At 29.3% G+C, this 101,461-nt stretch overlaps 2 protein-coding genes and 1 long non-coding RNA gene across 4 annotated transcripts; 1 reads left to right on the top strand and 2 right to left on the bottom strand.

Moving 5' to 3' along the window:
- Positions 1–26,552: 26,552 nt before the first annotated feature.
- LOC132937198 (uncharacterized) lies at positions 26,553–29,052 on the bottom strand. The gene is made up of 2 exons (XM_061004021.1): positions 28,822–29,052; positions 26,553–27,091 (listed from the first exon to the last, which is right to left on the bottom strand). The coding sequence occupies exons 1-2, from the start codon at positions 28,831–28,833 to the stop codon at positions 26,792–26,794; spliced, it is 312 nt and encodes a 103-aa protein (XP_060860004.1). The 5' UTR covers positions 28,834–29,052; the 3' UTR covers positions 26,553–26,791.
- Positions 29,053–39,318: 10,266 nt separating this feature from the next.
- On the bottom strand, positions 39,319–57,419 carry LOC132936614 (probable calcium-binding mitochondrial carrier F17E5.2). The gene is made up of 2 exons (XM_061003369.1): positions 57,152–57,419; positions 39,319–39,512 (listed from the first exon to the last, which is right to left on the bottom strand). The coding sequence occupies exons 1-2, from the start codon at positions 57,417–57,419 to the stop codon at positions 39,319–39,321; spliced, it is 462 nt and encodes a 153-aa protein (XP_060859352.1).
- On the top strand, positions 54,094–100,424 carry LOC132936615 (uncharacterized). Of its 2 annotated transcripts, none has more exons than XR_009663494.1 (3): positions 54,094–54,168; positions 99,748–99,989; positions 100,082–100,424. It is a non-coding gene; the product is annotated as an uncharacterized LOC132936615 (long non-coding RNA). The 2 variants fall into 2 exon arrangements; XR_009663495.1 differs by lacking the exon at positions 54,094–54,168 and adding an exon at positions 99,223–99,362.
- The last annotated feature ends 1,037 nt before the right edge of the window (positions 100,425–101,461 follow it).

Here is a 101,461-nt window from a genome sequence, read left to right as displayed (position 1 = left end):
TGGAATATCTATTCTTATATTATCTATGGTAGGTACTATAGGTAGTACATGTTGTACCACTAGCAGAGACGCACAGTATATAGTTTGGTACCTATACTTGGGTGTAAACCATGATATACACAACACGGAATGATCGAAAAGGTCCAGATTTGGTTCAAGTCTGCACGACATGTCACCTACTTACTCACATTGGCATTATATTATTAATACGCCGTGGTCATATAGACTATTTTTCCATGATAAATACTAAACGCTATGCCACGTCACGTGCCTACCTAAAGGGCCTGGCCGTAAAAAAGTTCCGATCATACCCTGTTGTTTATATCATTTGGTTCAGACTGAAAACAAAATCTGAGTTTATACATCTGCTCAACTCAACACGTTCCATTTCACTTTGGCGATTGAACAAATCGTGAGCTTTGACGATTGTTCAGAGGACTGCAGAGGATGATGCTTATATATTATATAACGGAGAGATGCAAAGGTAAGAACAGATACGATTATTATTTATTCAATATTTATCATTATTATTACGTTAAAGGTTGGTGGGTGGGCGAGAATCGAAAAGTTGGAAGTTAGTGGCCCAAATTTAAAAAACGTAATTGAAAATGCACTTAAAAGTAGGTATTACGAATATCATCTTAAAAAAATTCAAAATATTAGGTACATATTTTCACCAATAAATGTATAAAATTAATAGACACATACTACATTTGGGCTCCGATTAAAGTGAAGCAATGAAAAATAAATAAAATAAAATTGTTAACATCTTTTTATAAACAATAAAAGGTTTTGCAAGTTCACTGAATTATAAAATTTACTTAAAATTATTATTAGGTAAGAACTTTAAGCAAATTAAAATAGAAATTTTTCATTAGTGTGTTTGGTCGTTTTTATTGAATACAAATTAATGTTAAATAATAATTGCAGTATTGTTTGGTGTCCACTGTCCACTATTCTGATTGAAGTAGCGTTGTACCCGGGATTTACAAATAGGTGGGGGGGGGGGGGGGCGCAAGCAAAATATTTAAAAAGAAATACTCAACAATTAACAATAATAATTTATTTTGATGCTGTTTAATGTTTTGATACGGCCAGTGGTGAACTGGGCCTGGTGGAGAAATCTACCGGAACCACAGCCGTGAGAGGCCTTTTCGTTCTGTCTACAGTCTACTTTCAATAAAAAAAAAAATATTAAGTATATTATAATTTTATAATTAATTATGTAAAATTTCTAATTTACAATATTATAAACAATAATAGATTTGCTGTGAGTGACAGCAGTTTTACGTAACTTAATAACAATATCCCAAAGCACGAATATTTTTGGCAATTTTTAAACTGACAAATAGCACGGAGGTTGAGCACATGAACGTTACGTGGGAGGGGCACTGCTATACTAAATAACCTTGGGGTACCTATAGCATATTATATCAGGTATATTAGTTTTGAAATAATAATTATGCGTCCTACATCAAAAATCTAAAATAAAATGTATAAAACTATTAAATAATAACTACGCATATTACCTAGTATATTTATTGATCGAAGTAGCAGAAAAACAGTTATCGATTTAAAGTGTACCTAAGCGAATGTAATTTCATTATCTCATTAAGTACCTATATGTAGGTACTATGTTAGTGGGTCACCTTGGCAAGAGTCATTATTATAGTACCTATATACTATACTATGCGTAATGCGTATAAATACATGAGCCCTAATCAACGTATGCGTATGTGTAAACGTAACGTGATCGAATTCCATCAAATTGTGTAAGATAATAAACCAAAATGTTTTTGTAACTTGTAATAGCCAATATCTAGGTATACTATAATACTATTATAGTATACATGTATTTATGTATTAATTAAAGAAATTTGAAGTCAATGGAATTATTATTTTTTGAATCCCAAACAAAGTATTGATATAAATATACAATTGATAAAATGTGGTTTAAGGCCATACATATTATACATTATAGTTTCAGTACATTTGTTGGTTAGCATAAGCTGTTCGGTAATTTTTCTCAATTTCCTTGAAAATTTCTCATCAATGAAGCGAGAACTTTTGATTAATTTCTGGTTTCTATACACTTATATCATATGTACCTATCTAAAGCTAACAACCTTTATGTGTCTACAGTCTACTATCTGTGCACAATTTCGCACTTTTTACCTGAAAAATGTAACACGATTGCGTCCAAAAAACTACAGGAGTTTGAGAGTTTTTTTTTTACCTACAGCAAATACAACAACAAGATTGCGCACCAAAAAAAGGTTAAGCACAAATAGTTGGTTTAGAAAAATTTCAAACAATTAAAACTTATTAAAAGAATACGATTCAAATTAGGTTTTTATATTTAAATGTTTTTTTTTGCTCTTGGTGTTTACCCAAAATTATATTTGACAATGTCTTTTCGAGTTTAATTAAAAATGCTCCTACTAATAGCTTAGATTTTTCTGATCATATTAATTAGGCTGCATCCGAATTGCATGCCAAAAAAAAAAAAATGTCCAAATTGCATGCCGTCTCTTGTAGGGGTTTGTCCGAATTGCGTGCCATCTCTTGGAGGGGTCTGTCCGAATTGCATGCCATCTCTTAGAGGGCTTTGTCCGGATTGCATGCCGTACACCACACGTTTATTTACTATCATTCCATTCCAAGCTGAATAGCATGTTTTACTCCCCAAGTCCTAATATTTTTCAATTAGTTGATGTCTTAAAGCAAGTACAATGTGATATATATGTAAAATTGCGTAGTTCAAATTTAAGTAATAGACGCCGGGAAATATTAGAAAAAGAAAAAAGTATAAGTTTAGTGATGACGGAATTTCAAAATAATGAAATTAATAGACTTTTATATGTAGAAAAGTTGGCATACATGTCATTGCCGACAACAAAATAAACAAAACTAAATTTTTGTAAAGAGTTTTATTTTATGATTCTTATTCACAGTGTCACCTTCTACAATATTTATATGTTTTATTGTAATGTAACAAAATCACGATCCTCCAGTTGAAAAGTAAGTTATTTATTCGGATATACCCCTCTAAGAGATGGCATGCAATTCGGACAGACCCCTCCAAGAGACGGCATGCAATTCGGACAGACCCCTCCAAGAGACGGCATGCAATTCGGACGACCCGATTTATATTTATTTTTTTGGCATGCAATTCGGATGTACCGATTAATTATTATATTAGACAACGATATATCCATTGATGTATTGTGTGCAGGGACTGGAACCTTTAAGATTTTTCCGGTTCTGGTTCCGGTTCGGTTCTTATAAAAAAGATTTATTAGGTTCTGGTTCCGATTCCGGTTCCTAAAATTACAAAATATGGGTTCCGGTTCCGGTTAATTCCGGTTCTTACGGGTCCTTAAAAATGAATTTTTTCAAAAATTACTTATTGCTTATTAGGTAGATTTTTTACTCATTAAGTCATAACTTGGCCCAGTCTTATAAAAGATACTTTTAAAATTGTATTTAAATACAAATACAAATACATCCATAAAAAAAGTATTTAAAATACATTCCAAATACTTTTTTAATTTTACTCAATTTATTTCAGTTTTTAAAATTAATTTTATAATTGCTAATTTAAAATAGTGTAATGTTAGTTCCAGTCCCTGATTGTGTGTAGGTACTGTGTACTATATAATATGAATCTATGCAAATTGTAATAAAAACATCCAATTATATACATAAAAATTATACATTTTAAGTACGAAATCATATTGAAAAATATATTTTAATCATGTTTTAAATTTTCAATTTTTAACTATAATAATTGAACATTTTATAATTTTTTAACAACAATAAATTTTAAAATTATTGTAATTTCGATAAATCTTGTCAAAATATGAACTTTAAATAAGTATTAAAAAATCGTGCCTATGGATCTCTAATATTTATTATCTGCTATTATAACAACTTCTAAGGAATCTTGTAAGTATTACATTTTCAAGCTTATGGAAAAAAATCTAAAATACTATATCTATAAATAACTCATACAGGTCAAAAAAAATTAATAAAATAAACATTTGATAACAATTTCAATCACCTAGGGATAATAGTTTTTGACTAACGACAAAATAAGAAAATCGTTGAATGAAAATTTGTTAATTTAATGTCTAATTTTAACGCTCGTAAAAAATTAATTTGACTCCAGGAAACTTTTTTCATTTGTTAAATGTAGGAAAACTTAAGGGGACTCTTGTATGATATTTTCAAATCTTAGATACCTATACATAAAACATTTTTTTATGAATCTATAATTCGAAATAATTTGTCTTTGTCGTGAATTTGATGAATTTTGTCAACATTTTAACTTCGGAAGCTCATAAAAAATTATTCTGAATTTACGTCCGAATTTTGTTTTTTAATATCTACTGACAATGACTTATGAGGACCATTGTATTACATTTTCATGTTTTTTGACATGTCGACATTTTTTTTATCGACATTTATAACTAAAAAAACAAATAAAACTCATTCTTATGCCTATAAATAGCTCAAATAGAATTGCAATATTTCAAAAATCATGGTGAATAGACATTGATAATTTAAACATTCTGCGCAAATGTCATGGATCTATGGTTTTTTTATTAGAATTACGGACAAAAACAATCTTTCTTCAATAACAGATTTTTTGTCTGTTTTTCCTGACGCTTTCAAAAACTATAATTGGGAGTTATTTAGTTAAAGATTCCTCATAAATTTGTCTACCTTTATCAAATTATTAAAAATACATTGTCATTATTTTTTTATTTTATAAGTATTTCCAGTTCGAATTTCGTAAAAATTTAAATTAAATTAAAAAATCATGTTGTAGTTAAAAATTTAAACAAAGTTCCACGTAAATAGGTAAATTAATGACTTGATTCACAATAATATCATCAAATATACTTAGTAATATAATAGACATAAAACTAACCGTCTTCGATCAGAATCGTTTTTCGTATACAATGATATTATATCATTGAATTCAAATTTAAGACCATCTACTTCAGTGACCCACTTATAACCTAGTGTACAGCTGAGCGACACCCACTTGCCTATCTTTTTAATTTTATTATTTAGAATGAATTATATGATTACACAATTTATTTTTCAAAAAACTGGTTTTGCGTAAAAATTCCCCACTTTTCTTAATTTTTTTTTGTTTTTCACAATGCTTTTGGAAAGTACTTAGGAATTATTCATTTTTACCTGTCAAAAGTAGATCAAATTTTCTATCAGAAACTACCTATCATTTAAAAATCAAATTATTATTTCGACCACTTACCGTGTAAACCTGCTAAACACACACAACAAAAAAACACATCATAATATTGTAAAATCAATATATTTAACCCTCAAAATCTAATTCCGTTATAATTTATACGTTCGAATTTTCCGTTTCAAAATTGCTTTACACTAATTTTTTTTTAGTTTCCATAAAATATCTCCAGAGTTGATGTATATCATTGTAAAATCTCAGGTTAGGTTTTTAAACCTAATCTTTAACCTATATACTTTAATGTTTAAATATTTGAAATAATAGTGACTGTATGTTCGATTTTTTTTAACTGATCGTCTACAATTTATTTATTTATTCATCCAAAACAATTACAATTAAATAATTACAATAAATTACATTAATAATAGTTGATACAAATACCAACTGAGCTATACGCTCGTATCTGTTATACGGAGTTCATCAATATTACAATTCATTTTATAGTAAAATACTTATACAAAAAAAAATACGATTTTATTAACTAAACACAACATAGTAAATAGATACTTTAGAAACAAAATTAACATCAGCGTCACATATAGGTACATATTTTTTTTTCTTAACATATTATGTTTAGACATAGAATTTTTATAATTTTATTAATACACACATAATCATCAAGATCACTATCTATTTCATTTATTGCCTTTTTAAATTGATTTTTATTAACTATATCAGTAGTATTATTGGATTGACTTTCACAAAATACTCAAATCATTAATAATAAAGAACCTTGAATTCAATTTTCAAGGGTTTTTTTTATTAAAAACCACATCACTACGCTCAGAATCTAAAATTAATTCAGATCCATTTTATCTACCCACCTATACTGAATAATGCATTTCCCCGCATTTCCCCGACCAGCTGCCGACTGTGATTAAGCGGCTTTAACATGTACCGCCGACCACCGTAGCCCACGGGCCAATCAATCGGTTCAACAAATGTTGTAGTTGCAACTGGACCTATGAATTTTCTGCTGCACCCGTGCGCATGCCTATGAATATGCCTACTTACATTTTATTATTGTTGTCTAAAACTCCCTAGTATAATACTTACATAATAAATATTGACTATTGCAGTAAATTGTAATACGGAAATGTATTGATAATTAATACAATTTTCGCAATATGAAAATAATAAATATAATGTTTGATAAAAAAAAAAAATGTTTATAAAGACCAACGTACCATCCTCCGTTGATATACTTTGTACCAGATTGGAAGGACATAATTTATATGAACAGTGCTCAATGCATTGGCGGAAGTCAGGGTAGGGTTTAACTAAAGGGGCTGAGCTTAAAAAAAGTCCTTCAAGTCCCCTCTTTTTTAGTTTTGTAGGATCGAAGCCCCACACTCATATTAATATTAATAATGTTAGCCCCCCCCCTGAAATTGTAATAGATTTCCGGCTATTTCTCGACGAACCGTTCATTAATAGATTAAGAATTTTAATTTTATGGTGCTACGAATTTGAATAGATCGTGTTTAGATTTTCTTAAGATTTTGTAAATATACTTAACTTACCGTGTAAAACAAATCCAATAATCAACCAGTAAACTCTATCCTGTGATATATCGATGAGCTCTGCTCACTGCTTTCTGCATATGATTTTGTGTGACCTCGAAAATCAGTATTGCAAAAACAGTTTGGAATCCACTGGATATATATTGTTATAATTGGCTCGCAGTTTTTACATCTATGTAGAAACTACATTCGAACGTCGGTATAATTATACCTGTCCAAGTTGACCGTGACCCGAATCTGACTAACGATATTTCATGCTATCGAACTGCTGTCGTTCGCCACTATATAAAAATATGATAATTTCCTAATCCCGCTGCACCACATAATATATTATATACATAATATACCTATAACTACTCGGCTAGGTCCATACATATACATATAGTTTTCATTTAGTGATACCATTATTTTATAACATGTTATCAACAATCAAGCTTTGTGCTGTAAACGATACCTGTTTGTAAAAAATTAAATGTTGAGCCCCTATTAACCTAGTATCATTTTTGGGGTACTCACACGGTGAAACAATAGCAGCAACAATAACAACAACAGTTACACTGACCCCGAACAATGACAATAATAGTAATTACATTTTGGAAACAGGACAAAGTATAGTAAGTGCAATAATCTCGTCGATCGCGGTTTTCAGCGCACTCTCGCGGAGTCCTAGTTTTTCCGTGGCTCGTGACTAATAAGTCAATACAACATGCTATTATAGTAGTATTGTTATCCAGCTGAAAGAAATATATAAAAGAACGCCCGAACGATCACGAATAATGACCGTATACAGAGTTAAATTTACGGGGGGGAGGGCGGAGGCCCCGGGTTAGGAATTTAAAAAAAAAATTTCCTGTTCAATTTTAAATTAATTTTATTGTGGTGTGGAGTCAGCTGTTAGCAGTGTTGGCGCCGTATAGGGAGACATCGCAAACACGGACGATCAAACCTACGGTTGCTATTGGACACTACGGCCTTGACTTGTTTTATGGTTGGAATTACCATTGATTATTTTATTTATATTCATAACAGACGTGAGCACAACATTTATAGAGGCATAGTATAAGTACACAATAAAAATTATAAGTGCATTATATTACTTAATCTAGATTAGGTATACTCGAGTTTTATTGACGATTATTCAAGCAGAGGAAACAAGCTTTTTAAAAAACGTTCCCACAGCCGGGCTGTTCGGTGAACCTATTGTAGTGCATTTTTATTTATTTTAAATGTTTTATGCGTCGTGATACACACTCATATAAGTTTTTTTGATTTTTTTTAACTACAACAATTCAGAAAAATTAACTTAATTTAATTTAACAAACGTGGAATGGGGAAATTAGAAGGTCTCTTTTTGGAGTTATATGAAACCTATACACTGCAATCTCAATTATATATTCAAAATGTAGTGCAATGAAAAAAAAATTTCATAAAAAAATATTAAAAATCCTTAGTCACAGTTTTTTTTTTTTAAGCATTTCAAGTTCAAATCTTGACAAAACACGGAAAAATCACAAAATGTAGCAAATTATTTTGATTTAAGAATTCATAGAACTTTTTATTTTTAAATTTTATACAAGATTAAGTTTGTCTACCTTTATCAAAAAAAAAAAATGTTTAGAAGTAAATCAAATGAAATTTTTATGAGCGTTTGAAGTTCTTATTTTTACAAGAAAGGATTTTCTCTTGATTTCTCATGTAGTAGTTTAGTTATTTTGATGTTATTCAAAAACGAATAACAGTAAATACATGACAATTTTACGGAATTTTTATTTTACAATTCCTATACTTGATCAAATTTTCAAAATATTTTAACTTGTTTTGAGCTGTTTACGGACTATTTCAAATTTCAATTTTTTTAGTTTTTTTTTCTATAAATATCAATAAAATTTTATTTGTTGCATAAAAAAGTGTGGTTATTTAATGCAAGGCTCCTGATGTATTCTTACAATAGCAGTTGAAAAATATTAAAAATTATAGGTACAATTTTTTTTTATAAGCATTTATAAAGTTTGAATTTTGACAAAAAATATCAAATTTAAAATTTAATAACTATTTTGTAGTTAAAAATTTATAAAATGTTCAATTTCTATAGCTAAGGATTTAAAATTTAAAACAAAGTTCCACGTAAATAGGTTAATATATAAATTACTTTATTCACATTAATATCATCAAATATACTGAGTAATATCATAGGCTGACTGACTGTTTTCGCTCATAATCGTTTTTCTTATACAATGATATTATATCATTGAATTCAAATTTAACACTATACATTACAGTGACCCACTTGTAACCTACTGTACTGCAGAGCATCCACATACCCACTTACCCACTTTTTTTAATTTTAGATTATGAGTGGGACGAATGATGGTATTGATCTTATAATGATATTTGTGATTTTTTCTTTGTGGTGAAATAAAAATGCTTCAATTTTTTATAGCAGCGCCGTTTTTTTAGCTAAGAAAGTGAATCTAGTTAGTACTTTAGGGGGTAAAAAGTAAGTAAATTCCCAAATGGCAGAAAAATTAAAAATAAAAATTAGAATTTTTACGCAAACTTATTTTTTGACAAAACTAATTTTCTTTATTTTAGTGCAACTCGACTAGTTATACCATCTCTGATTAAAGTTAACCAGAGTTAAGTCGGCCGATTTTGCCCGGTTAAATATCTGTTATCAGCTGATAAAGCTTAATCAAAGTTTAACCGTAGACTGGCACTAAACGAATAATCGTAGTTACTTAAATTGTTCACCAAATGTTTAGATAATAATGATAATATGATCAATATTTACTCTTTTTAAGCAATTTATACTTTAAAGATATGAGAAATTTCCGATTTTTTCAAGTTTTTTTCTTTAAGCGTAGATAAATAATTTTCTTTGTGTCAAGAAGCTTGAAAATATAACACAAGGTTCCTCTTAAGTTGGTATTATACAAATTTGAACATATTAAGATTAACTATATAGCTAAGTTCATACTTAAACCGTAAAATCTAAAAAATTAAATAAAGTTGTGTTTTTATAGATATTTTAAGTATAAATTCACACGAAATCAGACGTTTAATGATTAAACAAAGACTAACATTCTTAGTTATTTTGTTGTAGTTAAATTATAATATTAATCGTGGGTACAGTACCGGATCTACAATTTATGGAACCCGGGGCACAACATAATATTAGCGCCTCTATGATATATGTTTTTATGGGTTTAAAATTTGAAATTTGGTCCCCACTATGATTAGCCGCCGGGGCATGGGCCCTGGATCGCTCCCCCCCTAGGCCGGTATTGGGAAGGTACTTGAAACTTTTACCTATATTGTTATATTTTAATATTTTGTTTATGTACACAATTAAATTTTCAACTACAAAATAACTGGCAAATTTTTGTGATTTTAACGAGGTTTGGCAAAATTATAATTTCAGACTCTCATTGCTCATAAACAATTTTTGTAGGTTTATTCTCAACTTTTTTTTTTATTTCTACTAACAACTTACAATGAACATAGTAAATTGTAATACATTTAAGTTTTTTGACCGAGTAAAATATTTAATAACAAAAATAATTTTTAAAAAAAAAATTAGTAAATTTATAAATTTTCTTATGCCTATAAATAATTATAAGTATTTTGAAAATGTTTAAAATGTACATATAATGATCATATAAATATTCGGTGAAAATATAATTTATCTACTTTTTATTTTTTAGTGTAACACCAGAAACAAATATCAATTTCTCAAAAACTTTAAAATTTTAAAAGATAAATACATTATAAATACATTTTCAGAATATTTAAATGAAAAAAAAAATGTTCAAGCATACATCTCTAGTTTTTCCTAAAGGTAGTATACGGCTTTTGTAAATATTTCACACACCCAGCTGAGATATAATAAGTGGGGAGATTTAGGTGCAAAGCCCCCCCCCTCCCCACCAAATATAAAACATTATTTGCAGACATTTTCGACTTTCGTCCGATCTAGATTCGAGAGCACTACTCGTTTTTACCAAGAAATTTGGCGGCAAAATTTAAATAATTTGAAGTGAACTCTGATTGGCTTGTATAAACTCGTGGCTCACCGAGTCATGCGCTGTGGGAATGGTATGAACATTGAAGGCTCGTGTCATGTCGAGCATAGTAACTTTGATGATCGTCGTGCCTTAGGCTCGGTACAACAAGTTATAGCCGTGTCACGGAACCCGCCTTTAACGAAGGACGACAATTTTCGACATTCGACATTGAAATCACCAATATTATTATTATTATTTTAGCCACTGCGTTCTACCTGACACTGACGGCGGCACCGGTGTCAGTATTATAGTTTGGGGGGGGGAGGGGGGCTCTCGGGTTCCACTCGTACACTGCTAGAAATAATATGCCTTCGGCGCACCAACAGCCGGAGTCAACGAACGCCATACATAATAATAGGTAATAATAATATTATTATTATTACCTACACGTCTTTACGTCGTACAAAAAAACGAACATGCTACATAAGTGTGTCACGTCTTCCTCAAAATCTCAATTTCAACGTGACGTTAATGTAGGTATTATTTATTTATTATCTAATTAATTGCTCTTATAAATCTATCATTACCACTCATTATGGTTATAAACCTTCAAGCTGTACAGCAGGTTACTATTGTAATAACAATACACATTATTCTATAAGCTGTACAATGTACAATGTCATCGTTTTATATGCAAATAGTCATTGATATCCCTCCCCCCCCCCAAAAAAAAAAAAAAAAACTTGTATACTTTGTGTAAAAAAAAATAAGTAAATTAAAAAACTTAAAAATAGTAGTCCTAAAAGATATGATGTAAAATGGAAGCTAAGTAAATAATCTAATCTGTAGAAATGTATTAATTCAAATTTAGTTTAAATATGGCCGGGAAAAAATGTAAATTTATTTATACAGATTACAAGATATTTATAATTGTTTAATTAATACCTATAGCTGACTTACCAATTCTTAACATTTAGTTAAAACTGTTAACTGCCAATTGAACTACATTTGATTAATACATTTTTAAAAGGGTGAGATACTGGGTACCGATGTGTTGTAGATATGCCTGCACATTATTACTACATTAGGTGTCACGTGGATCACTGTAATAGATGTGTTAAATTTGAATTCAATGATTAAAATCATTATATACGAAAAACAATTCTGACCAAAGACGGTCTATCAGCCTATATTATCTACGAAGTATATTTTATGATGTTATTGCTATTAAAGTAATTTATTTCCGAAAACATTGCTTTTGAACATTTCATCGAGTGTATAAAATATTATATCTAATATACTTAAAAAGCTTCAAATACCTACCCCAATAATAATATTTTTAAATTACAAAAATCAACCAAATTTTGTTTTCTATTATTCGCTTATATTTCTATTTAATTTCGTTCAAATTTAAACTTAAAATTATTATAGTTATCTATAAAAAAAATATAACTGTTTATATATTTTTTTTAGATTTTTTGGTTGAGGTCTGTATTATTTGGTACCCATGAGAAACCTTCTTTTAAATCGTCCTTATAAAAATCATAAGCCAGTTTAACATCACCAAATATACTAAACCGTCTAAACCTGTTGTATACTTTAGAAGGTAACAAACAAGTCAGACGCCAGTGAAGCTAACTTGTTTGAATTTTATTTAATACATATTTCATTAAAATATTGACAAATATTTCTGTGGTAGCACAAAAATCATTATTAAGAATACTATAATAATTAGGTTTGTGTTTTTTTAGCTCTCGCTTTTTTTGAAAATACACCTCTATTTTGCAATTTAACTTGCATAAGCAATCAAAAATGTATTTTAACTAAACTTAGTATCTTAAACTTTTTAAGACAAATTACAAAACGACTGTCATGAAAATGTCATCTATAATATAATCTTGGTTGAGATTATAATTTATTTTAGTTGTTCCAGATAATGTTATTTTGATATTATTAATTATTATTAGTCATTATAATCTAAATATTCATTAGGTAGCCAATAGTTATAAAAAAAATATGTATCACTAGTGCTCCCCCGGTGGTGGTTATAATGGACGGCAGGGTGGAAGCTGCCAGTACCAAATTGTTTGATGTCCACCTGTTAAAAAGTTCATTATCGTGTCATTTTGATAAGCAAACTAAAGAATTATTATTCGAATAAATGGAAATACAGTGGAACCTCGATAACTCGAATCGGTTGGGGGCGAAAAAAAAATTCGAGTTATTGAAAATATTTTTTTTATTTAAAAACACAGACTTCAATTTTTTAATTATTTATTTATGTATGTACAGTATTGACTTCTTCGATTTCTAAAAGACAAAAGTAATACATAATTACAAATCATAGAAACATATAAATAAAATAAACAACTTATTTATACTGTTTGTAAAGCCAGCTTTGTGGAAACAATTTACAATCGTGGACTGTGTGACTGCTCCCCAGGATTTATGCAGTAATTCAATTGATTCTAAAAGATTTATGTCATCTATCTCAAGTCCGGAATCCATTTTTCGCAAATTTCTTTGCATTATACTTCTTCGATAATGATGCTTTATGTTTTTTATGATTCCTTGATCCATTGGCTGTAACTTAGATGTCATGTTTGGTGGCAGAAGTACTACCCGTATTGCTTTTAGTTCATGCAAAAGTGTTTTTGGATGTGCAGGGCAATTATCGACAAAGAGAAGCACTTTTCTTTTGCTCCTTTTTTTACTTCTTCAATAATTTTTATTTTATCACCGACAGTTAGAGACTTTAAACTACATTTTTCCATCTTGACTTGACAAAAATCACAAAATAAACTAAACATTTGTTGTGTCAGCATTATATAAAATATCGACGTATACATTTCGTATTTCAATCGACGTATAATTTTACCAGTAATAAATACTAATAAAGTAGATAAACGTAAATTATCGGAGATATAGATTAGGTATAGATATACATATTACATAATACAATATCGTTGAATTTATAACTGTTCCTTTTAAGTAGTATAGGTAATGATAAGATTGATAATAGTAATCGGTTTTCGATTACGATTTTCGTTATTTATAATAATATACATTTGTACTTGGTTATTTGACCTTCGAGTTATCGAGATAGGTAATTGTACGAATTATATTTTATTATATAAATTCGAGTTATAAGCTAAAATTCAACTAAAATTACTTTGACTTATCGAGAAATTCGAGTTAGCGAAATTCGAATTATCGAGAAAATGTATCACACATATCATATATTGGAAGCCAGGGGCCAAGGTATTCCTTCGAGTTATCGAAAATTCGACTTATAGAGGTTCGAGTTATCGAGGTTCCACTGTAGTTCTTTAATTTTTAAGACTTGTTAAAATAATTTCGTTTTTTAAACTCACCAGTTATATGTAACTTTGTCACTAATTACGTAAGTACCTTTAGCTATAGCTTACTTAGCCCATACGAAATTTGAGTCCTATAGAACCGCCCCCCACCCTCATTGACCCTGATTATATGTTAGTTAACAATTATTATAGTTTGTAACTTCTATATTGCACACTGTACACTGTACAGCATTTCATGCTCAATAATAGGTGTCCACTGTCGGGGGTTATTTCTTTGTTTAATTTCATTGTTGTGCACAATCTTTCGCGTTAGCCGTATTTGAGACTATATAATAGAAAATTGATGTGATATTTAACAAATTAAGTTACATCAACATTTTTATTTCTGACTTGATAAACATAGAATATTGTGAGTCAAATCGAGACCAAATCAAAGAGCAGGTTTTACCTATTTGTTTAATTTTATCGTTGCCCGGCCGATGTGTTATATGTTATCATTATACACTGATGGTGTGCTAGTTTTTTTATTTTCACCGATTAATTATTTTTTTTTGGTTTATTGAGAAATTATAAAAAACACCTATTTATTATGGAGATTGAACTGCAAATATAAGTTATAAGTAGAGCGCGGATTTCTATGCAATTGCATATTTTTTTCCTTTTAATATTTTTGGATTGTTGTCAGTTATCTCCACGAATCATCATAATTTGAAGCTAATGGAGAAAATTTTTTTTGCATATTTCTGCATATTTTAAAGGTTATTGCATATTTTTGCATATTTTGGCAAAATTCAAAATTTATTGCATATTGAAGCGAAAATTTAAAAAAATGTATAAAATAATATTTTGTCAAGTAGAAAAATTAAAACTAAATTTCATAGTCACTAAATAATAATGTATAAATATATTTAGTTAAACCTTTATAAGATAAATAATTGATTACGACGTAAACTTAATCGCTCTTGCTGTGTCAGTCGGTTATCGACATACCACTTGGCACTCGGTTACATCGTTTTTCGTTGTCCCGTAAATCGTTAATATGCCGAAAATAAATGTGTGTCTACCTATAATCTAAATTGCTCTTGCTGTATCAGTCAGTTATCGACATACCAGTATACAACTGAGTTTCGTCGATTGTCGTTGTCCGTAAATTGTAAATATGCCAAAAATAAGGAGTTCGTTTTTTAACAAAATTTGCGAATGGATTTCCACAGCAAACACAGACACCGTGGTTTTCACTACTGACGGAAAAATAGTATTTTGTAACCCTTGTGGAAAATTGTTTTTTATGAAGTACATATTTAAGTAATTAAATATTATAAGTTGTATTGTAAATTTTAAATAAATAAAAAAATTTTGCATATTTTTTACATATTTTTATGATTTTGACTCCATATTTTTTGCATATTTCCATGATTTTTACTGCATATTATATGGCATTTTTCAATACATTTAAGTGCATACAAATCCGCGCTCTAGTTATAAGACGTCAGGCGTTCGTCGGTGGTCGGTTAGTATTTTTCAAACAAATCGCATATAAGAGAGCAAAGATGCGATAACATAACTATACCTACCTGTTGTTATAATATCGGACTATAAACGCTGTTTTTGTTAGAACTCAACACCGTTTTCCGCGCATCGCATCACCGGCCAACGAGCGGAGTAGTCGCCATGGAAACGCAGAAAATCGATCGTGTGAAACGGCACCGACGCGCGACGCGACTACTTCCGTCGCAGCCACGCACCGTTGGCTTTTTAGGAATATTCCGTGACAATTGATTTTCGGCGTGTAATGGCCGTTGCGTGACAATTTTATTTCCCCTAGGTTGGAGACGTGCTTGCTCGCGTGACGAACGTTTCCAAATCGAACAAACGCATTTAATAATTCAGATATTTATTTTTTTGCGATTCGTTCAGACGACGGGTCGTTGTACTTGCGATCCCGAGAAACTGCTCCGAATGCTTGAATAATTGATGATAACTATTTTTGTACATGGCATTATATATTTTTCTTCAATAGGCACCCATTTATCTGACTAAAATGTTATTAGTTACACGCCTATGTATAATATTATAATATAACTATATATAGGCACACAGAGGACTGCGGAAGAAAACTAAAAGATAATCGTTATTACGTTTTCTTAAAGTTCTGTTAAATCAGTAAAACAGTTGTAATGCAATTTTAATAAAACTAAAAATGTTCATTATTTATCATTACAAAAAAATATATAAGACGAAAAACCATAACCATAGTAAAAATAGTGTTAAATTATGACTAATAATCATTATTTTATATGCAATCAAATTATTTTAACCTCAAGGTTTTGTCTCTTGATTATAATACGGCTTAACTGGCATTGTAACATATCCCTAGTAATAATTCGTTACGGAAGTGCGTTGAAAAGATATTTGTTAACCAGTGATACCAATAATAGGATATTTAAGTTTATAAATTTTCAAAAACTATTATTGGTAAATTTATCAAACATATTTGAATACATTTTAATTTATTCGAACACGTCATATAGAGTGTAGGCCATACAACTAGTGCATAACATTGGATTAGATATATTTTAAAAAATTTAGAAAGTAATGGGTTAAAAATGTAGCTACGTGTAACGTGTTCCCTTAATTAAAAATAATGGATAAGCTATCGACGCAATGTATGATAATATTACCTACCTATACGATTAGACGAGGTATAATGTCGTAGGTAGCCCCTAGGTATATTATTACAAGTATCTACACCCTACTGAATGAATAGAAATTGAAACATAATATCCGTATAATAATAATATTATACTATAATAGTACTATAGTATAGGTAGAGGCAGGTGCAACCATAGGCGTGCGCACAGGGCCAGCACGGTGTGCTCGGGCTGCCCCCGAACACTGCAATTAGTTTTGTAAGGGCTGAACTGTCCAAGCTGGGCCAGTGGGCCACCTTACATTATCATAGTATTGACATTCGTTAAATACTTGGGCATGATAAGTATGATAAAATTGATTGTAAACTAAAAATAATTAGATTTTCCCATCAAAACGATGCAATAGGTATACACTATATGATATTAATTTCATTACCACCGTCCCCCAGGTCATGTGTGGTCATGTCCCTCAGGTCGTTTGTATGAAAAAATGGGCCCGTAAAATATCCGCTTGAAACTCTGCGCCCGCCTGTGGCAGCAACGCTAATATTCTGTCAATAATATGTACCGATAATATTAAGGTTTATAATATAGTTTATTTAAAGTACTTTGAAAGTTCTGACAATACACTAGGTAGGTACTCGTAATATTTAAATATTTTTGATTTTCTATTCTACTGCAGTGGATTTAAATAGGAACAAATTGAGTTAGTTATTCATATAATAGATTAAAAACTAAAGTTACAATTTTAAATGAGTACCTACACAACAAAATATGTATTTGTTACGTCATGCAACTTAACTACTGTGTGTTTATATCTAAATCAGTGGTAGTCACCACGCGTCCTATTTAAAAAATTGTTCCGTGGCCCGAAGTAAAATTAAATTGTCCATTCTAAAGTGTAAAAAAAATTCATAGGTAATGTAGGCTTTTTTTAACTATTATTTATTAACAGACACTGTTCCGTTCATTAATGACAAAATATTATTATAAAATTGGTTCTTACTAAATAAATAATATTTTTTCTTATATTACGCTCCCCAATAAATAACGATTCTTATAATTTTTTTTTTAAATTTAATACTATTGTTATACCTATGAATGATATAATATATTATTTATAAAAACATATTCAGATCACGAGTCATTTTCAAAAATAATATTTGACACTTTCCAAAATCCTAGCCCGAGAACTGTAATGTAAATGTTGATCTGAATTGTATTTACTTAAAAATAAAATAATTTCGTTCAATATTCAATAGATAGATACTTCGTAAAATGTTGCAGGCATTTTAGAACCTATAATATATTCAAAATTACGTGATATAATAATGATTTTTCTGGTCAAATGAATCATAACAATACCGCATAAATGCATAATGTAATGTCAATGAATATACCTAAATATCTTATGTTTATCCTCCGCAAATAAATATGATAGTTTATATTATTATTGTAACGATGTGTTATGAAAACTGAGAAACGACTCACGAGCTTATGGACCCGCATCGTGCGTGCGGTTTCTAAATAATTTTCAAGCAAAAATGCTTGTAAAAGGGAAATCGTATCCACTAATGACTAGCCAAACATTAAGCGGAAAGTCTCTGAAAACTAATTATATGTAATTTATTACGTACAGAATTGGCCACGCCATATTTTATCCTCTCTCCGTAAACCCTATGTAAACCTCCAAAAACACACAGCCCATTCTCCTCTATAAATATATAACTTTATCTATGATCATTGGCTAAAAGATAAAAATACATAGGCTTTTAAAAAAAATGTATAGCCTTTTAAGCTTTGTGCGTAATATGTACACGATGTACTTACTTTAAAACTAGTAAAACGATAGTATAAATAAAAAGTAACAATGCTGAGCACAACTAACGTTTTTAAAATAAATAAAAAAATCGCGTTAAACAAAATATGAACAAATAATCCTCGACAAATTGTTTTACAATCTACGGTTGTCAAAATGAGCAAAAAAATGTTTCGTATATTAATATAGATACTAGATAGTATATATAGAATTAGTAAATGCTGATCATCGATAAGAACTATAAAAAGAGTGTAGGTCAGAGACGTATTTACGATTTTGGCACCCTAGGTACACACATTTCGGTGACCCTTTATTCTCAGTTTCTTTTTACTCATTGTCACAAAAACATTTTAGGCCCCTTTCCAATTTACAATTTAGGGTGTGCAGGGCAGGGCAAGTGCAGGGCTTGAAACCGGTATAAACCGTTAAAAAACTGAAACCGAAAAAAATTGGATACCTACCGGCATTATAATTAAAAACCGAAACCGAAAATATAATTTAAAAAACGGTATTTTTTTGAAAATCTCTGTATCTTGACATTTTGAAAAGTTTACTTTACACAACTGGCAATTTGAACGCTTGATCCGGCGATTATAAAAATTAATAAACTAAGAATGAACGTAAATAGTCCAGGTCTTAAAACCGATGTTAAATCCAAAACCGAAACTGAAAAAAATTGGAAACCGGTATATAAAATCGAAACCGAAACCAAAATTTTTTCGATCGGTTTCAAGCCCTGTAAAAGTGATAACTCAAAATGTATATTATTACATTTATGCTTCAACTAATTTAGAGAAAGCTTTTATTTTATCATTATTATTTATTCCTAATAAAAAAGTCAACCTTTATAATCAAATAAACAAATTATTATTTTAAATTTTTGCCTTTTTTATGACAATATAATAAAATACATTATATATAGAAATGTAAAAGATATTATAAGAAAGATACAGATTATCACTAATATAATTTCTCAACAAGTCCAATAAAATAAAAAAATAAATAATTTTTTTTTGTTATAAGCGACGGCGCCCCTTTGAAGACTAAGATTTTGGAGCACCGCGGAAATTGCCCCTGTCGCCTATCCTAAATACGCCACTGGTCTAGGTATCCATAGGTAGTCGTTAGGTACCTAATAATATTATACTATAACGATATTATGTATTTTAATTAAATATTTAAATATTTCATTTTCGCAGCTATTTAAACTCAAACGTGCAAATTGTATTTATCACAGGGTGTTAAAATTCTAAAACCGGTCCCGCTGTTATAAGACAGATGGATCCAATCGTTTTTAATGTTTTTTTATTCCTTCTTTACTCATCCGATCGCCTTTGTAATTCACTGAATGTTATATACCTAACAATTTATACTATTTTTTTTATTTTTCTGCGCAAAACATTTTTTTGTTCTTTTGACCATTGTTCGATATTTTAAAAAAAACCACAAGCTCAATACTATGCGAGCAAATAGTATTATAATATCAGAAAGTGGCCAGTGAAGCTGTTAGGTACGTATATAGCATAATATTATTATTTAGCGGTTGGCAATATCGAAAAAGCTACAGCGTTCTTATATATTATGTTATTCACGTCGTATATACGTTTCAGTAGAATCTATCGATCCGGCGCTCTAACCCCCGTAGCAACGGTCGGTACGTTTCCAAGGTAACCGAAGGGTTCTTTGTCGCCGTTTGGCCACCAGTTTGCAGTGCCGTTTTCACCCTTGTGCCTTAACTCTCGATTGACGATGTATATATGTATATCAGCATATACAGCTGCGCAGTGTAAACATGAATATTGAAATGTAATAGGTGGTATAATATTATATATAATATATAAAACTAATAAGTAATAATAATAGATATTATAATATCGCGAAATAAAAGTTTATTAGGGCCGTGTATAGGTAAATACAAAATCGTATTCTGATAAAACAATTTGAGACATGTCTACAAAATGTATATTATTGTTGACTTGACGCACATTTATCTATAATATTATTTTGAATTTGTTGTACCTTCAGGATAAGGATAACTGGATAGCACGTAACAAATATGATGTTAATAATAGTATAATGCCTAATAATTGGCGGAACCGATCGCAATATAACATTTCCGTCGGTATTTAAGATTTTTTTTATAAAGTAGATTTTTTTTTCACGTGCGTGTATCAAAATTAGGGCTTGCGTTTGAAAAAAAAATTCCGTTTTATGTTATTTACAATTAAAACGTTAAACAAGTTTTGCATTTATCGTTATTTAGAATAGTGTTAACACCTATTAATTAAATGTATTAATAATAACTAATGCGGGCAGGGAATGGCCCGGATACGGAATATAATATAATATAATAATATAAATAATATAATCTATTCTAATGTCCGTATGCATGAAATAAATAAACGAAACCAATATCACTTTTAAATAAATGGAATTGAAATTATTTCGTTTAGCGTTATTTTCCGTTCAATGAAATTATATAAATTACGTTTTACGATATTTTTCGTTTAATGATATTCTATTAATTACGTTTTGCGTTGTGTTTTGTTTAATGATAAATAATATATTTTGTTACTAATTATGTTTTGTTTTGCGATATTTAATTATATTTGATTATCGCTATCCGTTTTAATTACGTTTACAAATTTCAAACGTTTTTTTTTTTTCAAATCATTTGCCATAACGTTATTATAACGTTTGCAAACTCTTTGATTCTAAATAGAATACCATTTTCGGCATAGATATATCTACTATTTTTAATAATGCTAACTTCGGAGGTAACACATTTTAAAATAAACGTAATGATCGTATAGGTACGATTCCTACGAGAGAAATAATTGTTTGTTCAACTTAGATCTATTTAACGACTTACAGTTTTCTGCCCGAAACTATACAAGTATTAAGTATAGGCACTATTAAAATGCAGCAACATCATCGCCCCAAGGGTCGTCCTGCTTGATCTGTTGTGCGGCCTCGTGGACATTCCGTCATGCGAGGACGACTGTTGTGGACACCAACATGGACGCCGCTTCTCATCGTGACACGCATACGGTCCTTCTACCGGCATGCGTGACGTACTTGGTCGCATAAGGATCAAAACGAGAGAACAACAGAAGTTGTGCCAGCCAACATGAATCTGCTCTGGCCGACAGAGCACCCACACAATCTGCAAGTTCCAGCGGAACGAGACCCCAGGCCGGCGGGTGCGTGCGACACCGGGCCACGAAGAGGACCATCAAACGGGACTCTAAAGGTTACCTGGTTCTGCGAATGTAATTTTTTTAAACGGGTAAATTGTGCTTTCAAAATGCATGTTTTCAGGGAGGGACGATCGCGATCACGGCAACTTGATGTCAACCCAACACAGAACGAGACAGAACGCGAGCGGTGGGTGGAAACACCGGATCGGCGGCTTGAGCAAAACGCTGTCAGAGGCGAGAAGAAGACACCCAGGTCTTAAACCATAATGTTTTGAAAGAATGAAATGTAACGGTTATCTCTTGTTTAGCGGCGTTAAAAACGTAGAGCACCCGCAGTGTTGTCGTAGCGGTTTCTGTTTAGGAGAGACCATGATGTATGTATGTATAATAGGTATAACATTTATTATTTTTATTTGCATAATAAACGATGGTGGCGTCGCGGAAGTAACGCGAAAACTGTTCTCGCGGCGCGGGCGTAGTCGGTTCCGAAACCGAAAAAAAAAGTTTTTGTTACAATAAGTTCAATATTATTTAATGGAGCGATTCGGCACCATCGCGTTGTTCGAATTGGTGTATAATATAATATAATATAAACTACAATTATGACAGTTATATTACGTTGTTGATTGTTCTTCTTGTATAGCACACCGACACGGTATAACTGCGCAGATTGTGGGCTGTCATGGTGAATGTCCGTTTCCGTCTTAAGCGAAGACGCAATTGAACAATCAACGCTTAAAACATATTATATATTTATATCGTCATGTTACGCTTTTATGAGTTCCCGTAATAGACAACTAATACCTACGCCGAGTCGCGTGAAATAGAATATTATGTAGAAAGCCGAAATCTTGATGATAAACCGATGTTTATGAATGATTTAAAATGTTTGATGAAACAAGAAAGTTTCTCAAACTCTTAGTTAAAATGATTAATTTTTTTTTAACTTGACAGTTAACAATTAATTATTATTTAATTATTTATAAATATTTGTATTTTAATACAATACTACATATCATAAACATATTATTGATGATCTAATTACGCTCGACTTACTATTATTTTCAATGTAACCTATTTTATTAGGGTTATTTTACTGTTAACCAATTTGTATCACTATTTGAACATTAATTTACGACTAACTTTGAAATGTATAATTTTCAAATTGTCCAAAACCGAGATTATAGGGTTTGTATCTGATATAATGTATATGTTACGGGTAAGGTCCAAAAACTGTTAATGTACATATTACCCAGATAATGTGAACCTTATCCATATGAACAATTTATTTCTTCCAATTCATGTTCAGTGGTTAATTTTTCCACTGCTTCAGCTGGTAGTAAAGATGTTGACAGAGCAATTTTCTGTACTAAATATTACTCCGTGTGGGTTTTCAAAAACAATTATCTACAATCGTTATTTTATCGTATACATTTTATCAAAGTACTTTACCCACTCAGTCGTAGAAAATGTGTAAAATACCCGAGTAATGTACGAAGTAAACGTCTTATAAATAGTATTTTTACTTTATTCAATAGGTACCTTATCTGGGTAATGTGAACACTAACCGTATTTTGTACTTTACCCGTAACATATATACAAATACATAAAAATATCGAGATTATTTCATTTTGATAATAGTAGGTACTCTTGCGTTTTAGATATAATTAGCTCTAAAACTCTGCGAGAGTAATATATTCGCATTCTTATATAGTGACAATGCTTTTGCAGATGCTGAAAAACGTCATAACTTTATAGTGTCGCCACCTCTTAATATTAAAGTGGAGATAAACAAGTTGTCGGACATAAGTAATTCAGCAGTATAGATTTAGTGTTCTTCGATGAATCTTTCATTACAATTATTAGATTTTAGTATTAATAAGTGTTTAGGTACATCAATGGCGTGCGAAGGATTTTTCAATGCGATGGAGGGGGACTTGAAAATTAATAATCACTCACTTTCATCACTAGGTTATCACAAGATTACGTTTGAAAAATAATAAAGTAGTCGCTTTCATAGTTCTTACACTGTTATGAAGCATAATTCATAAAATATACACAATAATATAATATTAAAAAAAAAAAATGCTTATCGTCAAAACAATGGGCAGTAAAATACAATTTTTATTATTATTTTATAGGAAGATATAATACAAATAGTAGATAATATGTTTTCGTGATTACTGGCAGTAGGTATAATTAATTATTTTTTATTTATTCCTTAAGACATTAAAAAAACGTAAAAGGGCCCGGATGTATTATTATTATCGGTACTGTATGAATACCATTAAACATAAAATAATAATTAGGTAAAACCTTCTAAATAATGTTCAAAGAATATCCCAAGGCAATGTTAATTACAAGCAATAAAAATTGAATTATGCACTTTTACATTAAATTACTGGACTATCTACGTCATATTGGTACCGTTACAAACACCAACGGCATTGTAAAAACACGTAAAATCTTAAACGGCATTTATGTGTGTTTGTGTTACAATCAGTGTACCAGTATCAACTACTATAGTAGTCAGTAGACCGTCTACTGTAGACAATATTCTTATTATGTGTATTGTGTTGTACAAAAACGGTCATGATACGCCAGTACTCTACAATTCTACATCGTAATTTATTCTTAGAATAAAAATGTTGAAAATTATGCACTTACATTTTTTTCAATTGGTACTAAAACTAAATTTTAAGTCATTTACCTATATTAAAACAAAATATATTTAACTATCCAGTTTTTTTTTTAAAAAAATTGATTTTATCACAAAAAAAAATAATTTAAAAATTGATCAAGATTAGGAGGGGGGGGGAGGACGTCGAGTAAAAAAGTTTTGTAAAATAAAATTACTATCATAGGACTGTTCGAATAGCTATCCATAGAATATATATATCACTATTCAAGTGGTTAACACTTATTTTATTAAATAATACATTATTATGAATATGTATTTTATTTAAAAATTAACTTTATTTAATAATTTTAGTCAAGTCAAGTACTTAAGTTAATAGTATTTGTTAACTTAATTAATGTAGATATTCAAAATGTCTATTAACTTCATTTTTAATAAATTTAATGAAAAAAAAAATTTAACTTAACTTAATTGAGTTAAAAATATCATTAACCTGCTATAGCCTTGATGTGTACTATCTAGACTCAATAGTATCGGGAACCATTTCGGATGCCATATATCAACTTATTAAGTATATAAATAATAATCATTTTGTATTTTTATATGATCAAAAAAAATAAAAAATATTGATTTTTGACTTGAATGTCATTTATATACTATAGTATACTGTATAGTTATAACTAAAACTAATTAAAATATATTATGTTTTATATTTATTTTTTTATATTTTATACATAATATATATTATTATTCAGAACAAACATTTAGAAAACAAAACATTTTTAACCAAACCATCAATGGTCATTTGTTGTCAGTCCTAAGCATGTACCTAATTGTGTTGCTTATTAATTAAAAAAAAACATGCAAAGAGATGGGTACATATCAACATGACAACAGAATATTAGTTTGAGAAGTCAGGGAATCAAAAAGTAGAAAAATGATGGGAATAGAAACATATTTATGTAGGAAAAAATGAAACAAATGCAGCTTAAAAAGTAACTCGTTTATACTTTGTGCGGAAATTATCGTATACACATTTTGTACCAGTTACCTAATTAGTAATTTTTAACAATGCATTTCTTAATCATAAAAAGTTTAGACAGTACCTACCTTAAACCAATATTTTTAACCATACCAATATTAATACAATAATATTGACAGTCCTAAGTCTACATATATTGATTTTGCAAAAATATCGCTAGACAAATTTACGAATGAATAAAAAATATTTAGGGCGCAATTCACATAAAAAATTTAATATGAACCACGATTTACGAGCGACTTTGGTGTACGGTATGAAAAATAAAAAACGTACCTGCCACTTTTTAACCTGGTTTACGGTTAACGGTAAAAACGAAATGCAGTCCATGTAGCGCAGTTCACTATATTATTCTGCTCCCTCTGCACTTCATATTAAATCGGTTACCTGCTATTTACGACGTTGCCATTTCCGATGCCGAACACCAACGAAGTTAATTTTACCACCTGACCTACCTTGTATGGTATACCATCCAATACAATTTATAAAAAAAAATTAAAAATTTATAAGTAACCAGTAGATAGTATAGGCACCTACCTAATATTTTATTATACTGCGTTAGGCACTTTGTAATGTAAAAAAGACCCATAGGACGATTAAAAAAAAACATATTACCTATAGATAAATGTTAAAAATGTATCCTACAACTCCATTTAATTCCCATATCAATTAATTACTCATTATATTATATAATTATTGTATTCGATGCAATTTATAAATAAAAAAATACCCGAAGAAGTGGGTCTGCTGTGTAGTATAATTTATATACCTCTTCATATCTTCATCAAGTAGTTCACTGTAATGGATTTTCGGTACCTAACTAGGATAATATTTTTTTCCTGATGTATAACACACATTACATTTCTAGCTATAATTTTGGATATCATATTATTATATTAGATGACAGTAAAACGATAAAGGAAACATCATGTTCTCGAAGGTTCGTTTTAGACTACCTATATTATACTATTATACCGATTTTAAATTAATCAATATTTGTTTATGTTGATAATATTCCAGGATTAAGTAGGTACTTTTAAAATATTACATTTCATCCAACACATTTTTATAACAAGATCATTTATTTTTGTATTACTATTTCAAGTATTGACAACATGTCATCTAGTCTAATGTAATAGTATTGTTATTAAGTAATTTAACGAAGTGAATTTATTTATACAAAAACAAAGATTTAAAACATGCTATAGGTACTAATTAATTTTACGCAATATAAATTTAATAATTGACTACCGTGTGGCATACGATGCTTGTATAATGATAATTATTCATGGCTCGTAATCCGTATGCTCTTGTCTTTATTGATACCCTAATGGAACCTTTCTAAATTTTTCGAGAAGGAGATCTTTGCGATCATGAATTCCGCGAATTCCATCAAATCCGATGTCATAAATTGGGTTATCATAATATTTTGGATTATCATAAATTGGGTCACCAAAAAGTCCATGGTTATGGCCAGTGTGATCTTCATGTTTGTGGCCTTTATGGTCCCCTCTTTCATGGCTCATGTGATCTTCATCGTTTTTCTCTCCTTCGTGATGAACGTGAGCACTCATGCATTGTTGTATTAAAACAACCGCCAATAAACATAATACCACCTAAACAAAGTTAATCAATTAGTTAAACTAATATTATAAAAATGCAACAAAATAACTAAAATAGTTATTCTTGGTTTTTTAATATAAAATTTCGTCCAAATTTGAACTTAAAATAACTATGAAAATAAAGTGTGTTAATGTATTTTTTTAGATTTTTTTATAACAGAATTAATTACTTCTATGGAACTTTGTTTTAAATTTTTAAGCCTTAGCTATAAAAGTTGAACATTTCATACATGTTTAACAATTAATAGGTAATTTGTAAATTCTCAATTTGAAAAAATTTCGTAAACATTCAATATTCAAACTTTAAATGATTATAAAAAAAAATTGTATTTTTTATATTATTCAACTGCTATCGTAAAAATATATCAGTAGCCTTATATTACATTTTAACGCTTTTTGGGCCAACAAATAAAACTTTATTGATATTAACAGAAAAAAAAAACTATAAAAGTTGAAATTTGAAATTGTCCGTAAACAGCTCAACAAGTCAAAATATAGGAATTGATAAAATAAACATATGAGATAAATTTCAAAAGACTTCGGTTATTCGTTTTTGAATTACAACAAAATAAGAAAATCGCTAGGTACATGTGAAATCGAATATCCAATGATGTAAAAATTTTAACTATAAACGCTTTTAACTACTTATCGTGTAAAAACAGAAACACAAAAATAAATTTTAAATTTTAAAAATTTTAAATTTAAAAAAACACACATCATTGTAAAACTAATACATTCATCGCTCCGTTCAGAATCTAAAAATCAGTTAAATTTTATTTTAACTGCATAAGTATTTATAATCTGTGCCTATGCGTAACATTAGCAAATTGTATAACGGTACATACCAAAAAAAACAAAAATATATACCTAGTAAAAATAGCTCATCTTATAGCATCTATAAGAGTGATTAGCAAAAGAAAATAACAGAAATACAGACCATTCAAATGATAGAACTCTACTAACAGGAGTTATTAATTATTTAGGTTAATATTAATTTATGAGATCGCGGGCCACAGCTTTTATTTAAATGTTGAACTTGTCTATTTGGTATTGTTATTATTCGGATACATATAATTTGTTTTAATGAGATTGTAATTTTTCAACGGAAATTTTTATATGGGTACGTTAATTTGATTACTATCAAAATACAGAAACAGTGCATTCAGCACTTTGACAGTGTAAAATTTAGTATTTAAAATACGTCATAAATCATAATATAATAGGTCTATCGTCAATTTGTTGATATTATAAATTATATTTCCGATTATATATTATTTTTTTATAAAACACATAATTCTTGCAAAAAATATATTTATTGAATCTGTATGGAGTTTATATAAGGAAAAACTATAACTTAACGTCAATATAAAATTAATTAATTGAATAGTAACTGCACATCGTGGGATAAAATACAACTAAATAATTATGTTATGATTTTTTTCTAAATCGTCAATGTTCAATCTTACTGTTTTAAATGTTTATAATGTTAAAATAATTGTAAAGCTTCAACGCATAAAATATTTCATATTATTCTGTACTTTGGAGGTTCTACTGTATTCTTAATGAAATCAGTATATTAATATAGAAAATATTAGTAAATTGTTTAATTGCATATTGTTAAACAACAGACTATTAAAATATATGAAAATTAATTATTGACAATTATTAATATTTTTAACTATTAAAAGTAATTTTGTTTAACTGAATGGTGTATAGGTACTTACGGAGTATTTCATGATGTTGAATGGAATGAATGTCTTCAACAAAAAAAGTCTTGAAAATAATCAGTATCGTTACAACTCTTTGTAAAAACTGTGAATAAAATGTAAGACTACCTCTATTTAAATACTGTTTCTGGAGTGATAAAAAAATTATCTATACAATTATGTTGATAAAAATGAGAGGTGGACCTCTATATTTTTGAGATTGGTTTTAATGAATTGATTTATATTTTTTTTATACTTAATCAGTAATCTCATAATACAGGATGTAACAATAAAGTGTTATCCGTTAGGTCAAAATGATTGGAAATTTAATACACAGCGCCTCACACGTTGTTACAATAGCAGTTTAGAAATATTAAAATACATGTGCTATGTGCACGATTCTTTTTTATAAGCATATAAATTTAAAATTAATGGGCTGGAGACAGAAAACAAATAGTGCGCTGACAATATCCTCTTGAAGATCTAAAAATCAAGTACTTTTTAGTGCTAAGACTTAGGGCAGGACTAATGTTTAAATCAAGTATTATAAATTTGGGCGGTTGTAAACTCCGCTAGAATACCAGTTAGATAAAAAGGTGATGAATACGTCTAATGTAAACTTCACCAGTTTTATTTTCTTACCTGTAATGGGTACCTATATGGAAACTCCGCAAGTGTTAAGGACTTGCTCATGTAAAACTAAATAATATATCTCAACTAAGTAAACTAAAAAATTCAAAAAAAATTTGGTGTAGAGAACGCTATAAATAGTTATAATAATGGATTTATATATGGTAATATACACAAATTGTGTCAAATAATTTCAGTACAAAATAAAGTTATAACATATTATGTCATAATAAAACATACCTATATATATTTTGATAATTAAAAGTTTCTATCATGATCTTCTAACTTAATACTGGCCATTAAAATTTGTACGACAATCATTATTTTTATTTTTAAGTTTTATATATTTTTTGGCATGTACGCATACCTAACTATTATATAATAAGGATGGTTATTACTATATAATTATGATTTTTTTTATTTAATAATAATTGGTATATTATATTTATTGTATACTGTTATTTGATTTTCTTCACTGGCGGAGTTTACATGAACTCAATTTTACCACATTTTTCTCACTTTTACATAAACCAATTTTACATGTTTTATTTTCCTGGCAACAAATCCCTCGGAAGCCAACCGTCGAGTACTTGTAATTGGAGTAATATTGGACAAAAGATTAACATGGAGGCCGCATTTGTCATCGAAACTCCAACAACCTTACCAACGTCTAGGGATGTTTTTTCCTATTTTAAACAGAAAGTCCTCACTTCGAAAAAAATGTTCCCTGATTATTTATAAGGGAGTACTGCGTCCACTGCGTCCACTGCGTCCACTGCTTACATATTACGCTCCTATTTGGGGTAAATGCGCTCAAACTCACTTAACACTTATTTTATTATAATTTATATTATTTATTCAACTAATTGATAGTTGGCCAAAATATGTATTAATTATTATTACCTATCTCTAGATATATGTAGTGCAAGCTAAGAATATCTTATGTAAAATATGTTTTGTACATTTTGTTATTTTAAAATAATAATCAATACACTACACAAATAGTTATACAATAATATTGCTAAAATTATATGCAATGCCAAGTGTGGTTAAATCGAATTCCCGGAATTCTTCTTCTTTTCCTTATTTTTCTGCTTCTTATTTGCACCCGGATCTATTATATGATTTACCCATTTTAAATGATAATGACGTGTGAATGAATGCACACACTGCACGTCGGATCTACTACAATCCACATGTATGATTCCCCCTTTTGAAGTTAAAAAGAAAAACTGCATACTCCATAAAGTCCATCATTTCCACCAATATTTATATATTTCTCAAAATTTTAAGAATGGTCGTTGTAGCTAAATAAAAATATTATAATATAATTTTTTATAATATATTCACATTAAGAAATATTATATTATAAATATAAATATAATATAATATAAATATACGTATGTATGCATGTATGAAGCAGATATTTTCGTATATAATATGATAGAATAATAAACTGAATAGTACATTAAAAATCATGAATATATAATAAATTACAATTTCTTTTGTGAAAAAATAAAATTTTTTATTTCACGACGATAATAGTCTGACAAATCAGTAACTTATTCCTATAATTAACATATCACTGCAAATGAGGCGTGCAAGCATAAGTGTAACCAGAATATAGTTAATTATTACATAATATCAAAATCGATCAAATTTAATAATGTGATTTATGATTTACCCTAGTGGCCTTTCGGGACACGTGTTGTATGACAGTTTGTACACGAAGTTGCGAAAAATAACGGACTGTGCGATGGCGTGTGTTCGCAGTATTCGTACGACATACCCACCAATTAATGTGCAACAAATGAATATAAACAGTAGTATTTAAAATTACATTTTTAGTATAACAGTTTCACGTGACCTGTCGCCGGAGCTTTTCGCCCGAGCGTTACGGTCACGCTCTTTATTTTTTTATATAGGTACCCTCCGTAAAGAAGTTTCCCTTCAAAAATATAAATAAAAAATAACACACACAGCATTATTGTAAAATCAATACATTTAGAGTTTCACTCATAACTTAACCAAAACCAGTTTTAGAATATGATTTTGATATCTTGTACTGATTCATGATCTATACAACCGCAGATACTTGTAATTTTCATTAAATGTTTATAATATTAGCATTTCTATATTGATTTATTTGTCGGGTAAAAATGCGTTAAAAAATGAATACAAGGTTATTCATTTTTTCCCTGATTATTTTAAAAACAACTGTACATTTTTACTTTTGACTCCCCAAAATATCAATAAGATCCAATTTGCTATCCAGATAGATACCACCTTACAAGTGAATAATTTTACAAAAGATGACGACACATAAATCAATAAATAAAACAGACGCCATAATTATTGTTAAAGTAACACCTATACTTTAATCGTTCCTCTCACAATGTAAAATGTTAACTATATAAATAATATGTAATAAGTATAATATGATTTTTTTATTCAGGTGAATTTTTATAGTCTGTGGTGGTGATCAGATATATTACAATTAATTTAGACCTTTATTCAGCTCGTTATTAAGTTACTATTAGTTTATGCAGTAGTAACTAATAAGTATATTGTTATAATTATTATAATTATAATTAGTTTCTTCCTATTTTTATACTTATTTATTAAAATTCTAAATTTGTTATAATTGTATATTTTCATTTTTGCTGTAATTATTTATTTATGTTTTTGTAATTATTATTTATTACTATTTATGATTGTTGTAATAATTGTTATGAAATATTGCCATTAAATAATAATCATATAATAATATTATAAAACTATTATTAAAATATAATTTAAAAAAACATATCTAATTTTCTATTTCTTAACTTTCTTCTATTGATAGATATTTGTTTATTATTTATTCGAATATCTTTATGTTTAAAATTGAATCGCTTAATTTTTTATTCGAATAATAATAGTTGATAATTCATCGTATACATTTTTTTTCGAATTATTGTAAAAAAAATTATTCGAATGATTTTTTATTCGAATAATAATGTTTTTAAATTATTCGAATAAATTTTAATTCAAATAATTGTAAAAAAAATCATTCGAATAATATTTTATTCGAATAAAATGTTATCTAAATAATCATCTAGATAAAATGTCATTCGAATAACGCCCAACTCTGGTTACTAATAACTAATATGTAATAAGTAATAATACGTCGTATTTATTCGAGTTAGAAAATATATACGGATAAGAACAATCATATTAATTAATGATCTGCAGAACGTGATTTCCTGTTTTGTGATTTCCCCAAAGGTCAAAAATATCTTATTTTTTCAACAATCATCGCGTCCTATAACCTTACAGTTATAATATTATGTGTACATTGCCTACAGGAGCCGATTTATCGAGGACGACGACAGAGACATGGATTACCTCTCCCCCGTGGACTTTTTTTTCCAACAGATGTTTTTAACACTATTTGTAGATTATGTAAACCATGGTGTAATATACCTACAAAATCGCGCATACAATTTTATAGTTGTTTTAATATATTTTATAGTCTGCAGATAATTGGTTTGACCGATGACCGTTTTTACTAATGCCTATCTAATAATCACATCTTTATAAACAATAATTTATCCATGACAAAACATCACTAACGATTTCTAATTAAAAAATACCATTATCTATGAGCGGAATTCGTTGACATTATGTGTTCCCTTTTGGTGGCGCGTCTTAGTCTTAAGCGACTTAAATTGAACGCGATCATGTCTTTGTCAAGCACACGCCCTACATAGGAATTTATTATAATATATTATATATGATTTAATGATTATAAAGTTGTGAAGGTTTTATTTCCAACGTATCGGTTGATGTAGTGAAGAAATAAGAATTCTTAAAACATATTTGTATGACGTGTCGTTTGTATTAGAGATCGACTAACTCAAAATGTTTGATTTTAACCCATAAACCGTGAAAATATTATTTATTAAAATAATGGAAATTTCTGAATAGAGTAATTTATATATAACCTATTTACGTGGAATCTTGTTTTAAATTTTTAATCCCTAGCTAGAAAATGTGAACATTTTATAAATTTTTAACTACAAAATATTCATTACATTTTAAATTTGATACATTTTGTCAAAATTCGAACTTTAAATGCTTATAGAAAAAAATTGTACCTATGTATTTTTAATATTTTTCAACTGCTATTGTAACATTATATCAGGAGACTTTTATTAAATTTTCAAGCTTTTTTAACCAGCATATAACATTTTATTGTTATTTATAGAAAAAAAAACTAAAAAGAAATGGAAACTGAAAATGTCCGTAAACAGCTCAAAATAAGTCAAAATATTTGGAAATTGTTATGGTGTATAGAAAATACATGTACCTACGGTCATTTGATTTAGAGTTGCACCAAAAACCAAAATCGATTTTCTCGAAAACAGATTTTACGTAAAAATTCCTGTTTTTCCTTAATGTTTCTTTTGTTTTTCATGTCGCTTTTGAAAATTACTGGGAAATTTTCACTTTTGACCCCCCTGAAGTACCAACTAGATTCACTTTCTTATCAAAAAAGTTACTGTACAAGAAAATCCAAGCATTTTTACTGTCCTAAAAGGTGATGACAGACACAAAAAAAAAACACACATCATTGTAAAATTAATTCATTTATCGTTTCGCAAAGAATCTAAAAACACCAAATAAACAGCGGGAAAATAGATTTCAATAGTACATTTTATGACAATAATATTATGTGTGTTGAACAAAGACAGAATCATCGATTTTAATTTATTTTATATCATATTTATATAATTTTACATTTTAACAGTTTTGGTGCAGTTCACCAGTTGATTTGTTTTCCAGTATTCATCGGTCCAGCCAGCTATTTTTTTTAATAGTTTTTATCATGAGATTAAATTGTATGAATACGGTCACGAGTACACATGACTTGTTCATCCCATCAAATTATATGACCCCCATAAATAATCCTATTAGCCTTCCCAGAAAAGAAGCTACCGAGTTAGGTTACTAAAATAATATTAAGCGTATAATATTTCAATTTATATCGCTCGACCCACCGATCATTTGTTATTTAATAATATTGTCTACATCGATTTCCTTTATGATGACAACTCAGAAACTGTATACCATCCGCAGAGTGAAAATCAACATTAAAACGTTTGTCAATGTTCGAGCTAAGTGTTGCGTGTGTAGCCCTGCACCGTAGCTAAATATAGGTATAATAATATAGTATTATTGTGTTTCTATGTAGGTCGCTATCGTGTCTTGCGGTGGATCATAATATTATAATATAATATAATAAAATGTATCTTTTAAATGTTGTCGAACAACATAACGAATACACTTTATTATATTAAAACTTCTGCTTCTCCTGACTCGTCGTAATACCTTCGCACCTATACATCTACCTATAATATCACATGGATACCGGTCCGAGCATTTCTCGTTATACGATCGGCCCGCGCGCATTTTGTTCGTTATAATATTATATATTTATTATTTTTTATGCCTAAAGTGACCGAGCCGCGCTTCCACACTCCGCTCAACCATAATAACGATAATATTATTATTATTATATCACGTACCTACCTACCTACCTACCTGGTCGAGCGTGTCTCGCCGCTTTCGTTGTCTAAACAACCAGTTTTTCTGGCGGTTACCGTTGAAATTCTTCGACCTGTTTTGTGCCGCACTGCCTACAAAGTATATTTTCCTTGCCCTTTAACGGAGGGGGCACGTTAGAAGGTCAACCGGTCGGCCGCGGATCGCTGCACAGGCCACAACAATATTGTTGTACGCGCAGACTGCAGATGCCACATAGGTATATATTATAGGTACCTATAATATTACCAACTATAATAATATAGCGTACAAGTCGACAACGTAATATTATATTATAGTGTTCTGCGGTTTCGGCACCGGCAGACATTCCGTTTCACAATTTCACGTCGTATATTACACATACCTACGTTGTATTTTTTCGTCGTACCACTAAACACTATAATGATACATGTTACAATTAGTGCACTCCTGTCAAGGAGTGAGTGTCTACAGCGATGGAAAAAATAAACGGGCGCCGACACACCCATAGTTATTATATATAATAAATTAGTATTTTACAAAGGTTATCGTAAAAAAACCGAAATCTTTTAAAACCTTTTAATTCGCAGGTATATGTATTGATTGGGACTTATCCGTCAGTAGACAGTTCCACCTCACCCACGCCCCGTCACAATCTTGAGTATATAAGTTGATTTATGTGGGGTATCGAGGAGAATGGGGGGGGGGGGGGGTGGAGCAAGGAGTATCGACAATTGTATTCAAACATTTCGGAGGGACTTCAGTGACTTAGAATTCGACGCCCTTAGAAAATGACTTACTCGTGTGATACAGGACACACCTTACACTTACAGCAAACGTTTGCTAGGTTAAAACCGCACACGTAGGTACAATAGATTGAACTCCACATTTTTTAAAATTGTTGTATTCAAAAACCTTATATAATGTATTATCTATTATATTTATTACCTATGTTTATAGATTAAAAAATTGAATATAAACATTTAAAAATGTAAAAATGTAAAATGTAATACGATCAGATTTTTTTTTCTTAAATTCTTCCTAACATTTCCACCATTATCTTCCACTCTAAATTTTCTGTACTTCAGATCATCAAGTACTAAACACTTGCCCCTTTTATCAATAATCTTAAACTTATATCTATTTTGTTATCTGGTGCAAAAAATAGTGTGCGGTATTTTGCTATACAAAGAGCCGATAAAGTGTGCGGTTTTTTATATACCGACCTTTTTGATGTCAAAATCATATAAGTGTGTGGTTTTAGTATGTAACCATATTATTACGTAACAGATATACGCACCTACCATGTTTCTGTTTGAGTTTCATTGTTTTGGTCTTCGTAAAAGAAAATATTTATCTACTTTTTATACCTTATACTGTTTAAGTTGGTACTAAACATCACGGCGTTGGACGATTTTAACGGTATAATATTATATACCTTTATAGTGTAGGCAGTATAGGTACCTACCTATTATGTAGTATGTACCAGACAAAGACCACAAAGATCGCCTGACAAAGAACTGGTGTACTGTTCAGCTGTTTTATACTTACATTCTCTTTTATACTACGTCTGAATAATTGAGATGGACGGCGGTTTGCGTATTATTTACTTCACAATATACAAGTGGAAGGTGGAACGCATTTCATTGGCATGATATAAAACTGCAATGGACTCCACTTATTATTTTGAAGTTAATTTATTTTTAGAGTAGGTACTTTTAGAAATTACAGTGGGTAAATAGCGTCGAACCATATTTTAAAATATTATTCTGATCAAAGTAATTCATTTTACAATTGGACATTAGTACCTACTACAGTAGGTTAAATACATTTTTACCGAAAAAATTGAATTTAAAAATGTCATTGTGTGTATAAAGTATAGTAAAATAGGTACTCTAAAAGTTTCTAATATTCACGAATAATATTTTTAAATGTTATAATTTCGTCCAAATTTGAACTTAAAATGCCTGTAAAAAAGTACTGTGTTTATATATTTTTTTTAGATTTTTTGGTTACAGTATGAAGTATTTATGAGAAACCTTGTTTTAAAATGTTTGAGATTTTGATACATTTTGTCAACATTTCAACTTTAAATGTTATAGGTATAAAAAAAAATCACGCATAATATATTATATTTTTACTATTTCTCAACTGATATTATAACTACTCATGTGCAACCTTGTGTTACATTTTCAAGCATTTCAACAAACTAATTTTTTTTATTGGAATGTATAGAAAAAGGAACTAAAAACATTGACAATTTCAAATATCTATAACAAAATGATAAAAATGTTATGTACCTAATTATGGTTAGTAGTTTTTGAATTACAACAAAATATAAAAATATTTCCACGAGGATTTGTTAATTTACGGGTGATTATCCAATATCTAGTTTCAAACAATCATAAAAAATGTATTTAATTTTTTTTTTTTGTAAATGTAGGAAAACTTATCATATGTTAAGTTTTTATATCTGAGATATAAATTTAAAAAATGTTTATGGAATCTAATAACAGTTAACTTCAATCACACATAAAACATTAATGTAGTTTTAATAATAAACTTGTTTCTAGTAATAACACTTATAAAAAATCTTGTACAAATTAAAAAATGTTTTGGATTTTAAACTTAAAATGAATTAATTTATTGTTGTGATTAAGATGAATATCTTATAAATTTAGTTAATAAATTTAAACGCTTTTTAAAAAATATTGATCTACATTTTCATGTTTTTTTTCAAACAAACAACATATTTCCATTAATTTATTGAAAAAACTAAAAAGTTGAAAATTTCAAATGTCTATATAAGTACCTAAACAATATACAAAGAGCCATAATAGTTTGAAACATATACCTTATCTAGAAAATATTATTATCAATATTTCATGAAAATGTCAAGTCACTAAGTTATTAATTTTTGAATAACGCAGCGTAAAAATAAAATTGAATTTGTCGAAAACAGGTTAAGCCTTTTTTTCCTATTATTAAAAATAAAATTATTTCTGATCCCCAAAATTTCTTGGATCCAATTTTTTACCAGAATCCACGGAGCTGAATTCGTTTCATTTTTTTCTTCTATTAAACGTGTGCGAATTATATAATTATATAATTATGGTAAAACCAATATAGATATATTTATCGCTCGGTAGCTCAGAATTTAAAACAAAAGAAAAAAAATGTCGTGAAACCTATTCAAAATATCAGTATATTAGTATAGTGGACACGTTAGTAAAATATTACCTACTTCCATGAGTACAAACACGATACGTCATATTCTGAGAACTAAGTAAGTATTAAAAATGATGATCGCATGTAGATCGCAGGAATAACTATAACCAAAATTATATTTTATTTTTTAAACATATTATCTTACATTTTTACGGTTTTTATGATTTCAAGAAACTATAATATATTAATTCCATATTGACAGTTTTTTATATGGCTATATTATAAAATACACATATACTTATATTTTAAAACATTATATAAAGTTTGTGTGTTTGCAGTGAATTTACATGTAGTACACGTACGATCGTCGCCATTTTCAAAATGTTTAGACGAAAAATACAGTGAAAATTGTTCACGATGCAAAAAAAACTGCAACAAAACAATATTCTATTAAAATTTTTATACACCTACCTACAAGTATGCTGGGTGATTCAATTAATGTAAGACGCTCATAAATGTTTATTTTTAACTTGCAGTGTAATTGAGTACCACGACTCCTCTCCGCTCATCAAAACTTTAAACACTTATAACTGAATTCGATTTTTATGTATCGAAATACTTGAAAAAATATTCTCCTTTGGAATATGAAATTAAAACTGTATGTCGTCGTTCAAAAAAGTAAAAGCATAAAAAATAGGTATTTAAAATGTTGTTTCCTACAGAAACAATGCAAACATTATTTATTTTTTTTCAAAACCGTTTATACCTTTTGAAGTAATGAGTGTTCAACGGTAAAAGAATCACCCGCTGTATACCATAGTATTGGCGATTGTGTGCCGTGTGCGTGTACACAGTATATAGTATATTATAATAGTCACCCACTATATTATTATAATGAGTACAATGGCATTATACATTGTACATTGTATCGTATATGGATTCGAAATCATGCGGTATACGACGAATGCGTGTAAAAAAAACGCTGGCAGAGACGCGAGAGTGTCGTGCAATGAGTGCGTGTGGTGTCATTACGCTTATCCCGTCGGAAATTCATTTAATTCGATATTTTTTATTATAATATATTATATGCACACGGACGATGAATAATAATATTATACACATAGGGTACGTACATCGAAATGTCAATATGTTTCACGTCATTCGCACGCCTAACGAATTGCACAGCTCTTCGTAGACCACGTAGCCAATGGACGTGCAGGGCAATATTTTCACGAGACTTCCGGTGATGCCTCTGTAAAGGAGTAGGCCGCTGCGGAAGTTCTTGGCCGAGAACAGCCGCCGCCGGTCCCAGTTTTCCGACTCGACCGTTGTTCCGTTCGACCGTCCTGCATACACACACACACACACACACACTTTGACGATAATACATATTGGTAAAATTATTTATCGATCGGTTTTATCTCAATATTATTTGCAGGGAACGAAGCATGGAATTATATTTTACAGTCGTTTCGTGTCAGCGTGTGATGGCTACTACAGGGACGCCGCGGTCATGGATTAAGCCTACACTCGGGAGCCACAATTACTCACCGTAAAGAAATAGTATCAGTGTCTAATACTATTACCATTGAATAATTATGTGTACCTATGTAAATTGGAATATTAATCGATGATTATAATATAGTATTATTATTATCTGATAATGTTGATTCTATGATGTTGTATCTCATTACATTTAAAGTGATATATTAAAATGTTACCTTTTCAAAATAACATAATATAATAGTTTGAACACCCTGTTATACTACCTGCTATAACATATAGGGTACCTACTATGAGTATACATATGAATACTTGTCTACCTATAACATTACATACGTGCAATAGGTAACATAATATAACCAACAATTTTAAAAAAAGGAGGCAAATGGTTAACGCCCAGCTGTACATAGATGATAGATGTCTAAAGATGTCTTAAATTTGAATCAATGTATACGAAAAATGATTCTGAGTGAAGACGTTCTGTCAGCCAACAATTTTACCAAGCATGTTTCATGATATTATATTGTGACTAAGTAATTTATTTACTTACTAGTACTTTACTTAGTACTTACTAAGTTATTTACTGAAGTAATTTATTTTACTGTGGACATTACTACTACAGTAGGTTGAATTAATTTTTGTAAAAGTAATTGCATTTGAAAAAAGTGGGCAAGTGGGTGTCACTCCGCTGTACAGTAGGTTACTGTAATGGATTGTGTTAAATTTGAATTCAATAATATAATATCATTGTATAAGAAAAATGATTCTGAGCGAAGTCGGCCAGTCAACGTATGATATTATAGTATATTACTAGCCACTAAGTATATTTGATGATATTATTGTGAATAAAGTAATTTATATACAACAAATTTACGTGGAATTTCGTTTTAAATTTTCAATTCTTAGCTAATAATTTTTAAATTATAAATTTGATAAATTTTGTTATAATTCAAAATTTTAAAAAAAATTTTGCCTATGTATTTTAAAATTTTTCCACTGCTATAGTAACATAGTAACAATATATCAGGAGTCTTGTATTAGATGTCCATACTTTTTGACCCAACAAATAACAGTTTATTGACAATGATAGAAAACAAATTTAATAAATTGAAAATGTCCGCAAACAGATCAAAACGTGTCAAAATATTTTTAAAGTTTTATCATGCATAGAAAATGATAAAATAAACATTTGGTGTAAATTTCAAGTATCTGCAGTTATTTCTTTTTTGAATTACAACAAAGTAAGAAAATCGCTACATGACAAATCGAGTTGAACTTCAAACACTCATAAAATCAAATTTGACTTTTTGATAAACATTTTTTTTTTGTTAAAGGTAGACAAACTTTGAAGAAATCTAGTATTATATTTTCAAATTATAGATATAAAAATAACAATTGTATGAATTTCTAAAATAATTACCAAATTTTCGTAATTTTGACAAATGTTGTCAACATTTTAACAGTGGACCCTCATAAAAAAGGTTTGTGGACTAAGCCACAACTTTTTTTTAATTTACATTCAAACAATTTACGAGGAATCTTATATTCAATTCTCAAGTTTGTTGACCATGCAAAAATTTTCTTATTGTCGTTAATTAAAAAAAAAAAAAATCAAAATTTCTTATGCTTATAAATAGCTCGGTATCAGTCAAAATATTTTCAAAACCGTATGGTGTACAAAAATGCTAGGTAATATAACAATTCAGTAAACATTTCATGTATTTAAGGTCATTTTTTTAGAGTTACCTCCACCAAAAACAAAATCGATTTTGTCAAAAACCTGGTGGTAAAGACGTGGCAGCTGTACCTACACGATTTCCACCGATAGTATATTATTTTTTTTCATTTAATTTATTTTAAAATGTAATATTTTACAGCACAAAAGTACCAAAAACCCCAAATTAAATTTTAAACTTTTACAACATTATGATCCCTTTATATATGTGGGCCCCCGGAACGTCCTCCTGTCACCTCCGTTTGGCCTATATCTGAGTGAGCTGTGTACATAATATAATATTTACATAATATTTTACATAATATTACATAATATTATAATACACTTATTGTTAATGGCGTTGTAGCCGGTGCAAAATCTACAATGTCTTACATGTTTCCAGAAAAAACTGTCTGTGAAAAAGTCGGATTTCAATATTTTTTTTATTTAAAAGTAGAACATTTTACTGGTAGGTACATCACAGCACGATTTTCAAAATTATAATTATAGAAGCAAAAATATGCATTCGAATAATGAACAATATTTATTAAACGTATTTTTCTACCACTATTTAAAGTAAAATAAAAATTCAGCTTTTAAACCAACCTGAAAAATTTTCCCTTTTTTTAAAAAAAAAATAATGAAGTCCTACTATTCTACAGGGCGTGAGAGATTTTCCTGTAAAACGTGTAAGTCATTTTCGTTTATATAATACACCGTATCAACCCACAGTGTATTATATACGAACCCAGGTATCGAACTGTGGATTAGTGGAAAAGTATTATAACCAAGGTAGTGACTAAAATATAAAATAGAATTTCAGAAAATCGGTAAAATCGGTGCCGACACCATTAAAATCGTTTTGAGGACAAAAAATTATTTGCTGCACAGATATTATAGATCCGGCACATTTATTCAATATGTTTTCTGTTAAAAAAAGTGAGAAAATAAATACGTGATCACGTTGAACCGTTTTTTGTTATCTCATAATATTATACGACTGTGTGTATAATATTTTCGGTGGCATGAAAAGGTAAAATATACAAACAAATGGGAAAACGCTGCATTATAAATCTGAATTCGGCGTGTGACCGGTATATTATTATATAACATTACAGTATCGTCTGAATTTTAAGATGAAAATCGAATCGGTTTATATTATACATTAATAGTACGTGGGACGAACGGGGTTCTTCCAAGTTCCAAGAATGCGGTATGTCGATTTGAAATGTTTGTAAGTAAACCTGTGCAGCGTACACTTCCGACTTACCGACTATATCTTTGGTAAAAAAAAAAAAACTGGTTTTTCGTAGCAGCCACGGCGTGTACCTATAACAATATTTAATCATGACGAATATAATATACGCACCGTTCCCTTTTCCCGTCGATAGTTCTTAAACGCGTTTCACACGTGGCGGTTACGAAGCTAAGAGTGGGAGTGGAGAACGTTTTATGGTAGAGCGACGACGCCGGTATGACAGATCTCTCTCACTCACTCTCTCACTCTCTCTCTCTCTTTCTCTCTCACTCTCTCTCTCACTCTCTCTCACTCACTATCTCTCTCTCTCTCTCTCTCTCTCTCTCTCTCTCTCCGAGCTGATATGTTCGAATGACGCATTTCAGCTGCCCAACACGCATACATTATACATTATGATAATTATATGTTAAATAATATGTTACACTTGTATACGACCACTCGGGCATTTTTACAATTTTTACCGCAAACTCACAAAAAGCAACAACAACAACAAAAAACAAAAAATACCGACAATTTTTCACCATCTCGGCGTATTCGCCTGCACTCAACGCATTATAATAATATAATATAATTAGTAATAATAATATACCAATTGCATTAACCTCCAGTAGGCGAATGTGCACCATGACAACATCCGTTATCCAACGCGTGACATACTATACGCAGTGCAAAGGCCAATTATTGGGTCTACATATAGTAATACGTAATATAATATAATTATTGTTGTAAAATACTGTTTTTTTTTTACACAAAATTAGAAAACAGCGGTGTTAGGTAAATTACTTTTGAAAAGAAATATCATTACGTTACTCATTACATTAAACATTTTTATTTAAATTACATTCGTATTGTTCGATATTATTTTTATCACGTTAGTTTCCTATATAATTAAAAAATTAGGACGTTACAAATAATGTTGGGTAGATATTTTAAAATGTATCAGACCATAAAACGACTACCTACGGACTAATAAGTAGTAGGCATACTATTTTAGATTCTGAGCGAAGCGATGAATGTATTGATTTTACAATGATGTGTGTTTTTTATTTTATTTTATTTTTTTCATTTTTTTTTTTGTATCTGTCATCACCTTTTAGGATAGTAAAAGTGCTTGGATTTTCTTCAACAGTAACTTTTCTGATAGGAAAGTAAATCTAGTTGGTACTTTGAGGGGGTCAAAAGTGAAAATTTCCCAGTAATTTTCAAAAGCGACGTAAAAAACAAAAGAAAAATGAAGGAAAAACAAGAATTTTTACGCAAAATCTGTTTTTGGGAAAATCGATTTGGTTTTTGGTACAACTCTAAAACAAATAACCGCAGGTACATGCAATTTCGACTGAATGTTTATATTAGCATTTTCTATATACCTTAACATTTTCCAAATATTTTGACTTATTTTGAGCTGTTTACGGACATTTCAGTTTCCATTTTTTTTAGTTTTTTTTTCTATAAATATCAATAAAATTTTATCTGTTGAGTAAAAAAGCTTGAAAATTTAATAGAAGGCTCTTAGGTTATTGTTTCAAAGGCAGATGAAAAAAATTAAAAATCCTTAGTCACCGTTTTTATTTATAAGCATTTAAAGTTAAAACCTTGACAAAATACGGAAAAATCACGAAAATTAGCAAATTATTTTGAGTTGACAATTCAAAAAGTTTTTTCTTTTTAAATCTAAGATTTGAAAATGTAATACAAGATTATCCATAAGTTTGTCTACTTTTATCAAAAAAAAAATGTCTACAAGAAAGTCAAATTAAATTTTTATGAGCATTTGAAATTCATATTTTTACAACATTTTCACTCGATTTCTCATGTAACGATTTTCTTACTTTGTTGTAATTAAAAAACATATGACTGTAGATACTTGAAAATTTCACTGAATGTTTGTATAAGCATTTTCTATACACGATAAAATTTTGAAAATAATTTGACACTTTTTGAGCTGTTTACGGATATTGTCAGTTTTCAATTTTTTTAGTTTTTTTTTTCTATAAATATCAATAGAATTTTATGTGTTGGGTAAAAAAGCGTGAAAATTTAACATAAGGCTCCTGATATATCGTTCTAAAATCAGTTAAAAAATATTAAAAAACATAGGCTCAATTTTTTTTATAAGCATTTAAAGTTAAAATGTTGACAACATTTATCAAATTTATAATTTAATAATTATTTTGTAGTTAAAAATGTATAAAATGTTCAACTGTTATAGCTAAGGATTGAAAATTTAAAACAAGGCTCTTAGGCTCCACGTAAATAGGTTATATATAAATTACTTTATTCACAATAATATCATCAAATATACTTGGTAATGTCATAGGCTGACTGACCGTTTTCCCTCAGAATCATTTTTCTTATACAATGATATTATATCATACTTATTAATATTATTAATAAATATTATCTACTTTATTAATATTTCTCATAAGTTATAAGTTATAATTTACATAGAAATGAGAAATTATTTATAACAATAAACAATAAGACAGTCGACATTCGTCGGCCAATAATTAAACTTTGAAGAAAATCTCAAAATAGAATAATAAAATATATGTACCTACTTGTATGTATAATATATTATAGTTAAAAATTAAAGAAGTATTTATAAGTTAAAAAGAATATTAATTATTAAATAAACATTTTTATATTTGGAACTAAAAAAGGAACTAACTCTTTTCTCTTTTTAACTTTTCTCGTATGGAGGCACCTAGGTCTTGTCATACATTGAACATTTGCAACTTGTTTTGATAATTTTTAAAAAGTAATTTCGTTACAATTGCGTTCGTTTAAATAAAATATAGTTTTATACAATGAAATTACTACAGCGTTACTGCTAAGTAATTTTATTACAGTAATTTGTATAATTTGTGTTACGTTCACACACGTTCAAACTGTCAAATGTCAAACATAAATTAATATTATATCATAGTTTATATTGTTAATGATTATGAGCATGACATTTAGGTGAGCCACCCGCATGACCACCTTGGCCTCTTGTGTCCTATTGTCCTAAAATTAAACCCGTATAACGTAATAAACAGATTGTCAGTTCGTATAATCGACACGTGTTATAAATTTACGCTTTTCCAGAGTATTGTTATGTTTTGCTCCAGAAGTCTATATTAAAACTACGGGTGGCCCTAAGCAGCAAAACTCGTCGGAAAAAAAATTGAGTGATTATAATATTATTTTCTTGTCATTCGTTCTACCTAAGTGGATTAAAATAAAATAATTGCTTAATATATCGTTATATTAGAAAAGGTGGGTAAGTGGATGTCGCTCTGCTGTACAGTAGGTTACAAGTGGGTCACTGTAATGGATGGTGTTAAATTTGAATTCAATGATATAATATCATTGTATAAGAAAAACGATTCTGAGCGGGGACGGTTCATCGGTCTGGATATTTTATACTGCTATTATATTTTATTATAGCCTATATGTTGATTTAATATTATAAATTACAACAAAATAACTAAAATCGTTATTTTTATTTTTTTCTTATGGTTTTACAATGGTGTTTATTATTTTTAAGTAAGTCAGCCTATGACATTACCAAGTATATTTGATGATATTATTGTGAATAAAGTAATTTATATATAACATATTTCCGTGGAGCCTTATTTTAAACCTTGTTTCAATCCTTACTAGATTCTATGGGTAGGACATTATATTTTAATTTTTTGATTTTTCAGTTTCATATATCCCTAAATAATATTTTTAAATTACAACAAAAACCAAAATCGTTAATATTGATTTTAATATGTAATTTCGTCCAAATTTGAATTTAAAATGTCTGTAAAAAATAACTGTGTTAATGTATATTTTAGATTTTTTGGTTACAGTATGAATTATTTATGAGAATCTTTGTTTTAAATTTTCAATCCTTAGTTATAAAAACTGAAAATTTTATAATATTTTAATTACAGTGATTGACAATTTTCGTGTTTTTTCCATATTTTGTCAAAATTTGAACTTTAAATGCTTATAAATAAAAACTGTGACTAAGGATTCTTATTTTTTTTCATCTGCCTTTGAAACAATAACCTAGGAGCCTTCTATTGAATTTTCAAGCTTTTTTACTCAACAGATAAAATTGTATTGATATTTATAGAAAAAAAAACTAAAAAAAATGGAAACTGAAAATGTCCGTAAACAGCTCAAAATATTTGAAAAATGTTATGGTGTATTGAAAATGCTAGTATAAATATTCAGTCAAAATTTCATGTCCTTACGGTCATTTGTTTAAAAGTTACACCAAAAACCAAAATCGATTTTCTCGAAAACAGATTTTGCGTAAGAATTCCCGTTTTTCCTTAATTTTTCGTTTGTTTTTCACGTCGCTTTTGAAAACTACCTGGAAATTTTTACTTTTGACCTCCTCAAAGTACCAACTAGATTCACTTTCCCATCAGCAAAGTTACTGTTGAAGAAAATCCAAGCAGTTTTACTGTCCTAAAAGATGATGACAGACACAAAAAAAAAATAAATAAAAAAAACACACATTATTGTAAAATCAATACATTCATCGTTCCACTCAGAATCTAAAATATAGCGCCCTGTATAAGCATGATATGATGTGCGTGGACTGTTATAAGTTTTGACATTCGGTATATTATTATGTCATAGAGTCCTTCACAAAAAACTCGATTACTCCTCCTTCGACCACAATTCGGTCGTCAAAGTACTTTTATGTACCTATACTGTTCAGTGTGCAGAACCTTAACGAATCCACAACGCTTGACCTTGTAGATTCTTGTCTGCTTTCACATTGCATATAGGCACTCCTCCATAGGCCTCTCGCATGATGTTTAAATCATGTATAAGCACTATATGAATACTTAATGAAAACTAAATTATGTACTTATAATATTTACTTTGACGAGTTGGTAATATAGAATTTTTTAGAAACGCATAAGCAACCGATTTTTAATTTTTTCCAAGTAAACCGACAAATACTCATAAAATGTTATAATAAAATATGTCAATATTGCTTTTGCATCCATAGCTGAGTACCTACCTACCTAATAATTTCCATAAGATTTATGATAAAGAAACGGCACCTTGTCTATATTATATTATACAGTAATGGCTGCCACGCCGAAAGCATTCTATTCACTATACATATTAAAATACAATATGTACAATATGAGCATAATACTATACCATAAACATAATGCGTGTAAATCTATATATACGTAACGCACACAAATAATGTATATTATACACATCGATATTTTGAACGGAAATATGAATAATTTGTAATTTAAATTCTGACCCGGTAAAAAGTATTTGTCTTGAAATGTTTTGTATCCCAAACGGATAATAATATTAACATATTACTATAGGTACCTAGAAACCATGATCATATATTATACAACGAGTGTTATAATAAACAACAGTTTGTCGCCTAGCAGAGCCACTTTAGTAGTGAACGGGGGGGGGGGGGGGTAATGTGTGTCTGTTTATTCAATATCATACGTATAGAGGCATCTACCTATATCAAATTTTTATATAATAAATGATATTAATCTATAGAAGTAGTTATATTACCAATTATTATATTGCTCATCCATACGATAAATTACATTTGGCTTTAAGTTACAACAACTGTGTGTTCACATTTAAAAAAAAAACACTGTTTTATATTTAATATTAAAAAAAAATGTAGGAATTCATTTTACATTTTATCATTGCAGGTCCGTTTTAATCGATTTGCAACGCATTTTTTCTTATTAAATCTACCGTTAGTTTTCACCAGAATATTTTTAGTGGCCATGCCTCGTTATTTTTTTAGTTACCTATATATTTTAAATTCTGAGCGGAGCGATGAATGTATTGATTTTCCAATGATGTGTTTTTTTTTCATTTTTTTTCACCATTGTTTGGCGCAGTAAAACTGCATCGATTTTCTTCAACAGTATCTTGTTTGATTGGAAAGTGAATATAGTCGGTGCTTCGGGAGGTCAAAATTTAATTTTCTCAATTTGAAATTCCCAATTATTTTCAAAAGTACCGTGAAAAACAACATACAAATTAAGGAAAAACGGGAATTTTTATGCAAAATCGGTTTCCGACAAAATCGATTTTGGTTTTTTGGAGTACCTCTAAAAAAAATGAACGTATATACATACGCAATTTTCACATAGATGCTAATATTCGCGATTTCTATACATGATACAATTTTCACTACACAATAATTATTAAATTTTTAATTTGATTAATTTTTTCAAAATTTGAAGGGACTTTGTATTCAATTTTCACACATTTTTACCCAACAAATAAAATGTTATTGACAGTTATAAAAAAAAAAAACTAAAAAAATGAAAACTGACAATGTCCGCAAACAGCTCAAAACAAATGAATATATTTAGAAAATTGTATTATGTATAGAAAATGCAAATATAGACAACCAGTAAAAATGTCATGTATATACAGTCATTTGTTCTAGAGTCCCACCAAAAACCAAAATCGATTTTGCATAAAAATTCCCATTTTTCCTTAATAATTGTATTTTGTTTTTCTCAGCGCTTTTGAAAACTATTGAGAATTTGACCTCCCGAATGCACCAACTAGATTCACTTTCCCATCGAACAAGATACTGTTGAAGAAAATCGAAGCAGTTTTACTACTTTTACTGCCCCAAACCGTGATGATAAACACAAAAAAAAACACACACACATCATTGTAAAATCAATACATTCATCGCTTCGCTCAGAATCTAAAAATTAACTGTTTGAATAATTTGAAACACAAATTTGTCATTAAAAATGGGAAGTGTCGCAAATGGGTGGCTACACCAATTTGAAAATAATAATACGTTTTTGTATTTTTATTTATGTATTAGCATTGTATTATATATGATTAATTATCATAAATTATCTGAAGTCAATATCACAGAGTATATCAGGTTACAATTATTTAATTCTTCAAAAATATTTTTATTGAAAGTTTTTCTGAACATATTATAGTATATTTATAATACTCCAAAACCGTCAAATCTTTTTGACGCACCATAACAATAAAACAAAAAACAATTTTTATCAGATGATTGTTTAGTTTATTATAATATTATAGTTTCGATTGGAACAGTTCGTCATCGTCAGTACCATAGTTTTGTTCGAGCGTTCTTTCGTCATCAGCTAAGCAGTTAATGTAGCACAGATGTGTCGTGTTTGACGAGGTGAAGAACGTTCGATTGGGTACGATATAACTTATGAGTAAACAGAATATTTTTTTTAAGCATAATGTCGTTGTAGAATCTATTGTTTAGAAAAATATTATGTATTCCCCAAAACGAATATCACACGAAATAGGTCAGGTGATAAATTCAAACGTTAATTCGAGTTAGTTGTTATTAATAAATCCAAGAAGTGTAAACAACTGTTGCAAGTATATTTTTGGACAATATTCAAATTTCTCGCCTGAATATATTATTTTTGGTTGGCTCGAAGTGTCTATTTTAATTTTGCAAGAAAATAATATTAGCAAGAATTCAACTACATATTACGATCATTAAGTCGTACCACCTTTGTGAGATAAACACTGCGCTTATTACAAATACAACGTGTGTTTACCATTATACCATTCTATACCCCCACGTAAGTAGGTACTTATAAATTTGCATTCTTCAACAACACTTGGTTGAAGCATATTAAGTCGTTATAGTGCGTTACTATATGCTTGCTTACTGCTTATAGTACATTATATTCATTGCCAATAGTAGGTAATTTGTAAGTATTATCAACGATATTTAACATAATAAAATAACCACCTATATAATATAATATTACAGTCATATTATAGGATTTAACAGTCCGGATTTTAAAAACTTGTTTGAATTTTCCTACAAGTATTACCTACAACTAACAGTTTTACATTAATTTGTTGTTAGTTGATACGGCTAGTATGATATTTTAATTGGGCATAAATTATACTAATCTAATATTCCTTAATAGTTAATAGAGAGAAAAAAAAATAAAGTTATATCATACATTATCGAATGACGCAATAAGAACGAATTCGACGTATGGCAACGACCAACGAAATAGTATGTTACTGTGGTGCGTAATAATGAACAATATTTATTGAAATAATCATTTAGTTTTTGTATTCAGCACAATATTATACATGCACAATATACTACAGAAACCGAGATAATACGCCGCACATACGAACAATCTGACCGCAGGGTCACAATGTAAACCAACGAGGAAAAACACAATCATTAAAAAAAATACACGAAGATAACAAAAAAACATGACGCACAATACCCAACGTTATTATAATATTCGGTTTCCGGTGCTCACCGGATAAGCCCAATGAGCGTGTGTACAGAATAATATTATTATAGCCAACAATCAACTAAAATCATACTGCGAGTCGAGCCAGCTAGGTATATAGTTAGAATCGAGGGTAAACGCGATGGGCCACCGTACGTGTAGCTGTATTGATTTAAATTGTGGTCGTCGTGGGGGGGGGGGGGGGTGATTTGTAAATTCAGCACTCCGAAATCGTCCAGTCAAATTTAGGTACACGAACAGGTAAAACGCGCACGATCGTTGTAACAGTAAATTGTGATCGTTTTTAACATCGAACTATATCAATATAGGTACTATGTCGTGCTTATGATTTAACTGTACACACGTTCGTCAAACATATTTTATTAAAACAACAATAATAATATTTATCGAGTTAAAATGCATAACACAATAATGATGGTATGATATTGTTTCAGTCATTAAGTGGTCGGCGATGGGCACCTAAAGGTTTTTTTTTTTTAAATATCCAGAAATAATAAGCACCATTATTTTAACATGGGTTATTTTGGTAACATGTACATTTTTAATGTAATTATGACTATATTTTATGTACCTCGTGTATTTTGTACTTTTAAAGAATTATATTTTGCCGGTATTCTTTTATCCTCTACAATTATTTATATACAATTTACTTGATATTATGTAGTTTCGTATATACATTAATATTGACGAATTTTGTCAACACTATCAGCGAATGCAAAATTACGAGTAAAATTAAAGCTTTTGTTAAAACCATTATTCTCAAACGTATAGTTCTGCAGTTTAAATCAGCCACGTAGCAGTGAGCCGTAAAGTCAGATACACCTGTTATCTGTATTAATGTTTACTTATATAAAATTGTGTGAATGCCCTTTGTGGTAGTTATTTGGCTTGGACCTCGTTGAAGAGACTTCCTGCAAGCGACAAGAACTAGGACAGAAAATATATGTATATTCCTATACTTAGACTTGGCTGAATGGACATTTTGGGATCGCGATATTTATCATAGACCTACATTTTACCAGTTCGTTTCAGACGGAATGTACCATTATACACGTCTGAGTGAGATCTGTATACGTAACTAATGTCCTATAACGGCAGTGATGTATAAACCTATATATTGATTGAAAACCGATCAGAAAAATACTTATGACGTATATCATTGGAACGTGGCCGTTTGCTGATCAAGCGTTCACAGAACTCCGAAACGAGTCACAGTGATTGGGTCGTGTTCGTTTTATAAGATACAAAGGTATACGACTGTAGTTAACCTCTTGTGGAATATAAAAAAAAAAACAAATAGACGACTGGCAACAGTATAAAAATAAAGAAGAAAAGAACCGGAGAGAAAGTGAGCCGAGAGAATGTATATTTTGGTCGACCTATTATAAAAAGTAACGAGGCAGTAAAAAAAAAAAAATAATAATAATAATAATAATAATAGAAATATATAATAATATATACGCATGTGGAGATATTATAATATTATACCTAGTACTGTAAACGGGCAACGCACTTAATGGATTGTCCGTGTTAAATTAAGTGTGGGTATACCTATTTTATACGAGTCGCATAATTAATGGAAATTCGTAGTCGGACTGAAATCGGTACGGTTTGATGATGCATAATTTCGAATATAATATAAAATGCATAAATAATAATATGCACGACGATTCGGTCATTGCTGTGCAGTTCAGAATAATATTTATGACGGCAGGTAAAAGTCGTGTATACACTTTCAAACGATACTCATCTTCGCCGTGCAACGTATGCATAATGCATTAGTCGAGTTTTTAAATCCGACACGATAATATTATTATGCCTAAGCGAACAGAAATTAAAATAATAAATAAAAAACACGCCGGGATCGTTAAAATAACAGGATGATAGAACGTCACCGTGAAACCCCATATTTTTTGGTGAAGGGGGGGGGGGGGGGTTTGACATCTCGTTAATCCTACGAGGCCGGTTCTCACGGTCGGGTAATCGGGCGAGGCGGCACACCTGAGTGGGTATTATAATTGGGAATATTTTATTATTTTTTTTTTTTATAATATTATGTATTACGAAATCGGAGAAAGAAATATGCGCCGTAGGCCGTACCTACCTGTTTTTTTTAGATAGGACATTCTAGGAATATAATATTATTATACGTCGGTTATATACTATATTATCTAATCTATATGATAAGTCTCAACCCATAAACATATTTTACCTTTTACAGACGCGCCTATACAGGATTATCAAAATGAATTGTATATATATATACATAAGAATATATTATAATACGCCGAAGATACCTGCCGTGTTCGTTAATGCTGAAGGTGCAGGTGTCTATAACAGCTTGACGGGAAAAAAAATGGTCGTCGTTAAATATTAGTTTCGAAATAATAATCCGACCCATCTGAACGGTCTAAATGCTTATAGGTATACTGTGTACAGTATACTGGTTTTATATTTTTCTGAAACTCGTTATCTCGACTAGGTATAACAGGTGCCTATAATGATAATATATTCCGACGGCTTTTTATAATACCGCGTATTATAATATTATTACTGTGTCGAAATCGTTGTGCTGCACGAAAAACATTGTGTACCTATATACTTAGAGTGTATACAGACGACTATTTGTATAAGTATATACAACTGACATAAGCGGATAGGAATGGTTTTATTTTTCTTGTATTACAATAAATTCTTATACACCTATGATGTGCGCCTACGGTTTTGATTTTTAAAAATCGTATCACAAATCTGCAGCGTGTCATTATGCACCTACCTGTTATTAATTGATTGCCTTTCCCGGCAATTTATTTCACTCGCAAATCCCAACTCTTGCGATACTAACCGCAGTACTTACCGTGCATACCTAATAAGATAATATAGTCTAAGAATACATAACATTATTATGACACGTGCATAACAATGTGTGTATGTACGCTCGACCTTCAACTCGAAAAACTACAGTAATAATACGCCTTATAAATGTATTTAGAGGAGAAGGGCTAATATGCGTGCTGTGGGGTAATATTACAGTCATCTGTGATTCTCTGCGGTGCATTATAATTAAAGTCGACAACGTCGCGAATACGTTCAACTATAATAATATACTTTCCCGCATAATGCGAGTGTTCGGTACATGTTCAGTCGACCGAAGTGCTGCATATAGTGCATGTGGAGAAAATCGATATTTCATTTCTTTGAAAATGAGATTTATATATTTTATTTTCTAGGTGAGTGGTTTCGATATTATATTATAGTTAATAGAAAAACACCTATTCTACTTGTGTAATCGATCGTAAATTTATAAAATACGAACAGATCATAATATACCTCTACATTATACCTACCTCCTACCTACATGATTTTGACAACATTTCTTACCATATTATATGCATGTAAGCTCCACCACAAGTATACATTATTTTAGTGTAAGCTCAGTCAGGAAAAAAACATAGGTAAAATTGGGTCTACGCAAACTCCGCCAGTGAAGAAAATCAAATAACAGAATAAAAAAAAAAAAAATAAAAAAAGATAATCAAAAAAAATCATAATTTTTATAACAATTGTTCTTATTAATCGATAATAATAGTTAAGCAATCGAATATGCCAAAAAATATATATAACAATAATAATAGTCTGAACAAATCGTACAAATAGTAATGTCTATTACATCTAAGCATCATGATGGATGATTGTAATAACCATAAAATATGTAGGTGAGTATGTTATATTTTGTTATGTTATACATTTCAATGTATTTTTAACTATGGCCTAAAATGATTTGATACAATTTAATATTTATAGTTATTACAACTATTAAGTACAATATAAATCCATTATTATAACTATTTATATCGTTCTCCAACGACATCACTTTTTTTTCATTTTTGAGTTTATTTGATTAATATATAATATATAAAAGGTATTTTAGTTTTACGTGAGCAAGGCATAATAATACATAATACCAGGGGAGTTTTCATATACCCATTACAGGTAAGAAATTAAAACTGGCGGAGTTTAAATTAGACTTTTTCATTACCTTTTTATGTAACCAGTATACTGGTAGCGTATACAATCGCCCCTAAATGCCATAAGCATTTATAATGCCCGCATCATTCAAAAACCGCATGGTTATCATTCAAAACCGTATATTTGTAATATACCTAAACCTTATTCTTCAATGCCGCACACTGTTTTATACATTAATTATTTATTTTTAAACTTCGTCGGTTGTTGAAAAACCTTTTACGGTTTAAATAATTATAATATGATTAAAAGTCTATTTAGTAGGTGTATTATACGTGATAAATAAAACAACGGTTACTTATCTACATAAATTATAAAGATAAAATAGCCTTTTTTTTATCATTACCATACATAAACGTTTCATATTGATAGCTAGATTGCCTTGCTTAGGTGGGCTAAAATGTCATGGATACGGCCAAAATATATCATTAACAAATAACGTGTAATAACATTATATTCAGTATATATAACTAACCAAAATTTAATTTATTATGAAATAAAAGATGGATAAACTTAAATATAATGATTGGGAGCAGTTGAAATTACTTTAAAAATGCGTAATAATTGCATTTCAGAAATACGTATGTGGTAAATACCTTATAATACATACGTGTGCAAAAATTATCGGAAGAAATTTGAAAAAAACGTGAAGTTTAAATATTTTAGTTTCGGAATTGTTGAAAGATGACTTTTTATTTTGAGTGTGCGGTTACGATAACCAACGTACAAAATTTTGTCACACAAAAAAGAAAAATTACCTACCTACCTATGTAACATAACCTAAAGAATAATATTTGGTTATTCTTATTTTGCTATCATTACTTCAAAGTTTAAAGCTTAAACTATTTACACAGAATATTCACATTTCTGTTACATAACAACAATAGTATGGGTACCTACTGGGTTTTTCTGTCACTCTGCAGTAATAAAAATGTAAAATAAAAAAAATGGTAGACCATTATAAATGATTTGACCTCCACTATAATTGTCGTAGGTATGTATCGTATTGGCTATGCGCAGCAAAAAAAAAACTAATATATGTTGTATATGTTGTATATATTATATTTATATATATTTAATGCGATATGATTAGTTTATTGTGGTTTGTGATTCGTGTAACGGACGTATTTCAATGATCCTTTAGAGGGAATTGGGACAGCTGCTTATAGGGCGTTTAACATTTAGGTACTTAGCTTCATTGTGCGTTCTATTATGTGGCAATCTCTCAGCAATCAAAATTGTATTTTAATGTACCAATGCCTTTAGTATATTACATTGTATGTTCACTGACTTAAGAAACACTAAAATTCTAGGACAGATTAATTTTTATATTGAATCTATACGAACTTTTCAAGTTTAAACACTCCCGGTACGCACGTGCACGTAGTACAAGATTATATTTTTTTAACTAGCAGCACCAATTATTTTGAATTCATATTTGCGTTTTAAAATTATTATATTAATCAAAAATTGTATTTATTTAAAATTAAAATTATCGAATTAACGAACGTTTAAAATTTAACTATAAATACCTACATTTTTTTTCAATTTATAAAAATGTTTAAAATATATTACCCTTATTAGTTTATTTGTTAATGCATTTAGATATTATTTTTATATATAGGTAATAGTTTGTGTTTAAATATTTAGGTAAATAAACAGTACCTATTAAAGATTTCATTAAAATATTACAAATAGAACAATATTATAAAGTTATGTTAGTAATAATAATTTAATAACAAAAAAGTCCCGAACTATTCATTTTTCAAAATTTTAATATTTCAAAAAATGTATTTATGATTTAATTTGAAATTTCTCTCTTTTGGTAAATTTTGATTTTAGAGCTAAATAGTTGTGTGACTTTGTGTCTCACCATCATAGTCAAAATCACTTTTAAATAGGTCTACCCAAATATGTAAAGAATAGCCATATGTTAAAATATGTTGAACTGCGCAAAAATTTGAAATATTTCCAATAAACCTAACTTGTCATAAAGTTACAGTTCAATCCAATGTGATTCAACCAGGAAATGTATTGTTTCCTAAATCAGCGAACATACGGTACCTATAAAATGGTATCTATATGTATTATATTTTATATATTAATATTATATTTGATTAGGAGATTTCACTGCAGTCTGTATATATATTAGTATAATTATTAATATAATTAATGTTAATGACTGACCGTCGTCGACTTGGAGTCTAGTGATGACCGTAGATATCGGATAACATATCATTACGCCCACGACGTTCGAGATAACTGCTGAGTAAAAGCTAACGATCCACCTCGGGTAGTCGTACTTCTCGTGGAAATGGGAATAATTTTCCTTGATGTGCTCGTAAGTCATAAGATCAAATCCGGCGAACAAGAAAATGCTTAGCGTACTGGGCCAGAAACCTTTGAAAAATGCCCACACACCTCCACTTTTGTAAGTCTTAGCCACCACGTCCATAGTGTTCGTGTATTTGCCAACAATGAGACGCGTTTTTACAGTCTATGGGTGAAAATGTATTGTTGTTATTATTATTACGAATATTATTATTATTATAATTGGTTTTATAAGCTTTTGCTATATCTCCCCAGAATATTAAAAAAAATCATCCCGCAAAAATAATTGGATTTTGGTAATCGAAGGTGGATTATTGAATATAAATTGGTTTTTTAAAGATATATTAAAACAGTAAGAATATCGCAAGGTTGTACGTGAAATTTTCTTACGTCCATAATAAATTAGAACAATATCTTAAGGGGATTCGATACCGTGATTTTCTGTTTTTGTCTAACACATGCGTGACATAGTATTTTAGACGTGTTTTTTGCCACACATTCCAATTGATCTATTGAAGCGATAAGAATTCTGAAAACAGATTTGAATTCGTCGTCAAGTCTACTTAAAATCGACTTTCCCATATTTTTGATATTATCCCCCAAATTCCAGAAAACGTCATATTTAAAAAGAGTATTTAAAAATGTTTGTATTTCAATTTTTGGAGAAGCTAAAATCAAAAAATCAAAATTGAGGGAAAGTCGATTTCAAGTAGACTTGTCGACAAATTCAAATCTGTTTTCAAAATTCTCATCACTTCATTAGATCAATTGATATGTTTGGCAAAGAATCCGTCAAAAATCCTATGTAGCGCGTGTGTTAGACAAAAACAGAAAATCACGGTATGGAATCCCCTTAACTTACTTTACTCATTCAAACTTTGACATCCAAATAGTAGTAATAATAATAACAATAATAATAATAATATTCAAATTTGACTTTTCAAGATAATTTTGAACATCAATAAATAAATAAATAAAATAATTTATGATATCCCGACAGTTCTTCAAAAGTGACTTCGTAAAAACGTTTATTGGTCAAATCCATAATTCCTCAAAAACACAGTTTATCAAATAACCCTTATTTTTGGCTTGTTTAGAATATTATGTATTTTACTTTCTTGATTTTTATCAAATAAGTGTGGCAATTGAAACAAAAAAAGTCTGAATTTTGAAAATTTCAAGAATTTGTCTTAAATAATAAAGTAATAAGAATGTAACTCAGTAATGATGAGTAGGTGGGTAATTTAGATAGCTTTAATGTAAAATATTAATGAGAGAGATTTGATATCACACCCAAACGGTATAAACACTTGAATCCATAAAAACGTCGGCCTGAACAGTCCCAAAATTTCTATTTTTAACTTTTCTCCTAAACTATGATAGTTAGAAAGTTGGTTGATAACTCTTTAAAAAGGAATTATCAAGTAGATACTAATAAAAAGAAAATAGTTAATTCACTACAGAACATTAAAAAAAATTAAAACAAATTTAATTGGGCGTTTTTTGATATTTTTCAGCTTTACAGCTTTGCATTGAATTAACGACTGGAGATAAAGTTCTGAAAATCTTTACTACACTCCTCCTAACCAATCTGAATCTAACAAGACCCCAAACAATGAAATCCGCTTTCCGATTTCGAAGATCAATCTCACTAAATGAAAATGAAAATGATTTTTGTGAGGCTATTCACACCGAATTTTTTCTGGATTCAAACTGTTAGATCACTTGGGTGTGATATCAGTTAATACTTTTCTAAAAATTAAAAATCAAGAAAATTTACATATCGACCACTTAGCAACCGTTTTTTTTAGGGACTTGACATGCAATTAAAATATGATTAATTCGTTTAAAAATTAAAATATATAATTTTATATGAAAATTACCAACGTTATTTAATAAAAATACTATGTTTTTATTAATAAATTTAATGCAATAAATAAAATCCTTATTTGAAATTTAGAATATAAAATATTTTTATTATTGACAAAAGTACTTTGACAAAATGTGTTATTGACGAATTGTTTTTGAGCAACTGTCTCATAGATCTATAATTTATAAGACATGAGATATACATTAAAAGTACAAACATGTTTGGGGAACTATAATGGGTAGACTTGGAGTTGTGTACACTGTATTTATACCAGAGAGCATATAAATATTTTCAGGAAAATAATATAGTTGTCAAAATATTTTAAAAAGTTGCATAAATAATTAGGAAATATTTTAGTTATTTTATATTCTTTGGCCATAAAGTTCATATTTTTGAAAATATTTTATAAAAAAACATTTACAAAACATTTTAATCATACATATATATAAAAAAAAATGTTTACGGAAACTTTATAAAAATAGTAAGTCAACATTTTTATGCAATCATATTATACCTATAATAGTACTATTATAATACAATATTTTGTTATAATGAGAAGAAAATATTTACAAAATATTATAAAACATATATTAATTATTCAAGCACTTTAAAATATTCAGAAAATAATATCATTTCCCAAATGCTGTGTGGAAAATGCAAAATGCAAAACGCAAAATATTGTCTAAAATGAAAATCTAAATTATCAACAAAAAATTAATAATCTAATAGAAAATGTCGAAAAAAAGTGAAGAAAAATGCTTTCAGTGTAAGTGGAGCACGTGATTCATATTTTGATCTTTTGTGCGCACTATATCAAATAAAGGTTATTTACTTTAATCGTTCCTAAGCGGGGATATAATAAAAAATATATATAAACGTTTTAATTAAATGTTCTGTAATGTTGTTTTCTTTTCCCGTCGTGAGTTATAAAAATATAATTCCGCGAATTCGTACTTCCGTAATTCTATATTATAGTTATAACAGCATAATTTACAAACACTAATAAAAAAACGTTGAAATTGCTCGAGCAGAAAATAATTAAATCCATTAATCCTAAAAGAAAAACGAGTTTCTGTTTAAAACTTTTTTAATTTATGATTATTTTTTGTGATGTTTTTAATAAAATAAAAATGTATATTATATAAGTCATAAAATTTTTATTTTTTGTTACTAACTAAATCAAAAATATATCACTTAGGTTATTGTGAATATATAAGAATTTGAATAAAACAAAAAAACTATTAAATTCCCCGACAACAATTTAAATTAATTGAAATAAAAGCTGATGAATTATGTTCGGTTTTATTCTTTATTGTGTACAATTTTTTCATTATTGTTTATTACACCGTATCGCGCTTATGAAATAATAGGATAATATGATTAATAAATATTTGAGTACGCCAAGTGAATATATAAGAATTTGAATAAAACAAAGAAACTATTAAATTCCCCGTCAACAGTTTAAATTAATTAAAAATATAGAAATTGGTAAATTATGTTCGGTCTTATTCTTTATTGTGTACAGTTTTTTCATTATTGTTTATTAGACTGCATCGCGCTTATGAAATAGTAAGATAATATGAATAATAAATATTTGAGTACGCCATATTTAATACTATTGTGATGCTTTTGTGTATATTAATGGGAGTTTTTTTTATGGCCATTCAATAAAACAATACTACTATAAATTAAATATAAGTTTTGTTCATTACTTCAGAGTTTCCGTATAAGTGCGTTTTTTAATTCGACTTTATTGAAAAGTGTATACAAGTAGGTTTAACACTTAGGTATAGTATCTATTATATTCATTTAAATTTGAGGTTTATTAAAATAGTCAAAGCAGGGTGAGATTTTTTAGCACAGTTAATGAGATACTTGAATACTTCTTACCTTTTGTGTAGGTATAGGTATGTATATTGTGTAAATGTTAAAATGTAGAGAGGTACTTAAATACTATACCTACTTAACCTATAACTATATTATTATAACTATACACTCGACAGTTAAACGCACGTTGAACATTTTTTTTTTACTATTATCGTTCTACACCATTTTCATATATTTTCAGGCGGGCTATACACTAAGCGGTCTTATATAGAAATATAATATTGTTTTACCGTACACATACAGCGGCTGTGCCATATTCATACAAGATTGTGTTGACTGCTCAGTATAAGTACCTTATAGCTATTTACATTTTCATTGGTAGACTGAACATAAATTTTAAATGACGCAATTTCACATATTTCAAGTATTTACCGCGAACACCGTTTCACGCCTTACTCTAATATAATATATTATTTACTTATAACAAAGTTATGATATAAATAAAATGTGGCTGGATATTAGCATAGACCCCACTGCCCCTACAACTTTGAAAAGACGCAGCTGTGTCAAAATCGAGCCTTTCAGGTCCACCCCTGAGCATATTATACATAATATATTATATTACACAGATTCATATCAAATGAGTACCTAAGGAAATCAGATAATGTATTATAATATTATGTTATTAATTATTATTTATGCCTATGCAGCTCTGCAGTGTTTATGGAGTTAAGTTATTATGGAGTGTTTACCCTGTTCTTAATAATTATAATACAGTATAGCTACGGTGTAATATTACAATGCCGTAACGCTAATATAATGACGGTGTTACACTTCCTTAGTACATAACTACATGCATACATGTACCTATAAATTAATACAGAATTCACGGTTGCAGTGTTGAAGTCTTAATGTTGCATGAAAAATAAAATATAATTACCACGCAGGTCAAAAGTTATACACGTACAATATGCATAAGACGAGTAGAAGAAAATCGTATTAATTATCGCATCCGTTAGCCACGTGTACATTGAACGTTAAAAAATGACCTTCGACGTGGCGACGATAACAAAGCGAGTTTATTATCTAAAGACTTTGTAGCGCGTTTATTTTTTAACTGCGATGGTATTATAATATAATATTACATAATAGATGAAACAATATTATGTATAGACATCATATTGCCGTTCATAGAGTGATGCCAATGTGTGCCATGGCTCATGGTATTATAATACTGCCATACTGCCTGTACTGCTATCGTTGTAACGGTGTATATAGATAGTGTGTTTTTTACAATGGAAATATAATTAAATTATATTAACGAATAATGACCTTTGAGTATTTTTGAAATATGTCTGTACAGACGATAACAAGGTCAATGGAAGCAAAACTGAAGTTAAATTTTAAATCACAGCGAGAAATACGTTAACACAAATATATAGGTAATACATAATTATATTATTAGGTATGCACCTATTGTACCTTTATTTGGCTGTATAATAGGTTCCTCGCATTATATAAACCGAAACGATTGCACGCGATATATAGTCTAAATTTGAAGGGAGCTAAGAGTCTTTGTGTCCGCAAAATGTCAAACAAAAATAATAAAATGCCTTTCACCCCCCCCCCCCCCCCTCTCCCACCCTCTTCATGACACACAAAAACAGTACACATTCACGGAGCAAAGTATAATAAGTTTCGGCATTCAGCACGACGACGACGGCAGCTGCAATATAATATAACAACATGATAGTATTATAATACGTAGGTATAGACGCCGCTTATAGGACTCACATTATGGGACCAGCACAAAGTGAGCCTTACATAACCTTGTGGGGGTAGTGGGAAAAAATAAACAAAAATTTTAATAAATTACCTGTTAACTTTTTTTCGCTACTGTTGCATATTATTAAATAAATAGATATAATACATATATAATGTACACGATAATAATCGCGATACATTTGTAATGCAATACAATTTATTGTACATTATGAGTTATGACATATATAGGTTATGCCAGGGGTGGAAAATTATTTTGACGCTGCGTGCAAAAAATTACCGTATTTTTTTCAAGGGTGCCATTTAATTATGTAAAATATTATATTATACTGCGTTCAGTAAGTTATTCAGTATGTTATCTGAAAGACGTCAACGATAGTGAAAAAGTACTAACATTGTGATGGTATTTATTATTAAAAATACAAATATTATAAATATTTAAATTTTTGCATGGCCTCAACATTTTTTTTGAGTGCCATGTATCCCTGGTATATGCTATATGACACGATTATAAAATATCAGTAATGACCAACACAAAAGTCTATTTTCTACGATTTTTCTTACGACAAATTTGAGTCTTACAACCTAAGTGGTGAGTTTTATTACAGCAGTTTTTTCAATGTATTTGGATACGTCCGGACCGTTTTAGGTGATGTTGAGTCTAATAAGCGATTGGGCCTTATATCCATAATGGCTCTTATAAGCAGTGTCTACTGTATTATTGTATTAGTATGTCTGTATGAGTGTACACATTGTATTGGTTGAGGAGCGATTGGTCGCGTCAACACTCAACAATGATAACATTTGTTGCAATTGTGAAATTGTTATTGTATATTCATACATTTATACATCAACAATAACGACAATATGTGGAATGTAAAAAAATATATTTGACGCCCCACCCCCCTCCTTCCAAAAATTGGTTTTCATTTACGCCTTTGTAAATACCTGCCTATGTATATTCGACTGTTTAAATTGTTGCATTTTGGCTGAATGTCAAGTTTAAACTTGTATTGTAAAATTATAAGAACATTATTTGAGGCTGTGAGTGAAAGCTTTTTACAACGTTTTAATTTTAAAAATAGACAATCTATTTTAAAGAAAAATATTTTAAATACACATTATTTCTACTGCATTAAATAACATAATTTTAGTTAATTTCTTATTATAAAATATTAATGTTTTTAGATTTTTTTTTATTATATTTATCTTAGATAGAAGATACCCGACAACAGCCAACTATAATTGGTGTAGGTATATCAACGTTAACCCGTGATCGCCAGGGAAATAAATTATAGACGACACGTATGAGATTATTTTAAATTTAAATTTACATACAAGTGTGTATTTTTACTCGAAAAGTCTGGAGAGTACCTGTACCTATTGATTTTCAAGAATCGAGGGTATAATAAAATATGGATACCGTTGTGTAGCTTGTGTGCGACGACTCGCAGCACACATAGGACGGATGTTTAAAGCGCAGTCGTGTTTCTATTGATTATCTACAACTAGCTGTCCCGCCCAGCGCGGCGTTGCCCGTGCCAGAGATTTTTTTTTTGATTATAAATATATTCGTCAAAAAATGTATATACCATATATCTAGTACCTATACAAATTTTAAAAGTAATATAATATGTCACTGAATAATGGGCAAGCCAATAAATAAACAAAAAAAAAAAAATCCTTTTTCGTAAGCTGAAAAAAAATTCATGCATAAGTCCCATTTAGTTACCTTGTACCTAGGCGTAGAGATTGGAAAAATAGAATATTATAACACCCTCCAAGTCATTGTGTCGTTTATTCCAAGCGTTAAAAGAAAGTGAGTATTGCTTAAAAAAAGAAAAAACTTCAAGACGACAAATTTACAACAATTTTTTTAGTCGATGAGGTACCTACGCAACAAATATGATATACAGATGCGCAAGCTTAATAATCTGTAGTTATATATCATTATTTTATTATTTATTTAAATTAAGTACTAAAATAGTAGATAAGTTTGTCATTAATTGTAGCACCTGCCTAATAAAATAGTATAATTTTTTTTTATGTCATGTGGCCTTTGGATAGAACGGGCGGGTACAACACAATAAAATCACGTACTTACATTTTTTTTCTGAAACCCTAAGTTCGTACCTAATCAAATATTATTATGTATAATGTATTTACAACGTTATATATTAGTAATGATTATTATATACATCAAGTCATAATAATATGTATTAAAAACATGTTAGCAATTTCTGTATTTCAAATTTGGTTGTATACACGATATTATCATTCAAAGATTCACTCAAGGATTAATCGTTAATTTCAATTGGGTTTCTCTTTTACAGCCTACAGGCTTATAATAAACATCATGTGATGATCATTGTTGGCTTGGCTAAAAACTGTTGTTAACATTTTTCGAATTCTTAGTTATAATTAGCTTTATTGAACTATCGAATACTGAAATTGACGTCAGCGCACTATTGCAGTTACATTACTAACACATTAAATTTGCGTTCAGAAAAACCAATGTTGTGTTGTTAGCTTTTTAATTGATTTGACTTACTATCAAACTAAAAGTTAGGACCATTATCTACGTATGTTTGTAAGTTAAATTTTTTACAATTATTAATTTGCAAGTTATGAGTTGGTCTGCAATATATTTATATTCAAAAATTGAAATATCATAAGAATCTTAAGTGCAAACACAGATAATATAATGTTCTTAATTTTAACTTTTACAATAGGTGAATTTACTTTCTTAAGTAAGCTAACAACACAAGATTGGTGCTGCTGAACGATAATTAATTGCCATGTTGCCAACGGAGAGTAAAGAAAATTATTTAACATTATTATGTGCATGATTATTAATATTTTCATAATATCAAGTAAAATAAATTAAGGCAATATTATGTCAAATTGCAGGCGCTTACAACGATAACGTAATCGTATAGTCAGGCACGTTAATACTAAATAGGAGTTTGTTTATATATGGGGGAGGCGTTTAACCCTTTTCAGAACGGTTGATACTTAAAAAAGGTGGGTAAGTGGATGTCAATCTGCTGTATAATAGGTTACAAGTGGGTCACTGTAATGGATGGTGTTAAATTTGAATTCAATGACATAATATCATTGTATAAGAAAAACGATTCTGAGCGGGGACGGTTCATCGGTCTGGATATTTTATATTGCTATTATATTGATATGTTGATTTAATATTATAAATTACAACAAAATAACTAAAATCGTTTTTTTTATTTTTTTTTTTTATGGTTTTACAATGGTGTTTACTTTTTTTAAGTCAGTCAGCCTATGACATTACCAAGTATATTTGATGATATTATTGTGAATAAAGTAATTTATATATAACATATTTACGTGGAGCCTTGTTTTAAACCTTATTTCAATCCTTACTAGATTGTATGGATAGGACATTATATATTAATTTTTTAATTTTTCAGTTTTATATATCCCTGAATAATATTTTTAAATTACAACAAAAACCAAAATCGTTAATATTGATTTTAATATGTACTCTCGTTCAAATTTGAATTTAAAATGTCTGTAAAAAATAACTGTGTTAATGTATATTTTAGATTTTTTGGTTACAGTATGAATTATTTATGAGAATCTTTGTTTTAAATTTTCAATCCTTAGTTATAAAAACTAAACATTTTATAATTTTTTAATTACAGTGATTGACAATTTTCGAGATTTTGATAAATTTTGTCAAAATTCGAACTTCAAATGCTTAAAAAAAAATTGTGTGCCTATATATTTTTAATATTTTACAATTGCTATTGTAACAATATACAGGAGCCTTGCATTAAATTGGTCATTTATTTTAGAGTTACACCAAAAACCAAAATCGATTTTCTCAAAAACAGATTTTGCTTAAAAAATCCCATTTTTCCTTAATTTTTCTTTTGTTTTTCACGTCGCTTTTGAAAACTACTGGGAAATTTATACTTTTGACCCCCCAAAGTACCAACTAGATTCACTTTCCTATCAGAAAAGTTACTGTTGAAAAAAATCCAAGCACTTTTACTTTCCCAAAATGTGATGACATACAAAAATAAAAAAAAAAAATTTAAAAAAAACACACATCATTGTAAAATCAATACATTTATCGTTCCACTCAGAATCTAAAATTTGAACAGTTATTTTTGATTGTGATGGTGAAAAATGTAATAGTTTTACAATAATGTATGTTTTTTTGTGTCTGTTATAAACTTTTGAACTAGTTAGTAGCTAAGTTTTGAGAGTTGTTTCTGATAGAAAATTGTATCTAGTTGGTAGTTTGGTGGATGAAAAATAAATAGTTCTCAATAATTTTCAGAATATTAAAAAAAAAAAAATATTAAAAGGAATATTTATGGTAAGCTAGTTTTTTTTTGTTGTAATTTAAAAATAAATAACTATAGAAACTTAAAATTTACACCAAATATTCATATAAGTTTCTACTAGACATTGTAAAATTATAAAAATATTTTAGGTTTTATATGTAATTTTAGGTATTTAAAATAGTCGTATTTTTTTTGATTATGTATAATATACTATCATAATATTAAAATTGTAATATTTTTCTGTTAATAAAAAGCATTAAAATATAATAAAAGTATCCTAAGTTGTTAATATTGCAAAGAAACATCTAAAATACATATAGTCACAACTAAATGTATAATAAGTGTTAAAAGTTCAAATTTTGAAGACTGGATACTCAATAAAAAAAACGTATCTATAATAACAGTTTATATCCTCAACATTTTTTTTTATATCATATTATTAAAAAGATATGTCAGCGTACCATTATATTTTTTTTTGCGACCTACGCGCAACATAGTATATTTATGTTTGGCAGAACCAACCATGTGTTGTTACTTTTAATATTAGAGGGAATTCACCTATGATCAAACTTTCAGATAAGAACATAACACCTGTATCCCTCCGTCGGCTTTTTATGGTATATTAATTTTTACACAATTTATAAGCATATTTAAATTGTAATCAGTGATTACTAATCACTTACGCGCTCATAACTCGTATACAAATTTAAATATCATAAAATAACCAAACTAATGTCACAGATAAAGTTCCCACTTAAAGTTTAATAATAGGTGAATTCACTCTAATATTAAAAGCAATAATACAGCTACACAAGGTTGAGTCTGTTTGACGTGAACGTAATTGTATTATGTTGCGCTTGGGCCAGAGAGAGAAAACAAATAGTGAGCTGACGTCCTCTTAATTTTAAAAACTTGAAACATTCCATAATGACTTCATTTGTTATTTTATGTACACAATGACATTTTCAAAATAGGTTCGGGCTAATTTAAGCAATTTGAGCCTTATAGGAATTTGACATTTTTTTAAATTTTTTTTTTTTGAAAGTGTTTATAAAATTGTTTAGAATCGGACAATCAGCTACAAAGTTTAATAATTTAATGCAAGATCCTATATAAGTTAGGTTGGATCTTATGATACTTTAAAAATATTTAAAATAATTATTTTATAAGTACCTACTATACCTATTTATTTTTATATATTATGTATATACTTGAAATGTTATCAAATTTAAAAAAAACCCAATATCACGAAAATGAATACAATTTCATATAGCCAAGACTTGAAAATTTGATATAAGGTGAGTTTAAACAGAAACCTAAAGTTTAAAAAATACATAATATTATGCTCAATTTTTAGTAGACAATTGATGTTCAAATTTTTTACAATAATGGATATTCATTTTAAATTGAAAAAAAAAATATTTATTTAGTTGTAATATGTGTGTTGTAAAAAGTATTAAATATTATTAAATGTTAAAAATCAAATATTTTAATAGTTTATACATTGCTGTTAAAACACCCGAAATTCAGTCATTGATTTTTAGGGTGTGTCTATTTCCCTCCCAAATCCCTCTGCTGTTTTCTTCCATGAACAGCTTTCCGCCCGAGATCAATAATAAGAAAGGAGTCCATTTTCGGCCAAATGTGTCTGCTCATTTTATAATATTATAATACGAGTATATAAAAATGTTTTATATAAGCTTTATTTTAATGTGCGTGCTACTGGGTGGTATTATAGTACGCTTATGTATCTATATTCTATAGTAAGCATAAGCAACGAGCTATGATAAATCTATTTTAATCTATGTACTTATGTATTAGTCCGTACACCTATTAGTTTAGCCCGCAAAGAATAAATATTTCTATGATTTGTTTTTACTTTAAATCGTTAACAATACAATTTAAACTATTCAAAATGTCGTAATATTATAATTTATAATTAACACCTATAACTTATGGGTAGATAAGTAATAAGTTGAGTTACGTGCATCGAGCGGGTACAGCAATGTCTGGCCGATCACGCCGGCCGTCGAGCCGGCCACGAACCTGTCGATGGCGCTCAAGTGGCCGTCGTCCCTGGATGCCTTCAGCTGTCGTTTCGTGTAGTCGTACACGCTAAACTTGATGGCGAACTCGGGCGACGCCTTGAGCAAGTTCAGCCCGTTGCCGCGCCAAAATCCGCGTGCGCCCTGTATGTCGTACACCTGTCGGATTACCGCCCAAAAACTGCCGACGTCGGTAATCTTTAAAAATTCAGACAAAAAACATTAATGTGAATATAATATTATAGCAATGGGTACGGTGTATACCTATATAATAGATGCCACTATACACACACTATATAATATAATGAACGTGACAGTAACGTATTTTAGATTACAAAATTTAAGACAATTTTTTCCCAACTATTGATTCATATGATATTATATTATACTATAGGTATATAATTTTATATAACATAATATGATATAGTTTTAGATTATTATCTACGCGTTTGCCAAAGATTATATAAAACACTAATAATAGATTATTCGACTGCAGAGGTGTTACCTTGCGGCCTGTCTACTTGTTTTTACATTACTTTAGATGAATGCAAATTATTTATGAATAAGGCCTTTATTTTTTTATCAAATGTATTTTGTATCTGCAATCAAGAGTCGATTAGTCACGAGTTATGACTTGCATATTATATTATGATTTACACACCGAGTTATCTCATATAAGTAAGTCGTTTATGTTATGTCGATTGATTAAAATTGCAATAATTGCATTAAATACGGTACATTTTATTAATTATTAATAAAATGTACCGTATTTAAGACTGCTGAAACTGATACTAATGAATACACTTACCAAAGCGATTCGAGGACGGATAAATTAAATATTCGCATATCATAAATATATATAAGTACCTACATTTATACACCACAGAATTATATATGCATTGAATAATGTAAAGGCGTCCGTGTGGTATTTTTTTTTTTTGTGCCCGAAGACCTAATAATGAAAATTCCTCAAGTCCACTACCTGTCACGGAAATACTAATATTTTTATTTTTATTTTATTATTATTTTCATCACGATTCATGAAACCCCTATTATAGAATGATACCTATATTGCAAGTAATACGTGAACTTCAACAACAGACAAATTCGATATGGTATAGGCACTTACTTACCAGGAAAAATCAGTTCAAAGACCCCGATCAATGAACGAAAAAAAAGAATAGAGAAAGCAATTTCCGATGGACTGTGTTTATTATTGCATAACGGAGGTTATTGTTCATTACCTACGTAATAAATATATATATAATGCTTTATAGTCAAAACAAAGTCACGTGGCACTTTACCGTAATTATAATATACCTAGGTAGACAAATATTTTTTTTTTGTTTTCTGTTTTGGTTTCAAAAGAACAGAAACTTTGATTCTAGTGTTCACAGTTTAAAACTTCTGTTTCTGTTAATACGGATTATTACGAAATCTTATAAAATGTGTAGGTACTTGATTGAAAAAGGTAACATACCAAATCCAACTAATCCATTAGACCATAGTCTCAAAATGTCAGTTGCGGATTCGAAAATATTTAAATTAATAGGTTCCGGTATATCAAAGTATTTTTAAAAGCAGTTCCAGAACCACGATACTATTTGGTACGGTTCCAGACAGTGGTGTGCCCAGGGGGAGGTTAGGGGATACTGCCACCTCGTTATCCCCTAAATCCCCTTATTTGTACTAAACGTAGGTACTAGAACCACAATTCATTTAAATATATTATCTAATTATATTTTGTCTAATGTTAAAAGTACAGATTATGTAAAAATGGATCGATACACAGACGCGCAGACGCATCATTTCGTACTACGTTCAAATAAGTATTTGGTTTTAATTTTAAACTTTTGTTACTTGCTGATTTTGATGGGTGCCTTTTTATTTGTCAGTTACGGTGTGATTATCATCTAACGAGTGTTGAAAGCGTTATGTATATTATATACTAATACAGTCGACTACTATATTGACTAGTGTATTGGTACCTAGTATACTATAGTTGTGTTTTCGGTTGAACGTGTTGTAGTTATTCTTTGTCCAGCCTTAACTTGTGTTTAACTTTGTTTTAAAATTCTAATTTTTGCATATTTTGTAGTTTTTTTGCATATTTGATATTTTAGCACATATTTAGCGATATTTAGCGATATTTAAAATAAAACATATTATAGTGCATATTTTTGAAATTTTAAGTGCTATAAAATCCCAACTCTGATTGTTACATCCCATTGTCTGCATTTTACTTAGGATAGAATACATTTCCAAATATGTCCCTTAATATAATAAACTATAGATATATGTTTTAATCATTGTCTATTCAAAACAATACAAAATTCCTATATAAAAATAATAAATACAAATAATTTTTAAAACAAACATTATTCACGATATTTTATTTATTTTATTCTAAACACAATATTATTTTAAAAATCAATTTGAATTATAGTAATGTAATATAAATATGTATGGGGGTATTTTAAATAATTTCTAAACTAATACGGGTTTTACAAATATATATATATATGTATATATATATATAAACAATGGCTTTTAAGCTATATATTTTTATTTATTTTTTAACATATGTGCTTATAGATAACAAAAAAGATATCAATTTTTTTCTAATTGTAGTACGTCTTAATCAGATTACTAGAGTCTTTTTTTTTTATTAATTATTAATTATATAACTTATTTAAAAAATAATTTAGCTATTATATTTATTTAAAGTTATATTTTTTTTTCTTATATTACCAAGTGTTTCTTATTTATATGATACAGTACTATAATTACAAGGGGTTTTCGTAAAATATTTTGAATATTATAATATATTTTGTTTTAAGTATTGGGTACTTATAATTTTAATAGTAGGTATTTTTTTACTGTTTCAAATGACAATAATCAAAAATATATATTTATAATTTATCATATCTTTGGAAATATTTGGAAATTCATTCTGGCTTAAGAAAAATTAGAAGGGAAATTTTTAAACTAAATTAAAAAATTAATTGAGGGAAATTGTCTATTTACAATTTCCTAGATAGACGTAATATTAACTCCTACACGAGATAGATTACCTCTATTTTATCTTTGCGGACATATAGAGAAAGATATAATCATTTTAATAATTTTTCGAGTATTCTCGATATCACTCGCTTATTTTCATACACACTACATACAAATTACACGTCCAATACCTGTTTGCAATTATAAAGACAACTACAATTATTATGTTTACTAAAATGTGTCAAATAAATGTTTTTAATATCTCTTCATACGCAGATAAACGTCATGTAATAAGGGTAGGTATATTATTTTATTTTAACTAATGGCAATGCAACATAATTTGTTCCGAACCTGTGCATACCAGTTGCCTCTCAAAATATACGAATTTATTTCCTCTCACGTCCTTATCGTAAATAAAAAGGTGAAAATACATTATAGTAGTACTAGTTGTAGCTAGAGATCAGGTATTACATAATTATATACGAGTTGTATCCCAAAAATATTCTTAAAATTTGTCTTCCTTATAGAATTAAGTGTTGGCTCATAAACTTCACTAAAATATACCACGTAAATAGATGAATTTATGTATACATAATATATTATGCTATAATTATTATAAAAAGATAAGTTTACAGCAACGTATATTAATTATTCCATAATATTAGGTAGGTAAATCGTACATAATAATTATAAACATCAGTTTTATAGAATATAAATAGGCATATAAAGATTAATTTCTATTTTATTATTGTAAATATCGAAGTTGTAATTTAATTCTATAAAGAACGTCATACTAAAATTATTGAGAATAATATAATTATTACTAAACATAATCAGATATTGAGAATCAAATAGCGCGAGTAAAAATACCAAGTTTAGGTACATTTAAACAAATAATACACAACTATTATAGTAATTAATTGGTCAGTAAGTAAACATTTGTGAATATAGTTAAAATTTTAAATATTTATATAATATATCAAATTGTTGAATTGTTTAGGAACCACTTATACGTTTATTACCTGGCCATTGGGACGACACTTGTTTAGGTCCTTTTATTGTGTAGGTAGGCAAATCCTATATTATTGGGGGCTATTCATATAAAAATGATCGACCTTTTCGACTATGGAAGGGAACCATTATATTTAGTTGAAAACACCATTTTTTTATTCCCGGATAAAAAGGTTATTCTTATAGCATGTAAACTCCGCCCGGAAAAAAGCAGGTAAAATTGGTTTCATGTAAATTCCACCAATGAAGAAAATAAAGTAACAGTATAAAATTAATATTATATTATACCTATTATTATAAAAAAAAAAAATCATAATTTTTATTACAATAATCGTTCACATTAAATAATAGTTAAGCGTAATATACAAAACAATATTGTATACAATTTAAAAATAAAAAATCATAATTTTTATTACAATAATCGTCCTCATTAAATAATGGTACCTATGCGTAAATATAAATAAATAAAACTATTCAAACTATACAAACCGTAGTGCATTATGTAATGTGTATTACTTCAAACAATCATAATGAATTATTGTATAATAATCATAAAATAATAATATTATGTAGGCATAATCATAATATTTTTAACCGTGAACTAAAATTATGTGACACAATTTGTAGATATTCTAACTTGGTTAAATATAATCAAATATTAATCCATTATTATAATTATTTATAGCATTCACTAACACTAACGTTTTTTACTACTCACCAGCTCACACAATACACTTTTGATTTTTATAGTATTTAACATTTGTATTTTACAAAAATGCATGCGTTAACAACTTAACTTAAATCGATACACAGTATAATAATACGTAGTGCTGTATAAAATACTGAAAACCTATTGCTATTCAAGTCACGGCAACACGACAAGGAAGGTTCGGTTGTACTTTCTAAATGTATTTTATATTTTCGATAGTGTTGCGTAACGTCAATTAAGTGAGCCTATTTTTCTTGGATATTATTTATGTGGGTAAGTAGGTACAACGTGAATTTTTAACCAGTTGCTTATTAATGAGAATAACATAATATTCATATAAAATATGAATATTTCATGAGATATTATGATATATATATTGTATACTGCTGTTTTGAATAATTCATGCATTCATATTTTATGAATTGTATCAGCTTATCGTTAAAGTAAAGGTCATAATGTCCGGTGTTCGTTAATTGCCACGATTTTTCTAGACTACCTGAACATTTACATATATTTATGGATTTATCACAAATTAAATAGGCATACATCAATTGCGCCTAGAAAATATTCACTATAATGTTTTTAGATATTTTAATTAAATATACAAAATGTGTTATAGTTAAAAGTTAGCCTAACTTAATTGTAAAAAAAAAATACACATAAAATAATATGTTTTGAAATAATATGTCATGTTCAAGTGTGTAAAAGTCCTAAATTGTCTTAGATGAATTAGATGTTTGAGAAATGAGAATATTAGTGTTGACAAAATGAATCAAAAATCTTTAGATGAATATTATTCATGATTCGTGGTTAAATTGTTAATTGTTTGTAATAGTAACTTGCAGACTACAGAAATTATCGTTTATTTATTAACTTCAACACTTAATTAAATTAAACATTTTTGGTAAGTACTTCAATATCGTCCGGCGCAATTGATGTATAACCTTTTTGAATCCTATATTTTTTTTTTACCTGCGATTTCTGGCGCAATACTGCACTTTTAACAATTCCTTATATATTATCCATATATATATACTTACCTACTATAGTTCGATATTATAGTAGGTAGGTATATACGGATAACATATAATAGGAGCTAGTATATAATTTTCTATAACAAGCGCTGATCAATATTTATTATTTCCATCTTATTCTCATTCTAACTACCTACCTAATGTATTTGTTGAAAGTATGACTCGAATCGTCAATGGAGCTACTATAGGACAACTGATATACCTATAATACGACGCATATATATTATTACACTTTGATTAATATGTATGTATCAGTAACTATACATCGACAGTCGACTATCAATATTACAATAGAACAAGAGAAAGAAAAAATGAAAACAGGCATAAAAGTCATTATTTTTGTATATTTTTAATACAAAATTTTATTTTACGAAACCAAGGGATTATTTCATAATATTATAACCGTCCCTAACATAGGTCTACGAATACATTAACCAGATGGGCGTAATACTTATAAATAGTACCCATCATCTAGCTATGATTTAAATTAAATAGGTAGATCCAGTAGAATTAATCTTTAAAAATATAAATAAAATAAAACGGAAGACCGTGTATGGAATAAAACGTATGACATTGTACCCCAAACCGGTAATCATAAATAAATTCTGTCAAGACAAAGAAAACAGGTAATCCCTATTGTAAGTAATAATATTAAAGATAATAATACGCCCATCCTCCACCCCACGATACGTAGGTAGGTACCTTTTTTCCCAGAATACTTCTATTGTTTCAAAATAAAAAAATCAAGATAGTGGAGTATTGTCATGATTCATAAAGAAAAAAAAATATTATAGGTTTATTGCCGAGCTTATAATATTTACTAAAGAATCTCGATTGAGAGATAAACTTAATCCATCTTGTACAAACCAATACATCTCACGCAATAATTGTTATTATTTAAAAGTTTGAACACTTAGAGTAAACACTAAACACTATCATTATATCCAGAAATTATCATTTTTTTTTTTTAGAAAATGTAATACAGTTAATATCTACTAATACACTTTTTTGTTTTATGCCTTACATGTATCACTCTTAGTTGATGGGACTGATTGACTTTTGATTTCTAACTGACCACTATTATGTACCTATATAATACTATAACTGGATCACACAACATATCTTGCGAAAAAAGTAAAGAAAATATCACATGAGTTATTCAAATACCTTACCAAAAAAACTGAAACATTGATATCGTACATTGATAATATTATATGATTTTTCCAAGTTTCTATAAAAACAAAAAAGTTTATATATTTTCATATTTATTTGTTCCAGTATGAAATACTTATGAAGAACCTTTTATTAAATGTTCACACAACCTCAGCTATTAATTTTAGTAATTTTCTCAATATTTTAACTTTCAATGCTTATACAAAAAAATATGCCTATACTTCTTTAATAATTTCAAAAAGCTATAATAATTGATGAGGAATCTTATATTTGATTTTCAACTTTTCGACTAATCTACATTTTTTTGTCAAGTTTAAAATAAACCAAAAATTAAACCACGTTTAAAAAATTATAATAAACATTTGGTCTATCCAACATTTCTGGAATATCTAAGGTTATTATATTTTGAATTTCAACAAAATAAGAAAATCGTTGGAAAAGAAATTATTATTTCGTAAATTCATATTTTGTCAAAATTTGAACTTTCAACACTTATAAAAAAAAAACTATAACTACGTATTTTGGTATTTTTTATTTTTTCTATAAAAAAAATATGGAGAACTTTGTAATATTTTCTAAGGTTTAAATAAAAAAAAATTTTAACTGTCAAATGGGTTTATATATAGTCGAAACTACACAGAAATTGTATTTATAATGTTTATAAAATGCTAACATAAGCATTTGGTCAACATTTCAAGTATCTACGGTTATTTGTTTTTGAATTAGGTACACATTAAAAAATAAATCAATAATTGGTTTTGCTTAGAAATTAACGGTTTTTTTAATTTTCAATTTTGACCTTTAGATGGACATAATTACTTAACATTTGTTCGATACAGATACAAAAAAATAAACATAAGTAATTTCAAAATCAATACATTCTTCATTCCACGCAGAATCTAAAATGGTAAGTAGTTTTTGAAATAATATGGGGATTTACCGTATGTATATGGATATATTATACTTATGTACCCACTTAATAATATATTAAATATTACACTAAGTCTTTACAAGTGTAAAGTTGTACCTACCATTGAGGAAAATAACATATTATACCTAGTAAATTGTAGTATTAATTATATTACGTAGCATTTATAATATTACTAACTATTTGAATATGTATATTATTTAATCATTTAACCGTGTGGTACTACATTGAAGACAAGTAATCAGTTTAAGTATTTAATTTAAATACAAAGTAAATTATGTCATGGCATATTATACCGAAATTCAATTTTCTTTACATATAATATACTATACTCGTAGGATGATAATATTCTGTTTTAATAAACCATACCATTCATTATTGTAGAAGGTCCAAAATTATAATATATATTAAAGCACCTATAACATTTACAGTAATTAATAACAGTAGTTATGATATTATAGAAAAGATTGATGGTCAAAAGGTCGGATCATATTACATCATTATTTCAACTATTGCGTCTTCCTAGTGTACCTAATTTTATTTATTTATTCCTGATTACCTATTATATAATTGGCAAATGTCATATAAGGTCAAAAATACCGAATTCAATATTAATCAGTTCTTCAATGTCAGTTGAAGGTGAAATTTTCTTACATTTTAAAAGTACACTGTGCCGATGTTGTGTTTTTTTTATTATTATTATTACATCGATACTGAGCAAAAAATGGATATTTATTTAAATGTTTAATTTCAACTTTGATTGTATTAGGTAAAAAAACCAGGTTAAAAAATGTAATACTTAAAAAGGGTCCAAACTCCAAAGCTGAGAGGCGATTAATATTTTCAACTTGGAACTTTAGTTTAGATAATAGAACGTTTTTTGTTTATTCTTATATTGTCAATACTATATGATTGAAACGGTTCTACTCATAATTAGTTATAACACGATATCCGGTAATTATAAATACGAAAAAATTGCTACTGTTCATGTATTATCCGTTACTCAGGTACCTACTTTATATAATTATATCTTTATTAAAAGAAAATGTGAATAATATTATGACGAATGTTGTAAGAAACGTAAAAATTATATTTCTACACTGCGTTCTAGTTTTTTTTTTTTTTGTGAGCGGCCTAATATTACAAACACGCTGTGTAGTCCATAATAGTAATATTCTATGCCAACGTTAACTGGTAAGACGTTATTGTCTGTCGGCGGCGCAACCAACGCAGTGGTTTCGGGCGGGGGCGATCGATATAGGTCTACCGGACGCCACTGGCATGGCGGCGGCGGCGGCGATGGTCCAAAATATTAAATCACCGTGGCAACCGTTGGGTAAATCTACCGGCACTCGTCGAAGATCCCTTACCCCAAATAAATGGTTCGATGGACCAGTCCACAGTCCACGCGCGTATAACGTGTACATATTCGTGTGTAGTGAATCTGTTTGTGTTTAAAACTCGGAGAGAGGAGCGAGTGAGTGGCGTGTGTGCGTGTGTGCGTGTGAGAGTGAGAGACAGAGACAGAGTGAGAGGGAGCGAGAGAAAGAGAGAGAGAGAGAACGTGTACAAAACACCCTCGACGAACAAAAAACGACAATCTGCGCGTTATACACTTGCCTTGCAGCACCGCGTTTGACCCGAAAGGTATTGATTTTCTGTTCGCTATTTTATCCCGAGTTGGCAATGCTTGGAACCATGCCATATTGTTTTCTACTCAGCATCGAAAATTATCTCAGCTCCCTTATATTTTACTCTTTTTAAACACCTAGCGAATGGTAAATGTCATAAACAAAAAAACCAATCGTGTACCTACATTATTAATTTCCTATCTGTATTATGATCGTTTTCACTTTTTGTTTTAGTTGTACCGCATGCGCAAACGATTGTAAATTGATTAATGTAATAAACCGATACTTATAAATATCTAATTTATAATGTTCGATATAAATTCTATTCGTATATATATACATATATATATATAGTTAGTTAATTTACATATATAATATTATTGGCGTGTTAAAATGTTTATAAATGAACGCGCTATACCCATTCAACATTTTTCAAATAGCTATGAACCTTACTTGAGAGAAAAATAATAGAGAATAAACTGGCGTTCAGCCAAAAGCAAAGTGTAGTTCTCCTCTTTTAATTTGGGTTTAAGTGGTTTCGCTCTAATTTTAGCCTCAAGCCGCTTGGTTGTAGTGACGAAAAACTATATTTTTTCTACCTATATTTCTAGGAGAGTCAAATTAACGTTTTCGTGGATTCTTTTGCCTAACATCTGTTAGACATATGTGTTATCTTATAATAGAAACTTCTGTACTAGACATTGGATGTTAGACACATGGATATTTTACAGTAGAATATTTCTCGAAAAATTACCACGTCTATCGATTCTAAATTTTAAACTATTTAGTGTCCTATTCATAGGTTCGAAACTTCAAAACATGTAGGTACGTATATAAGTATATAATATACTTTGAATAAGGCATAAAATTATAATATTACATAATATGCTATGCTTGTAAAATATGTGTAAAGTAGAGTGTTATAATATTGCCGTCAATTAAACATACAATTTCTTTGAAATAACAATAATATATTTACAATAATTTAAACGTTGAAAAAAAAAATGTCCTACTTAAGAATTTAAGAGGACGTCACACCCGCATGTGAGGTCTCCGTCATACACACGTATGGCATAGATAAAATGCGTTTCGCAGTCTGAGTATAACTAGCTCAATTATAGTTCTAGAGTAAAAATACCTATTATAAAATTTAATTGTGATAATATTTCTGGGGACGGCACTTTGCGTTTTTTCCATTATACCCAATATAACGTTTATTACATCGTTTAGAAATAGTAAAAAGTTGAACATTTTTAACTTTTTAAACAACGTCTTGCCCTCAGAAATATTGTCACAATTCAATTTAATAATAGGTATTTTTACTCTAAAACCAATATTCAGCGAGTTCTACTCAGACTGCGTAAACGCGTTTTGTCTATGTCGTACGTGTGTAAGACGGAGTCAACACATGTGGGTGTGACGTCCTCTTAAAATTAAAAACAACGCGTGGGTTGGCGTTTGAAACCTTAGCTGGTACATAAAGCTTGTCACACAAAAATCAATGACGATAGTGGCGTGATACTAAAAATAAGAACCACAGAGGGCCGATCTAAATCTCGGAGTTGTGCATGTTTCTCCCTGCATCACGCTGTATAATAGACGGAGACTTATATTATTGAACACAATAATGTAATAATGGATTCTATACGCTATATAGTATAATAGCGGTTGTGGCGGCGCAGTCGTATCATATACACACATCGCGGCCACGTAATATAATAAATAATGCCTATATTGTTTTGTACGTTTTGTTCCCGCTCACGTTATAAAAACGAAAAAAAAAAAAAACGAAAAAAAAATGTGTACACATAATTTATATAAGCTTCACACACGACGGGTGTATAGAACACAAAGGACGAGTCCCGTCCCGCTGCAACTGCCATGTTTATGTACCTACTATAGAATATAATACGGGCTAGTCGTGTTTCTATCCTTCTCTTAAAATATCGTGTACCTACATATTATATATGGGTATCCGTATACTGCGCACCGCTGCAGAGAACCACGTTCTCACAATATTCTGATATGTATTATCGTCACATCGCGGTCTTGGTTTTTATTTCTTTCAGAACTGGTGGTCTGCTAACGCAATACCACGCATAATAATATTATTTTCATTTAAATGCGGCAACCCACCGGATGGGTAGTTGCCTACGTATATAATATTTTAAACTCGCGGTTGACACACGTCCCAGCTGCAGCACGCCCCAAAATATTGTATTGCCTACCTACGATATTATACGATGTACCTACACGGGCGGCTAGGACCTAACGAAATAATACCCACACCGTATAGGTATATCATATAACGTTATAATATGAGACGACGCTATAACGTATTCGGTGGGTATAGGTTTACCTGTTTCAATTGACCGTGTTGCGTAACTTACGTTTGAAAAAAAAAATATCAGTTTTATGATATTCACAATTTTTGTTTTCTAGTTTATCGGTATTTAGAATTAAAACGTTATACAAGTTTCGATAATGCGGGTAAGAAATGGCCAGGATACGGAATATAATATAATCAATTCTTAGATTGTTTGCGTGAAATAAATGTCTCTACGAAACCAATTAATAGACCTTTTAAATAGAATTCAAAATATTTCGTTTTGCATTATTTTTCGTTCGATGATATTCTATAAATTACGTTTTGCGTTATTTTTCGTTTAATGATATTCTATAAATTACGTTTTTCATTATGTTTTGTTTAATGATTTATAAAATATATTTTGTTAATCGTTATGTTTTGTTTTGCGGTATATAATTAGTTTTGACTATCGATTTTCGTTATAATTGTGTTTACAAATTTCAATCGTTTTTCGTCAAATATAACGTTATAATCACAACGTTATTATAACGTTTGCAAGCCCTGGTAACTTGTAATAAATAATAATATACATAAATAATACGTTTTACTGCACACACGACATACTTACCCACGTGTGTGATCTGTATTACGTAACCGTTCCTTGACCTAACAGTATTATTATTTTTCGTATAAACTATAGTCGATTTTTTTTTTTAAGTTAATGCGCATTAGAATTATTTCGATTCGTACGTACTGATATAAAGTTAGAAACCATACATAACCAATAACGTGAATGTTTTTTTTTTTTTATTTCAAATGATATACAAATGATAGGTATATTATTATTATGGTATAGAATTTGAAAGTTTGAAATACCTTCCAAAAATATTAATGCGCATAAATGAGTTGTTTATACGCATTTTTCATTCGAAGAGAATAATAGGTATTTACTGTATTCAGTAAGATTAAATTCGATAAACCAACAAAATTGTATTTAATGTGAATTAAAAATTCACCTGTACGCAAGTTACTTTTGGATTACATCTTGAATTAAATTAATGTGCAATAACATATTTATTGAGTATATTCTATTTAGGTATTACAAAATACAAATGTAATAACTCGTGCACATTGAGGTAGATGCTGATAGGTACTAATATAGTAATATGTACCTATACGACAAATCCAAATCCAAATGTAATGGTATAATCGCTAATCACAGCTTATTCACAGTTAATAATAAATAATAATATTCCCTAACGTTGACGTAGGTACACGCTGTCTAAATTATTTAGAGGCCAGAAATAAATCCCACAAAATATACCAAAATCTCTCTTCTATAGGTACTATGAAACGAAATTTAAAATGTTAATAAACTAAAATGTTGAATTTAAAAAAAAATCTAAATGTATTAATTGACTGCAGTGTGAATAATTTGAATTTAGCTTATAACCTTGTGGTTTAATATGTTTAAAAAGAAAAATATCTAATGTAATTTTTATATCAAATGAATATATAACCTTTTGCCCTATTGCTCAAGACGCGCTTAACGAATCACATTGTTCGGACACGTGACTATATAATATGTTCAATCAGCTCCATAAATGAAGATTGGGAGATTACGAAACGCCAGTTTGTTATTTCTTATTATACTATCTAATCATGCATGGTACCAGTAATTATTCTATTTTCCATTGAATTATTATTTATTAACTACAAAAATTACATCATTCCAATACTAAAATTATATTAGATTATATTCCTTTTAAAATGGGTTATCGTAGTGACCGCTGACCTGCTTGAGATTATTCGAATTCGTAAACGGATTTTACATACGATTCATATTTAATTAGGTTTAGGTATCCTAATTAAATTGAAAAAAACGTAATGACCTCTAAACGCGCGATGTGTGAAGAACAACTATTTTTCAGTTTTCATTTCTGTGATAAAAAAAACGACCAACAAACACGTCATTTTAATTGCTCTGTTTTTACTTTATAATTTTCTGCGAGAATTATTATGAAAGCATTGTATTATTAACAACTAAAATAATTTACATATTTAGTTTTGTATAATTCACATAATAACAAAGTTAAGACGTAAAATACTAGAATAGTAATAATATATACTAACTCAAATTATCACATATTATTTAAAAACTTCTTTCGAAATATTGACAATTTATTCCATTCTTCTATAAGTTTTAGTTGTTTTCACTTAATATAAATATCTCTTTGAAAGTCACTCATTATTAAGCATACAAATGTAAAAGTTTTAACAACACTTCGTTAAAATTAAAAGTGAGGAAAAAACGTTTTAACGTCCACAAAACAATTATTGTGAATAGTAAATAATTATTGATTTTCGATATTTTAAAATAGTGGTGTCGAAATATTCCAACAAAATTCAAATGTCAGGTCCTATTAGCATTAGCGACTAATGAATTACATAATTATTAATTAATAACACGAATTTAAATGGGGGACCTATTGAAAGTTTTTAGAAGAGTTAAGGTTTTATGTTTTAATGTTTTTATGTCCACGCCAAGGCCGGATTTAGACCGGATTTGGACTAATGGGGGAAATCTGTTTTTAGTGCCCTAGCAGTTAAAAAATTAAAAAAACCAATACTTAAGTATTTAAGGAAAAAAATAAAAAATTGCAAACTTGAACGTTATAACTATTTACCGAAAACGTGTTTATTTTAAGTTTGGAATACCTCTGTTCATGTATCGTAATTTTAAAATTCATTTTAGGATAGCAATATTATAATAACTTTATTAAACCTTTATTATTTGAGTAGTAAAAATAAGTACCTATATTAATGTCATAACATTTTATTTTTTACAGTTTTGAAATCCAACCTTCATACTGTTACATTAATAGTAAATTATAATTACAATTTAATTAAACTTAATACTTTCAAATTATTATACACAGTAAATAGTACAATTTTAATGAGGATAGTTAATAGCTATTTGTTTTCTCTCTGGCCCACGTGATAAACACAGATAAAACGTATTTACGCAGAATCATTTTTTTTATGTTCTTAAGTAATCTTAGAGTAAAATCACACATTACAAAAACGATAAAGAATAATAATTTTGAGGGTATGACATATCGATTTATCTAAATATTGTCTCATAACAATTTAAACATTATTTAAATTTACAATTTTTTTTTGTTTATTTTGAATGTCGAATACAAAATCAAATAACAATAAAATATAAAATCGATACGTCATACCGTCAAAAATATTATCCTCTATAATTTTTGTAATAGTTAATTTTACTCAAGATTATTCAAAAATCATAAAACAACTATTTTAGGTGAAAGCGTTTTATCCATGTTGTGCGTGGGTCTGAGAGAGAAAACAACTATTGCGCTGACATCCTTTTAAATCAAAACTGTTAAATAGACACACATTTTTATAAATATGGTACTTTTCTTGATTTTTTCCCTGCAAATGATCGTTTATAATTTCACCAAATGATAAAAAAAATCCGGTGCATCACTTTCATTAAAACAATTTTTATACTATTCCGGCATCCGGATACCCTCCAAACATCTGCTGCCCGGGGCATGTGTCCTTAAAACCCCCCGTCAAATCCCGGCCCTGATCCCAACTGATGTAGTCGGACAGTCGGCATTATATTATTACTTTGAAGTTATGAGTTGCATTGTATAAACTATAAAGCCAAGGAAATTCAAATATCACAATGAACAAGTTGTACAATATAAATTATTATCGCGCTGCCTATATATGCAACAGTAGGTACTTATACTGTCTGCGTACATCCGATAGCACTGTAAATTGTTGGTGACGACAAATTAAATTAAGTCTATTCGGTATTTTTATTTAATCGGTCATCGTAATATTTTCTATATTTTCTATATTTTCTATTCCTGTTTATGTTTATTCTACACACTTACAGACACAGACACACACACACACACACTTATACAACATAATATAAGCGCGCATGAAGCCATCAGATATCATCACTATAATATTAATTTACGCCTACCTACTTATATATTACCTGTTATGGGATATGTATATAATACAAAAATAATATAATATTTTATTTTTATTCCAGTATCCACTACTTTGTATATTATGTACATTAATTGTGCACGTCATCGCGGTGTCCTCGGGTTTGTATATTATATTTTATAATTTTTAATGGCTGCAGGTATTGTAAGTTATATAACCTAACCGGTGTCGCAGCAGGTATCCATCTATAATATAGACGAGCGAGATGTGTTTCGAAATCATTTGAATAATAAAGTCGCGCCTATTCGTATATGCTGTGGAAACTACGACGGGCGGAACATAATTTAAAAACATTCTTTTCGGCCACATTTTAATAGGCATACATATAGGCTGCTATCGTTTTTTACCACGATAAAATCGTAAACACGTCCGCCCGTCGTATCCGCTGCAAGTAGTATATTATATACACATGTATAACAGGTATTATTAAGGTATATAAACTAGGCACAGGTAATTACCAGCACACTATATTCATTTCGGACGATGACTGGGATATCGTTTTATAAACGTTATACCGGTTTTTAAAACATTTTTTCTGTTTCGGCCGGCGATTATAGCATATACAATATAGCATAGGCCGCCCAAAAGGTTAATAATAATAATAATAATAATAATAATAATAATAGTATGTTCATAGTATAATATTATATTAAACACTACACAATGATTCAAAAATTACACCACATCTCTGAAAATCGAGATCTCTGCAAAGAAGAAACGGCTATATAAGGGCTATCAGTGGACTTTCTGAAGTTACATTTGGTTTCCGTGAGATTTCTACCCGATTGGCATTTATGTCTGTCTATGCCTATTTGTAAAAAAGGTACCTACCACACAGGCCACGACGACCGGCCGCCGGGCAGCTCTGCATGTTATAAGATGCTGGTGGGAAAGAGCTCTCTTCTCAAGCCCTGCAGATCTTACCCTCCGCGATGTTTTTCTACAATGTGCGTGTTATATATTTGAGACACGTCATTTTTTTTAGATCGTTCCATCGCGTTTCTTTTGCAGATAAATACGGATTTTCAAAGATGAGGAGTTCTTTTTTAATCACCCTGTACCTACACGCCACGGCCGCGTCGGCGCAAACACACATACCTGCATGTGCATTCTGATGCGATCCAGGGGAGCAGAGACGGTTTTAGACACGGCGGCCGATATCCCGCCAGCTGCGCAGTGCCGGGACCAAACGTCGAATTCCGTCAAAGCGTCAGCGGTTGGTGTCGTGTTGTTATTCAACGTCATGACAGAAATAAGTTTGACATATTATTGGGTATAATATAGTACAACATTAATATACGAGGATTCGGGTAAAATACATTGTAATGGGCCACGATACTCGTACAGTATTATACTATAATGTTAAACTAATACCATATGTATTATATTTGGGCGTAGGTTACAATAATAGTATTATATCATAGCAAAATGTATATTGTGTTTAATATTACTAGTAGTCATGTAAAAATCAACAACTATATTGCGCAATGTGTGTGAACGATATAGGTAAAATTCAGAACAGAGAGATTAATAATTAAGTTCTTATATTATAATATAGAAGAGATGGATAAAAAATAATAATAAAATGATTTGGTCGTACGCAGTAAATAAAAAGCGAGTAGATAAAATATCAATGACGTTCAGAGTTCAAACATCTTGCAACAAATTTGATTACCTAATTTTGTTCATCAAATCGTTACGACGAGTTGTTATTCTCGCTGGCTTCTAATTAAATTATATTATATAGTAGATTATTAATTAGTGTTTGTTGTGTAATGTTTGTAATACGATCCCTTGACCTGTTGTCGTTGTTTTTTATACATAATAATATTAAATTATTATTACTATTATTGAGTTGGCATACGTGTCATTATATCAAATAGATAGAAAAAATAAATTTTATTGAAAAAAAGACACATTTTTCGTATAGTGATTTAAAATAATATTTAGATTTTATCTGCAAGCACCTACCAATTTATTTAAAAATGCTAATAAAATATTTAAAAAGTTTTATTTTTTGAATTTGAAAGTTAACGAAAGTTTTTTACGACTTGATCAACATCACTTATCAAAAATTATGATATTTCAAAATGTTCAAAAAAAACAACCTATAAGACTTAAATAAATGTTTTTACAATGAAACATTTTCTAAAAATCAGAATTACAGTCGTTTTGAATTTTATTCTTGTAATATTAAAAATAAAAATGAAAAATGTTACATATGTAACAATAATATTATTCGTGTAACACAATAGTCAATAAATTATATTCTAATAATTAGTTTTTCAATAAATAAATAAATAAATAAGTATAATTTGGCTTGTTATTAGGTATACATTTCATTTTTGTACATATACATTAGCCATATATACAGGCTGAGTACTTTAGGCTTAAGTAGGTACTGTCTGTGCTATGGCAAATGTAATTTTTCAGCATAATTTTAATATGAGGCTATAATTGGCTATATATCTGAAATTTCCTAATAAACAAATACAATTTTATCTTTCGATAATAATTTTATAATTAGAATGCAGTAACAAAAACATTGATTGGTTAACATATATGTATACTTACCAATTATTTAATATATTACCCATTAAATATTTAAATATTAAGTTTAAGAGAATGTCAACGCACCATTCGTTTCCTCTCTCCATCTGACCTACACTCAATATCGACAAAACGTGTTAACACGAAATCAGGTTTGGTTGGTTTTTAAGAAATCTTAGAGTAAAATTATAGGGAATGATCTTGGCATTAAAATGTTGTTTAATTTTTTTCTTAAAAAATGTAGTCATTATTTAATTGTAGAAAAATATTATTTATTTTTAAAGTCAAATAGGTATATACCTATATACCCAATATAAAATATAATAGGTACAAATATACAAAAAAAAATAAAAACATTATTTTGGGTGATTATGTTGTTTGTCTATTTGTTGCAGCACGTATATAGGTCTAAGATAAAAAACATAAAATTATAATAATCCTCTAAAAATTTTAATATCCATTTAAAACTACAGATTCTTAGATAATTAGATATACATTATAACGACGCGAGTTGTTGACTTCAGACGTGATTTTAAATTACAACTTACTACTTACTAGGTATCTGAGAACAAAATTATACCCACAGAATGTCGTACGACATATATCTATAAGCAAAAGGATAATTTGATTATATTACTTATTTTCACTATGAAAAATATTTGAAGTATTTTATTTTGTTATAATAATGGCATATGTATATAATATCAAGTTGAAATATTCAAAAATTTTTTTTCACGAGATAACACGTAATTTATTAATTTTTGTATTTAGATAGGTACGTAAATTTGTATTAAATAAACCAATTTTTGAATATTGTGACAAGTGTTAGTATGATAAATTATAATCAGTGTGGTGGTGAGTTATAACCATATCAAAAATTAAATCTTTGTATCACGTAAAAATTGTACATAAGTTTAAAAATTACATAAAAATCCCATCACTTGAATGCATTTTTACGTAATATTATAATATAATATACTTGTTCAGTGTTATTATTTCCAAACTAAGATAGCTTATACCTAAATATCATGGTTTAGTTTGATTGTTGAGTGGTTCTACTTTTTTAATTGGGAGTGCCTACTACAGTGTTAGTATTGTATCTACAGTTATGGGATTTTCGATATTTTATCTTGTTTGCACAATTGGTACCAATATTTAATGACACTTTTTAAATAATTGCTATAATATTATTTTATAATTTGATATTTGACTAATCTTACGGGGTTTTTTTTTTCTATTTGTTATTACTTAAGTCTACATCTTAAATATATATTGTAAATATAATATAATTTTTTTTTATACCTAATATTATAAATTATCGAATTATGTATGAAAAAAAATCATCTCTTTGAGCTTACACAAAGTCATTGCCCTATACATGCAAACATTAGAGCCTAGCACATTACAGCACTTATGTTGTTAACTAAATATAAATTATAAATTAGTCATATTCATATAGGTACACTTTAAAATCGTAAAATACATTAAGTAATAATGTTTTAGTGTTTTACACTTAATTATAACGAGAAAAACAGGAAACGTCATAAGCATTACTATTTAAGCCCACAATTCCGCCTACTCACAAGGCCTTGTTATAGCTATTACAGTGACTTTATAGGAGTGCAGTAGTGCACTGTGGGTATATGTGTTGATTGGACGGGGCTACGGGGGACATACGGTCTCGAGGGGACGCCGAATGCGACGGAATATCGGTTCAACTGCATTCCCCCCCCCACCCCCCACTATACAAGCTATAATATAGTTTGTACGTTGTATATAGTTTGTACAAGAAAAAAATATGAAAATATTCGTTCGAAACGCTGCACGTAACCACTAACGACTACCTACTAGGTAGTATAGGTAGGTACTAGGTACGTATAAAATATAATATGGCCGTACGCGTATTATACATTGTATCTTAGTGCTGTATACTCCGAAGAGAAGGTCAGAAACCTTTTTGTATTTATATATATACATTATATTATGTACCTATGTAAGACGCGTAGGTATATTCTATATTTATAAATATATATTTTATATATTATATTATCACACCAATCGTCCAACAATCTAACACAGGGGCGCCACTTAAATGGAAATTCTGGGGTTCCGCAAGCCTGCAACCTCCTATTTCTTTCAGTTATAATGAAAACTTATGACTAGGATCGTATGACGAACTACTTCATTTCCTAGCGTTCCCCATTCAGTATAATCACATATTTAGTGATAGGTTTCTGCTTTTTATTATTTTTATAATATTAAGGAAATTAGAACTAATTAACCACGAATAGCATATATATTATGAGGTCACGGCTGATAATTTTAAGACTGTAGGTGTTAAGCATATCTAAGACACCCTCAAAATGAGTCTATTGCACTATTGCAGATAAACAACAAATCGATAAAGGTCGTCCCGATATCTTTCGCCCAAGATTTGGTCTAATATTATGAATTTATGGTCTCCCGGATGATGGACGTACATTATACATTTTTGGGTAAAACTGATTTCACTCGCCCGAGCGACTATATAGTGGGATGTAGAATTATTATAAGAAAAAATACCTATGTTAAATTGTATAATAATATTATACTGTTTGTATAAGTATACTATATACATTGCTTAATATTGTAAAAGTTCTTTATTATTCATCTTATAATATAGTAACACCGATAAAATTAATTTAGACTAGATATATACATTAATTATTTTATTATAATATGTCTGTTATCTACGTCCGAATACAATTTAAATGGAATATGATTATAGGAAAGAGTTTATCAAAAGAGCTTATTTAATAGATACAATAGTTGACTGTATATTAGTATAAAATATTAGTTTAATTATATTATAGTATAAAATATCTATTAGGTATATCATTATAAAACGAATGAATACCACTGATTTTTATAATAAATTATAACGTTGTTCATACTTATGTTGCTATTCAAACGATTCTTGTGAAAACAAAAAACCAATAATTCTGAATATAACTTTTAGGTTTACATAACTACATATATAATGATAATACATTACATATAGGTAGATTAAGCGTCAGCGATCTGCTGGCTTCATAATACTACCTAAGTCATTTTATTTCTCAGTAAATAATATAGTATAGGCACACAAACAAAATCTATAAGTTTATATACGACAAATGGTAATATTGTATAACTCGTTTCACATTTGTAAATACTAATACTACGGGACGTACAAATTGTAATCTTTTCTATTGAATAGATAAAAGAAAAATATATATTTATACAAAAATATATTATAGAATATTGTGATTTTCTACACTCAAAAACCTTTTTTGTCACAGCTATAAATATCGGGCATGTATACCTACATATAAATATAAATATATATATATACATGCTGTATACATCATAGATACTAAAATAATAGGTATATACATGCTCATAAATAAATACCATTCATCACTCCAGGTGCATATAGGGACATAGTGCGTACCTATAGTAAATTTTCACCGTAATATTCTGTTATACCTACAAGGGTTATATTTATTAAAATACTACATCATGGTTGCAGCTTTGAGAAATTTTATACTACTGCGAAAAATATTATCGATATTGTGATATTAGAAACGTGTAGACGAAATAAATAAATATACTATATAGGCTAAAAAAATATAATTTAAGTTAAAAATGAATACCTTTTTAACGAGTAAATAATATGTATTTTAATATAATTTTCCGGTATAGGTATGTCGTATGTGCATAATGTATACAAGAATTTGATACATGTGCCCTTTGTCAGAATACTTAAACCATTTGTAAATTAAAAATATGTAAACAATCATTGTTAATCGGCTTATATATTTTTTTAAACTTATGGAGAGGTATATAGGTGAGCAGATAGCATGACGTGTGTGTAATATATATTAGCTAATATTTTATGGTTTAAAGTTTTTATTTTATAGTATAAACTACGACGTTGTCTGTTTCTCATTGCATAACATCCCGGCTATGAAAACTATTAAAAAGGAGTAAAAATTATAGTTTTCGTTGCATCTGTTATGTATTGAGATTACGTCATAATATTACAGTTAATAATGGTACCAAAATGAATAAATTCAAAATGCTTTTAAGGAGGTTATAAGTTATATTGGAAAAGTAGCCGCAGTATAGTCGGTAACGTTTTATAACGTATTATAATTTAAAATCGAAAAATAATTTTAAAAAAAATACAGCGTTGTGTACTTGAAATCATATTTTGTTAGTATTATTACAGCGCGAGTGTGCGACACGTGCCTCACGTTCACACGGCATGTATTCGTGCATGCGGGCCGTCGTTTTCGGGGGAAAGTATGTGGCACGGCGACCGTTTCGGTGCGGCCTGCACTCGGTTGGCGGGCGGTGGAAGTTTGATGGGTCGTCGACAGTGCGGTGGAGAGGTGTTGTTGGTGCGATGGGGTGGTGGCATAGCGGGCGGGGCGGCGGTGGTGGCGACAGCGCCCGTTTCTCGAGCCCGGCCACGCGCGACGCTTGCCAAGGTCTTTGGTCGTGCACGCGCAGCGCCGCCGGCAGGTCAACAACAGCGAGCTAGTCGCTTCTGCGCAGTAGACGGCGGCGGCGGTTTTGTTTACGGGAGCGGGCGTTCGCGGGCCGCCATTGCCCGCGCGCGCACGCGCATGCACTCACGCCACCGCACATACCCAACGGGTCGTCGTAAGCCGTTGCTTTCGGAGTATCGACGAGGGGTAATTGTGGGCCGGGTGCGGCGGGAGGGGGATAGTGGTAATAACGGAGGGGTCGAGCAGATGGTTCGGCGTCGGCGTGGGGTCGACATTACCCAACATGTGTTTCCCACAGTTCACGCTATATACTTAAAATGATATCGTATACATATATATATATGTATATTTATTGTATATATGTATTGTGTGTAAGTGTGTATGTGTTTACACGACGACGGCGGACCCCTCTGCTCGGCATCGCCGTCGTGTGCAAGCCGAACAGACGAATACTCAATGCGCAGAACTCTGGGAATAATATTATTCTCTTTGTGTGTAGGTACTGCGCAGAAGCGCTGCGCATCGACAAAATAACGACCTCCGTGGGTAGTGTACATATTATTATTATTATTATAGACGCGCGCAGTGACTGTAAAAATGTTATGGTACATAATATTATTTTCGAACACAAAATATTACACAACGCATCCCACCAATAAGACGAGTAACCGAGTAGGCAAGATAATAATATTATATACGACGACGACACAACGTTGTCCGATTTCCGTCTCACGGCCAAACACTTATTCCCGGGTCAAATTTTTTAAAATATTTCTGTACGCCCTCTGTGTTGTAGAGCTACCTACATATTATTTAATTATATTTCAACATTTTTTGTCTTAAACGAAAATAACAACGTACGAGTATGTTTTCGTGTTGTATAAAAATCGTATATAGGTACCTTTACGTGCGTCGATGTTTGTGATAATTAATGCACATAATAATATTTATTATTATTTAAATAGGTATTTCATAAGACGAATGATACATTTATATAAGGTATTCAAAATATATATGTAGTTATGACATCATCAGCACACTATTTTATTAAGTTTTGTTTCTCTAATACTCACGAGCAAATAACAATTTTGTGTTTAGCAGAACCAAAATTGTGTTGTTATAGCTTCAAAACTAGTGTATATTTACTATTCACTTATTATCAGACTTGGGAGCAAGTTAAGAACATTATATGAGTTTGTAATTTGTGCGTTGGTTTTTTACGATAGGTCTTACAATTTGTATGTGAGTTATGATAAAATATTAAAATTAAAAAATGTTCACACATCATAAAAAAATTGAAATATTGGGACTGGGAGAATATTAACGAACAAACACATATTATTGTGATTATTTGTAAGTTAGATAACAAGCAAATTGACGTAAATTTGCCATGCTGGCTTGCTAGATATGAGTCACAGAAAGAAAGCAAGTAGTTTCCTATAGTGTGTTGACAATATTAAATTAGAAGGTTTATCAAATATCCAAGTGTTTATCAGGGGTGCATGAGGATCATTGGGCACAAACATGCCTTACCACGAAATAAGCATTACACATTTACACTTACCCTCTTAGAAGTTAAAAAAATAAATACCTATTTAAGCAAGGAAAATTCGTAAAATTAAAACTATGCAGATTAGGACTCGTGTCAGCCAACGGCAGTTTAAATTGTATTCTTATTTTATTTTATTTTAATTTAAAACGACCTCCGAGGTATACAATTATTAAACACAACGAGTTTAATATAATATGGATAAGTTGTGCTCTATGAATTTAAAATGTATATTGTATATATATTATAGTGGCGGCAATAAGAAAGAATAGCGCTGCTGGTTTTTATAAAAACATATTATATACCTACAAAATATTTACGTTTCACACACTTATTATAGCCGTGAGAACGTGTAAAAAGTGACAGTAATTAAGTATCTATGGAATTTGGGTAATAATATGTCTATTGTGTCTTGTAAATAAATATGTATTATTAAAATGTATAATATATATTTATGTATACAACACTAAATTAAAATTTAAAGAAGTAAGTGGAAGTCGCTCTGCTGTGCAGTATATTACAAATGGCCATTTGGCCGGTGACTGTAATGGGGACTATCCACGGAAAATATGGAAGATAGAACCTCATTTACCTTTTAGATTTTGAGCACAGAAAAGAATATTTGTTTTACAATGTATGCTTTTTTTAAAAAATATTGTTTAGTATAATTGCTTGATCCTCTCTTCGCAAAGATACATTTGAATTTATGTCACTTAAACCTTGCTTATAATTCATCATATAAGTTGTTTTTTTAACATATTTAAGTAGGTATACTTCATGAATAAATAAAATAAAATTATATAAAACTATGCAAATTAATATTAATTTAAAAAAAGGTGGATAAGTGGATGTCGCTCTGCTGTACAGTAGGTTACAAGTGGGTCACTGTAATGGATGGTGTTAAATTTGAATTCAATGATATAATATCATTGTATAAGAAAAACGATTCTGAGCGAAAACGGTCAGTCAGCCTATGATATTACCAAGTATATTTGATGATATTATTGTGAATAAAGTAATTTATAAATAACCTATTTACGTGGAGCCTTGTTTTCAATTTTCAATCCTTAGCTATAAAAGTTGAACATTTTATAAATTTTTAACTACAAAATATTTATTAAATTATAAATTTGATAAATTCTGTCCAAATTTGATCTTTAAATGCTTATAAAAAAAAAACTGTGCCTATGTATTTTCAATATTTTTCAACTGCTATTGTAAAAATATATCAGGAGTCTTGTATTAAATTTTTACACTTTTTGGCCCAACAGATAAAACTTTATTGATATTTATAGAAAAAAAAAACTAAAAAAATTGAAAACTGAAAATGCCCGTAAACAGCTCAAAAAGTGTCAAAATATTTTCAAAATTGTATGGTGTATAGGAAATGCTAATATAAACATTCAGTGAAATTTTCATGTATCTACAGTTATTCGTTTTTGAATTACAAGAAAATAAGGAAATCGGTACATGAGAAATCGAGTGAATATCTAATGTTGTAAAAATATGAATTTAAAACGCTCATAAAAATTTAATTTGACTTTCTTGTAGAAATTTTTTTTTTGATAAAGTTAGACAAACTTATGAGGAATCTTGTATTAGATTTTAAAATCTTAGATTTAAAAAGAAAATTTTTTATGAATTTCTAACTCAAAATAATTTGCAAATTTTCGTGATTTTTCCGTATTTTTTCAAGATTTGAACTTTAAACGTGTATAAAAAAAAACTGTGACTAAGGATTTTTAATTTTTTTCATCTGCCTTTGAAACAATAACCTAGGAGCCTTCTAATAAATTTTCAAGCTTTTTTACCCAACAAATAAAATTTTATTGATATTTATAGAAAAAAAATTTAAAAAAACTGAAAACTGACAATGTCCGTAAACAGTTCAAAAAAAGTCAAATTATTTTCAAAATTGTATTGTGTATAGAAAATGCAAATATAAACAACCAGTGAAAATTTCATGCATCTACGGTCATTTGTTTTAGAGTTACACCAATAACCAAAATCGATTTTGTTAAAAATCGATTTTGCGTAAAAATTCCCGTTTTTTCCTTAATTTTTCTTTTGTTTTTCACATCGCTTTTGAAAACTACTGGGAAATTAAAATTTTGACCTCCCCAATGCACCAACGATATTCACTTTCCCATCGAACAAGATACTGAAGTCGAAAATCGAAGCATTATTTCGACTACTTATCGTGTACACAGACACAAAAATAAAAAAATAAAAAAAAAAAAAAATAAAAAAAAAAACACACATCATTGTAAAATCAATACATTCATCGTTTCACTCAGAATCTAAAATTTCAAACAGCATAATACTAGATATATAATACTATTATACTAAATTATATAATATAATACTATTATTAAAATAATTAAAATTATAAAATTTTAATAATTCTGCACAATTAAACAACATTTTGGTGCCCCTAAAATACTGGCGCCCGGGGAAGTTGTACCCAGCCTCCCCCCCTAATTGCGGCCCTGTAGTTATCTAATATTATATTATACTCATAAATTTTAAAAAAATCTATAATATTATTGTACAAGAAGTACCTAGATATATAGATATACCTATTACCTATAGATATAAAATGATTAAAAACTAAGGACAAATGTTGGGATTGATCATAATATTATAATATATAATAATTGTTATAGAAAGTTATAGCTCCTTAATAAATCATACAGTCTCTCATAATCTCATAATATTATGGCTTAGGTCCGTTTATTTTAATATTTTAGGATTTAGCCTATAGGTAGATACCATTCTATTATTTTTTTTGGAAGGAAGAAAAACAACGAGTATAGAAAAAAACTCGTTTTAATTATAATTACAAATTTAAAGATTTCTCTTTTTTAGTTTCAATTTTATACTTAACATATTTTTTTTAAAATACGTCATATGAACTATAACTATGTAGGTATCTATATAATAATCGATTAATTGGTAAGAAATCAAACACGGGTGTATATCTAAACCGGCTATTATACTGTATAAAACTGGAAAGGCAAGTACCAGTTCTTAATAAAAACTTGACATTCTTTGGCTAACAAGACATTACCGGACACCAGTATTATTATATAGAACCTAAAGACGGTGTGCAACTCTGCGAGGAAAGTATAATAATAATGGAAAGCTATAACAAAAAGGATGGCAACGGCGGCGGTTGTTAGGGACCCGGACCCTCAAACATAAATCAATATACCCTCTGGCCTCAGCACGTATATATATATATGTATATGTGTAGTAATATTATATACATATATTATTTAATACAAGATCTATATAATATTTCTACACAACCATCGCAGCAAACTGTGTATACACAATGCGCACGCGCATGGTTGCTTGGCAACGGCTGCCTGGACGTACTTTACAAGTTTTTCCGGTGCACGTCGACGACATTTATGTTGGCATGAAGCAAATGACCCTAAACGTATAATATATGACTCAGTACTTCAGGAGAATAATAATTGTACAAGTAGTAGGTATTTAGCTAATTTAAAATCATAAATATATAATAACATATAATTATTAAGTACCTAGGTATATAATAGATATATATTATATAGTGTTTCCGTAAACCACCATATACAGTGAAACCTAGATAACTCGAATCGGTTGGGGGTGAAAAAAATTGCAGTGGCAAAGATATTCCTTAGAGTTATTGAAAATTCGAAGTTATCGAGTTATCGAGGCTTCACTGTATATCATAATATATAGGTACCTACCTACCTATATGAATATGTTTTTTATACTCACACATAATATAACATGCAGCTGTTTCTGGTCCCTTTTTTGATATCGCGAAACTTACCTACTTACCACTATAGGTGTTTGTACCTACCTAACCTTTTGTTACGTAATATATTTACCATAGTTATTGATACTTGGTATAAATACATTTATACCTATACCACAATTGTATACAATTTATTATTTTATATTGTATCTATTATTTATTATATGAAATTATAATTATGTAAATTGTACCTATAGTGAGCACTTATAAATACGTTATAAACCAATAAACCTAACCACAGTGTTGGGTAAATTACTTTTCAAAAGTAATAAAATTACGCGTTACACTCGTTACATTAAATATTTTTATTTAAATAACATTTGCGTTATCCGACATTATTTTTATCACGTTTCTTTACTTGTTTATTCAAATAGTAGGGCGTTACAAATAACGTTACTTTTTGTTTAATAATAATTACAAATTCAGTCCATAATGGACAATAAGTAAGTAGTAGGTGCATTGTTAATGACTTAATGTTATACATGAACAAAATGTATATAAATTAATTTTTGGGTTGCTTATAAAAATATTATTATTATTTATTATAATAATAATCGGAATCATAAAAAAATGTTATTGATTTTTAATTTTTCTCGAATATCCTAGCCCCTAGTTTTTGTCATTCATATATAATTTATTTTAATAACTTGGAAAATAACACGTTACTCTATCGCGTTAATTTAAATTTTTAAATAAAATATAATGAAATTACTAAAGCGTTACTGCAAAAGTAATTTCGTTACGCAGTAATTTGTAATATGCGTTACGTTACTACCTATGCAACACTGCCTAACCAATACAATGTATTGAATACATACACGTATAAATATATAATTAGCGAATTGCCTGAGATATAAGTATAATTTGTATACTACGGTAAATATATTTAGCAACTAAAAATATGCCAGCTAATATACTTGCAAGTTGTTTTAGAAATTTTCAAAGATATTGAATGTAAAATGAAACGTAAAATACATATTATGGGTATAGAGTTAGCTAGAATATATTTTCGTAACTTAAAAAACTTTTTGAAAAAACATATTTATCTAGGTAGGTACTGTAAAACATAAAGCTATATTTTTTTTTTTGGAATCCGATTTTTAAAATGGCGGACGACCAAACGACGCACGGCGACGATACGTCCGGTGAAAGTAATACAATACTGAGAATATTTCGTTGATAAAAAAATAATAATAAACGATTTGAAAATGATGGTTTTAATAACATAAGAGGCCATTTTTCGCATTAAAAACGTATCTATAATATATAGACTGCGTAGGCACTTCTAATTTCTAACCGATTGGCTATTATATACATATAGGCTTTATGTCTTTATGGATATATTATATAATATTAAGCCAAGTTCACATAGCTCACTACGATAAACTGAATATATACTGCAACTCTACACGAGCTGCACGGTGTATATAGTGAGTATTTGACTTTATACCCACTTCAAATTTATATACTAACTATATAACCAGTGTGCAATATCAATAATAAAAAAATTAGCTCCATGATGTCATCGGATACCACAACTGAATATCCTCACTTTTTCATGTGGCAGACGATATGACGTATAGGCTAAACATAATCATACCTACCAATCATGTGTAAATAATATATTATACAGATATGCCGTATACACAATATATATATAATATTGAACGAAAATTTAATAAAGACTATTAATTAATATCATCTATATTATATATTTACTATGTATATATTTGTTCGATATTATACTCGTATTAAGTGTATAGCCATATATTATGTTTAATGTCAAAATAATTATCGATAGGTACACGTGTAATTGAAATTACAAATATGAACCTGACATCTTTTTTTATATAAAGATGGGCATACAACAAACTACATAAAAGCATATTCGAAAGAAAATATTTGTTGTTAGAGGTAAGAAGTTTGGTTTACATATCAAACTACATAGGTCAACATCAAATAATCAGTAATAACTGCTTATATTATAATGTTATAGTCATATATTATAATATCATCGATATATATCTAAAAGGCATGTCAAATGTAACTATATGTATAATATACCTATACCTACACAGGTAGTCCACCTAAATCTAAATTTTTTGCCATCTTAACGGGATTTTCAAAAACAGTTTTATAGATGCCTATAATATGTTTGTAAATAGCGCATAAGTAATATATAGCTATAATATAGGCAATATTAATCGCAGTGTAAACTATAATCGTCCAAAAAAACATTTGAAAGGCAAAATAAATGTAGATTTGTAAAAAACGAAATCTATTTGTAATCGTTTTACAGCGCTCGGAGTAATTTTAATGTCATACAACGAGAGTTCTTGAATGTTCGTGAACAATTTATTCGGGCGCGTTCAAAAATTCAAAATGGCCGACCCGGCGCGGTCGTTCCGTTGTCAAACGCGAATACACAACGACGACGCATCACAGAGGCCAACGATAACGATAGATTCGTTTCAGCGGCGCTTACCTACTCGTATAGACGACGGTTGTTCTGCAAATTATTGTTTTTGTCCGATATGATTGGTAGGTATGATTTTTATTCACCTAAAACACTATAATAAGTGCCTATATAATAATACCGTTAGTATAATATTGTTATTTATTTTGCATTATAGGCACATTACGTCAATACCGATATAGGCGCCTATATAGGTACGAACATGATATCGACACGACAATAAAGCACGGCACATCGCGAAAGGTCAACCAAACATCACTTAATCATAACTATTACCGAGGATTGATTTTTTACCTTTAGGCACATTCGTTATTATTTGTTAACTTTAGCATATAGTTTTACAAAACCGAGTTGTACTAAAAAATCAATTAACGTATGTCCGAAAAACACTTGGATTGTAGGTATAATAATATTTCGTTTTTGCAATGTTGTACAATTTATGGAAATCTAAAGAAAACTCCTTTTGAATGTATAGTTCATGGATGGACGCCGTGTATTGAATCTGTATAGTAATATAGTTGTGTTTGCGTTGGTTAAACATTAATTAATAATATACCAGAAAACTGAACTCCTACAGCGTTGTATAGGTATACTTCCCACAAAAAACGAATTTACTTCCACGAAGTGGGTACGTGCTAGATACGTACACGTGAAAGTCGTGTGATTTTTACATCGTTGCATTCTGAATAAAAACAAAAATATAATCGCTTGGTATAGTGACGCACACGTGTGGTCAGCGATATTGGCTATTCATTTTCTATAGGTAGGTCGTGGGTGGTTTCTATTGTAATTTGTAGTACAGAGGTTGTAAGTTACCTAATGGCTATTTTATACGGTCATAACACGATAAAAAAAAAAAAAACCATAATAATAAAAAATCAACAATCGAACCGATTATATCGATTTGCAAACATCGCGTGCGATAATCGAAATCGTGCGCTCCAAAATGGCCGACGTCGACTACGGCTAACCGCGATGGTGCCACTACAGCCGGGTGAATTCCCGTTCCAGCCGTAAGTGTCACACTGTATGGCCGCCGAACGGCCTGTCGCGGGTCGGATTTGACGACGAAACGCCCGGGAAAAAAATACTGTAACGCACATTTTCAGTTTTGATCAGTGCGTTATTTTCGTTAAGACGATTAAATCGTGTTCCGTCGTCAAAAAAGAAAAAAAACCAAACGATACGCTTATATTATGTTTACTAGGCCATTGATTTCTATTAAATAACTATAGCTATTTGACTTAGAACCTTGATTTTGGTATATTATGTAGGTACACGTAAGACATATAACACTAACTATATTATAATAATCTACAGTTGTAGTCTTGTAGACATATGTATGGCTCATTGACCAGTGTTAAACATTAACAAACTTACTGGATTGCATAATTCATAAATAATGTACGCTATTTTTCGTAAAAGTCTTAACACAAAGGAAATAATAATGAAATAATAAATATTTTTTAAATAAGTTTTGCAGGGCATTATTCAATTTTTACCATTCTAATAAATATTTTACAGAAGACAGTTATAT

The sequence above is a fragment of the Metopolophium dirhodum genome, chromosome 1 (genome assembly GCF_019925205.1).
Source record: "Metopolophium dirhodum isolate CAU chromosome 1, ASM1992520v1, whole genome shotgun sequence".
Taxonomy (NCBI): domain Eukaryota; kingdom Metazoa; phylum Arthropoda; class Insecta; order Hemiptera; family Aphididae; genus Metopolophium; species Metopolophium dirhodum.
This window is presented reverse-complemented; position numbering and strand designations above follow the sequence as displayed.

Coding starts and splice junctions, on each gene's coding strand:
- LOC132936614 (XM_061003369.1), bottom strand. CDS start 57,419: ATGGACGTGGTGGCTAAGACTTACAAAAGTGGAGGTGTGTGGGCATTT. Junction 39,513..57,151: donor TAGACTCCAAGTCGACGACG/GTCAGTCATTAA, acceptor GTGTGTATGCAG/GACGGTCGAACGGAACAACG.